Below are 125,631 nucleotides of genomic sequence, written 5' to 3' on the forward strand. Positions count from 1 at the left end.
TTTCCAATGATAGAGTTTCTTGCCAAATAAACATTTCTGTAATTTTGATCACCTATTGAACTGACACTGTATTTTAATGATTCTTTATTTTTTCCCACATAGATTACTTTTTCTGTGTGATAATTATTGTATTTTTCTTTAAAAAGTACATTTTAGAACCATAAAGTACCTTTTGGCATATAATTAGCCTGTATTTGCATGCTCATATGACTTATAGCTCTAGGAGCTAGAAGAAATCTTAGAGATACTAGATCCAGACTATTATTTTATGGATAAAGAAGCTGACTCAAGAATGATAAGTCATTTTCTCTAGTTCATATAGATAGCCTTTGATAGAGTCAAGTCACTAACTTCCAGCCAGTGTTCTATTAGGATAGGCTATTTGAGCAAATAAATTATGAAGGATTGTTTTATAAGTATAATTTTAAAATTGGATAAACACATGTAAATAGATGCAACTTTGAATGAAAGTCCACGCTTATGTGGTATAAGATGGCACTTTTTTTTTAGAATGTTTAGTGACTTTTTGTTTCTAAGTTATTTTTAATACATTATAGAGTCATGAATGAAGAAAATAAAAAATTTCAAAGTTAAAAGGAAAGTAAAATTATTCAAAGTTCTGTTATACAAACCCAAATATATTTGAGGTATGGGTATATTTCTCTCCAGTTATTGTATTTGTGTTGTTTTAAACATAATTGTTGCCATAATATTAATATGTATTCATTCACTTACAACTAAGGAGTTTTTTGTGTGTGTGGTAGTACCCTGTTTTTATTTATTTTTATTTATTTATTTATTTTCGGTTGTATTGGGTCTTTGTTGCTGCTTGCAAGCTTTCTCTAGTTGTCCAGAGTGGGGGGTACTATCTAGTTATCATATGCAGGCTTCTCACTGTGGTAACTTCTCTTGTTATGGCTTGTGGACTCTAGAGCACAGGCTTGGTAGTTGTGGCCCACAGGTTTAGTTACTCCATGGCATGTGGGATCTTCTTGGACCTGGGATCAAACCCATGTCCCCTGCATTTGCAGGCAGATTCTTAACCACTGGACTACCTGGGAAGTCCTGGTACCCTATTTTTAAAATTATTTTAAGAACAAGGTGTTCTGTTTGCATTTAAATATAGTATTTACTTATTTTAATATGTAGAAGAAACTTATTTATATACAAATATTTTTCTATAAGAAACCATTTACATTGTTTCCAAGGTGTTTAAAAAAAATTAAATAACTAATCTTTACTAAAGAATGTTTTCTACATAAAGATTCATATTGTAGTATCCTTTATAAAATAAAATTGGATACTGTACCTTTCTTAACATTTTTATGATTTATTCTAACTTTATAATTTTTTTGGAGGAAAAATAGAACCCTGATAATTATTTTACATTCCCTGACTCTTGGAAGGTTAAACATTTTTTTATATGTCTCTTATGTTTCTTTACTAGCTGTGTTTTTCTACTACATGAATATAAACATTGTTCAAATGTATTTATCTTTATCAGTGGAGTTTTATATTGATAAAAAATTTAAAATAACAGAAATTTTAAGTGTTTAAACAAATGCATCAGAAGTCTACCATATTTTTCCTATGTGTAACAAATTATTATTGAGTTACAAACTCTAGAAGAAAAAATCCTAAAACAGAATTGACATGATAAAATGCTGCAATAGTTGAATCACTTCTCAGGAGTCTTGAAATTATAACTTGCTGAATTAATTGTAAAACTCCCCTTTTAATGACACACATACACAAGCAAAAATTAAAATCTGACACTTTTAAACAACCTTTCCCCTTACCTTTTAATTCTTGGTTTCAGGAGTTGTTTGTTTGTTTAAGGGCAGAGGCAGTGATGTTAATATGATAGTGCCATAGACATCCCTCAGTTTTGTCTTCCCCCCCCACCTCAACAACAAAAAAGTCAGCATACATCCATGGACAGAAGTGCCTTTTAGGGAGCTGTGGATTCTAGCATCATATATCAAGGGACCCGGGAGGAGTCTTATCCTGAGTTAGGTAACAGGCAGACAAACCTTGATTCTAACTGTGGTCCTTGCAGTGACCATAAACCATTTTCAGCCTTTCTCGATCAAGATCTGGTAGTCCTTAGAGAACACTGACTTCGACAATCACTCACAAAACAAAGAGCCTTTGTGGAAGTCCATGTTTGTAGAGGAGAAATGCCCATTCTCCATTGGAGCCAAAAAAAAAAAAGATGCATTGAAGAGAGCATTTTGTAAAGACTAAAGGAAATGATTGCTGCTTCAAATGTGAAGACAGCAACACAAAAACTCAAAAGAATATGATGAATCAAGGACACATGACACTGCCAATGATCTTCTGGTACTGAACACAAAGACATGGAGATCTCCGGCTTAACGGATAAAGAATGCAAAATAACTGTTTTAAGGAAACTCAATGAGCTACAAGAAAACACAGAGGCAATTCAGCAAAATCCGGAAACATGAACAAAATGAATTTAACCGAGAGACAGACATTGTAAGAAAGAACCAACAGAAGTTCTAGAGCTGAAGAATAAAATGGATGAAATTAAATGTGCAATAGAGAACATAAGAGCAGACTTGACCAAACAGAAAAATCAATGATATTGAAGACAAGAACTCTGAAATCATCCAGTCAGGAGAGATAAAAAAGAAAGGAAAAGAAGAAAGAAAGCCTATGTGAGTTATAGGATACTATCAAAAGGATCAATTTGTGATCAGGAGAAGAGAAGGCGAAAGGAGTAGAAAACTTATTTAGAGAAGTAATGGCTGAGAACTTCCCAAATTTGAGGAGAGAATTGGGCATCCAACCACTTCCCTGGTAGCTCAGTGGTGAGCCTGGTAGGCTACAGTCATGGGATCTCCAGAAGTAGGGTACAACCAAGTATGCACACATGGAAACACGACTAAGGATGCACGCATGGAAACAATGTTATGGGGCTTCCTTGGTGTCTCAGATCGTTAAAAAAAAAAAAAAAAAAAAACTGCCTGCAATGCAGGAGACCCGGGTTTGATCTCTGGGTCGGGAGAATCCCCTGGAGAAGGCAATGGCTACCCACTCCAGTATTCTTGCCTGAAGAATTCCTTAGGCAGAGGAGCCTGGCAGGCTACAGTCCATCAGGTCACAAAGAGTCAGACATGACTGAGAGACTAACACTCACTTTTTTCTTGGATATCCAAGTTCATGAAGCTCACAGGTCACTACACAAAGTGAAAGAAACCCTCTCCAAATATTGTATGCTCTCCCTTATATGTGGGATCTATCTAAAGGGAAATGAAACAAATGAACTTACAAAACAGAGAGAGGCTCACAGACTTAAAGAAGGAACTTATGGTTGCCAGGGGGAAGGCTGGGGGAAGGGATAGTTAGGGACTTTTGAGTTGGACATGTACGCACTGCTATATTTAAAATGGGTAACTAACAAGGACCTCTTGTATAGCATGTGGAACTCTGCTCAATGTTATGTGGCAGCCTGGGTGGGAGGGGAGAATGGATACATGTATATGAATGTATATACATATACATACATGTATATGTATGGCTGGATTCCTTCACTGTTCACTTGAAAATATCACAACATTGTTAACTGGCTATACCCCAATACAAAATAAAAGGTTGGAAAAAAAAAGAAACCCTCTCCAAGACACATTAGAATAAAAATGTCAAAAATCAAAGACAAAGAAAATCTTAAAAGCAGAGAGGAAAAAGGAGAACTCTCAAAAGGCTATTAGAAGACTTTTCAGCAGAAAACTTACTAGCCAGAAGAGAGTAAAATGCTATGTTCAAAGTGCAGAAAGAAAAAAAAAAAAAAAACCTGCAGCCAAGAGTACTTTACCTGGCAAAGCTGTCCTTAAGAAAGGAAGGAGAGATGAATACTTTCCTAGACAAACAAAAGCTGAGGGAATTTATCACTACTAGCCCTTCCTTACAAGAAATGCTGAAGGGAGGAGGTCTTCATGCTGAAAGGATGATAATTAGTAACATGAAAACATATGACCATATATTTACAACACATTGTTAAAGTAAATATGTAGTCAAATTCAGAATACTCTAATAATGTAACATGGTAGAGTGTTAAATACTTCACTCTATATAAAGTGTAAAAGACAATTCTTAAATAAATACACAATATTAAAAAAGATAAATTGTAACATCAAAAACATAAAAGGAGAGTAAAGAATAGAGTTTTGTATGCAATCAAAGTTAAGCTGTTACCAGCATAAGACAGACTGTAACATTTATATTTTATGTAAGCTTCATGGTAACCATTCAGCAGAAACCTAAAGTGGATTAACAAAAGATAAGAAGAAGACAATCAAAGCATACCAATACAGGAAACCATTCATTTACAAAGGAAGGCAGCAAGAGCAGAAGAAAAGGAACATAGCAACTACAAAACAACCAGGAAACAATTGATAAGATGGCATATATAAGTTCTTACCTATTAATGATCTCTTCTTCACACTGTCAGCCTTTCAGATCTAAATATTATTATTATTATTATATTTATTTTTTGCTGTGCTATGCTGTATGTGGGATCTTAGTTCCCTGGCCAGGGATCGACCCCCTGCCGGACTGCCAGGGAAGTCCCTCAGATCTAAATATTAGACTTTACCAGCCATAAACATCTATTGAACTTCAGCTATGTGCTTAGAACTGAGAAGAGACCTGGACATAGGGCTTAGAGCAAGCACTGGAGTAGCTAATAACTTTAATTTGTGATTCAAATTTTTCTTTTTTTTTTTTTTTCGTGGTTCAAATTTTTTTTTTTTTTTTTTGTGGTTCAAATTTTTAAACAGAATACTTCCTCAGAATATGCTAGTGACCTAACAAAAGTAAATGCCAATGGAACTAATCAATGGTTTATTTTTCTAAGATGAGTATTTAAAAACTAAGAGGCAGTAGGGAAACCTAACTGAATACATAACTCACTTGATTTTTTTTTTCTTTTTTTTTTTTTTTATTAGTTGGAGGCTAATTACTTCACAACATTTCAGTGGGTTTTGTCATACATTGACATGAAAGTTGATTTATTTTTAAAACATTTGTTGCTAAAAGTAAAATGTCATCTTTACTGTTTTACCCAAGAGCTTAGCCCAGTAGACATTTTTGCAAGTGAAGAAAAGAGTGAAAGTGTTAGTCACTCAGTTGTGTCCAACTCTTTCAGACCCCATAGACTATCGCCTGCCAGACTCCTCTGTCCATGTGATTTTCTGGGCAAGAATACTGGAGTAGGTTGCCAATTCCATCTCCATATTCTTTATTTATTTAAATTTATTTATGGCTGAACTGGACCTTCCTTGTATCACATGGGTTTTCTCTAGTTGCAGCAAGGCTTCTCCTTGCTGTGGCTTCTCTTGTTGTGGAGCACGGGCTCTAGGCCAGCAGGCTCAGTATTTGTAGCACGTGGGCTTAGCTGCCCTACGGCATGTAAGATCTTAGTTCCTGGACCAGAGATTGAACCCATGTCCTCTGCATTGGCAGGCTTATTCTTAACCATTGGACCACCAGGAAGTCCCTAAATCACTTATTCTTAAGAAGTATACACTGATTATCCTGTCATTGATTTACATAAATGCAACTAAATCAGTGAAATGAATTCTGATTGTAAATCGCTGACTCTGGTTCTACCAGTAGTTCAGTTAAGAACAGATTTGTTAAAAAAAAAAAAAAAGAACAGATTTGTTTACATCATTCACAAATCAACAGAAATTGGTCCTGGAAAGTGTCATGCTCTTCCACCAAACCTTTGACACAATATGCTTGCATATGCCTTCTGCCCTTGTCTGTATACTTCTGTGCAGACATTCTTTCTGCACCTCTACTATAAAACTTAGCAAGTTTTCTTCCATTCATGTTCCTGTTTATTATTATTTTAACTTTGCTTATTTAATTTTTGGCTGTGATGGGTCTTCATTGCTGCTCACAGGCTTTCTTTAGCTGCAGTGCCCAGGCTTCTCATGGTGGTGGCTCCTTCTGTTGTAGACCGTGGGCTCCAGAGCATGCGAGCTCAGTAGTTGCAGCAAGGGCTCAGCTGTCCTGCAACATGTGGGATCCTCCTGGACCAGGATTCGAATCTGTGTCCCCTGCATTGGCAGGCAGATTCTTAACCACTGAACCACTAGGGAAGTCCCTTTTCCTGTATATTATTTATTTCCTTTTCTACTAGACTGAGAACTCTTTCGGTGCAGGGATATTGTCCCCTTCCCAAGCATAATAGTGTGCAACTCTTTATAGGTCAGTGGTAAATGTTTGCAGATTTTAGAAAATAAATGACATCTACATCCAAAGATAAGTTTCAGTTCAGTTCAGTCGCTCAGTCCTGTCCGACTCTGTGACCCCATGGACCTCAGCATGCCAGACCTCTCTGTCCATCATCAACTCCCGGAGTTTACCCAAACTCATGTCCATTGAGTTGGTGATGCCATCCAACCATCTCATCCTCTGACTCCCCTTTTCCTCCTGCCTTCAATCTTTCCCAACATCAGGGTCTTTTCAAATGAGTCAGCTCTTCACCTCAGGTGGCCAAAGTATTGGAGTTTCAGCTTCAACATCAGTCCTTCAGGACTGATCTCCTTTAGGATGGACTGGTTGGATTTCCTTGAAGTCCAAGGGACTCTCAAGAGTCTTCTCCAACACCACAGGTCAAAAGCATCAATTATTCGGCCCTCAGTTTTCTTTAGAGTCCAACTCTCACATCTATACACGACTATTGGAAAAACCATAGCTTTGACTAGACAGACCTTTGTTGGCAAAGGAATGTCTCTGCTTTTTAATATGCTCTCTATGTTGGTCATAACTTTCCTTGCAAGGTGTAAGCGTCTTTTAATTTCATGGCTGCAATCACCATCTGCAGTGATTTTGGAGCCCCCAAAAATAAAGTCTGCCACTGTTTCCACTGTTTCCCCATCTATTTGCTATGAAGTGATGGGACCGGATGCCATGATCTTGGTTTTCTGAATGTTGAGTTTTAAGACAACTTCTTCACTCTCCTCTTTCACTTTTATCAAGAGGCTCTTTAGTTCTTCTTCACTTCCTGCCATAAGGGTGGTGTCACCTGCATATCTGAGGTTATTGATATTTCCCCCAACAATCTTGATTCCAGCTTGCGCTTCTTCCAGCCCAGCATTTCTCATGATGTATTCTGCATATAAGTTAAATAAGCAGGGTGACAATATACAGCCTTGACGTACTCCTTTTCCTATTTGAAACCAGTCTGTTGTCCCATGTCCAGTTCTAACTGTTGCTTCCTGACCTGGATATGGATTTCTTAGGAGGCAGGTCAGGTGGTCTGGTATTCCCATCTCTTTCAGAGTTTTCCACAACTTATTGTGATCCACACAGTCGAAGGCTTTGGCATAGTCAATAAAGCAGAAATAGATGTTTTTCTGAAACTCTCTTGCTTTTTTGATGATCCAGCACATGTTGGCAATTTGATCTCTGGTTCCTCTGCCTTTTCTAAAACCAGCTTGAACATCTGGAAGTTCACGGTTCACATATTGCTGAAGCCTGGCTTGGAGAATTTTGAGCATTACTTCACTAGCGTGTGAGATGAGTGCAACTGTCCTTTATTGAGCCCATCTTTGCATGAAATGCAAAGGTACCTAACCTTTAAAGGAGTAATAACTTTGCACTTCCCAGGTGGCACTAGTGGTAAAGAATCTGCCTGCCAATGCAGGAGACAAAAGAGATGTGGGATATATCTCTGGGTGGGGAAGATACCCTGGAGGAGGTAATGGCAACTCATTCCAGTATTCTTGCCTGGAAAATTCCATAGACAGAGGAGCCTGGTGGGCTACAGTCCTTGGTGTCTCAAAGAGTCAGACATGACTGAGCATGCACACACACCTTTGGTCAAAAATACCAGCTTGTGTCTTACTTCAGAGTATCTTTCTCCTTTGGTAGTACCTGAGCTAATGCTGACCAATGCTGGTTTAAAAAAAAATGGTGTCTCATGTTTTCTACTGACCTGATTTACCTTCAAATTTTAAAATTTCTGTATTTTTTTAGAAGATAGGTGTGTGTGTGTGTGTGTGTGTGCACACGTGTGCATGGATGCACAGGCGTGTGCACACAATAGGTTCTTTGAGGAGTGCCATGGTCATTTTTCTGCAAAGCAAACAGCCACTGATACCAGCCATGATCCTTCCCACATATACTCTTCTCCAATCAGCCTGAAATCTGAACAGTACAGTTTTGAGTTAGGAGATTTTTATCACCTTTCACAATCTATGAGTATGTCATATCTCTCCCATCTCTACAATGTTCTAAATTGCTAAATGCTCTAAATGCTCTAAAGTGTTCTAAATCTGCCCCTTCCCTCTGTCCCACCACGGTGGCCCCTCCAAGTCACCATCCTCTCTGATCTGGATAACTATTCTCTACACCGCATCTGGAGTGGTTCTTCTCAAATACAGATCAGATTCTGTTGCTCCCCTGCTGCAAGGTCTCCAGTGGCTCTCCATGGCGCCTGATTATCATGTCCTACACAGTCCTAGATAACCCACCCTTCTGCACCCGTGCTACCTCTCGACAGCCTGCTCCACCACACCCCTTGCAGAGAAAGCTGTCTCACCAGCTGTCTGTTCCTTGACCTGGTGACATTTCAAGGCCACTGCACTTGTTCCCTACCCTCTAGATTCCTGCAGGGCTAACTCTTTAGACACTCAGGTCTCAGTTCAAATGACATCTCCTTAAAGAGGGCTTCCCTGACGGCTCAGCAGTAAAGAATCCTCCTGCAATGCAGGAGACCCAGGAGATGTGGGGCTGGAAGATCCCCTGGAGGAGGGCATGGCAACTCCAGTATTCTTGCCTGGAGAATCCCATGGACAGAGGAGCCTAGTGAGCTACAGTCCAAAGGGTCACAGAGTCAGACATGATTGAAGCAACTTAAAGTACTGAAGCGACTTAAAGAAGTCCCCTTCATCACCCAGTTTAAAGCAGCAACCAGCCACAAGGTGTCACACCACACTGTTCTATTTTCTTCCCAGTCCTAACCTCTTGGCAGCAGAGTTGAGTGGTAAAGCACATGAGCACAAGAGCCAGACTCCATGGGCTCAACTCCCAAGTACACCTCTACTACGTGGGTGACTTGGGGACAAGCACTTCATCCTCCAGTGCCTCTGTTTTCAGAATAATAAAAGTACATACTGCATGAGAACCGTTGTAAAGACTAAATGAGGTAATACATTCAAAATGTTAACCACAGAACCTGGGTGGTAGTTATATTGTTTATCTGCTGTTTGCCTTTCCTTTCTGTACCTTCCTTACTCTCACTCCACAACCACCATCACCACCAAACACATACAAATCAGAAAGAGCAGAGAGCTTACTGCCTTGCCCCCCACTCCTTTATTTCCTAGTGTGGACCACTATTTGTTCATTCATATTTGTTGAATGAATGAAGTATTAGAAACAAATGATGAAGGTGTTTAAATTTATCTCACATGGGTTTCATTTTTTTAAGGACTCTCAAATCTACAGAAGAAGCACTGAAGATTATTAAGGTAGTGGTTTCTTTTTTTTTTTTCCCTTAGTTTCTATCTCTTAGTGCACTGCTGAAGAGAAGTTGCACAGCATTGGGAGTCAGGAGAAATAAATATTTTTTTAAAAATGTTTCTGTTTTTATATTCTCAATTCCAACCAACAGTATTTAAAAAATTTATTACCTCATTTATTTTTGGCTGCATTGGGTCTTCGTTGCATGCATGGGCTTTCTGTAGTTGCAGTGCTCAGGCTTCTCATTGTGGTGGCTTCTCTTGTTCCAGATGAGCTTCCCTGGTAGCTCAGACAGTAAAGAATCTGCCTTCAATGCTCTTGTTGCAGACCACAGATTTTAGGGCTCTAGTTGCCCCTCAGTATGTGGATTCTTCCTGAGCCAGGACTCAAACCCATGTCTCTGGCACAAGAATCCTGGCAGGGGGATTCTTAACCACTGAACCACTAGGGAAGTCCAGAAAAAATAAATACTGGTTCTATCACTTACAAACTAGAAGAGGCTTCTTGAAGCTGCTCTGGGTCTCAGAAGGCTCATCTATATATCAAGCTTATTACTACTGGCTGAAGACAGAAGGATGGGTCAGGTTATTTGTTTAGTCATCAGCTTTAAGATCTATGATTTTATGAATACAATGAAAATTCAGGAGAAAAATATTAAAGTCTATAATGTAAAACTCTGAATTATTTTACAGATTACCTGAAAGCAAATTAATGTCATCATTAATGTTAACATTAATTAAAATGTTAATCAATGCAGTTGTCAACTCTATTGATAGCTCTGGGATTATCTGTAATCACCCACAGAGACTAGCTTCTAACTTTATGTACATACACACGTCCACAAATTAATATATCTCTTTATGTTCAGAGTTATACATTTAATGAGTAAATACAAAAAGATATAAAATGATGATCTCAAACTTGAATGCCTGAAACATCATTGAAGTATACCCTTCACATAAGTATTTTCCTCCAAACTTTGAATAGGAAGCCAACTTTCTCCCAATAATCTCATTTTCAGCCCCCAATTTATGATTATTTTATTACTTTGGGTTAGGTTAAATTTAACTTACTATATTAAGTTGCAGAATTATATGTGCCAGATGTTTTAAGGCCTTGATCAATAGGTTTGGAGTTATTCTCTAACCACTTCCTTAAAACAGTTCTTCCAAATTTTTCCTTCTGGATCTCTGGTTGTAATTCTGCTGAAGTTCTCTCTCTGTCTCTCTCTCATTCTATATCCACTCCCCTCCCCCTATCTTTAATAGGAAATCTGGATTCAAATACTTTTTCTGTTACCACTGACCCACTGAAAGAATTTTTTTCACATAGTGTTTCCCGTTTATTTATATTAGTATAGACTCCTAGATATTTATTTTATTTAATGGTTTATAATCCATTATTATTATTTATTTTGATGCTAAAATTATCCCAGTTTTTGACATTGGAAGACCCTTAAAGCTGCCACCTATCTCCTTTTGACCAAGATCCCATCATTTGTTAGCACTTCCTCATCTTCTAGAACGGTTCCATCCTGTACTTTACCTGCCTCAGCCCTACAGTCTTTTCTCCAAGGAGCCATGGCAGAGTCATGGTTCTTTTTATTGGAGGATGAGATCTGGAAACCAAGATTTGTGTGCTTGATGTATTATACTACCTGCTTATCATTCGCTTGAGCTATAAGAATTTCTTCTCTCACCACATATCAGATAGGCTTTATATTCCATTGCAAATCTGGCTGTAGAAGTCAGTGGATTTTTATTATCATTTTATTATCTTTCTCACATGACTCCATTTTGAGTCAGATGTGCTTTAGACAGACAGAAACTTAATGCAGTTATTTCTGTTTGGAAACCTGCAGAAGGGAAGTCCTTGGTCACTGGTGTGCAATACACACCTGTGTCCTCCGGAGTCCGCTGTTCTTCGCCCAGCACAGCCCCACAGCTTTCTCAAACCTGGAGTGTCTGCAACACTTTGCAAGGACACAGTGGAGGGGGCAAGTCAGCGCTCTGACTTCCTCCCGACGCCGCCTCTGATTGGCTCTGGGCATACAAGAAACGGGTGAATGAGCGGCTGGCCCTCGCAGAAACTTGCTTGAGGTCTTTGGGTGGTATTGCCCGTTCCTCCTCGTACGTCCGGCAGGCCAGCCGAGCCGGAGGAGGATGAGGTCGTCCTGTGTCCTGCTTACCGCCCTAGTGGCTCTGGCCGCCTATTACATCTACATCCCTCTGCCCAGCTCCGTCTCCGACCCCTGGAAGTTGATGCTGCTGGACGCCACTTTCCGGAGCGCACAGCAAGTGGTGAGACGCAGCCCAGGGCTGATTCTCTCTCCCTTCTCTTAGGCAATATTTAAAGAGGAAAGAGAATTTCCGGCCTTGTCCCGTGAGATGCATATTTTTGTAGCGCAATAAGGCTATTGCTTTTTAAAGTCGTTCAGGCTGACATTTTCAGGATGTCGCATTCGCTTCTTGGCTAACAGTGGTCTGTGTGTAGGTCTTCGTCTGTGTTGATACCGGAGAAGGTGAAGTTCTTGAGCAGAATTTGACGACTGTTTAAATCCTCGTCTTTCCTAAATGTCACCTTCTATCTTGGTTTGCAACGTCAAAAATCAAGCTTCCAGCGTTTTATAACCCACCCCTCCCCCATTTTGTTCTCTTACAGAGAGCGGCAGAGAGCGAGTTAAGTGTTGTAGGAAGGCTCTGGTTTCTGGGAATGCAGCCACCTTAAGAGCAGGCTTGGCACGGTGATCTCGCTCTGTGTCCGACAGTGGAGCCCTCCTTGTCAGGGGCAGCAGCCCGGGCTCCCCCAGTCCTTAGGGAACGGCACAGATCTGCACGTCATGGCCGGCCCTCCTCGGCTCAGCCCAACAAAGGAGGCGGAGAGGCCTGGCTGGCGGCGGGAGAGGCTGTGGAGGTAGTGACAGCAGGTGTTTGCGTGATGCTCTTGTTTTCCGCCTGCGCTGCAGCCTTTCGTTTCTGTCCGTAACTGTGGAAGAGCTAACCTTTGCCTGAGTAAGGATATCCAGGCTTAGCCTGGCAGGGTGACAGTTCTCTTTACTGTACCGTGAGTGTATATTTGTTTTAACCCCGTAGACAGAAGAATGTCACTTTCTGGTTTATTCTATGTGAGAGGCATTATTTTTAGTGCCAGACGATCTAAAATCCAGACTACAATCAACTGTCAAGTCTGAGCCCTATGACTGAACAGGGTTTTCCCGGAGCATCCTGCTCTATCTAAACTCCTGACCCTCCCCCCAAGCAGAGACTCCTCCCCTCCCCCAACCTTGGGCTTTAACCTCAGATTATTTTTGTAAACTCCTTTAAAGAGTGACAACTAGGGAGAGAGAAAGAAACAAACAAACAGGATTTTCCTAGACGGTTGATATTCCCTGTGAATTCCAACTGTGTGTAGCATTACCTAGTCTGAGGCACTGTCCTATCAAAAATCCCTTAACAAGGGTATTATAGCGCATTTCTAGGAAGATTTTGCTTTTCTTGAATCCAGCCACGTTTCCACCCTCAAGTCCCCCATTTTGTCTTAGGAAAGGTCTATGATGCTATAGAGCCTCTTCCTTCCCTCCTGCTTACTACAGCATTGACAAGAGGAAAGGATGACCATCCCCTTTTCTAGCATTGGCTCCAAGCAAGGCAGTCTTGTGCAGGATGCTCTGCAATCACTCTCTTCCTCCAGAAATTTTGTAGCTGGGGAGTAGCACCCTTTAAAGATTCTGGGATACAATGATATTTACCTGGGTGGCTTAAATCGCCTTCTACAGTAAAAAAGAGTAATCCCTAATGATAAGAAAAACAGAAAGAAAAAATAAGTCAAACTATTGTATTGGCCACAGAGATTATTCTTGCCTTTCTGATCACCAAGGAAATCTTCCCTATCATAAGTAATTTGGAAAAAAGCCATGATTGGAAAAATGTCTTTCTTCCCCAACGAAGCAACCATTCCAGTAAGGACTTTGGACCTTACGGTCATCTGTAGAGTGTGCCCTTAGCTGGTGTTTGGGAATGATAATGTTTATAGTGCCAGGTCACAGAGACAGATAAGGTAGCAGAGTATCCTCACTGGGCACTGTGGCTGGGTTGGGTTAGCACACAAGTGGGTCTCATCATTTGTCTTCAGAACTGTAAAATATCAGAAACATCATTCAGCCCACAAGGAAGCATATTCTACCCAGGAAAGCAATTTACCAGTGTCACTTCAAATTGTCCTGGGGAAAAGGCAATGTGCTTGAGCTTGGTAGTAAACAGAGCATGTTAGTCATGCCTCCCTGAATCTCTCCTCAGCCAGGCCACTTGCTGGCTGTGAGGCTAGCCCATTAACTAACCTTCTCTGATCCTCAGCTTTCCTTGTAAAATAGGGCTGATAGCTATTGATGCTTTGTAAGAGCGCTATAATGTATTTTAATGACTGGAATTGGTTGTAGTTATTCTTCTAAGTGGACTTCCCTGGTGGCTGAGATGGTAAAAGTGTCTGCCTACAGTGCAGGAGACCTGGGTTCAATCCCTGGGTTGGGAAGATCCCCTGGAGAAGGAAATGGCAACCCACTCCAGTCTTCTTCTAAGTATTGTCCCAAAGAGCCACTGTGGGTTGTGGGGAAAATCTGTAGTACTGCTCAACTTTGTTGAAACAATAAAATAAATGTAAACTGGAAGTAGACTACCTCCTTGAAACCTGGAATGCTACCACTAAATTGCCTGGCATAAAGTTTGTTGCCCACATCATTTTAGTTTGAATTGTTTGGCTCCGTTACAAAAGCTACTTCAGAGATAAGGCTTGGTCAGCTTCCTAATACAGCAGGCACCTGCCTAACATCAAGAAATGTGAAGGCTTGGGACTTCCCTAGCGGTCCAGTGGTTAAGACTCTGCGCCTTTCACTGAAGGGGGCATGGGTTTGATCCCTGGTTGGGGAACTAAGATGCCATGTGGTGTGGCCAAAAAAAAAGTGAATGCTACTTTTATTCTGCTGTCATTGGCAAATGTTTCACCACTCCCTGTCCCTTCTCATGTCCTTTATCTTCTGCAGATGAGTCAGATTATTGAGATTATGTTCATTGTGCTTTTCTTCCTTGGGGTCCTTCAATATTACCTAAGAAGAAGCTACCTAGGATCTTTCTCAAGTCATCTCAAACACAGATGCTACATTAGAGTCACCTAGGAAGCCTTCAAAAATCCTAATGCCCAATTCACAACATATACCAGATTTATGCAGAATCTCTGGGAGAGGAGTCCCAGGAAGCAGTATTTTTAACAGTTCCCAAGGTGATTTCAGTGTCCAGCAAAAACTGAGAACCACTGCTCTGTAAGTTAAATAATACACTGCTGATGTAAATAATATATTTTTCCTAAACTGTTCAAGTTATATTGCATACATGTTGCTGGGAATGAGCCCTTCACATTAGTGTGTTTATCAGATTAGTCAGCTGATACTTTGGCTCTTAAGTCTTAGGTGATAAAATAGCTAGGCATCTTTCAGTGTGATAGCAAAGCCATCATAAGACTTGAACAGTGGAAAAACACAGCCAAAAATAGTCTGGGAAGGGCAATGGAGAGAGATGTAGATGAAGATTAGGGGAACAAAAGGAAGGAGTTTGGTGGACGTTCTGAAGACATTTCAAAATGCTGTGCAAGCAAAAATTTTTTAAAAATGGTAATCCTGGTACAGGTAGAGATACTGAGAAGTATACACTGCTGGAAAAAATGTAAATTTTAACAGCTTTTTTAATGGCAGTTTGGCAGTGTCCATGGGAAGCTGCAGAAGTATTTATTCTTTGACCCTACCATCCTTCTGGATGAATTCACGTAATTATGCATATAGTCAAAGCTGTAGCTATAAAGATAGAAACATTTCATAGGTACAAAAATCTTTTTAAACTAGTCCAAAATCACTGCCATTTATGAAATATATGAGAGAACATTCAGCAACCTTTCTTTTCTTTTTTTATTTTCTGTGTTATTTTAAAGAATTTCAGAATGATAAGAGACTATGTAAATATGGTAAATCCATATTTTGGAAACTATGCGGTCAAAAAATTAAGTTGTAAAAATAAAGTTTAATGATGTACTAGTGATTTATACTGAGCTTTAAGTGAGAAAATACTACAAAAAACATATATGCCATTATACCATCTGAAATATCTATACATCAAAACAGATAGCTTTATAAATCTATATATAGATGTGTAGAAAAAGCAGGACATAATGTAAAATATAGTGAGTTTTTTTCTGGGCCATAAGGTTATATCTTCAGGTTTCCTGTCTGTATAGTCTAGTTTTTCTGCAGTGATCATGAAATAAGAAATTAATTAAAAACATTTTTGTAGTAGGTTTTCCACTTCTAAAGTGGAATTGAAATGCGCATACATAGCAATGTGATTAGTACTTCAGTAATTGTTCTGTGAAGAAAATAATTTTCTTTTCTATTTTGGCTGTTCCATGTGGCTTGTGGGATCTGACCAAAGATGAAACTCCAGCTGTGGCACTGAGGCACTGAAAGCTCTGAGTCCTAACCACTGGGCCACCAGGGAATTCCCTAAAATAGATTTCTTTAAAAAAGGTATCCTGGATCCTTTGACCGCTATCATGATAGCAGGTTTCATGTCCAGTCACTTAGATGTAACAGAGATTGAAAGGTTAGTGTGTGAGTCTGACCCACAAGAAACTGCAGCTTAGTATGATGAAGACACTGAGCTCATGTATAGCTATTAAAAAGGCAAGAGCTGACAAGTGTTACAGAAGGGGTACAGTTACAGGAGCTCATAGGAGGGCGTGGTTTTGTACAGTTTAGAGGGGATGATAAAGATGTTGACTGAAGGTAATAATGGGCCAGAGCGTGACTTCTCACCTCAATCACCTCTTAACTTTCTAGTTCTTATCCTATGTATCCTTTCAGTGACATAATGTAAAAGAGAAATTATTGAAACTGATATTTCTGCTGAATGCTTCCCCTGTTTCTTATAAACGACAGTGATTTTGGACTAGTTGAGCAAGGTTTTTCATCCTGTAAAACTTGTTGAAATCGAATGTGACCTCACCTGAATTCTCTGTGCATGATGTGCTTTTGGGCTGTGTGGGTATGCTTTGAATGACAGCTCAGCTGGGTGTCATGCAGAACTCCAGCTTGGTAACCTTCTTCATAAGCATTCATGAACTGGAATGTTTACTCCTAAATTTAACTTTAAAACATTAGCATATAATAAGTTTTGCTTATTGCCTTCTAGACTTGCCTTGACACATATTTCTTCAGGTAAATTAGAGATCTCACTCACTAAGCACAGTAATTTTTAGCCGATTTAGTGAAATTTTCTTTAAACACACCTGGCAGCAGAATGGCTTTAAGAATAGCTTGAGGATACAATATTTAAATAGTATTAGTTCTGACAAGTGAGCAAAATGAGTTGGTCTCGATAGTACCTGCTGGTGGAACCAATCAAATATTAAAGTCAGGTTGATTCAACTACAACTGTGTAAGGCAATGCCTAATTTGTAGTTCTCCTTTTCATTCCTTATTTTTTTAACTTTTTTATTTTGTATTGAGGTTTAGCCAGTTTCCTTTTTACTTTTCCTGAAACTCTACAAATATGGCTCTGAGCACACAAATGCCAACCTTATTACCTTATTTTAGTGGGATATCCTATTGCTAACATGTGGCTTGAGCTTGATATGAAAATATTTCTGAGGTGTGAAAGTGTAATAATCGTTCTTAAGCATCCTTTTAATGCACAATTACTTCTTTTAAATTAGTGAGCATATGTTTACTTTAACTGACAAATGAAACTATACGGTAACTGTCTACCATTTATTTTCTCCTTCATTTATGTTTATAAAGAATTAAGATGTGTAATTAAATTTCATGGTGACAGGCCTAACTACCTTCCCTGCCTAATCTAAGATGTATCATAGTATGAAATTTTAACAGTCTTCTACTGTTTCCAAAATAAAATCGATATCCTAGCTTACTATCCTATCCTTAATAAAGTTAAAATTCAGAAGTCATCATTGATTCAATGAACAACAATGCTAGGAGTTGATTAAACAATAAAACACATGTCTAATCTTTACGAGTTTACAGTCCAGTGAAGGGAGATAAATCTACTGACAGTTACAGAATGTGACTTGAATGATAGAAGAAGAATTATGATAGAGGCATTTGTGGGTTGCTGCCTTAAAAAGGACATCTAATGTTAACCCGTGGAGAAGGAAATGGCAACCCACTCCAGTATTCTTGCCTGGGAAATCCCATGGACAGAGGAGCCTGGCAGGCTACAGTCCATGGGGTCTAAAAGAGTCGGACATGACCAAGCAACTAAACAACAACAACAGTGTTGACCTTGGCATCAGGAGCAGGTGTTTCCCTTTCACATTGATATCAGCTCTGAATTATCAAGGCTGAGTGAGCATTTACAGTAAAGAAAGTCCCTCAGCCGTGTCCGACTCTTTGCAACCTCATGGACTGTAGCCTGCCAGGCTCCTCTGTCCATGGGATTTCCCAGGCAAGAATACTGGAGTGGGTTGCCATTTCCTTCTCCAGGATACCTTCCTGACCCAGGGATCGAACCTGGGTCTCCCACACTGCAGGCAGACTCTTTACCATCTGAGCCACCAGGGAAGCCCATTTACAGTAAAAATAACATCTATTAAGCATATCCTGAGCATTTACTCTGTGCCAGATACTGTGCTGTGTGCTTTACATATAGTTCATTTAGTTTGTGCTATAAGTCTATGAGATAGGTGTTCTTATTTTCCAAAGGAGGAAACTGAACTGTAAAGAAAAGTAACTTGCTTTTGATAACAAAGCTTTTAAGAGGTGGAGCCTGTCTTACTGTGAGTTTAAGAGCTCAACTGTTGTGCTAGGTTGCCTTTCCATAAGAGCCAGCTGAGTGAAAGAGGTGAGGACGAGAAGAAGGAGAGGAAGGAGGGGGAAAAGGGCATCCCAGACAAAGGGAATGAATGTTCCAGTGGGAGAGGATGGTACAAGCTAAGGCCCTAAAAGTAGTTCTGAGTGGCTGAAGTGTAAAGCTCAGAAGTCAGAGAGGTGAGGTAGAAAGGAAGCACAGGCCAGGTAATAGGGTTCTGTGGGCCAGGAAAGAAGCCACTGAAAGGATTTCAGCAGGGAAATCACATGGTCAGATCTGTATTTGAGAACAGTTTTCTTAGTGGCAGTATAGAGAATAGAGTTTAAGAAAATAAATGAGGGCAAAAGACCACTTGAGAAGCAATTATCCAGATGAGAGGGGAGAGCATGAACTAATAAAATGGGATGGGTTTGGAGTGAGGCTGACCATAGTTGCTGATTGCGAGAGTGAAGGAAAGGAGTCAAAGATGACTTCTGGGGCAGACTCTGCAGTAACTGGGTGAATGGTGATGACGAGCCTGATTAGGAAGAGGAGCAGGTCTGAGGGTGAAGGTCATAGAGTTTGGTACCTTGCTTTGAAGTGTCCATTGGACCAGTTTAAGGGTAGCTGTTCATAAATAGTTTGCATATATAAGACCAGAATTTGGGGGGGAGAGAGAGCAAGCTGAACTTAAGATACGGGTTTGGCAGAGGTCAATGAATGGGTAGTGGTGGGAGCAGTGGGAATGAATGTGTTTAGAGTGAGAGGAGGATTGGGCGATCCTACCAAGAAAACCCCAGGAGCTCACCAATGAGAGGAAAGGAGGCCAGCCCTAAGAGAATGAGACCCTGAAGAACATAATCCTTTGGTTATACCTTACATTTTTATAGCACTGCAGGTTTTACAAAGGGTTTCACTTACATGATCTCATTTTATTTTTACAATAAATAACTGGCTGACGATAGTTATTTCCATTTGTCGAGTGAGGAAACAGGTTCTGAAAGGGTCAATGACACTCCCACATTCACATGATAATAGTGACAAAACAGGACTGGAATGAAAATTACTAGACTCTTAATTTTGTGTTTTCACTGCTGGGCCAGGTGACCTGAAAACAAAGTCCTGCATGATGGATTTGCCCATTTTTGTTCCTGGTGCTCTCTCTCCGACAGGCACTCATAGCTGCAGGCATGCATGTGGGTATGCTCGTGATAACTTTATCACGGGTACACTGTATCCTGACTTTTTTTTGAGCTCCTGCTATTAAATAAATATATGCTGGTGTTTTCCAGTCTTTTTTCCTGTCAAAGATTTGATGACCTTTGTAAAAGACATTCCAGGGGAACATGGAGGAAATACTAGGGGAATCTGTAAGGACTTGAATGACAGAATTCACAGGATTCATGAAGAAAATTATACAAAGGGTTCTCAAAGAGAATGCCAACTCTGATAGATTTTGAATAGTTATAAAAAATGCTTTTAAGGTTTTACCTCTATAAAACACCTAACTTTCAGTGTCTTATAGCTCACCTGTAACCCATTAGTAGCCTACCTGTTGGCTGCTAATGGTACAGCATGCAAACTGTAAGGAAGCTCTCTTTCCTATAGTTTGTACCCTCAGTCACTCAGTCACATCCAACTCTGCAACTCCATGGACTGTAACCTGCCAGACTCCTCTGTCCATTGAATTTTCCAGGCAAGAATAGTGGAGTGGGTTGCCATGCTCTCCTCCAGGGAGATCTTCCCAACTCCAGTGATTGAACTCACATCTTTTGTGTTTCCTGCATTGGCAGGCAGATTCTTTACCACTGCACCACCTGGGAAGCCCTATAGTTTGTAACTATTTAAATACATGTATATTGCTACTAAACACAGAGAGAGTGTCCCCAAGTTGCATGTACCTAGGGTAGCCTCAAAATTTATTCTTCAAACCATGCCGTGTCTGAGAGTAATAGGGGTTGCTATTAATAATCATGACAGGACAACCGTTTTAAACCAGAACTATTCCCAGACGAATTTGGACATATGCTCTGCCTGCATTTATGTGACGTGCATTCATCAGCATAATCAACTCAAAGTTATGGAATGATTGCTGTGCTCCCTGCTCTGCTCTGATTTTACTGTTAATCCTCCAGGGAACCAGCTCCCACCCCTCACGCCAGGTGGAATTCCTGTTCTGTAGGATAGCGGCAGAACGAAAGCACTCAGTTCTTGGGCACTTAGGGCCTGGTCCAAACTGGTACCAGTCTGCTGAATCTAGCCTCTCAGTGTCCCCATGACCATCCTGACACCTCTCCTCCTGCTGTCACCTCTGCCTCACATGCCCTCCCACCCTCTTACGTTAGCCAACATCCCACACATCTTTCAACACCCACTCAAAGATCATGTCTTTTGGAAACTTCCCCTCTTTTCCCAGTCAACCTTCATCTCTCTCCCGTTCATACTCTGCTAGCATGTTGTTTTTCTTTTATGGCCCTTGTATGTTTCCTAATGTTGATATTTCTTTACATACAAGCTCCCCACTAAATCATAAGGTTCCTCACCTATCATAGACATAATTTTTCTCTTACTGTTTTAGTATTTTTGTTTCTTGGGTTTCTGAGTGGGAGTGGGGTTTGAAGATAATGCATGATAGAGGAAGTAAGAATTCATGGTTCTGCTTTCTTTCAGTCCTCCCTGTTATTCCATCTGCCCCAAACATCAGAACTGGTGCTTTCTTGTGCTTCTGACTCTGAACTTATCTCAAAAATGGCTTTTTGTTGTTCTTTGCAGGTTTTTTTGTTTTGTTTTGTTTTTTGCAAGCCTTGCTGTTTTCTGGGTTTCTGATTTCCTCAGAATATTTTTGTAGATTTATGGTTGTTTTTGAATTTGTAATGAATCACGTGTTTCTTGCTAAATGTTAGTTATATTACAGGCCGTCTCCTTAAAAGATAACTGGCAAATTCCCACATTCGTTTGGTATCAGTCTCTTTTTCTCTTTTCCTCCAGAATGGATAATTGATGAATGTCCCATAAGAAATTAATTTGACTGGCACTCTTCTGTGCCACCTGTCCTATAATATTGTCTCTGCCCTGGGTCACAAATTACCTTTTTCTTGACCATTCTGAAGTCTACTTTCCTAAAACACAAGATGTTTATTTCACTGTTCCTACTTTATGCATCAGTTCTAAAATAGAGTCACTCTATCCCAAGGTTTCAGTCACTTCCATTTCATGGCTATTGGAGAGAAGCAAGTCCAGAGGAGCCATAATCCCTGCCTCCTTAATTTTCTTCATGAGACAAATCAATTTTGCTTTTAAAAGATGATTGACTTTTAATAGAATAAGATTACTGGTAGGTGTCTGCATCATAATGGATACATTTGTTGAATAATAAACACAGTCACCTTGTGAAATAGTAAGTAATGTCCTCAGTTAAGGGAGACAGAAACTCAATGAGGTTGAGTAACTGGTTCACAGACATGGGACTGACTGGGAGGCTGGCTGTGAATCTGGTCTGCTGAATCCACAGCTTCCTGTTAGATTGTTCAGTCTCCCTTCTTCCCCTTCTTATTCCACCCACAAATCTTTTGTGTAAATCCACATTGAAAAAGCATCTCGTGGGCAAGGAGCCTGCTATGTACTGTTTACAAATTTTAGTCCTAGAGGGTTTTAGTATATGTTACACATTGAAAAGTGTTCCATGGTAAGTGAGACTAGGAAATGCTGAGTTAAACAGAATTAATCAGGATTTCTTTTTTAACTGTGAAACGTTTCAGAATCCCTATCATACTGACATATATTTTGAATTTTAAAGAAAGGATATTTAGTTGAGTCCCATATTTAATTAACTATCAAATCCTTATTTGAATCTCATGATACTGATGGTATATTTACAGAATCTGGGGGTCCATTTTCATAGTGTTCTAGAGCATGGATTTGGGGGTCAGGGAGACTTGTGCTCAAATCCCAATTTGAGCTATACTAGCTATGTGACTGTGACCTTGTATTTAACCTATGAGTGTTTCCTGATCTGGTAGCTGGTCATGATACTTAGCTCATGAAGTTATTTTGAAGGTTGCAAATGATAATATATACAAAACTTTATTGTTTGTCATCATCCCACAGTAGTTAATATGTAAAACACTTGGAATAATAACCTGTCACAAAATAAATATGTTTGGTTCTCATCTGACTTTTGGCAGCTGTCTGCAGTATACTCCAACAGTAGTGTGCAGTTTTATTTTTAATTTTCACCTTTATTCTTGTCAATCTGCTTCTGCTCTGAAGATCGTGGATCTCTATACAACTGTAGATCATTTTTACCTGGCCTGCTGTTGGCTCCTGCTACTGGGCTTAAATCATAGCTTTACCATTTACTAGTCATGAGACTTGGAGAAGGCAATGGCACCCCACTCCAGTACACTTGCCTGGAAAACCCCATGGATGGAGGAGCCTGGTGGGCTGCAGTCCATGGGGTCCCTAAGAGTGGGACACGACTGAGCAACTTCACTTTCACTTTTCACTTTCATGCATTGGAGAAGGAAATGGCAACCCACTCCTGTGTTCTTGGCTGGAGAATCCCAGGGACAGGGGAGCCTCGTGGGCTGCCGTCTATGGGGTCGCACAGAGTCGGACACGACTGAAGCGACTTAGCAGCAGCAGCAGCAGCAGCAGTCATGAGACTAATTGGGCAAGTTCCTTAAACTCTTAAGTAACTTAAAACTTAAAAGGTTTAGTTTCCCTACCTATAAAAGTGGAATAATGACAGTGCTTCCCTCAAGTCTTGTTGTTTTTATTGTTCAGTAGCTAAGTTGTGTCCAATTCTTTGCAACCCCATCAACTGCAGCATGCCAGGCTTTCCAGTCCTTCACTCTCTCCCAGAGTTTGCTCAAACTATGTCCATTGAGTTGGTGATGCCATCCAACCATTTCATCCTTTTCTTGTCCTTGTGCCCTCAATCTTTCCCAGCATCAGGGTCTTTTCCAAAGAGTCAGCTCTTTTTATCAGGTAGCCAAAGTATTAGAGCTTCAGCTTCAGTACCAGTCCTTCCATGAATATTCAAGGTTGATATCCTTTAGGATTGACTGGTGTGATCTCCTTGCTGTCCAAGGGACTCTCAGAAGTCTTCTCCTCACCACCATTCAAAAACATCAATTCTTCAATGCTCAGCCTTCTTAATGGACCAACTCTCACATCCATTCATGACTATTGGAAAAGCCATAGCTTTGACTATATGGACCTTTGTCAGCAAAGTGATGTCCCTGCTTCTTAATATGCTGTCTAGGTTTGTCATAGCTTTTCTTCTAAGGAGCAAGTGTCTTTTAATTTTGTGGCTGCAGTCACCATCTGCAGTGATTTTGGAGCCCAAGAAAATAAAATCTGTCACTGTTTTCATTTTTTCCCCATCTATTTATCATAAAGTGATGGGACCGGATGCCATGATCTTAGTTTTTTGAATGTAGAGTTTTAAGCTAGGTTTTTCACTCTTCTCTTTCACTGTCATCAAGAGGCTCTTTAGTTCTTCTTTGTTTTCTGCCATTAGAGTGATATCATCTGCATATCTGAGGATATTGCTATTTCTCCCGGTAATCTTGATTCCAGCTTGTGATTTATCCAGCCCAGCATTTCACATGATGTACTCTGCATATGTTAAATAAGCAGGGTGACAATATACAGCCTTGACATACTCCTTTCCCAATTTTGAACCAGTTCATTGTTGCATGTCTGGTTCTAACTGTTGCTTCTTGACCTGCATACAGATTTCTCAGGAGGCAGGTAATGTGGTCTGGTATTCTCATCTCTTTAAGAAATTTTCACAGTTTGTTGTAATCCACACTCTCAAAGGCTTTAGTGTAGTCAATGAAGCAGAAGTAGATGCTTTTTGGAATTCCCCTGCTTTTTCTATGATAAATGTGATTGTGTATGTAAAATTCTTAGCATAGCAATTGGTATATAGTAAGAACTAAAAACCTCTTCCTGTAGTTAAAATTTTGGAGTCTATGGGCTTTGTTTGATGATATATCTGCCTGGATATATGAGTCATCATCATAGAGGTAACATATACCATCTAACCATTTCACATATATATTAACTCAATCTTTATAACAACCCTGTGATTAAGTACTATTATTACTATATTAAAAATGTAGAGATTGAGGCACAGAGAGGTTAAGTAACTTGCCCAGATCACACTCCTAGAGCTAGAACGCTAATTCAAGCAGTCTGGCTTTGAAGTTAGTACTCTAAAAGCTGAAGAAATTGCATGTCTTTTAGACCGTTACTGTCTTATGTCAAAGATCTTTATCAGACTTTGCCAAGATATCAGTTCGTTTTAGCATAATATGTGTCACCTGAAAAGAGTTCCTTAGACTTTAAGAATCTAAGGTACGGTTGGTGACATGACATTTTGTTACATAAATGAAAGTGCTTTACTTGAATCCTGCCCTGATGGTGAGCCATCTGCCACTTGTGAAGATAGTAAAGAAGCACTTGCAAGCAGGTTGATACTTTCCTAAGCAAAGGGCTTTGAATTTGCTCAAATGATTGCCATCTTTTGGGCTCAGAAATCTGGCCTATAAAGTCGGAAAATATGACTTTGACCTTTAAAGTTACTAAAGGCAGATGTCTTCAGCTTGACCACCATAATAAAAGAAATTCACCATGGCCTCTACCATTGGTTTAATTGAGCAATCAGTAAATGTCAGGCTCTGGGGTTATAGCAATTCACAAAACAAACAGCACTTGGCCTTCCTGGAGTTAACAACCCTAAGCCAAAAATATGTGGCAAATAATATAAAGGAATGGAGAAGGAAATGGCAACCCACTCCAATATACTTGCCTGGGAAATCTCATGGACAGACGAACCAGACCATTGGGTTGCAAAAGAGTCAAACATAACTTAGCAACTAAAACAACACCAATATAAAGGAAATATAGGAAATAAGGAGAAACTTGCTGGCAGGTTAATGTAATTGAAATTTCCTAAGGACCTGGAATCCCCTAAGGAAACGGTGTTGAGTAAGAGAGTGGTTTTAGAGCAGGCAAGAAGAGGTGGAGCCAAGAAAGGAGACAGAGCAATCATGGAACAAAGGAAAATTGGGGAAACAGAGTGTCAAAATAACCAAAAACCACAAAGGCTCCACCAGGAGGGGGTGGTCAGCTGTGTCAGATTCTTCTGAGAAATGAGATATCTGAGGATGGAATCGAGCCCTTTCCTTAGGCATCCTGGTGGACCTTTTAGTGGATCAGCCACAAAACGTACTTTCAGGCAACCGTGGCTTTTACATTTCAGCGTCTCAACCTTTAGCCTCTTTGTTGGAATGATTTCAAGGATGTCTGCCAAAAATAATGTTTTGACTTTGGCAATGTTGTTACTGAGCTATCACTTATGATGGAAAACAGCCAAAAACTCCTTCATAGCTTTTAATTAAAAGAACCTGACATGGAGTTTACCAATGGATATTACTGAGGTGCTAAACAGGTTTATATATAAATATATAAAAATTATCAATATATAACTACTAGTAGTACATTAAAGAAGTAAATGTATATTTGAAAATAAAAAATATATTTATAAAACTAAGAAACAAGAAGTAATAAGAAGTCAAGAAGCTCTTCTTCCTCAAATGACTATCTTTAAATTTGTGTTGGTTGATTCAACTGCATGGAAACATGTTTTAAAATCTGGACCCTTATAGACTAAGTAGCTTTTCCTGTCTGCTTCCCAATGAGGGTCACACCAGATGAATATTAAACTTGCTCCCTACAGATTGATGCCTATTAATTCTGTAATTAGCCGTGTACCATTTAAATGCATGTGCTGTATGTTCATCAAGGAGAGTGGGCCAGAATTTTACCGGACGCAGAGTGTGCCAGATTCAGGGCTTAGTGGCCACAGAAGCGCCTATTGACCAAAACCAATACCTTCTGTCTGATTGCCTCACATAGCCAATCCAAATGGCACCATCTTGCAACTTAAATGAAGATATATCTTGGATGAAAAGAACATTGTCATTGGTTATGTCTACAGAAGGAACCTGTTGGGAAATGATTTTCAATTACTCTAAAACAGTAACATGATTACCTGGCTCCCTAAAAGCATGTTTTTGGGAAAATCTTAGAATTTGCTTAAAAAGTTGGACTTTCATTTGATTGTTGTCAGTGGCTAAATGTCTTCTGCCATTATCTCTCTCATCCCCATTTTTTGTTTTTGTTTAATTTTATTTCCATTTTCAGATTTTGGAGAACCTGAAACAATCCTGGGTAGCATGTTTTAAATTCTATATACTTGTGATCCTTAAAGTTGTCTCATTAAAGATTGGTTCCTATGGTTTTTAGTGCATGGGGGAGAGCTGGGTTTCCCTAAGGTGTTTTGTAACCACTGAAACGATGCTTAGTGTATAGTGTTATGCTCAGCTTCACTTCTTTCTCTTTCTGTTTATGGAGGAAAATGGTGCATTGTGCTTTCTCTAAAGTGCCAGTATGCTTTCAGCAGTTTGTTGATCACCCAGGAGGTGTCACACACTCTAGAGACCTTGAGGTGCTCACATTTCTAGTTTGGAAAAACCAAGGAAACACTTCCAACAAGGCCTACTAAGTGCTATGGTCCATGGTACATAGTGGGTGCTGTGGGAGCCCAGCAGCGAAGCCTCTGTGTGTGTGCCGGGGGGGAATTCAGGCAGAGGATCCCAGAGGGAGTTCTGCTCAGCTGAGTCTGGAAGGATGAGAAGAAGCATATCACACAGATGTGGGAAGAAGGGCATTCCAGGAAAAGAAAACAGCGGTGCAAATCCCTGAGATGGGACAGCATGGACACATACCCAGGAGTTATTTCTTTTGTATTTCAGAGAGCTATGAAACATGTAAAGGAGATCTTTGCATAACTAGGACATAGGTGGAAATAGTCTCAGTCTTGTGTCATTAAGATATATTTCACTGTTTTAATTATGGTAACTTTAAGTAAGCTAATATGATAATGAAAACCTACAACCAATATATGATTTTTCAAGAATATGTACTACTTGGTGAAAAAAGCTCTAAACTACTTATTAAAAATATTCTGTGTTACAAACTAGTAGAATAACATTTAAATTCTAGTGGCCAAATACATAATTTGATTGAAAACAATTTGTCTCTCTACTGTTGTTTGGTTTTAGAAGCTTTTTGCCTTAGACCGACTTAAAGAAATTTTTGTTTTTCTTGTTGTGTTCCTGAAGTGCTGCTTCAGAAAGTATTGCTTTGCTTAAAGTTTGAAAGAAACACTGCAGTTGTTGGCAGCTGTGGTGCCTTATGAGATGAGAACTTTTTGAATGTTCATCAAACAGGTTAGGGTCTGTGATTAGAAACCTCTTGTTTTAACCACCCAGTCTAGTTTCTGCCTCACCCCTATTTTCCTCTCTCGTTCTACTCTGATTTTTCCCTCCATAAAACATATTGCTATTGGTGATTGTTTCTTTTATTCCTTCTAAGTAATTTCTCTCTCTAAGTAATCGTCTTCTCTGCTAGGTTGGAAGCTCTATGAAGGGAGGAAGGAGGTCTGTGGGCTTCCCTGCTGTGTACCCAGCTCCTAAAAGTACCTGGCAGAAAATAAACACTCTCATAAATGCTAAGTGAATTGATGATGAGTAATTCAAAGCCCCTGGACAGCTTCCACAATAAAGAGGGTTAGTGATAAAAACCAGACAGGAAATTTTCCCTGTACATCCTACTTCTCAAATAAGGCATCATCATCAATAGGACCAACCAGCAAAATGTGCTTGCTTTTGCCCAGGATTCCTATTTCCTGTCCATGAAGAGCCCAAGTAGGAAATGATAAGGAGTAAAGTTTCTGAGAAAGAAGGAATTTGAAGCAACAGTGAAAGAAAGTATAGTCAGCAATATGAGCCATTCATTCAGCAGTTATGTTGTTCAGTTGCTAAGTGGTGTCTGACTTTTTGTGACCCTGAACTGCAGCACGCCAGACTTCCCTGTCCTTCACTATCTCCCGGAGTTTGCTCAAATTTATATCCATTGAATAGGTGATGCTATCTAGCCATCTTACCCTCTATCACCCTCTTTTCCTTTTGCCTTCAGTCTTTCCCAGCATCAGGGTCTTTGCATCAAGTGGTCAAAGAATTGGAGCTTCAGCATGAGTCCTTCCAGTGAATACTCAGGGTTGATTTCCTTTAGGATTGACGGGTTTGATCTCCTTGCAGTCCAGGGGGCTCTCAAGAGTCTTCTGGATGCTATGATCTTAGTTTTTTTAATGTTGAGTTTAAAGTAGTTTTTTCACTCTCCTCTTTCACCCTCATCAAGAGGCTCTTTATTGCTCTTCACTTTCTGCCATTAGAGTGATATCATCAGAAATTATATTGACCACTAATTATGTACCAAGCATAATAATAGACCAAGGGGGACAAAGATGGAGACCTTGAAACTCATAATGACAATACAGCAGGTGTCAAAAATAGAAACTTGAACCAGGACCTAGAGAGCATTGAGGCAGGAGCAACTGTCTGAGAAGTGCGTTGGAGAGGGTGTCACAGGGGAGGGGACATTTGAGACGGTCTCTGAAGGAGGAACTGGAATTTGGTAATGCAGGAGAAATTCCATTAGAAGATGGAGCCCTGCAGTTCAGCTTTTCTGTACCGTGTAGTAAATACTACATGGGCAAGACAGGCAAGTTTTACAGGCGGAGGCGGGTACTGGTCAGTGGTGTGTAGGAATATGAGTAGGTAAAAGGTTGTTTGAGCAGTAGGTAGATGTCAGAGGGTGGAGAATGTAATCTCTGACTATCACAGCCACTGAAATTTTTCTCTCCATAGAAGCATATTTCCTTTAGTAAATTGGAGGACTGAATTATTTTATATAGCATGAGGTACATAATTATGCTATAAAAATTTAGAAAATAGAAAAATTTACCTACAGTCTCAGTGTAACACCATTTGCTTTTTGTCATATTTCAGTCTCTCTTCTAGTGTGTATGTTGTCCTTTGTTAGATGTTGTCACGTTATACAGTTTTATGCACAACTTATTTTAGTTGTCATTACATCAGAAGAACATACTGCATTATTACTGCTAGTATTCCTTTCTCTTTGTAATGGATGTATTGATATTGAAGAGCAGTGCCATTTTTGACAGAACTGTTTCTCTATTACCAGGTACTTAGACTGTTTCGTTTCCTGTTATTATAAGTAATGTTACAGTGACCATATTTGTGTCTATAATCTTTTTTGCTTCTAGGACTTTTTCCCAAGAGATTCCCCCAAATTAGAACTACTCGATCAAAGAGTGTAAATATTTTTGCAGGTCCTACTGCTTATTTCCCAGTTGTTTTCCTATTTATATGATTAATAGCACTGAGAGAGACTGCCAGTTGGGCTGTACTGGGCAGCAGGAGCTGTTGCAATTGATTTTTTTAAAAACTTGTTAATTTAATAGCTTACATGGATGCTTTGTTTAATTGTTTCTTTGTAAACAATTGACATTAGAATTTTTGCTCATTCTTTCAATGACTTTATTGTATATGTACTTTATATTAGCTCTATTCTGGGGAAAAATAGTAAACAAGTATAATTCCTGCTCTCACACTGTATATTGTTACACTTAAAGAAACTTTCATTAAAAAAAATATTTGAAAAGTAAAATATTTTTGCAAAACTCTTACAGCTGGTAAGCGGCTAAGAAGGAATTTAGACTTGTTTTTTTTTTTATTTCAGTCCCTTGATCTTTGCGATCTGCTATGCTGCCCTTCAAAGGGAAATAATAGGAGCTTGTTAACAAAGTTCCTGTTCCTCCAAGTATCTTCCTCTAAGCTTTAATCTAATGATGATGCTATTGCTTGTACTCAGAACTTGTCTAAAATATTTTTTTAAAAATTTCATTTCAATTCATTTCATGAGGTACATGTGAATGTCCGTCTCATTACTTTATAGTCTCATCTTGTTTATGAATGAAATGTGATCCTCAGCTTCATCACACATCTTGTTATCTAGAGGAACTTTGGCTTTTCCAGAAATAAAATCCAACTTCGTGGAAAGAGGACTTGCCCCATTAAGGATATAAAGGAGTGAACCAAAGTCTCTGAAAGTAGTTGTAAAAGTATTTTTGGTCAGTTAGATCACATATGGTGAACGCCTTACTTCTTTGCAAGAGTTTTGGAAGCTGCTTTGGTTTTCAGTTTTTGTGAGAACTGTCAGCTTCCACTCCTGTTGGAATTATGGGATCTGCATGTTCAGAGCACCTGTGGGTTATCGCCAAATGTTTAACACATCTTCAACTTCAATAATCCTATCTGACTGAGTATTCTAAACCTTTTTGATATTTGTTGACAAAGCTGCCTAAATCATTCTAATGAAGATTTCTAGCTAACTTTGGCATGCTTCAGAGGGTCCATAAAATATCCCAAAGAGAGATATTACACTAATTAGGTTCATTTTGTATACAGAATTACATGGGGTGTATTGTCAAGTGAGTAATAAGTCTCGAGTTATATTGCATGGTGGACTTCCCTTGTGGTTCAGCTGGTAAAGAATCTGCTTTCAATGTGGGAGACCTGGGTTTGATCCCTGGGTTGGGATGATCCCATGGAAAAGGGAAAGGCTACCCACTCTAGTATTCTGGCCTGGAGAATTCCATGGACTGTATAGTCCATGGGGTCCCAAAGAGTCGGACATGACTGAGCAACTTTCACTTTCACAACTTCAAGGAGAAGGGCCAGTGACCCTTAGCACAGTACTGGGCACCGATCATTGTAACACCCAGTTATAAATAGCTGGATGTCACTTCCTGACATCCTTGGGATAGGAGGACCAAGAAGGAGGTAACATTAAGGCACCTTGGACCACCTTGTATACTCATATGTCATATCATATTAGAGTCTCTTTAACATAGTTTCCTTTTATCCTCTTGAAGTGAAGTGAAGTGAAAGCTCAGTTGTGTCCGACTCTTTGCAACCTCATGGAATCTACAATCCATGGAATTCCCCAGGTCAGAATACTGGAGTGGGTAGCCTTTCCCTTCTCCAGGGGATTTTCCCAACCCAGGGATCGAACCCAGGTCTCCCGCATTGCAGACGGATTCTTGACCAGCTGAGTCATCAGGGAAGCCCAAGATTACTGGAGTGGGTATCCTATCCCTTCTCCAGGGAATCTTCCCGACCCAGGAATCGAACCAGGGTCTCCTGCATTGCAGATGGATTCTTTACCAACTGAGCTATCTAACCCAATTAATTGTCTCAGAAAAATTAGTCTTTATCCCCCATTTTTTTTGTGATCCCTCAAGAATGACCATAATTACTGCTAACAAGACTGTAGTCAAGGAGAAGGAAATCTGTATGGTGTTAAGGGAAAAAGAATTTTTTAATTTGAAGTATAGTTGATTTACAGTATTGTGTTAGTTTCAGATGTACAGCAAAGTGATTCAATTATGCATATTTTTTCAGATTATTTTTTGATTATAAGTTATTACAAAAAATTAAATATAGTTCCCTGTGTTATATAATAAACTCTTGTTGCTAACTTATTTTTCGTATAGTAGTTTGTGTCTGTTAATCCCATATTCCTATTTTTATCCCTCCCCATCTCCCTTTCCCGTTTGGTAACCATAAATTTGTTTGCTCTGTCTGTGAGTCTGTTTCTGTTTTGTGTATACATTTATTTGTATTATTTTTTTAGATTCAATATAAGTGATATCATATATTTTTCTTTCTCTGTCTGACTTACTTAGTGTGATATTTTCTATGTCCATCCATATTGCCAGAGATGGCAATATTTCTTTCTATTATTGGGTAATATTCCATTGTGTGTATGTACCACATCTTCTTTAAGGGAAAATAATTTTTAAAAAGAGACAAGTGCATCACCCTGTACAGTCCTTGGGAGGGTCCATAGCTCTCATTCAGATTCTCCATAATCCCCATGTCCATTGTCACTACTTTCTAGTTAAACTACTTTGTGTCACTGCAATTTAAAATGTGAAATGAAACCAAAAAAGTCAAAGATATCTATTTTTATGCCTTAATTTTGTTATTATTGTCCAGGTTTTGGAATAGGACATTGTCAGTTATGCACATTGTCTGTATAAAAAAAAAAAAAAAGTGATCTGACTTTGCAACAGCAAGCTTGAGAGCTACAGATTGACATGCAGATATGTTATTTTTGGCCCATACTGCTTATTAAACATTTAAAACTTCATTGCCAACATCTAAAATTAAAAACATCTCACACAATAATTTGGACTTCCTACTTTCTAGAAAAACCAGATCATCTGATAACACTGGGCCAGAGTTGCCACATCACACAGTCACCTGGGAAGTCCCACAGCTTCTTCCTTATTCAGGGCGTTGTTTTTCCAGTTTGCCACAAACATCCCCACTCTCTGATGTATTACACCTGTTTTACTTATTTGTGTGCACTATCCTGACCCCCGAAGACATGAGTTCATGACCTATTTTCTACAGTTAACACTCATTTAATGTTTCATGTAGTTAACAAATATTTTTCATTTTGCACAAGTGTTCCAAAAGCTTCCTATGCTTGATGTCTTGGGGAAACAAGACATAATTTATACAGCCAGTAAAATCATACAAGTGCATAAACCTAGAGGTGTCAGGAGGCAATAAGTATACATGGGCAATTCTCAAATGGGCAGTGGAGTTAACAAGGGCTGTAAGCTCAGAGAAGGACTGGATCGACCTTGAGAGGGTAAAGATCAAAGATGTGTCTTGAAGAAAGGGTCAGAATAACACTGCAGGTAGGTGAGGGGAAAGGGAAAGGGGAAGAAAAGAATATAAAATATGAATAAAAGCAAGTTGGTAAGAATGAACAGTTAGGGGAACTATAAGTAGGCCTGAGAGTTTGGTTGGATAAAGGAGCTGTTTAGCGGACTTTCGGCTGCCCCTCATTGGCAAATACTGTCTGACATCCATTCTTTAATTCCTCCCATCATTGTCTATTCACTTTACAATTGTTCTGGAAATGCCCATACCAAAAGTAGCAAGCAGCTTGTGCAAACACTTGGCCCATCTCTCTTTATGCAAAGCATGTTTTCCACTTTTTAAAAACTCCTTCTTTGTGTTATGGCTTCTTAGCTCTCCCTCCCTCAAGAAAAAAATGGACAGGAGACCTTGATTTTTAGCCTAGTAAGGTCTCTAGAATCAACTAGGAAAACTTGGAGAAAATGAAAAGGAAGTGTGGATAGGAAGGGAGGGTAGTTTGGCAAGCACCAGCAAGTTTTAGGAGAGACCCAGGTTTACCTAACGTTCACCTAGAGACTAAGGCCCCTATCTCGAGAGTCACCCTCAAATCGCCTCCAGAACATTTTGTTCTGCACTTGTTCCTCTAATTCCCTGTAACCCCTGGGAAGGATCCGTAGGATGGCTTTGCAGGCCCGCGTCTCAGTGTTCAGTGTTGCATAACGTTGTATAACAGGGAACCCAGCACAGTGCTGTGTTGAATGGATGTAGGATAAAAATGAAATAATAGGGAACTTTCCTGTTGGTCCAGTGGTTAAGACTCCACAGTCCCAATGCAGAGGGCCTGGGTTAGATATCAGTTCAGTTGTGATTGTAAAACAAAGGGGTTAGACTAGGCAATTCTTCCCAAATCAGTTTTTAAGGAAATTTAATAGATATGAAAAAATGAAGGTGACGCTAGTGGTAATGAATCCGCCTGCCCATGCAGGAGATGCAAGAGATGGGTTCAATCGCTGGATTGGGAAGATGCTTCGGAGTAAGAAATGGCACCCTACTCTGGTATTCTTGCCTGGAGAATTCCATGGACAGAGGATCCTGGCAGGCTCCAGTCCATGGGGTTTGCAAAAAGTTGGACACGACTGAGCACAGCATGCAACACAGCACAGGAGTGTCATAACAAGTTCACGTTGTATTTTAATGAACAACCTGAGCCTTTCTTAAGTCCACCCATTGTTTAAATGCTTCAGTTGGGTTTTGTTTTGTTTTGTTTTTTTCCTTTGGTTTTCTTTCTCCTCTTCAACCTCTGTCCCTTCTTCTCTGAGTCATCAGACACTTGGGGGTGGAGATCCTGGGCTCATTGTGTTTGTCTTCCTCTTCCTCCTCCCACCTCTTTGTCCCTGAGTCCTCAGCCTCTAAGGTCCATGCCTGTCCCTCCATTTTGCCTGTGTTCTCGTGGATCTTGATAAGTAAGAGTTTACAGATGTCATTATGCTTGTTGCCAGAGATGGAAATTTTTTCAAATTTAGCTTCTATCTGGTCTTGTTGCTTCTGCAGCTTTTTGAGGGGAACGACTCAGCTTTTCACAGAGTGAGTCAAGCTGTCACTGAAGTCATTTTTAGGCTTTGGTACATTCTCTTCCAGGGCCTGCGGCTCATCTACCAAGTGACCAGCACACCCTCATTCTCCGTCATGCACTGGGCATCATGGTACCACCTCCTTCACCATCTGGCTTGGTCTCCGAGGGCCCCTTGTTCCCCAAATCTGTGGTGTTAGAGGAGTGGCCAAGGGGAGGGGTGGCTCCTGTGGGGGCCCAGCTGCAGGGAAAGAAACTGGTCCAAGCTTGGGAGGGGCTGGAGGAGTGGAAAAGGGCAAGCTTGTGACCGAATCTCTTGCACAAAAGGGGCAGGGAGATAGAAGTCTCCCCTGTTCAGCAACCTTGAAGCAGCCCTCAGGCCGGCTCCGCGTCCGTTCATCTCTGCGCACCAGCTGCTCGAATGTGCAAATGTCTTCAAATGGGCTCCTAACTCTCAAAGAGTGGATGGGGGAGCAGGATACAAAGCAAACCTCACACTGAGAGAGGAGAGGTGCAGAAATGGAGATACATTCAAGCCACATCTTGACACGCAGTGTGACACACAGAATGCAAAGAAATCAGTTCTGTGCCAAGGGCGGGAGGGGAGCGGACTTCAGAGAGGAGGTGTCTTGAAGGATAAGGAAGGGTTCAGGGAAGGGATCATTCAAGCCTGAGGGAGGCCAGTGTGGGCCAGATGTTCCTCTATGGCTTGTCATTTGCAAGCCCTGCCCTTGGCAGCACTGTCCCAGGACTTCCACACATTGCAAAGAAAATCAGTGACAACAAAAACTGTCTGATGAGAGACTGTTGCACACTTTGAATATAGTACGCGTGCGTGTTAAGACACTTCAGTTATGTACAACTCTTTGAGACCTTATGGACTGTAGCCCACCGGGCTTTTCTGTCCATGGGATTCTCCAGGCAAGAATGCTGGAGTGGGTTGCCATTTTCTTCTCCCGGGGGTCTTCCCAACCCACGGATCAAACCCACATCTCTGAAGTCTCCTGCATTGGCAGGCGGGTTCTTTACCACTAGCACCACCTGGGAAGCCCTCAAGTACATAGTATAGGCAACTCTAATTGCAGAAGAACTACCTGGAGACATTCTTGGGTCCCACTCCCAGAGGTAGGCCACAAGAATCTGTGCTCAGATGCTGCCAGTCTGGGGAACATTTTTTGTGTAATCTCGGACTAGACCACTTGCCTGATTCTGTAATGAGGATAATAGAGATAAGAGACAAAAGAACTAGTTCTCAATGACCTTCTCTTAAAAACAAGTGTATTTTTAAATTTTATCAGGGCATAGTTGATTTACAATCTTGTGTTAGTTATAGATGTAAAGCAAAATGAATCAGTTATATATATACTTTTGCATTATTGTTAAAGCTATTGAAGTGTGAGCTCATTAAAATGTAATTTATTCTCAAAGCATTCCAAAGTAGCTGATGGGGAGGACCATCAGTTTTCCAGCTGAGAAAAACTTCTTTAAATTATTTTTGTTTACAAAAAAAAGAATTCTCTTTTTGACACAAAAAGTAGAAGTACATACTTTAAAACATAAATTAAATATATTGTGACCTTGCTACCTCTAAGGAACAAAGTTGCCTTAAGGCAACTATTGATTATTAAACTTTTTTGTGTATTCCAGCTTTGCCCCACTCTATTATAAATAATAGATACCAGTGTATTTATAGTAAATAATGTAAGGGATCTTCTTTTAGAATTAGCCATCAAAGAAAAAGTATAAGTTGCTATGTTGTAAAAGAGTTCTCTGCTCTAGACAGACATTCCTTCAAATGCAATTCACAAAGAACCACATTTCCTTGGGGAAAACATAATTTAAACCAGAGAGAAGTAACACTCCTTTTCAGGGAAATTGCAGTGCCATCCAAGATATTAGTAGAACTATAGACCTCTGTAAATATCACTGTTGGACTCAAAGATTTGGTTATGTTCATGAACAAGATACATAAATTAAAAATGCAGTGTGTTAAATGAGACTATATAGCAAACAGAATATGTCTTATAACTTCTACTGTTTTTATATTATAGTTTGGATTTTGGATTTTTTTTTTTTTTTTTTTTAAACAAATGTATTTTTAAACCAAACAATTTACTAACCTATTGGTGTGCCAAGCTCCTTTTGTCTCTTCATTTGGTCTCGATATCTTTTGTTGGGACCAGACTTTCAGTTCCCTGGGATTGAAACAGGGGTGGAGGGGGGAGGCTCAAGCAAGAGAGGAATAGATGTTCTTTAAAAGCATCAGAAAGAGAGATTCAAGGTCATATCACAGATATAGGCCATTTTCCTTATGGTGGGATATGTAACTTATAAATTCATGTTAGGACAGAAGTACGGTCAGTCCTTCGTTTCTGCTGTTCCTCACCTGAATCAGTTTCCTATGCTTGAAGCTCTGGATGTGGAGGGCCTACTGCACTATGCCACTTTATATAATGGGCTTGAACACCCACAGATTTTGGTATGTGCTGGGGGTGGTGGTGCTGGAATCAATCCCCTGTGGGTACTGAGGACCACTGTATAGTTATCTTATCTGTTATACAGGTATTTTGACTTAGGCTTAAATAGGTTATGCATTAACCACATTAGATTGTTGTAGCTATGAATCGTGAATAAAAGTTTGTGAGGAGTAAATTGTCTCAATTTCCTGAATCTGTTAAATTGAGAAGCCTCTCCTAGGGTTAAAGTAAAACCTCCATCACTGCGGAACCCAAATTCTTTCACAACAGCCCTGCCTTCTGCTGTCCTTCCTGAGCCTGGTGGTCCAGCCTGTCTCCTAATGCCTCAGGCCAACAAGTGACTGAGCTGTATTAACTTGAAACTGCTGGCCGTAGAAATTCCAATTGCTTGTAAAGCCATTTGGTTTTGCACTGATGCCAGTTTTCTTAGGCACGGTTTACCTAGGCAAACTGGTCCTGCTACCCAGCCCAGCAGATCTGCTGGCAAAGAGAACTTGTAGCTAGTAGGGTGGGATACATTTCATGACCTTCTTGCACTCTCCAGCCTGATTTTAGGCCTTTTTTATTCGTTTAGGTGTTCAAAACCTGTGTGATGGGAGAAACTCAGCTTTAAACAGTGGTTTAGTTGTTGATTTTCTTCTGAGCTCTAAGTAATGATATTCAGAGGGATAGAGCAGTCACTTGGGCTTTTGGGTTCTAGTACTTTGTCACTTGGAGTTTTATGATCCTGGGCAAGGCATTTAACATTTCTAAGCCTGAAACGAAAAAAAAAAGAATATAATATCTACTCTTCCTGTTTCACAGGTTCTTGTGAAATTCAGACCACTGAAAGTTCAAACGATTATAAACTGTAAAGCAATATACGGAATAATTATTATAAATATTATAATTTATTGTGTATTTTGTATTTTATATAATAGCTATTATTATAATCACATTCTCAATATACACAAAGAAATCTTAGCTTACTATAGTTAGCATCTGAATCTGGCTCTTCTGACGTGTAGTAAATATCTATAAGAATCATTTGCCTTTTATCTTTTGGGTTTATATGCCATTTAATAAACAGTTTTTCAAAGAAATATCAAATTTACTTCTCTGCACTTTACATAAAGCAAAAGATTAACTCAACTCCTGCAGTATCCTCTGTAACACACTTGTGAAGTCAGGCAGAGGGCATGAGTGGGCAAGCTCTGTACTGCCTATAGCAGAAGGAAGTTTAGGAGGTTTCGTTTAGAAGTTTAATTCTTTTGTGCTGCCTTGAGTCAGCTGCTATTTGGAACACTCACATGAAAACAAATACTACTTGTCCTGGCAATAAGGGAGGCTTTTTGCAGCTTGTATAACCTCATGAAGGACATTTTTTTATGACCATGGACATGGGATACTGGAAAAAAATTTTGATATCCAAGTCTCAGATCTTGTCTCAAGTTGCTAAAAGGCTTGAGAAAGAAACATGCTGGTGAGGAAGAGCTGAGAAAAAAGGGCAGATGGAGGGGCCTCCTCAGCCCAGAGGGTTCATGGCTAGAGCTGCTGATCTTGGGAGAGGCACATATCCATTCCAGGCCTCAGTTTTCTTTTGTGTAATATGGGAAACTACAGGGTCATTCCAGATGTAAAAATCTTCCGGTTTCGTGAAGTAGGTTTGAGACTCAGTTGATTAGTGAGTGACAGTAGAGAATGATGGATGAGGTTTCCAGAGCCAGAGTGGGTTCCAGTCCAGGCCACCACTTCATGCCTATGTGACACTTTTCATGGACCACTCTTGGCCTGAGACTTCACATGAAGAACAGTGATTTGTTGTTGTTGTTTAGTTGCTAAGTCGTGTCTGACTCTTTGTGACTCCATTTGCCTGCCTGCAAATGTCAATATGTATGAGCTATTATCCCCCTCAAATTTAGAGGACTTTTGGAACTAAGCAAGTACTTTGGCAATACAGAAACTGTCTTCTGTGTGATAGTGAAAAATAAACAAAAAAGTTTAGGGACTGGAAAGAGACCAGCTTCTCCTTTTTGTGCTCTCCCAGGTTGAACTGCAGTGAGAGAACAAACTGAAGGCTTTAGGGAGAAGAGGTTAGGGTGTCAGATCCCTCTGAGAGTTCTTGCCTTTCTCTCTCCTAGGTTACCTTATCAGTGAGTGGTGGTGAGGTTTTCATCAGGTTTGTTTTGTAGCTTATAAGAAAATCTTAGATGGAGGAATGAACAAAGACGAAATTGTAATAGAGCAATTGTGTCAGAGAACCCTACTATTATTAATACATAATTATATTTGTGCTTCACAGGTTGGCTTAATAATTCCCTCCAGTGCTTTGCTAGAACTCTTTTGGTCCATGCATAGTCTCAGAGTGTGGCCAGGTTTATTTTATAAATGCTGACTAAAGGGAAAAAGGGAGAAAGGACAACAATAGGAAGGTTCCTTAACCAGATGAAAGTGAAAGTCGCTCAGTCATGTCCAACTCTTTGCGATCCCATCGACTGTACAGTCCATGGAATTCTCTAGGCCAGAATACTGGATCGGGTAGCCTATGCCTTCTCCAGGGTATCTTCCTGACCCAGGAATCAAACCAGGGTCTCCTGAATTGCAGGTGGATTCTTTACCAACTGAGCTATCGGGGAAGCCCTCCTTAACCAGATAGGGATCTACTAAAGGCCTGAGCGAGAATCCTGCCAATGATGGGTTTCCAGCAAGAAGGGACAACAAGAGATAATGTGGGTTTACTCCTCATGTGCACTCTTAATACATTTATTTTTTCCTGAGAAACTTGGGCCCAGACAACTTGGGAAGTTTCCCTAGGTGATGTAGCTAATAAATGATTGAGCCAGGACTTGGCCTTAGGCTCTGTCAAAGTTCTGTGTTCTTGTCTCACTATCATATTTCCTTAAGCCTTTCTGTTCTTGCTCAAGGAATCTCAAGGCAGGATAATGAGAAGTGATTCTTCACAAACTTTTCTTCTGAGAAAACCTTGAGGATGAAGTTTATGTCACTTAAAGGGCTCTTCTACCCTAAAGTCCTTCAGTTCAGTTCAGTTCAGTCGCTCAGTCGTGTCCAACTCTTTGCGTACCTATGAATCGCAGCACGCCAGGCCTCCCTGTCCATCACAAACTCCCGGAGTTTACTCAAACTCATACCCATCGAGTCAGTGATGCCATCCAGCCATCTCATCCTCTGTCATCCCCTTCTCCTCCTGCCCCCAATCCCTCCCAGCATCAGGGTCTTTTCCAACGAGTCAACTCTTCGCATGAGGTGGACAAAGTATTGGAGTTTCAGCTTCAGCATCAGTCCTACCAATGAACACCCAGGACTGATCTCCTTTAGGATGGACTGGTTGGATCTCCTTGCAGTCCAAGGGACTCTCAAGAGTCTTCTCCAACACCATAATTCAGAAGCATCAATTCTTCAGCGCTCAGCTTTCTTCACAGTCCAACTCTCACATCCATACATGACCACTGGAAAAACCATAGCCTTGACCAGACGGACCTTTGTTGGCAAAGTAATGTCTCTGCTTTTTAATATGCTGGCTAGGTTGGTCATAACTTTCCTCCCAAGGAGTAAGCGTCTTTTAATTTCATGGCTGCAGTCACCATCTGCAGTGATTTTGGAGCCCCCCAAAATAAAGTCTGACACTGTTTCCACTGTCTCCCCATCTATTTCCCATGAGGTGATGGGACCAGATGCCATGATCTTAGTTTTCTGAATGTTGAGCTTTAAGCCAACTATTTCACTCTCCTCTTTCACTTTCATCAAGAGGCTTTTAGTTCCTCTTCACTTTCTGCCATAAGGGTGGTGTCATCTGCATATCTGAGGTTATTGATATTTCTCCCAGCAGTCTTGATTCCAGCTTGCGCTTCTTCCAGCCCAGCGTTTCTCATGATGTACTCTGCATATAAGTTAAATAAGCAGGGTGACAATATACAGCCTTGACATACTCCTTTTCCTATTTGGAACCAGTCTGTTGTTCCATGTCCAGTTTTAACTGTTGCTTCCTGACCTGCATACAGGTTTCTTAAGAGGTAGGTCAGGTGGTCTGGCGTTTCCATCTCCTTCAGAATTTTCCACAGTTTATTGTGATCCACACAGTCGAAGGCTTTGGCGTAGTCAATAAAGCAGAAATAGATGTTTTTCTGGAACTCTCTTGCTTTTTTTGATGATCCAGCAGATATTGGCAACTTGATCTCTGGTTGCTCTGCCTTTTCTAAAACCAGCTTGAACATCTGGAAGTTCACAGTTCACGTATTGCTGAAGCCAGGCTTGGAGAATTTTGAGCATTACTTTACTAGCGTGTGAGATGAGTGCAATTGTGCGGTAGTTTGAGCATTCTTTGGGATTGCCCCTTTCTTTTGGGATGGAATGAAAACTGACCTTTTCCAGTCCTGTGGCCACTGCTGAGTTTTCCAAATTTGCTGGCATATTGAGTGTAGCACTTTCACAGCATCATCTTCAGGATTTGAAATAGCTCAACTGGAATTCCATCACCTCCACTAGCTTTGTTCGTAGTGATGCTTCCTAAGGTCCACTTGACTTCACATTCCAGGATGTCTGGCTCTAGATGAGTGATCACACCATTGTGATTATCTGGGTTGTGAAAATCTTTCTTGTACAGTTCTTCTGTGTATTCTTGCCACCTCTTCTTAATATCTTCTGCTTCTGTTAGGTCCATACCATTTCTGTCCTTTATTAAGCCCATTTTTGCATGAAATGTTCCCTTGGTATCTCTAATTTTCTTGAAGAGATCTCTAGTCTTTCCCATTCTGTTGTTTTCCTCTATTTCTTTGCATTGATTGCTGAGGAAGGCTTTCTTATCTCTCCTGGCTATTCTTTGGAACTCTGCATTCAAATGGCAATATCTTTCCTTTTTTCCTTTGCTTTTCACTTCTCTTCATTTCACAGCTATTTGTAAGGCCTCCTCAGACAATCATTTTGCATTTCTTTTCCATGGGGATGGTCTTGATTCCTGTCTCCTGTACAAGGTCACAAACCTCCGTCCATAGGTCATCAGGCTCTCTGTTTATCAGATCTAGTCCCTTAAATCTATTTCTCACTTCCACTGTATAGTCATAAGGGATTTGATTTAGGTCATACCTGAATGGTCTAGTGGTTATCCCTACTTTCTTCAGTTTAAGTCTGAATTTGGCAATAAGGAGTTCATGATCTGAGCCACAGTCAGCACTCGGTCTTGTTTTTGCTGACTGTATAGAGCTTCTTCATCTTTGGCTGCAAAGAATATAATCAGTCTGATTTCAGTGTTGACCAACTGCATATAGCTCTCAGCTTAGGAATGTGCAGCTGGTGATTCGAGCTTTCCAGGTGGCGCTAGTTTAAGGAACCTGCCTGCCAATGCCAGAGACATACGAGACTTGGATTGGATCCCTGGGTTGGGAAGATCCTCTGAAGGAGGGCATGGCAACCCTGTCCAGTGTTCTTCCCTGGAGAATCCCATGGACAGAGGAGCCTGGCAGGCTACAGTCCATGGAATCCCAAAGAGGTGGACACAACTGAAGCAACTTAGCACACTCCCAGCTGGTGATTCAGCCTGGCTTCAAGTTAATGTGAGATTTACTTTGTGAATTACCAGAGCTGACCTAAGGTAGTGAGATTTCACTCCTAGAACAAACTGACGTGCTGTGAAGGCCTGATATAAGCAAGTAAAAAGAGATAATATTATATTGAGCACTTATGTACTAAGTTCTATGCCAGGTATCTTATGATCATCCAATTTTACAGGTGAAGAAACTGAGACAAAGAGAATTTTGTGACTTGCCCAGAATTGCCCAACTAGCAAGTATTACAGCCAGGATGGAACCTTGGCTGACTGACTTTACCATCCACACTCTCAAATACTGTGCTATGCTCTGGACGACTGGGGATGAGGAAGGGTCAAGCAGAGGCAGTGGAGTGCTCTCTGGGGTTGGGGGTGGGGTAGAAACACTGATTTGGAACTTTTACTGATTTCCATAATATAAATGCCCCCACCGCGGCTGCTTTCAAGCTACTGAATTGATGTCAAGTGACTTGTACATTTACACTGGTTTTTGTGACATGGCAAGAGCTGGCTCCAGCAGAAAACAGAAGGGTATTGCCAAAGAGAATAGCTAGGTACAGAAAAAAATTAATTTATGCAAGTTATGACTAAAAAGTACAAAGGGTGGTGCAGTAAGAGATGGAGATGGAATGAAGAGAGGGACAAGATTGGAATGTCAAGTTCGTGTTTGTTTTTTTTTTCCAAGTAAGAAACTAGAAGTCAGTGGAAGTTTTTAAGCAGCCAGATGTTGTGATCAGCCTTTTTGGATAAGAACTCTGGTTATAGAGAAAGAAAGTGCTTCTAGAATTCAAGTTAGTTGGCATATAATGGAAACAATGAGCATCTAATCAAGGCAGCAGTGGGAGTTGGGGTGGAGGCTGGGGGTAGAACTAGATTCAGTAAATGCTGGCAGGTGGAATTGACATGAATTGATTCATTGGATATCATATGGGAGAAGGAAGGAGCTGAAGAAAATTTCCAAGATTTCTAGCTTGGAAGCTAGATTTATGGTCAGATCATTAACGGAGAATTTAATGGAGTGAGTTGTTGAGTCAGGACTGGGGAAAAAATTATAGGACATATTCATTTTGAAGAGTTTATAGGCTATAATCCTGGAGATGGTTGGAAATGTGGACCCGGAGCTTAAGAAAGATAGACCATGGATAGGAGATGTGCAAGTCATCAGCACATGGATAGAGATCATAGCCATTTAATTTATGAAGCTGCTAGTAAGCACTTCCTATTTTCCAGGCATTTTGGCATGGTAGTGCATTGCCTTGCTCAGGGAAAGCAGGAATTATGTATATGAATAAAATAAAAAATGTGACCTTGGGGAAAACCATCATTTACAAGGCCAGTGGACAAGAAAGGAAGAAAAAAATCAATAAAATACCCAAAAGAGAAAAAGGAGGAATTAATTATTAATGTGGCAAGAGACTAGTGAAACACAGAAGGATGAAAGCTTCAAGAAAGAACAAGTTGTTAAATACCCGCAGAAGCCAAATATGTCATTGGTGTGGGCAGTAGGGTCATGATATCATTGGTGAACCTACTGGGTTCTATCCCTGGTTCAGGAAGATCGCCTGGAGGAGGAAATGGCAACCCACTCTAGTATTTTTGCCTGGAGAATCCCAAAGACAGAGGAGCCTGGCAGGCTATAGTCCCTGGGGTTCCAAAGAGTCAGACACAACTGAACAACTGTGCATGCATGCACCATATGGCCTAGAGCCTCCCAGCAGAGCCCGTCCTTTCATCAGAGTTGGATTGGATTAGAGATCTCCAACCCTCAACAAATAAAAGGATGTTTTTGTCCTTGTAATCTAGGCAGCAGTAGAAAAAAGGACTTCAATATCTTTTCCTTACTGGAGGAGGAGGATGCTGAACATTTGTAAAGCAAAGTAAAGGTGGTGGGCAGAAGGTGCAAGTGTGGAACACATGCTCCACAACCACAAACATCTATGTGCCTTTCCCCACCCTTCTTTCCTTGTCCAGCCTACTGATCACTCATTAAACTCTGTTTATGGGGAAACAGTGGAAACAGTGTCAGACTTTATTTTGGGGGGCTCCAAAATCACTGCAGATGGTGACTGCAGCCATGAAATTAAAAGACGCTTACTCCTTGGGAGGAAAGTTATGACCAACCTAGATAGCATATTAAAAAACAGAGACATTACTTTGCCAACAAAGGTCCGTCTAGTCAAGGCTATGGTTTTTCCAGTGGTCATGTATGGATGTGAGAGTTGGACTGTAAAGAAAGCTGAGCACTGAAGAATTGTTGCTTTTGAACTGTGGTATTGGAGAAGACTCTTGAGAGTCCCTTGGACTGCAAGGAGATCCAACCAGTCCATCCTAAAGGAGGTCAGTCCTGGGTGTTCGTTGGAAGGACTGATGCTAAAGCTGAAACTCTAGTACTTTGTCCACCTCATGCGAAGAGTTGACTCATTGGAAAAGACCCTGATGCTGGGAGGGATTGGGGGCAGGAGGAGAAGGGGATGACAGAGGATGAGATGGCTGGATGGCATCACCGACTCTATGGACATGAGTTTGAGTAAACTCCGGGAGTTGGTGATGGACAGGGAGGCCTGACATACTGCGATTCATGGGGTCACAAAGAGTTGGACACAACTGAGCGGCTGACTGAACTGAACTGAATCAGCTGATACTGCCTCCAGGCAACCAGATGAGACAGATTCTCTTTTCTCGCAGGCTCGTTGTACATACCTTTTGTCCTTTAAGTCATGTATCTCTACTTTTTAAGTTTCTGCATCATATCATAAGCTGATAATGGTGCTTTAATTCTTAGTATCACTTAGCCTGGACTGACACTTTTGCTGCTTGGTTTGAACAACCATGGTCATGGGAATTCTCTGCAGGCTGGAACAAAAGGCATGAGAAGATCTTGAAATACCCAGGAGGTTGGCATAATCATTAGATCTCTTAAGGGAGCAGTAGTCAGAGGGCAAAGCTGGCAGTGATTAGACTATTGAAATAATTGGATTATGCCTCCACAGTGTGCCCAAAACTTCTCCTGGCTAGGAGAAGGAATATTTTCCTCTCTGGTCTATTTCCTTGTCACTGTGTTTTGTTTCTTTGCTAGATCTCTTGAGTCTTACTATTGTCTGAGTTGTTAACAGATACCTCTGAGCTCTTCCGCCAGGCCTTGACTCCTTGAATCTCTGACCCTGTCTTTTATACCTGACTACCTACCTAGGTGTTCCATTGACTATAAATGGATTAATTTTAAAATGGAATTTTCTTACCTTTCCTGATTGTTCTTCTGCCTGTATTCTGTGTTTCTCATACCCTAAGTGAAGACTTCCAGGATCTTTCAGTCCTTTGCCTGTGTCCTACCAGCCTGCCTTCCTGATACCATATCTTACTCTGTGTGCAGTTACCAAGGTGAATCAAGTCTGCCTTAGTGATACATCTTGAATATATTCCCTCCCCTATATTCTCCTGGGGCAGACCTTCATTTTCGTCCTGTCGACAGTTGCCAAATGCTTACGGCTGTTGTCCTCTAGTCTCTTCTCTCACCAATCTACTGTGTACACCTCGGCTGCATCATTTTGCCCAAAATATAGTCTCATTAAAAAGAGTGTCCAAAATCTTTGCTGTTTAACCATTAACAACTAAGAGCATTTCATCTGCCACCATCTTTCCAGTTTCCCCTTTAGTCAGACTGCATCATTTTCTACATCAGAAGTTGCAGTTGGTGGTTTAGTCCAGATTTGGCCTGCAGGCAAGTTTTGTTTGGTCTGCAACTTAAGAAAAAATCGATCTGAATCAATGATTTAAAATCAGAGGAAAAAATAAAAAAAATAAAATCAGAGGATTTCCCTTAAAAGCTAAAGTCAGAGAAAGTTTAGTTAACTGTGAAAGCTTAAAGACAGATGGAAATTTGCAGCAGTCAGTCAAGATTTGAATTCTTAACTGCTTGAGTTCCGAGTCCATCTTTCGCCTATCTCTGTATTGCTGTCACATGTAGCAGAATCTTTACATATACTCTGTGTGTGCCTGCTCAGTCCTCAGTCATGTCCAACTCTTTGCGACCTCATGGACTGTAGGCCACCAATCTCCTCTGTCCATGGAATTTTCCAGGCAAGAATACTGGAGTAGGTTGCCATTATCTACTCCAGGGAAACTTTCTGACCAAGGAAAGCAGATTGGCAAGCAGATTCTTTATCACTGCACCACCTGGGAAGTCCTTACGCATACTAGTCAGGGCCTCATTAATACTTGTTGAATTATTGTTACCTGACTTTTGGTAGTTTCTTGACACAAACATTGAAGTTGTTTGTAGATAAAAAAAGTACTGCATTAGTGAGTCACAGGTGATCTGTACAGTGTTCAAAAGTGCAGGTCATGTAATTTGCACACCAATAGAAATAAATAAATATGCATTTTAAAGTATATTCAAACTTTACAATGTTTAAAAAATGTGACCAGACTATGGCTGATTCTTGTTGATGTGTGACAGAAACCACAAAATTCTGTAAAGCAATTATCCTTCAGTCAAAAAAATTAAAAAAAAAAAATTCGACCAGGACTTCCCTGGTGGTCCAGTGGTTAAGAATCCACCTTCAGTGCAGGGGACATGGGTTCTATCCTTGATGGGGTAACTGAGCTCCCACATACCGTGAGACACTAAACCCATGCCCCACAACTACTGAGCCTGTGGGCCACAAGTAGAGAGAAGCCCAGGTGCCCCAGTGAAGAACCCATGTGCCACAACTGAAGATCCCCAAGTGCTGCATCTAAGACCTGAAGCAGTCAAAAATAAATAAATTTTCTTTTAAATGTGACTTTATGGTCATGCAGATAAGTTTGTTCTATGAAACTGTTGTCCTATAACAGGCAGGAAAAAGGCAGAATCTGGAGAGGAGAATTAGAAAACTGCTTGACAGGGTGAAATGGCTGTCACTAGAAAAGTTGGAGAACCACTTGTGTGGAATACAAACTCTTGAATGTGAGAAATGAAGCAGGTAGTGAGTTATAATAGATGCTCTAAGTATCTAATGTGGTTGATTTGTGTTGAAATTTGATCACACACTGAGTTATTGATGTGTGTGGGATGTACTAGGACTTTTCCCCACCTCTCCCTCCCACTTTGACATGAGCATACAAATGAACTTTTTAGAGATAACAATTTTACATCTTTTCAACCTGTAATAATTTCAGAACTTGGTAATCATTGTGGTCCTAATAACAAATTATGTAATGGGTAAAAAACGATCATCTCAGTTTCCCTGGAAGCATGGGGCTGTCTATCCCTGGGCTCACGTTTCCTCATGCAGGATCTTCCAGATCAGCGATGTGATAGTAACAGTAGAAGGCTTAGTATATGCCAGGTACTATTTTAGTACCTGTTTTTACTTTTTTAAGCGTCACAGCAGTCTTTTCAACCAATTAGTATTATTATTTCTGTTTTATATATGAGAAATTGAAGCACAGAGAGGATTAGTAACTTGCCTGAGATCCCACTCCTGGTAGGTGGGGTAGCCGGGATTTTAACCCAGGCATTGCTGTGGAGTCTCTGCTACTGACTTTGGTGTTTGACATGACTCTTGTTGTTCAGTCTCTAAGTCATGTCTGACTCTTTGCGACCCCATGGACTACAGCATGGCAGGCTTCCCTGTCCTTTACTGTCTCCTGAAGTTTGCTCAAATTCATGTCCATTGAGTGATGCCATCCAACCATTTCACCCTCTGCTGCCCTCTTCTTTTGCCCTCAGTCTTTCCCAGTATCAGGGTCTTTTCCAGTGAGTTGACTTTTTGCATTACATGGCCAAAGTATTGGAGCTTCAGCATCAGTCCTTCCAATGAATATTCAGGGTTGATTTCCTTTAGGATTGACTGGTTGGATTTCCTTGCAGTCCAAGAATCTCAGCAGTCTTCTCCAACACCACAATTCAAAAGCATCAATTTTTCAGCACTCAGCCTTCTTTATGGTCCAGCTTTCACATCCATACTTGACTACTGGAAAAGCCATAGCTTTGACTATATGGACCTTTGTCAGCAAAGTAATGTCTTTGTTTTTAATATACTGTCTTGGTTTGTCATAGTTTTTCATCCAAGGAGCAAACATTTTTTAATTTCATGGCTGAAGTCACTGTCAGCAGTGATTTTGAACCCCAAGAAAATAAAACCTGACACTGACATTCCTCTTACATTGATCCTTCTATTGCCATGCTCTGCATGCCTCCACTTCCCTTGTTTACATTTTCTTCCCATAGGCATTTGTCTTAACACTTTGGCATCTTGGTTTCCTATCCTTTTCCTTGCTCTTCACACTTCATCTTCTGTGTGTGTGCACTCAATCATGTCTGACTCTTTGCACCCTATGGACTGGGTCCTGCCAGGCTCCTCTCTCCATGGGATTGTCTCAGGCAAGAATGCTTTAGCGGGTTGCCATTTCATTCTCCAGGGGATCTCCCCAACCCAAGGATTAAACCCAAATCTCCTGTATTGGCAGGTGGATTCTTTACCACTGAGCCACCTGGGAAGCCCCTTCATCTTCTATTAAGGCACAGTTCAAAATAAATGCCTTACTGAATTTCATCTCGCTAAGAAGTACAGGTAATTCCTTCCTTCTCTGGGCTTGTGCAACCCTTTATCTAGGTTTCTCTTATTAAACTTGTATTACTTAACTAACTAACATCAGCTATTCATTTACAGTTCTTGGTTCTCTTCTATTTCTCTAAGCTCCAGAAGATTGTCTTTTTCTCCCCCTTAAGTTTCCCTATCCATTGAATATATTTTCTTATTCGTATAATGAATGAATTAGCAGAGAACAAGCCCATTCATAAACACAAAAATGAACAGAGTATAATTTAAGCACAATATAGTTTTTGCTTGACTTCCTTTGATTTTTGCTTGTCCTCTGACCTTTGGTCATCAGACCCAGGTAGGTAACCAGTGGCCAACATATTTTGCATATCTGATTCTACTAAGGTGTAATGGGTATCTCCACCTCCTCAGGCAGAATTCCTTTCTAGATTCTGGAATAGTTATGCCGCAAGTTTTAAGACCTCTAGCATTGCCTTAGGGTACTTAAGCTAGCCGAGACTGGGTCAATTCACAATCCATGAAACTCTTAACACTTGGAATGCTTCTTTGTGCTACTGGAGTTTTCCAGCTACTTCTAAAACGGTTTCAGGAAACAACAACTTGAGAATATCTCTTGGGTGGATGTGAATATCATTTTATGAACTCAAGAATGCAAGAAGTATAACTTGATCTATATTTCAAGCCTTCATTCTTTCAGTTCAGTTCAATTCAGTCACTCAGTCATGTTCATTCTTTAGGTAGAACTTAATTCCAATGAATTTAGGTATTCCACCATCACTGTTTTCTTTCAGGTTTTGGAGTGTTTTATATATTGAGGCATAATTGGGTGGTGGGGGAAGGCATCTGGGTACATATCCTCAGCCCACATTCCTGTTCCACCTGGTCCTTGGTGTTTGGTTTCTACAAGTTGCCCTGGGATATCCTTTGTTCTTATTTATGAAAGCCTTTTAGATCTATTAGTGCTCTCTTCTATTCCTGTTGGACCCTTGAGAATGTGTCATGGCCATGGATAATGGAGAAGTTGTCTCAGACACATCTGCAAGACATTCATGCAACCTTGCTATTTTTGTGCCTTTTGGGCACATGGAATTGTTCTGCTCCTGCACCAGCTAGAGCCCAAGGAGCTCTTTGAGGTCATTTGAGGCACCACCTTCCTAGACATATCCTAAAATCAGTCTTCCCAAGAGTCTTGCCTTTTTCCAGGGTTCTGTCTTGGGCATGAGACACATGTCTATTGCTCTCAGATTCCGTAGACACATCTGAGGGTTTCTGTATCCCAAGATTCTTTCTTTGTTGAATCTCAGATATCAATCCTTACATTCCTCATTTCATCTTCAATACTTTTTCCTTCCATCTCCCACCACCTAGCTTGGAGATTCACTTTCTATTCAGGTGACTTCTTATTTATCATGTAATCTTCTAAATCAATGTCTGTTTTTTGTTTTAATTTTCCAAAGGATGTAGGCTTTTGAAAATTAAAAGCAGAAAAACACTCCTGTTAGTTTGCTATTTGTTCTCATATTCCTTCCTTGAGGTAACAACTACAGAAAGGCTTGGCTACTGATTTTATTTGCTGGACAGTTGCCACACGATATCACATACACAGGTGAATGTCATCCTATCCTGGATAGTTTTCAGAGCAGCTTCCTGGATGCACACTGTTCTCAACAAGCATCTCTAGGGTAATTCTGTATGTCCTGCAGCCCTCTCACAGTTCCCGGAATCCAGCTTCTATACTGGTTAGTCTCTAAGCTTCTTTTCTCTCTTCCTCAGAAGGAGGAAAATAATAGAACTGTAGCCAGAATGCAACAACCTCTCCTCACACTATAGGCACTCAGGCAGTAATAACTATTATTAATAATAGTAATAATAAATTGGTTAATGACTGATTGCTATTTGGTTTTCTCTATTTTCAAATTTTGAAACAAACTCACTCTTATCTGTAGGATAATTATTTTTCATTCTCACATTAATCAATGAATTCCAAATATTAGCACAATTTTAATACCCTTCTAGCCTTTCTTACATGCATCTACTTACCTTTTTCTCCTTCATAAACAAACTGTCCCTTCTCCAATGAGCATTTTTGTCCCTTGTCAATGTTGTAAAACAATGCAGATAGTTGTTCAGAAGTCCCATTAATGTCAGTAATCGTAAGCTAATACAGCAGAAGTGCTTTAGGAAAGGTATGGGCAGATTGAGATAAGTCTGGCATGCAATACATAAGGGGAACCTGGAGTGGATTCTTTGTAAAATGAATAATCTACTGTAATCTTACTGTTTTGTAAAGACAGTTCACTTGTTTTACAGCTTTCCTTTAATTGAAGAAACTCATATAATTTGTTTCAAATATTTAATAAAGTCTTCATTTAGCAAAAGCAAAAACTGTAGTCCATAAAGTCACTGAGTCAAGCCTGCCATTTCTTTGTTCATATTTTATTATTTCATGCCTATTGAGCTACTTTGGCTGTGAGAAATAGAATTGATCTTGTGTGTTTTCTGTTAATTCACAAGGGTTTATTGTATGAAGTCTAGAAATTTTAGTGAATACAGAGATTCTCAACTAGGCCCCAGTGCATCTCCATATTCCCCCATTAGACTGATGTGTTACCACAAAACTCAAATGATGATTACCTCTTCCTAATTTGCCAAAGACTTTAAACCTTTAATTTTATGATTAGACTCCTCTGTATATGTATGTGTGTGCATGAACACATTTGTTTGTTTCATATCAAGAACAGTAAAAGTTGTTTTAACTTTTTCAATAAGTTGGTCGATTGATACATACTGAAATTGAGTTATTTTATTAATACTCATTTGCTTTGCTGTTGCATATATTGGCAGCCACTAGATAGTAATGAGATTGCTGGAAAAACTGTTCATGGTTAAATAAATTGCTTCTGGTTCTTGCTTTTCATGAACACTGGCTAATTGTTCTATAATGCAGTCTTTCCAGCTCTTTTCACGGCAGGGTATATGTATACAGTAATAATATTTTATATGAGACAGTGGGGTAAATGGCTCAGGAACTTGGCTGCCCAGAGACAGAGAGGATCAGTGTCATAGCACATCTGTGTCCTCTTCAAGGCATAACAGTGTGCTCCATGTGTGTGCTGGGAAGCTGTATTATGGTGGATTGCAGATTACAGAGCTCTTATTTCTACTAGTGACATTGTCTTCTTGATCTTATGATGGCATTAAATATTTCACTAATCATTAGTGTTCTGTTTCATATTCTACAGAAGCACACTGTTACTCTTCATCTGCTCCCTGTCACGTTTGAGAGCCACTAGGAGATACAGTATCTGAGTTCATGCTCCTGTGCCAGGAAGGTTTCTAATCACTCTGTGACACTTCTGAGCCTCTCTAGCTTGACTAGTCACTGGCTTCCAGATGGCTTCCAATTTTCTGACTTTGTAACATGGCCTGTAGGTCTTGCAGGGAGGTTAGTTTTATAAGTGTACTCAATAGGAAGAGCTTGTATGAGAAGCAGAAAGAGGGAGTGCAGTCTTCAGGGTCTTTGCTGGGTGGTTAGCCTGGGTCTCCTTTCCAACCAGATAACTTCCTGTGAACTCTTAATGCAGAACTCGATGGTCTCAGAGCTTAAAGGGGGAAGAGACAACAGGCTGCATGTTCTTTGCACATTTCTGCAAAGTTCCTGGTTATGTCTGAGCTGCTCTGCTTCCAAACTCCAGTGCTGCAGCCGACTCTGCTTCTTCTCCCTCATACACTCATTCCTTTCTCCTGCTCTCAAAACAATCACACTTAAATATATAAGCTTAAAATTTTTTTTAAATGCTTAACAGTAAATATAAAACTTTCTCTTTTTTATGTGTATTCAATAAAGTATTCTTCCTTCACTCCTCATATGTTATTTGAAATGTGATGTGCTAATTTAGGGTGAGGACAGGGACTAAAAACTGGAATTCACAGTTCCCAGGTTTGAGTTGCAGAACTTCCAGTTAACCAGCAAGATGGGCACATTCAGCTAATTCAGCTAATCTAAGCACATTCAGCTAATCTAAGCCTGCTTGATAAAACAAGACTAGTGACACATTTCCCTCTCAGAGATTATCTGAAGATCAAAGAAGATCTCATATAAGAAAATACTCTGGAAGTTCAAGGAATGAAAGATAGAGACATTGTGTTATTTTATTGAAAGTGGCCAGTGAGTCCTCAAGGGTAGTGGCAATTGCATGTAAGAATTCAAATGCTGAGGGTCGGTGAGTGTGGCTCAGGTGACGACAAAGCTGACGCACCCTCTCTCTCATTCCCCCCTCATCCTCCAGAGCAACTTGATACACTACCTGGGCCTCAGTCATCATCTGCTCGCGCTGAACTTCATCATCGTTTCTTTTGGCAAGAAAAGCGCATGGTCGTCTGCTCGGGTGAAGGTGACTGACACTGACTTTGATGGTGTGGAAGTCAGAGTGTTTGAAGGCCCTCCAAAGCCAGAAGAGCCTCTGAAACGCAGTGTTGTTTATATCCATGGAGGAGGCTGGGCCTTGGCAAGCGCAAGTATGTCCTCACCTTTAGGTTGTTTGGGGTTGTGGCTGGCCCTGGCAGATATATGACTGGGTTGACTTTCTTACTGGGTAAGGAGAAGGGACCACTGGACTTGGTCCCCCTGGCAGTCCCAGTTATCCCTACCATCCCAGCAAAGTTATTCATAGCATCCCCTCCTCCCCACTTTCCATTCTTGAAAGGATCCTGGTTTGGATGATTAGTTGTATAGCTACCCTACACCAAGAGTTTTGCCTGTTTGTTAATTCAGGCAGACTGTTTTGAAAATATTTCCTGTAATCTAAATCATACACTAACTTATTGTGAAGTACTGAAGTTGCTTTCTATACCCGAACAAGGTAAAGTTGGGCCAGAATATGAGGCAGGTATCTGTAGCTCTAGACTAACTTGTGCTTTGAAGACATCTTTCTATGAAATAGAACAAGGATTTCTGTGTATACATGTTAACTCATCAACATTTTATCTGCTTATGAAACCAAAGATGAAAATATTAAATGTATGCCCCAGTTAAAAGGAAGTGACCTTGAAAAGTTCAAGAACATTCTCTTTAGCATTGGATAACTTTCATGAGCAGAATACACATTAAAAATGGCAGGCAGCCAAGTGGAGCAGCCAGTGAAAAGCATACTAAGGAGGAGAGATAAGGGCCTTACCTCTGCTCATAATTATTATGGAGCTACTTTCTTATCTTCAGCCCAGAGATTATTTTCATCCATTAAGTTTAAAGGCTATGGTGGGACTTCCTTGGTGGTCCAGTAGCTAAGACTCCACACTGCCAATACAGGGCACCTAGCTTCAGGGAACTAGATCCCACATGCTGCAACATGCCACAGTTAAAATCCAGTGCAGCCAAATAAATAAATGTTGTTGTTTTTAGTCACTCAGTTATGTCCAACTCTTTGCAGCCCCATGAACTGTGGCCCACCAGGCTTCTGTGTCCGTGGAATTCCAGGCCAGAATACTGGAGTGGGTTGCCATACCCTTCTCCAGGGGATCTTCCCAACCCAGGGATTGAGCCTGGGTCACCTCCTTTGCAGGCAGATTCTTTACTGGCTGAGTCACTAAGGAAGCGAAACAAATAAATAACAGTAAAGTTTTTTAAAAAAAGGCAAAGGCAACTTGTTCTGGTTTGTCTTTAAAAAAAAATGTGGCAAAGGCCAAAAAGTGTAACTTACTCTAGTAATCTCATTTCATTTAACTCCATATTCATCATTTGTTATTTTATTCATTGATTTGTTCACATTTCCAACAGAGATTACTGAATATGTAGGTCTGCCCAGGGCCAAGAGGTTTCCTGGGGTATAGGACTTTGGGTACAAAACCTCAAACAGTTGTATGCAAACCTGGACCTTTGGTTACTCTAATGTGTGCTGGATGATGGGGAAACAAAAATGAGTAAAACAGAGTCTCTGCCCTAGAAAAGATTGCGTCTGAAGCGTTGGACGCTTGCCAGGAGAGACAGTACACCAGAGGCCAGGATGTGGAAGTGCCAGGAATGGTATGGATTATGAGTCAGCCTAGCCTTTTCCACACAGTTTTGACTCATCAGTCCCGTCAGAGAGGAAAGGCTCAGTCTGGAGGAGATATGCAACTGTTTATGTAGTTATTGAACTTCTGGTTCTAATACTGCCTTGGAAAGTCTATAAATAAGGTATTTTTTGGCTTTCTGTTGAGACAGTCTAGCACTTAATGTAAGACTATTAATATATCCAAAGAACAGCTAAGGGATTAAAGTTTTACATATTAAAATATATAAAAACTTTTGGATTCTCTTTCTAAGAAATGCTAAGACTTCCTAAAACTCTATTTGTTATATGTTGGTTTAAACAGAATACCATAGTCTTCAAATTGGTGACTTTTCTGAATCACAGCAAATGAGGGTATTAAAAGAAAATTTTTTGGTTCTAAGGAGGAACTGCTTATTCACTATAATTTTTGGAAAGGCATACCTCTTTGAAGAATTACAAAATCAGAATGAATCTAATGTACTTTATATAGATGATTATGAAAGAAATTTTTAGTTAAAAACACATTTGAAGGTAATCTAGTATGGATTTCCTGTTATTTTATAGCAATTGCATTTTATCAGAAACCAGGTTAATTCTTTTGTATTTGTACTTGTAACTCTGTTAATGAGATGTATGTTCATATTTACTTTTTATTGTTCTTACTATTAATAACTGAAGTCTGAGTCTAAAACAGTCCACAGTTAGCAGAATTTAACAATGGACAGTACTAAATAGACTTCTTTATAGTGAGTGATTGCTCTCTTGTCTCTTTTAGAAATCAGGTATTACGATGAACTGTGCACAGCCATGGCTGAGGAATTGAATGCTGTCATTGTCTCCATTGAGTAAGTAATTAATAATTGTCATACGAGGAAATTTAAGAAAGGATCCTAAGTAACTATCTAGTTACTTTATTTTACAAGTGATAAAATCTAAATTTAAAGTCCAGAGAGGTGAACTGATCTTCCCAAGGTCACAAAAAATGATCTGTGATGTAACGTAGAATTTCTTGAACTAGCTTTATAATGCCTCAAATTATCTTTTTTTACTTTAGTTTTAGAAACTTCTGGAAAAGGAATTTATTGAGATTTTGAGAGAAATATGCAATCAGTTATCTATAGTATATAGTTTGATTACTGCCTTTTATATCTAAAAACCAATAAACACTTTAAGAGAATCTCTTCTACATCCAAGAGTTGGAAAAGGTATTCTCCTGGAGTTAGGTTCTATAACTCAGACCTTGTAAACAGTGATGTGTTCACTATTCTTAGTATAGCCTATTATTATCATTATTAGTATTAATATCAGTGTTTTGAGTTGCTTCTACCAGTTCTGTATTAGCTGTTTTTCTGGGAATCTAAGAAGAATGTGCCCAAAGAAAGGCAATGCCAAAGAATGCTCAAACTATTGCACAATTGCACTCATCTCACACGCTAGCAAAGTAATGCTGAAAATTCTCCAAGCCAAGCTTCAACAGTACGTGAACCATGAACTTCCAGATGTTCAAGCTGGATTTAGAAAAGGCAGAGGAACCAGAGATCAAATTGCCAACATCCACTGGATCATTGAAAAAGCAAGAGAGTTCCAGAAAAATATCTACTTCTGCTTTATTGACTATGCCAAAGCCTTTGACTGTGTGGATCACAATAAACTGTGGAAAATTCTTAAAGAGATGGGAATACCAGACCATCTGACCTGCCTCTTGAGAAATCTGTATGCAGGTCAGGAAGCAGCAGTTAGAACTGGACATGGAACAACAGATTGGTTCCAAATCGGGAAAGGAGTACATCAAGGCTGTATATTGTCACCCTGCTTATTTAACTTATATGCAGAGTACCTCATGAGAAACACTGGGCTGAAGCACAAGCTGGAATCAAGATTGCTGGGAGAAATATCAATAACGTCAGATATGCAGATAACACCACCCTTATGGGAGAAAGCAAAGAAGAACTAAAGAGCATCTTGATGAAAGTGGAAAAGGAGAGTGAAAAAGTTGGCTTAAAGCTCAACATTCAGAAAACTAAGATCATGGCATCTGGTCCTATCACTTCATGGCAAATAGATGGGGAAAGAAAGAAAACAGTGGCAGACTTTATTTTGGGGGGCTCCAAAATCACTGCAGATGGTGACTGCAGCCATGAAATTAAAAGACACTTGTCCCTTGGAAGAAAAGCTATGATCAACCTAGATAGCATATTAAAAAGCAGAGACATCCCTTTGCCATAAAGGTCAGTCTAGTCAAAGCTATGGTTTTTCCAGTAGTCATGTATGGATGTGAGAGTTGGACTGTAAAGATAGTGGAGTGCTGAAGAATTGGTGTTTTTGAATTGTGGTGTTGGAAAACTCGTAAGAGTCCCTTGGACTGCAAGGAGATCCAACCAGTCCATCCTAACGGCAATCAGTCCTGAATATTCATTGGAAGGACTGATGCTGAAGCTGAAACTCCAATAATTTGGCCACCTGATGGGAAGAACTTATTCATTGGAAAAGACCCTGATGCTGGGAAAGATTGAAGGCTGGAGGAGAAGGGGATGACAGAAGATGAGATGGTTGGATAGCATCACTGACTCAATGGACATGAGTTTGAGTATTCTCCAGGAGATGGTGATGGACAGGGAAGCCTAGTGTGCTGCATTTCATGGGGTCACAAAGAGTTGGACACGATTGAGTGACTGAACTGAACTGAACTGAAGAATGTGAAAAATAGTTCTAACAACATCAGTGATTGTAGTAACACAAAAATCATGGTGTTCCGTGGCAGACATGTGCAGGTGCTATGTGTACACTGTTTCTCCTCCTTCAGATCTTTGTCCAAATATTATCCTTTCAACAAGGCCTTTGTTCACACCCCTAAAATTTCAGTCCACTTTTCTTCTATTTTTCTCCAAAATTATCAATTAAAATTCTCCACATTTTCAAAATATCTCCAATTATCAGTGGACTGACAGACCATATATATAACTTATTATGTGTTTATTGTATTAGGTAGAAATAAAAGATGTAAATTTTGTGAAGGCAGAGATTTTAGGGATGGTTGTCTGCTTTGCTCATAGCTGATCATTAGTGTCTGGAATTGTCCCTGGAAGATAGAGGACATTTGTGATATTGCGACTTTTAGAAATATATGTTTCGTCATACAGATGACCAAATATATATTTTTCATATGTACTTGGTCTTCATCCAAAGTTCCTGGTTCACAGCTCCCCAGATCCTTGAAGTTTCCTATATTCAGAGTATTAAAGATGTCTTTGTTTTGTGAATGAGATGATCTTTGGAAGCACCTAAGGATGGGGATACTAATTGCCAGGAGAACCAACCATGTGATTAGAGGGCTGGAACTTTCCTACACCCTGGTCTCTGAGGAGGGGAGAGGGGCTGGAGGCTGAATCAATTGCCAGTGGCCAGTGATTTAATCAGTCATACCTATGTAATGAATCTTCCATGAAAACCCAAAGGACAGGGTTCAGAAAGCTTCCACTTGGTGAACACATGTAGATGGGAGAGTGGTACACCTTTGAGAGGACATGGAAGCTCTGAACCCTTCCCATGTACCCTGCCCTTCATATCTCTTCCTTCTGGCTGTTCCTGAGTTGTATCCTTTTATAATAAATCAGTAACCTAGAGAGCAAAACCTTTCTCTGAGTTCTGTGAGCCACTCTAGCAAATTAATTGAGCCTGAGGAGGAAGTCGTGGAACCCTCTGATTTATAGCCAGGTGGTCAGAAGTACTTGGACTTGGGGTTGGCAGCCTGTGTTGGAGGGGATTGTTGGAACCTCCGGTCTATAACTTGCTGAGAAGCATAGGTGATTACTTGGGCTTGTGTCTGATGTCTGAAGTAGGGGGGAATCCTACAGTTTTGTAGGTGGTGGTTTAGTCACTGAGTTGTGTCCAACTCTTTGTGACCCCATGGACTGTAGCTCACCAGGCTTCCCTGTCCATGGCATTTTCTAGGCAATAATACTGGAGTGGGTTGCCATTTCCTTCTCCAGGGGATCTTCCCAACCTGACCCAGGCATTGAACCCAGGTCTCCTGCATTTCAGGTGGTCTCCTGCATTGCAGGCAGATTCTTTACTGACTGAACCACAGAGAACAAATGTTGATCCCTTAATCTGTGGAATCTGATGCTATTTCCATAGATACTCTCAGAATTGAGTTGAACTGTTAGACACCCAACTGATGTCTGGTGCATTGCTCGATGGAGATATGGGACAAGCCCCTCCCCTACCCCAGCCCGCCCCCCCAAGAAAAAACAAACACATGTTGAAGATTAGTCACATAACACCAGAAGAGCGTTTAATACCTCTTTATGGAATGAATGAGTAAAGAGTTTTGCTTAGCTCTCGTAAAAGTCATCCAAAATAAGTATTTTGATAATTTTCCTCATAGATGAGGAATTTGAGGTCCATAAAGTTAAGTAACCTGCGTGAAGTCACATAGCTGGAGGGAAGAGTAGAATAAATCAGGTGGAATCACACCTCAGGTTCCTATGCTTCTTTGAGCTAGAATCAAACTAACATTGAAGTGCTTCTGGTTCAAGGTGGTGGAGTAGAAGGATGTGTGCTCGTCTCCTCATGTGAAAGCATCAAAATCACAAATAACTGTTGAACAACCACAGACAGGAGGGCGCTGGAACCCACCAAAAAGAGATACCCCACATCCAAAGACAAAGAAGAAGCCACAGTTGAGATAGTAGGAGGGGTACAATCAGGATAAGATCAAATCCCATAACTGCCAGGTGTGTGACCTACTAACTGGAGAACAATAATACCAAAAAAGTTCTCCCACTGTTGTGAAGGTTCTGAGCCCCATATCAGGCTTCCCAGCCTGGGGATCTGACAAAGGGACTGCGAATCCCCAGGGGGGAATCTGACCCTGAGGGTCAGTGGGATTTGATTACAGGACTTTCACAGGACTTGGGGAAACAAAGACTCCAGTCTTGGAAAGGGTACAAAAAAAAATCTCGTGTGCACCAAGACCCAGAGGAAAGGAGCAATGACCCCACAGAAACTGAATCAAAACACCTAGTGTTGAAGGGTCTCCTGTGGAGGCTGGATCAGCAGGGGCTTACCACAGGGATGGGGCACTGGCAGCGGCAGTCCTGGAAGGTCCCCCTTGGCATAGACCTTCTTGGAGGTCACTACTAACCCTACCATAGCGCCTGTAGACCCCAGGACTGGGTTGCCTCAGGCACAACTACCAGGGAGGGAGTGCAGTCCCACCCATCAGCATATAGTTGGACTAAAGCTTTACTGAGCAAGGCCCTGCCCACCAGAGCAAGACCTAGCTTTTCCCACCCTGTCCCTCCCATCAAGAAGCTTACAGAAATCTCTTAGCCTCATCCACCAGAGGGCAGATAGAAGAAGCAAGAACTACAATCCCAAAGCAGCTAGAAAGAAAACTACATTACAGAAAGTTAATCAGGATGAAAAAGCAGAGTTATATCCCAGATGAAAGGACAATAATATAAAACCCCAGAAAAACAACTAAATGAAGTGGAGATAAGCTTCAGAATAATGATAGTAAAGATGATCCAGGATCTCAGAAACAGAATGGAGAAGATGCAAGAAATGTTTACCAAAGACCTAGGAGAACTAAAGAACAAACAAACAGAGATGAAAAATAGCCTAAAAGGAATCAATAGCAGAATAACTAAGGCAGAAGAATGGATAAGTGACTTGGAGGACAGAATGGTGGAAATCACTGCTGCAGAACAGAATATAGAAAAAAGAATGAAAAAAAAAAAAAAAAAGAAGACAGCCTATGAGACCTCTGGGACAATATTAAACACACCAACATTTGCATTATAGGGGTCCCAGAAGGAGAAGAGAGAGAGAAAAGATCTGAGAAAATATTTGAAGAGGTAATAGCTGAAAACTTCCCTAACATGGGAAAGAAATAGTCAATCAAGTCCAGGAAGCACAGAGTCCCAGGTAGGATAACCCCAAGGAGGAACACCCCAGTACACATAGTAATCAAACTGACAAAAATTAAAGACAAAGATAAAATTCTAAAAGCATCAAGGGAAAAATGACAAATATCATACAAGGGAACTCCCATCAGGTTATCAGCTGATTTCTCAATAGAAGCTCTACAAGCCAGAAGGGAATGGCACAATATATTTAAAGTGATGAAGGGGAAGACCCTACAACCAAGAATACTCTGCCCAGCAGGAAGACTCTCATTCAGATTTGGTGGAGAAATCAAAAGCTTTCCAGACAAGCAAAAATTAAGAGAATTCAACACCACCAAACCAGCTTTACGACAAATGTTAAAGGAACTTCTCTAGGCAGGAAACACAGGAGAAGGAAAAGATGTACAGAAAATAAACCCAAAACTATTAATAAAATGATAATAGGATCGTACATATTGATAATTACCTTAATTGTAAATGTAAATGCACCAACCAAAAGACATAGACTGGCTGGGTGGATGAAAACATGTGCATGTATGCACTTCCACTTACCACATCACTCTGCTTGACCCCTCAATTGTATGTAATTATTTTATATTGTTAAGTTAATCATATTCCCACTGTGGCTTACAATTATGATTATCTTTTATTTTTTGTCTGGCTATTGATTGTGAAAACTGATAAACTTCTTTTATTATTGTGATTATGTAACTATTACCCACTTAATGCCATTGTATCATAATTGATCAACCAAAAAATAATAGAATTCTGTATCATCAAAACTACCATTTAATAGAAAAACTTGTAATCACTTTTTAAAATCCAGATGCGTATCAGAATTACCTTGGAATTTTTTGAAAAATACAAATGCCCAGGTATTGTTTTTTTCTCTCCAAAGCTCCAGATATGTTTCTAATGAACAGTCATGTTTAAAAACAACTGAACTATTTGATGACTTTATACTTTCATCTAGTTTGTTTCACTTTTTATATTTTATATTCAGTGCTCCCATTTCATATAGTTCATGTTTTCCAATTTTTCCAGCTCTTTTTTTTATTTTTTTTTTGATGTTCTTTCTCATGCCTTTATCAAGAGTAGTAGAAAAACTTTTGTATACATATATATGGGGATTCCTTGGTAGCTCAGTGGTAAAAAAAATCCGCCTGCAATGCAGGAGACGCAAGAGATGTGGGTTCAATCCCTGGGTTGAGAAGATTCCCTGGAGAAGGCAATGGCTACCCACTCCAGTATTCTTGCCTGGAGAATTCCATGAACAGAGGAGCTTGATGGCTCTTTGGGGTGTCAAAGAGTCAGACATGACTGAGTGACTTTTAGTTAGTTAGTGTGTGACTGTCCTGTCACATTGATTCAAGTGCAGCAGGAAGTATTAGTTATGTACAAACTCTGCCTTGTTCTGCCAGAAGACAAACAAGGGCCAGACAATTGTCCAGAACCACATTAGCCAAGGAAACAAGAGAGGCCCCAAGCCCCATTAAGACTTTACATAGGAGGCAACCTACTACATCGTTTTACTTCTCTATTGATGGTACCTGTCTTTTGAATAAGTGTCTCAGGTCTTTCACTGGCCCACAGGTGTATTGTTCTTCTGCTGTGACCTGCAGGGTTTCTGCAAAACAGTCAGACCCAACTGAACGATTAAGCACACAAACACATAAATAATTTTTATATATATTTTAGAAAACTTATGAATTTTTGCCTAACTAAAAAATTTATGACGTTTTGATTCTACTTGTTTGACTTAGTATGAATTTCTTATTTTAAAAAAGTAGATATGCAACAAGCAACAGAGGTTTACTCTACAGCATGGGGAACTATAGTCAATACCTTGTAATAACCTATAATGGAAAATAATCTCAAAAAATAATTTAAAAAAAAGAAAGCTAACACTGAAGGATGCTAATGATGCCGAGTGACGGGTTTATGGCAACAATTGCCACTTTCCATGCCCTGACCTTGCTTACCTTCCCTCTGCCTCTCTCTGCCAGCTGAGCTCCCCTTCACAGCTTACCTCTTTTTTGCCCCTACTCTGGATCGGGAACCTAAGGGAATCCTTGCCTCTCCAGTCCCTTGGAAGGGCTAGTGTCCAGAGTCATTGAAGCAGCTCTGACCCTGTGAACAAGAGTCTTGGAACCAGAGTGGTGCTGTGGCAGCCTCCTCAGCAAATTTGACACTAGACAGCCCTGGGCAACTCCCAGGCCATCCTAGATAAATCATCAGGGCCTCCCAGATCACTCGAGGGCCCCTGGTGCAATTTTATATTGCAGGAAGCGTCAAGCATATCATATGGCCTGGGCAGCTGGTCAAAGGAAGACTGCAGCTGTTTAGGCAGATGAAACCCCGTTATAGATCAAGGCCCTGAAGCTCAGGGCCAGTGAACTGACTTCAGGGCCTCTTCAGTGGTTTCCTGTGTAGCTCCAGCTCCTCAAAGGCCTGAGGAAAGGACAGAAGGTGGTCTTGTTTTACTTGGCACCATGAGGATTCTTCACATGAGCCTAATCTTCCAAGTGTTCTTTAAGCCCCGGTATATCATAAGACAAGGAAGGATAGATAGGATGTTTTTAAGATTTTTTTAAAAGAAGTTCAATATAGAACAATAGAATGGGTCTGACTTGTTCAGTTGGGTCTGACTCTTTTACAGAAACCCTGCAGGTCACAGCAGAACAATATACCTGTGAGCCAGTGAAAGACCTGAGACACTTATTCAAAAGACTAGAGATCTCGTCAAGAAAATTAGAGTTACCAAGGGACCATTTCATGCAAAGATGGGCACAATAAAGGACAGAAATGGTATGGACCTAACAGAAGCAGAAGATATTAAGACGAGGTGGCAAGAATACACAGAAGAACTATACAAAAAAGATCTTCACGACCCAGATAAACATGATGGTATGATCGCTCACCTAGAGCCAGACATCCTGGAATGCAAAGTCAAGTGGGCCTTAGGAAGCATCACTATGAACAAAGCTAGTGGAGGTGATGGAATTCCACTTGAGCTATTTCAAATCCTAAAAGATGATGCTGTGAAAGTGCTGCATTCAATATGCCAGCAAATTTGGAAAACTCAGCAGTAGCCACAGGACTGGAAAAGATCAGTTTTCATTCCAATCCCAAAGAATGCTCAAACTACCACACAATTGCACTCATCTCACACACTAGTAAAGTAATGCTCAAAATTCTCCAAGCCAGGTTTCAGCAATACGTGAACCGTGAACTTCCAGATGTTCAAGTTGGATTTGGAAAGAGTAGAGGAACCAGAGATCAAATTGCCAACATCCACTGGGTTATCAAAAAAAGCAAGAGAGTTCCAGAAAAACATCTATTTCTGCTTTACTGACTATGCCAAAGCCTTTGATTGTGTGGATCACAACAAACTGCAGAAAATTCTGAAAGAGGTGGGAATACCAGACCACCTGTCCTGCCTCCTGAGAAATCTGTATGCAGGTCAAGAAGCAACAGTTAGAACTGGACGTGGAACAGACTAGTTCCAAATAGGAAAAGGAATACATCAAGGCTGTATATTGTCACCATGCTTATTTAACTTCTATGCAGACTACATCATGAGAAACTCTGGGCTGGAAGAAGCACAAGCTGGAATCAAGATTGCTGGGAGAAATATCAATAACCTCAGATATGCAGATGACACCACCCTTGTGGCAGAAAGTGAAGAAGAATTAAAGAGTCTCTTGATGAAAGTGAAAGAGGAGAGTGAAAAAGTTGGCTTAAAGCTCAACATTCAGAAAACAAAGATCATGGCATCCAGTCCCATCACTTCATGGCAAAGAGATGGAGAAATAGTGGAAACAGTGACAGATTTTATTTTTGGGGTTTCCAAAATCACTGCAGATGGTGACTGCAGCCATGAAATTAAAAGACGCTTACTCCTTGGAAGAAATGTTATTACCAACCTAGAGAGCATATTAAAAAGCAGAGACATCACTTTGCCAACAAAGGTCCATCTAGTCAAGGCTATGGTTTTTCCAGTAGTCATATATGGATGTGAGAGTTGCACTGTAAAGAAAGCTGAGTAGCGAAGAATTGACACTTTTGGACTGTAGTGTAGGAAAAGACTCTTGAGAGTCCCTTGGACTGCAAGGAGATCAAACCAGTCCATCCTAAAGGAAATCAGTCTTGAATATTCATTGGATGGACTGATGTTGAAGCTGAAACTCCAATACTTTGGCCACCTGATGCAAAGAGCTGTCTCATTTGAAAAGACTCGAATGCTGGGAAAGATTGAAGTCGGGCGAAGAAAGGGATGACAGGATGAGATGGTTGGATGGCATCACTGACTCAAGGGGCATGAGTTTGAGTAAACTCCGGGAGTTGGTGATGGACAGGGAGGCCTGTCCTGCTGCAGTTCATGGGGTCACAAAGAGTCAGACATGACTGAGTGACTGAACTGAACTGAACTGAATGAATGAATACACTTTGAGATGGTTAGTGACTTCAGAGGGTTGTTACAAGAATCAGTTTGGACATCTGAGATGAAAGGACCTTGGATGCTCTAAGGCACTAGGCAAGTCTGGAGGCTCAGTGCCCTAGCCCATGGACAGAAAAGTCCAACTGTATTCATCAACATGTTTGGAAGTCACAGAACTTTTCTTTGCAGCAATAATGAGCTAAGGTGATTAGGATCCATCCAGGCCAGCCAACCCCTGAAGAGCCACATAACCTTTATGCTCTAGTTGAGGTATGGCCAACATCATATGACTGTGATGTTTCTCTTGGAAAGTATGTTCAGAGGTCTGACATGGGACCATGTTTCTCCTCACTGTTCACCTCTTTCTTCCTTCCTTTATTCCATAAATATCTATTGACTTCCTGTAATGTGCCAGCTATTGTGTTAAATTCTAATGCATAATAGTGTGACTGAGATAAACATAATTTCTGCCCTCATAGAGTTTACAATCTAGATGGGAAGGCAAATCTTGAACAAATAATGTTAAACATGATAAGTGATTTGAAGTAGAAAGGGAAGTAGTGATGGAGGCATCTAATAGGTAAGGTGTTATCTAGTTCAAAAATTTGAATTGTACTCCTAAGGATGAGCAGAACCTAGTTAAAGGAGTGAATTGGTCATGGAAGTACAAAATGGGGAAATGAGAGGGATTGGGAGGAAAGGAGGAGGATGAGAACATTAAGGAAATGAAATATGAGAGATGAGTAATGGAGGGTCTCATGCTTCTGGAGATAAGAAATATGGGTATATACCTGGGAGCCTTCAGAAGGATGGTGGACCCTGGGTTCTCCTGGAATTCCTTCTCCTAGCAGGGAGGCTGTCTGGACACAACTGCTCCTTATCCTTGATGCTAACAGAAGTGGGTAGTGGTGTCATGGCTTTGTTTCAGTGTGGGGATGGCCTTCTGGAAGGTTCTATATAATCTGAGGAAGCTGATAGGCAAGGGTTGAGGATGAAATCACTTCGCATGAAGCACAACCATGAGCTGGAACTCCTGAGTTAATGTCATTGGTATTGGCTCAAGATTCTGGGGACAGATCTAACAACTAAGGTAGATAAAGATCTCAAGGCATAAAAATAGGCCATGACTTCTATTCAGTAGCTTCAACAACACTATGCTATTTTTACACATAATTGCACAATAAGTATTTGTGAAGTAAATGAAAGAGTGCATCTTGTAATACCAAAAATACATGGTTGTATCCTCATGTACATAACATGGGAGGGAAGTTTATGTTTATAAGCTTATTTTCATAAACTTCAGTGCAGTTTAACTATAACGTGATAACTTTTTACCTGTAGTTTATATAATGAAACACAATACTAAAACCATAAAACACCAGGGAGAAGGAATATTTAATTTTTTTGAAAGATAAGATGCTAATGTGTAGCATGGGGAATATAGTCAGTAATGTTGTATTAACTATGTATGGTGACAAATGGTAACTAGACTTATTGTAGTCATCATGTCATAATATATATAAATGTCAAATCAGCATGTTGTACATACAATATAATATTAAGTGGTCATCGTACTTCAATTACAAAAAGATAAAATGTAAGATAATAACAAAGTATTATTATGCTGGATATTATTAAATTCTAGCTTTTTTGGTTGTGAAAAGTGGTTTCAAGTTGTGTTTTGCTTAAGTCTTTGCTACACTCAAACTTTCTATTTTGTGTTGATGGAGACCTTTTCCCCTCCACCAAATATCAGGTAGCAGTATGCACAGAGAACTTAAAACTTGCCAGAGCTGTAAAGAAGAACGTTGCTCAGGAGACAGGAAGGAAGCTGGAGTGTGTATCTTGGTCTGCTGCTAACAGAGTTATAAGCAATGGGACTCATGACTCTGTCTTCCTCATCCATAAGATTAGATGAGTACAAGCTGACAAAATCACAAAGCTTCTAGGAGGCACAGTGAGACATCCATGTTGATAGTTGTTCAAGCAAGATACTCTGAAAGACACGACGTGACAGTCACCTCACTGTGACTTGCCCTCTGCTCCTTTTCCTGCTCTTCCTTCCTGTCCTGAGTGGAGAAATCCTCACATATCACCCCGACCCAGGCAGCCCCGGGAGGTGGGAAGACTGAATTCTTCAGGGTTCCCTCCAAGAAAGGGGAGATTTGGCCCAAAGTTTCCTTTCACTCAGTCCAGGCCACTGTATTAGCAAACCTAAAGGCCAGTGTTACAAAGAGTTTAATGCTACAGAAAGATAGTATTGTGGCTTCTTTTTAAAAAGTAGGTTGTTTTAGATCCTTAACAATCATTTACTAATGAATGTCTCCTTTTTAGACATATTAAGGTAAAGTCTTCTTGACTCTGTTTTTGACTAAAAAAAAAATCCACTGGTTTCTCTCTTGTGGTTTAGGACTTTTAGAATTTGTGGGGAGGAGGGTGAAGCTGTACAGAAAGCCTGTGCTATCAACAAGCAGTGAGGTAGGGAAGCTTAGTTCCATCCACACCTGAGCCCAGAGCTCAGTTTAGCTTCTGAAATCACAGAGAAAGTAGGTCAGAGGGACTTTGTACCAAGCCTACTTGGGCTCCAATGGCCCCTGAGGGACTGCTTGGCTCTTTAGCGCTCCTTGAAGTTAAAGGCAAGGTTTGTATCTGAATGAGGGAAGGGAGGCCTGAGGAGCTCCCAGCTGTGTCCATAGAGACGTCTCAGGAAGCCTTAACTTGTAAACAGCATCAGGAATCACATTGTTTGAGTGGATCATAATTCTAGAATCAGTCATTCCTAGGATTTTGGTGATACATCCTGACATCTGTCAGTTCTTTTGAATGTACTTATTGTCCAATCAACCAAGTTTTTGTTAAGCTCGGCTCTCCCTTGCTGAATGACTGATAGTCAAAGCTCTCTCTGAAGGCAATTTTGAGAGAAGAAACAGAAAGGAAAACCCTTCTTCAACCTTTATGCGCAAACATTATTGCACAAATGAAAAGAGAAACAATTATCTATTCACAGTGTTTCATAATTTTATTATAAATTTTGTTATATATTCTTCTAATGGAAAGGAAGCTTTACCTATTAGAAGAATAAACAGATTCTTTCTCTGGAGTTGTCTTCCTCAAACAGCACAGTAAGAGTGTAATTGTTGATTTGTTTCAGATAACCCCTGCTGAACATACAGGTTCTTTAAGATTGAGCAAAATATTAACATTTTTTATGTTCTCAAGATGAATCTATTGAGCTCTTCTTGGGAGACAGTAAAAAGGGGGGAAAAAGTGGGGGCAGGGGGCAAAAAAGGAATGTGATTTTGTCTCCCTCTTGAATCAAATAGGAGTAGACATTCCAGAATATCGTGTACCTTTCACCCGCCTGGCACTACATGAATAGAACTGTGTCCTTGCCCACTGCAGAAGGCTGTCCTAGTGTTTCCAGGCCAGGTTATTTTGAGGAAGAATGTACTTTATCACAGTCTCAGAACACTAGTGTCACTTAGGGTTTCCATTTCCAGAGTCATCCCCTGTCAACTCAGGACTCATGTATCTACCTTTGACTTAAGGAGGAGTTTGTCAGTCTTTCTGAGCATTGCTCCATCTCTCTGCTCACTAATAAAGTAGGTAATGAATTAACAGATTGTGGAAATGGCACAGCTTATGCCTGGACCACTTTAGTACATAATTATGACTTTCTGTTTATTCCTAGAAGCTGGCATGTCTATTATGACTTATTGAGACTTTGAGGGCTCCAAAAAAAGGAGAGCTGCATTTGGTCGGGCTCTTAGAAGCTTTCATGGAGGAAGCTGCACTTGAGATGAGACTTAAAGAATGGGAACATTTGATACGGAATTGCTGGGTGAAGGGCTAATGAGGTGGAGAGAGGGATCAATGCTTTGGGAACAGGAACAGGAAGATGTGTTCAGAGGATACTGATGGTATGGCTGGATTCAGTGATATTTCGGAACCCTGGCATCACTTGGAGGACTTTTTCTTCAAATACAGATATGCTGGGCCCCACCTCAGATCAAATAAATGGGAATGTTTTGTAGAGGAGCTCAAACCTCAGTGTTTTGTTTTTTATAAATCTCCCAAGATTACCCTAAGGTGCATACAGAGCTGAGAAACTCTGAGCTATGCAGGGCCTACAGACAGCCCTTGAAGACGTGCCTGAAAAGTAGGTGATTAAGGAACAATTTCTTTTTTTTAATGTCTTTTAAGGTATATGGCTTAATATTTTCCATACTATAGTAGTGCTGCTATAATGACAGATTTTACATATAAAAGGCATAAACTAAATATATAAAAGGTATAAACAAAATTAAAATTTTGTTTGGGATGAATAAAAATATCATTATTAAATTATTAAATTTATCTAAAGATTTATCATGTACAGATAATTAAAGATGTACCATGTGCCAGACGCTGTCTCAGGTGATTTGTTTTGAGAATATTGCAAAAACATTGAAATCATGAGAGAAGTTCTGGGATGTGAGAAATCTACAGTTTTGAGAATTTACTGCTTTGACGAGGTAGTAAGAACGCACATGTACATTTGAAGTCTGCGGGTTTTGAAGAATGAGAATATTTTAAAAGGATGAGGCATGTGGGGTATAAATTTGGATTGTAGCTTTGCCACTTATTAGCTGTTGTAGGCTGGTTATGCATCCCCTTTGAGCTGTATGATCACACTCTTAAACCCGCAGATTTGCTCTGAGATTTGAGTGAAACCTCTGTAGAGCACCTGGTGAGGTGCCTCACCTAGCAGGAAAAAGTTAATTTTTATAGAGTGTACATATTCATTAAATTGAGTAAACCTCATTCTCAAGTTTACACCAAACTTTGTTCTTTTGGTAGGAGGCACGTGTTGTAATAGGTAGGCAGAAGCTAAACACTGCAGAGTCATCTATCCTTCACTGAGTTAGGCAAATTGAGACTGTATTTACCACAAATTCATCAGGTGCTTTAACTCAATACAACTGGGGAGGGAAAAGGCAGAATCCTCTTTGAGTACTTTGCAGGGACACAGCCTTGAACAAAAGCGGCAGGTACCTGTATCTATGCATGCTTTCTTTGACTATACCGCTCATAAATGTCCTCCTGACTCTCAGTTTTCTGTGTCTGTAATGCTATTACAGAACTATTGTGATGCTTCGCAGATCAATTCTGAGCTACTTTGAAGGTTCATCTTACACTAGGTGACCTCAGAAATATCTAGTTTGACTGCATTCTTCAGTCTGTGAAAATGGTATCCTTTCTTAGTGACTAAAACTAGAGAATGTTTCCAGAATGAACAAAGATAAGGGGAGGAGCAGTTTAGGAGACTGACCTTCAGGGGAACCAGCAGGACTAGGTTGTTTACTCTGTTACTTGAGCCAGTTATTAATCAACTCTGGAGAAGGAAATGGCAACCCCCTCAACTATTACCTAGAGAATCCCATGTACAGAGGAGCCTGGCAGGCTACGTTCTGTGGAGTCGCAAAGAGTTAGACATGACTGAAGCAACTTATCACCATTAATCAACTCATAAGATTTGAGGCAATAGACTGTTTTTTAGATTATCAGTTCCTGTTGGTTCAAAAGTCACTAAGATCTTTTGTGAAACAACATCTGAACATTTGATTCACATGTATGTTCAGAACATAGCACAACATGTTCTCACCCCCTGGGCCACCAGCAAGACAGCCTCTCATGCTGTCTGGCACCTTTCTGAGACAAAACAGCCTTTATTTTCACACCTTGAGTCATAAAGTGCATTTATTCTTATTTCATTGAAAGAATTAAGAATTCAGCTTGGTAATAGTGAAATTAAAAAATTGAAACCTCATCCCAGAACTGATGGTAAACAGAATCATATAAGATGACTCCACCTATTGGACAAAGTGGTGTACTCCTACTCCTATCACCTATTATTAATAAATGAACCAAAGATGTGGGAGCTTCACTAAGGCACTGTGAAAATCAACTGGAGGAAAATAATTTCAGATGATTACTTGATCATCACAGATGGAAAAGTAGAAAAGAAATTAGATAACTTATTTTATCTGTTACAGGGCAACCACTAAGGGAATTTCTTATTGCATTTTATGTTTTAAAAAATGTAGTAATTCCTGAAAGACCAAGATATACATCACTGTTTATCAGAGTATTTCACAAATATTTGTTGATCTGATTGTGTCTGCACAGAATGTCAAGATTTTTTTGGTGGCTGCACTGTTTAGCTTTTGGGATCTTAGTTCCCTGACCAAGGATTGAACCTGTGCCCCCTTCAATGGAAGCATGGCATCCTAACCAACAGAGTACCAGGGAACTCCCAGAATGTCAAGATATTTAATTAACTATATATCTGGAATTTAGATGGGGGAAATGAATGGCCTATGTAGAGTAGTATAGAAAAAACTAATTTCTGATAATAAATATGCTAATTATAAATTTGAAATCAAAGGACTTGAGTATTAACTATTATTAGATTTGAATTAAGTAATTGGTTTCTATCCTACCTTATTTTGATTGGTGTTTGATTTATTTTACAAGTTAAATAGCTTTCTATGCCTCAGTTTCTTCATTTGCAAAATGAAGATATGTTAATACTCAAAAAAGGTTTACTAGATGGATGATTGTGTGCTCAGCACATTGATAAATATACACTGGAAACACACAGATCCTGATATCAGAGAACACACTCTTAAGAGGAAATACAGAAAGAAGTCATGCTAATATGAGGCAATATAAACAGCAATATACCCCAGCACAGAGAATTATCAAGGAATGGTTGCCAGCTCAGCCCCAGAAGCAAGTGGAGTTAAACTCAAGGAAGGCTTCTTGGAGGAAGCAAACTCTCAAGTAAAACTTAAAGGATGAGTGAGAAATAATAAACAAGGAAAGGAGGGTGGAGACATTGGGATGCTCCAAGCTGAGACTACTAATGGATTCATAAGATGACATTACAAGAGGGGCATTTGACAAAACCAAGTTTCTTGGGGCTCTTAGGGAATATCAGTCTTAACTAAGTGTACAGAGTAGAATCCCAAAGAGACTCTAATCTTGAAAAGTAAGGTGGTAGAAGAAGCCTCAGAAGTGTCCCAGAGGGCCTGCCATGGGCCTTCTGGAAACTTGGTTCCCCTTTTACTGGTTGACAGCTGAAATCTTAGTTTCAACCTTCCAAGGAGCAAACACATTGCTTGGGCTTAATGTCAGGAAGGCCTGACCTCTTTACTGGAGTATGACTTTATTTATCAAGTAAGTCATGAAAAATATCATGTGGGCTCAATAAACATGAGACCAATGAAGTGGTTAGTGCTGCCAAGTCACCTTCTAACCCAAAAGTGTTGTGAATGGAACACTGATTTCCAGAAATAGTATTCCAGAATCTGCTGTGGTTCTCTCTGTATTTTAATAATCAACATCTGCCTTTTACTTCAAACTTTTGTTATCTTCCTTGGTGATAGCTGTATATTTTTGTTTTGCTTGTTTGGTTTGGTGACTGATAGAAAAAATTACTATTACAAAATCATTGCAGTTTTGGTAAACTGTTTATTTTGTATTGGGGTTCAGCTGATTAACAATGTTGTGATGTTTTCAGGGGAACAGCAAAGGAACTCAGCCATACATATATGACAAAATCATTATATTTTTTTAAACTACGCATTTGAATTGTATGAAAATGGTTTATTTTTATATTTATTATAATTCCTTACCTGTTTGTTCATGGTTTCAAAAGAACCAGTTCCCCTTTAACCTTTAAAAGACCTATAAAGACTTTGTGTTTTCTTCACAGATACAGGCTAGTTCCAAAGGTGTATTTTCCTGAGCAAATTCACGATGTTGTACGTGCCACGAAGTACTTCCTGCAGCCAGAAGTCTTACACAAGTATTCAGTTGACCCAGGCAGAGTCGGCATTTCTGGTGACAGTGCTGGTGGGAATTTGGCAGCTGCCCTGGGCCAACAGGTAACAGAGATCCCTGAGGGGCTGGTGAAAGGAGGGTGCATGTTAATGTTCAGCAGTTAGTACGTGTCCACTGGGCATGGCGAAGGCCTCGCCGGGTAGGCTGGTTACTCGGGGGCCAGGTTACTGAGATGACTGCACTGGAAAGTTCTCAGAGATCTTTCTGAAGTAGGAAGATGGGTCATTGAAAGAAGTGTCATCTTCGAGTTCTTGGAAAGGCCCTGATTACAATTAATGAGAGAGGAGAGCTAGCATTTTAGCATCCGACCCTTGCCCCTCAGGGATATGCATGGAAATGAAGTATTCTCTGCTCCTTTTCCATCTTGGACTTGAAAAACAGTATTTTTGCTTATGTTTCAATTGCTAAGATTGTTTCCTTAAACTTAGAGCCAAATTTAAAAATTTTAAAGTGTTTGTTAATATAAAAGAAAAAGTTAAATGTTAACTTTTAAGTTAAGTGGTTCAGCCACTTGAATGTTAAAATATATGTTAATCTGAGTTTTACTTCAGGGACTTCCCTGGTGACTCAGATGGTAAAGTGTCTACCTACAATGCGGGAGACCTGGATTCAATCCCTGAGTTGGGCAGATCTCCTGGAAAAGGAAATGACAACCCACTCCAGTGTTCTTGCCTGGAAAATCCCATGGACGGGGGAGCCTGGTAGGCCACAATCCATGGGGTCATAAAGAGTCGGACACGACTGAGCGACTTCACTCACTCACTGAGTTTTACTTGGTTAAATTTTGTCTAGCTCTAATGGCATCCCAAAGTTTGGGCAGCTGTGTACATTTTTTCCCCCTCTTATGGATTAAATAAGAATAGCATTTCTATCTTCTTACCTCCAAATTTCTTTTGGTATTCTCAAATAGCATCTGCCTTTTCATTTGTGGTATGTCCTGACTTCTTCTCTTTTGCTGTAATTAAAGAACTTAGTTCTCCGCTTGGCACTGGTGGGTTTGCTATCCACATGTCCTGGTGCACTGGGGAGAGAATCATAGGCTTTAAAACCAGACAGAACTGGGTGGAATCCAGGCCCCCTTAGGGGAGCTGTGCGGCTTTGGGCAAATCTCAGGAAAATGAGGATCGTGCCATCTGAATGAAGGGCTGTTGCCAGGACTTAGTGAGATGATATATGTACAGTTCTTGGCATGTTTAAAAACTGCTTTTACAGAGCAATTACATCTTCCCTCAGGATAGGGTTCTAAAGTCTGTTGTGAAACAAAATTGTTTGGCTGAAGTTATCTTGAAGATTGTTGAGTAGCCTGTGAAACACAGTGACCTAGAGCTGCCTTTTAGGTGTTATGTAAAAAATATATCATTTTAGACACTAGAATTACAAAATGAGGCAATCTATTTGCATTTCGGGGAGACCTGGGGGAATGGAGTTCTGCAGTAGTAGGGGTTCAGTCACATTCCCATCTCAGTTGCACTCTCAGACACACACTCATGAAGTACAATGGAAGGTGCACCGCCAGCATGATTGAAATTCCCTCCCTCTCACCAACTGTGAGGACTCTAGGCTCATCAGAGGAGAGACCCTGAGGTCCTATTAAAGGACTTTGGAGTCCCATCATCTGTTCATTTAGCTCTTCATACCCATGTCCTCTGGAAGAGTCAGACTAGTTTTTTCTCCCCAATAAGGTCCTGCCTTTTGGGGCCTTTCTTGGGAATACAAAACTATCCATCCATAACACCCAGCATGATGAGTATTATGCCAAAGGATAGATACAAAGAGTGTTGATGGGCGTTTAAAGACCTAAGAGATCACATACTTTCGAAGTGTTCACTCAAAACTATGAGTTGCAAACATCACACCTTTCTTAGTAAATATCCAACAGCTTGAATGGTGGTGGTGATGGTGGTGGCCATTCAAAATGAGATGAAATAATGTGTTTGCTTTTTCTTCTCCAGTTTAATCAAGATACCAACCTAAAAAACAAGCTCAAAGTGCAAGCTTTAATTTATCCAGTTCTTCAAGCTTTAGATTTTAATACACCCTCTTATCAGCAAAATATGAACACCCCCATTCTGCCCCGGTATGTCATGGTGAAATACTGGGTGGACTACTTCAATGGCAATTATGACTTTGTCCAGGCAATGATAGTCAACAATCACACGTCACTGGATGTGGATGAGGCTTCTTCCCTCAGGGCCCGTCTAAACTGGACATCCCTTTTGCCCACTTCCATCACAAAGAACTATAAGCCTGTCATGCAGACCACTGGCAACTCCAGGATTGTCCAGGAGATCCCTCAGCTGCTGGATGCCCGCTCGGCCCCACTCATCGCAGACCAGGAGGTCCTGCAGCACCTCCCAAAGACCTATATTCTGACCTGTGAGCACGATGTCCTAAGAGACGACGGAATCATGTATGCAAAGCGTTTGGAGAGTGCGGGTGTGGAGGTGACCCTGGATCACTTTGAGGATGGCTTCCACGGGTGCATGATTTTCACCAGCTGGCCGACCAACTTCTCAGTGGGAATTCGGACTAGGAATAGTTACATCAAGTGGCTGGATCAAAACCTGTGAAGGAGTGAGATTTCTGAAAAGCTCGAGCCCCTCCTGACCTCCTGCACCTACTTTGGAAAGACATTGACTCTTTAGTCGACTAATTTCTTCTCATTACTTATGAATTATGGAATCTCTATTCCCTGCAGACTTCATGTTAATTTAATTTTAAGAAATGCTTTTGAGTAACTTAAGTGCAAAAACATCTGAATCTGATTCTCTAAGTGGGCCAGTCTCTCTGTTCATGTTTTAATCAAATTACTACTAATGCCCACAGCTATAGACAGCAGGGTTAGGAGCTGGAATTAGGCTTGGGTATTGCCTCCATCAGGTTCTTTTTAGAAGAAATTCTACCCACTGTGGATGACCTTCAATGAGTAAAGAAAATGTGGGCTCTTCTTCAGCTTTCTAGAGTTTACTTTGAGTTTAGAGCAGTGTTAAATATGGGTACTTCAAGGTCAGTGCTGGGTACCAAATGCCCTCTGTTCTTTTTGGATGGGTGGCTTTGTTTCCTATGGGAATTTTGGCAAAGCTGTTCTAGCAAGGACAAGTTTCTCAAATGACTTTCTTCCTTTACAGTGTTAATTTATATGATAGCTATCTATAAGTCCAGTTGGATTATGATAATACTTGAAAGTTACTTTCTACCACTATTATTAGAAAATATGAGGTTGCATGCACTGGATATCTGCACACCATTGTTTTTTGGTTATGCCATCTCCCTGGGGGAGATCTTCTGGGAGCAAATTTATTTAGATTTAGAATAAATGTTCCTTTACAAAACAAGTAAAATAGACAAGTGAACCAACCCAATGTTTTCATAATGGCTACATCTGCTACATCTGACATAAGTTACTAAGAATAGTGTGTATATATATGGCATAGTCAGAGAAGAAGATACATTTAATATTAAAATTAGGAAAAATGCCTTTAGAGGGTCTAGTTTATTCTGGAAAACTCAACCTTTTCACTTGCGTAGCTTTAAAATGGGGCTATTTTGGTATATATAATGTATCATTTATTTTTTTAAGTTATTTAATGTTAATATATATAGCTAGACAAGATTTTTCAGGATAAAGTCAGTAAAGAATATTAAAGATAATGATGTTTTTTAAAAAATAACTACCTTAAGGTTTAAAAAAGTGACTTTAAAATTATATCCACAAATAATTTTATGGAAAGAGGTAAAATAGCTATTAATATTATTATATATTGAACATAAGGCCTAAATATTTTGATGTTTATATGCATAACAAATTAAAATAATTAGACACTATGATTACACCTAGTAAAGTCACCTAAGTTCATAGTTCAGTAACTTAGATGAGATATACACTGGTCATTTCTGCTCTCTGTGGTTGGAGGAGCTACTTCATACTCTTGTGGTGATACCCTTCATTATCACCTTCCAGCTAGGTCTGAAGTTACGACAGACCAAGTTTCATTTCATGTGAAGCCTTCACTGCCAGTGGGACATCTTTGGCACAGAAAGAAGCTCCAATTCTGATTCAACTTGACAATGTTTTTGCTCCTTCCTGCCACTCTTCCTACTGCTCCAATCTGTGCTTCTTTCAGGCACTGCAGAAAGCAGACATACAGCCAAGCCTTGATATAGTAAATTCACCAGTGGAAAGAAAGTAGAACCTTTTTACTCATTTGGAAGATAGGTATTTCCTACTTATGAGGATGAAATAACGAATGAGAATCTGCATATTTATTGTTCATTTATTATTTAAGTTACGAGCATTTTATGTACGGAAGTAAATGCAACAGTGAGTATATGTGTGTGTGCCTATGTGTGTATAAAAATAATCATACAGATTAACCTGCTAATGGACTCAGGCAAGTCACTTACCGTCTCTGGGCCTTTTATGCCTGTCCTCTAAAATCAGAGAATTGAACTTTATAAGGTATCTTCCAATTATACATTCCAACCATTTTGTCAGACTGGCAAATTGTATTGGCTTTTTCTTCAACAGTGTTTTGTTTTGTAGGTCATTATTCCATATACACAGACATATGCAGGATCAATTTTTTTTTCCATGAAAAACTTGGACTTTAGTTCTTATTCTATGATAGCTAACCTCCTCATTTAATACTATTCTTTTTTACATCATTTGAAGGAACCAATGTTTGGATCTTATTTTGAGGTTATCCATCTCTAGGAAAACAAAGAAAATATAATTCATGCACAAAATTCCTTAAAATGGCATTTCCCCCCAAAGTTGTGACCCAAATTTTATAGTAACTATAGACAATAAATCTAGCCCTTCTATATCTCCGAAGAACTCTCTCAGATGAAAAGAGAGAGTGAAAGAAAAAGGGGGTCAAGCACTGTTTCTGATGAAGCATCTCGAGTTTCATTAAAGCTTATATTAGGAATTCCATGGCTGTCCAATGGTTAAAATTTGGCCTTTTCACTGCCATGGCCTGGGTTTGATCTCTGGTTGGGGAACTAAGATCCTGCAAGCCATGTGGTGAGGTCAAAAATAAATAAAGCCTTTATGTATGTGATAATGTATCCCACCTTGCTTGAAGGTCTTCCTTGAAATTTTCCTTGGAATAATAATTGGGAATCATGATACACAAGAACCACTAGATGCAAGAGAGGCTTATTGTTGTTTAGTTGCTAAGTCATGTCCAACTCTTGTTGTGACCCCATGGACTGTAGCCCACCAGGCTCCTCTGTCCATGGGATTTCCCAGTCAACAATACTGGCGTGGGTGTAACCGTTTCCTCCAGGGGATCTTCCTGACCCAGGGATTGAACCCACGTCTCCTGCACTGACAGGGGGATTCTTTACCACTGAGCCACCAGAGAAGCCCACAAGAGAGGCTAAACCAACCAAAATCTGAGTGCTGAGAATTCCTTTGGGAAACACACAGAGTTTATGTTGAAGCTTTTTCGGTTTGAAATGAGTTTATTTTAGGTTTTGTTCTTATAAAAAAAAAGTTCATGCTCCGCAAATCGATTTTTTTAAGTGTTATGGCTTTGTTTTCCCATTTTAAGAAAAGAAGTGGACAGTCTTTTTATAATGTTGTTTGTGAAATGTGGACATAAATATATGATGAAAAAATCTTAAAGTGCTACAAAACATAGTGAAGTATAAGTTAATCTTTTATCATTGATTTGTGAAGAAGTTAAAGACTTGTATAATTATATTTGGGAATATAATATTTTGTGCATGATCTTTTAACCTTTAACTTTTTGCTTATTTCTCACTGCAAAGGGGAAGGCAGATTTTATGAAGGATTTTGGTAGCCAATCTATTTTGTAAGACAAAAATCCACTGTGGAGGTAGGAAAGTATAAATCTGTTTTGATTCATGTTTGTAAATAAACTGTCTCTGTCTGGGAATGTGCCTCTTTCACTTCCCCTCATTCATTTTCTGCTTTTCCCATCTCCCTTTCTCTCCATATTCCAGGTCCCCTAGCCACAATGCTGCACAAATCTTTGCCCCCTGGACTCCAGCTCCCTTTCAATTACTGAGAAGGGCTCAGTGGCCTCCTTCATGGCATTCATTTCATGTCTGGATACAGTATGTGCTGCTCATACTGGAAACCTGCCTTGAACTGGCTGGAATATTCATAAAAACTAGGCAGACCCTGCAACCATCTCAGGACTTTCAATACACATTAGGGGTGTATCACAGTGCATATGAATTTGTATTTAAACAAGTTCAACCAAAGAAGTATTGATACCACAGAAGGCAAGTTTTCACACTAACCCTGACATTACAAGCAAAGCGAATAATTTCACGACTGAGTTTGTTATGCTCAGTTTAATTCAATATCATAGGAATTAACAAAAATTTTTTTCAGAATAAATTGTTTGATTTGGTTCTAAATGGTCACATACGTGTGGGTAAATTTGGTTCTAAATGGTCACATACGTGTGGGTAAATTAGATTTTCCTATTCAATTAGAGTTATTTTCATCTTCTCCAACAAAACCTCTGATAAGTGGCTATATTTTGCTGGCAGGATCCATAAACGGTTCCAACAGTTCTCCTTTGGGGCATTTAAAATGCACTGTATGTGTTTTAGTATTGCTTTTTCTTGTGATCTTTCTTTTTTAATCCCCATTTTAAAAAATCTCATATTTTCCAACAGATCCCTTATTTAAATATCTAGAAGATACTGATATTAGCATAATATTCCTATTATTTCAGAGGCTGGAAATGTAAATATGATTTATAGTAGGCATACATGTATTGCTCAGCCCTGTCACTCAGCACCAGCATTTTGTCATTAGATAGAGAGGCTGGTGACATTTTGTGTCTTGTTTGGAATGTTCCTCCCAGATTTTTCAGATTGAGAGCTCCATCTTCTCACATAGACTTTCTACCCAGACTAGCTATTTGTTACTGTTTTTCTTTCATAAGAGTAGAGTTTTCCAGCTGCTACTTGACATGCAATGGTTTAATATATGGACTGTGGAGGCAAATATGAGAATCCAGATGGCTCCCGTTAGGCCAGACATTAAAAAGTTTTGTAAACACATAACACAATGCCACACTTCTCACTCGTTTGTGTTTAGAAAATTTAGTAACTTTTTTCCCCCCATAGTATATAGCTTAAGGTAACATGTAATAACTAAGTACATTATTAACTATTGAGTTAGCCAGAAATTTTAAGATGTTATGGAAAAACATAAATTAATTTTTAGCTAATCCAATATGTTTAAAACTTCTCAGTTTTAATTTTTTTTCAGTTTTAATTTTTAATACAATAAATATCAATAAAGTTCATATGAACAGCTACTTGGGGTCCTCAGTATTTTTTATAAATATAAGAAAGTTATGAGACCAAAAGAGCTGAGAAGTGCTGTCATATAGCATCATCTCTTGGCAAGCCCTGTATATGGTGCTAGGCTGCAGTCAGCCAACACCAACGTGCAGTTCTGCATGCACACGTTTCTCTTACCTAGCACTCTTCTCTTCACTTGCCCTTGCCCTTCCTTGTCTTCCTTTGCCAGTCTGCCCCAGGAAGCCTGTCCTAACTCCCCTCTTCTTGGGGTTTTTAGAGGTCTCTCCTCTGCCCCATACTGCACTCAACACATAGCAGATGATTGCCAGTTAGTGGGTCTGACTCCCTCACAAGACTGTGGGATCCTTGATGCAGGGTCAAGTCAGCATCCATTTTATAACTTCAGTGCCTGACACAGTGCCTCTCATGGAATAATCACTCAATAAATCTTTGCTGAACAAATGTTTTTATGCTGTCACAATTAAAACATAGTGTTATTTTCAATGACTTAAAATTATTCCCGGTGCCATTATATATATTTGCTTATTTATATTTGTTTGTTTTGGTTTTCCCCGTTGCCCCCCCCCCCCCCCAATGTTTTTCTTTCTACTAATTCATTAAAGACATCTGGTCAACAAATGAAATCCTGGTGCCTACAGAATATTTTTAAAATTCAAGGCAACAGCCAGCAGAGGGCGCTCTTGAAAGTAGATGGCATTAGCCATCCACACAGCAGCTTGTTTCACCTGGAATTTAAAAAGAAATTTCTTAACACCTGATAAAAGGTAATGACTACCCACTCCAGTATTCTTGCCTGGAAAATTCCATGAACAGAGGAGCCTGGTGGGCTACAGTCCAAGGGGTTGCAAAGAGACATAACTAAGCAACTAACACTTTCTTCAGTATGAAAGGTAAGGGGCTTCCCCAATGGCTTAGCGGGCAAAGAATCCGCCTACAATGCAGGAGACATAGAAAATGCAGGTTTGATTCCTGGGCCTGGAAGAGTTCCCTGGAGAAGGAAATGGCTACCCACCTCAGTATTCTTGCCTGAAAAAGCCCATGGGCAGAGGAGCCTGGCGGGCTACAGTCCGCGGGGTCACAAAGAGTCGGACACGACTGAGCACCTCACACGCACCTAGAGTAAATGACTGCATTTTCAAAGCAAAGCAAAACTAAAAAGCACTCACACTGATTCTTTGTTAAAGCATGTCTCTGCCCACCGAAGTGTTTTGTCTTTTTTTTTAAAAAACATGTTTTTACTAAAGGTAAATATTTGCCATCCATTTGGGAAAAGGCTGACAGAAAAACAGTGTTCTTCATTTTTGTACCATTTAGTAGAGCAGGAAGTATAGGACCTTCATCTTTTGTTGTGCTTGCTGGCCAAACCCAGCATCCAGCGCTGGATGAATCCTTAGTTGGGAAGAAACTGCCTTTGAAAACAATAGTTAAGGCAGAGCTAGATAGCCTTTAAAAGTTAAAGCACATTTTCAATTCAAACAAATGTCAGCAGTGACATTTTCATATTGCTATCCTTTAAAAAAGCAGATATGTTCCATGGGCTTCCCTGGTGGCTCAGTGGTTTAAAAAAAAAAAAAAATCAGTCTGCCAATGCAGGAGACATGAGTTTCATTCCTGAGTGGGGAAGATCCCCTGGAGAAGGAAATGGCAACCTACTCCAGCATTCTTGCCTGGAAAACCCCATGGACAGAGGAGCCTGGCAGTCTGCAGTCTATGGGATTGCAAAGAGTTGGACACGACTAAGCAACTTAGCGTGTGTGCGCACACACACACACACACACACACACACACACACACACACACACACACACACACACACACACACACACACACACACACACACACACACACACAATGTTCCATGGTCAAGGGAAAAAGCTTGTCACCCAGCTCACGTTAGAACAGAAGAAACGGCCTGTGCTAGAATTCAGGAAACCACAATTCCAGTACTAGCTCTGCTAGAAATTTCTCTGTGAATTTAAGTAACTTTTCATTGGTGCTTTGGTTTCCCCATTTAAAATTTATATTTACCCAAACTTTCTTATTCCCTGAAAATACTTGAAGCTGCTGACAATGTAAAAATATAACAAAATAGTGATATAGAAATAGGAACTTATAGCCAAAAAAAAGAACAAAAATATGCCAACTATAAAAATCAGTTGTGGTTAACTTCTGGTTTGGCTCTGAGTCCCCTGGCAGTTAAGGAAAAGAGTAAAGAACATGATTAGTGATTTGGTATTTCTATCAGTGTTCCTGAGGCATTCCAGTTTCTTGGGGCTGGTATTTCCCTAACTGAATTAAAAAAAAAAATCCCTCCTTGCAACTTAATGAAAAAATGTCCTTAATTATGTTAAAGCAAATACAATAGAAACTCAGCTATTTAGTCAATTTTGGTGAAAACTGAGGACATTATTTTAAACCTTAGTGTATCCATATGTTCACTCAATGAAAGTAATAGTGCTTACCCTACTGCCTGCCTCAAAGGACTATTTAAAGCTAAAGAAGAACATTTTTTTTTAAGTTATGGGTTTGTTGACCTGAAATAAGTCGGCAACCAAATATTTCTCCAGCAAAAAATGAGTTTATTTGGGATCAACAGGAATTGCAATTCATGGTCTGCAGCCAAGATGATCCACATGCAAGTCCCAACATGGCAGGGAAAGGAAAATGCTTTTACAGAGAGGAAAAGGAAATTGGTAGGACTATGCAGTAAATACCCTGGAGAAGGGAAAGGCTATCCACTCCAGTATTCTGGCCTGAAGAATTCAATGGACTGTATGGTCCATGGGGTCACAAAGAGTCAGACACAACTGAGCGACTTTGATTTTCATGCCGTAAACAAAGAGCTGGTGGCTTTTCGTTGTCTGAATGGTTGTGGGGAAGAAAAGAGTCTGTTTTCTTGTTGTGCTGTGCTTGGTTGTGTTCAACTCTTTGTAGCCCACCAGGCTCTTCGTTGAGCTCTTTCAAATCCTAAAAGATGATGCAGTGAAAATGCTGCACTCAAAATGGGCCAGCAAATTTGGAAAACTCAGCAGTGGCCACAGGACTGGAAAAGGTCAGTTTTCATTTCAGTCCCAAGAAAGGCAATACCAAAGAATGCTCAAACTACCACACAATTGCACTCATCTCACACACTAGTAAAGTAATGCTCAAAATTCTCCAAGCCAGGCTTCAACAATATGTGAACCGTGAACTGCCAGATGTTCAAGCTGGATTTAGAAAAGGCAGAGGAACCAGAGATCAAGTTGCCAACATCCACTGGATCATCAAAAAAGCAAGAGAGTTCCAGAAAAATATCTACTTCTGCTTTATTGACTATGCCAAAGCCTTTGACTGTGTGGATAACAAAAAACTGTGGAAAATTCTTCTTTTTTTCATTTATTTTTATTATTTGGAGGGTTTTTTTTGTTTGTTTGTTTGTTTTTATTATTTGGAGGCGCTTTTTTTTTCATTTATTTTTATTATTTGGGAGGCTAAGGAAAATTCTTAAAGAAATGAGAATACCAGACCACCTGAACTGCTTCTTGAGAAATCTGTATGCAAGTCAAGAAGCAACAGTTAGAACTGGACATGGGACAACAGACTGGTTCGAAATTGGAAAAGGAGTACATCAAGGCTATATATTGTCACCCTGCTTATTTAACTTATATGCAGAGTACATCATGAGAAACTCTGGGCTGGAGGAAGCACAAGCTGGAATCAAGATTGCTGGGAGAAATATCAATAACCTCAGATATGCAGATGACACCACCCTTATGGCAAGAAAGTGAAGAAGAACTAAAGAGTCTCTTGTGATGAAAGTGAAAGAGGAGAGTGAAAAAGTTGGCTTAAAGCTCAACATTCAGAAAACTAAGTCATGGCATCCAGTCCCATACTTCATGGCAAATAGATGGGGAAACAGTGGAAACAGTGACAGATTTTTTTTTGGGGGCTCCAAAATCACTGCAGATGGTGACTGCAGCCATGAAATTAAAAATGCTTACTGCGTGGAAGAAATGTTATGACCCAACCTAGACAGCATATTAAAAAAGCAGAGACATTACTTTGCCAACAAATGTCCATCTAGTCAAGGCTATGGTTTTTCCAGTAGTCATGTATGGATGTGAGAGTTGGACTATCAAGAAAGCTGAGCATCGAAGAATTGATGCTCTTGAACTGTGGTGTGGAGAAGACTCTTGAGAGTCCCTTGGACTGCAAGGAGATCCAACCAGTCCATCCTAAAGGAAATCAGTCCTGAGTGTTCATTGGAAGGACTGATGTTGAAGCTGAAACTCCAATAATTTGGCCACTTGATGTGAAGAACTGACTCATTTGAAAAGACCCTGATGCTGGGAAAGATTGAGGGCAGGAGGAGAAGGGGACGACAGAGGATGAGATAGTTGGATGGCATCACCGAGTCAATGGACATAAGTTTGAGTAACTCTGGGAGTTGCTGATGGACAGGAAGGCCTGGCGTGCTGCAGCCCATGGGGTCGCAAACAGTTGGACATGACTGAGCAACTGAACTGAACTGAACTGAGGCTCTTCTGTCCATGGGATTCTTCGGGCAAGAATTCTGGACTTGGGTTGCCATTTCCTCCTTTAGGGGGTCTTCCCAACCCAGTGATTGAACCTGCATCTTCTGTGTCTCCTGCATTGGCAGATGAGTTCTTTACCTACTGAGCTGCCTGAGAAGCTTCTGTTTTCTTGTTGGGCTCTATTGTTGCCACAGGGCACAAGAGTACCCTTGCTCTGGTCTCCCAACTCTATTTGATTAAGGTTTTTGGTTTTTCACTTTTTACAAGTTAAATTTTTGATATTATTAAATGCATCTCTCTAGCTATATTGCTAATACGATTATTGGCTTTCTGTTATTTTACTGATGCCAAGATGAATAAAAGCAGGGGGCATCATGGGTAACTGCATAGAAAAATGATTAAAGATTATACAAGACACTTAACTGATTACTTCCAGGGAGTAGTAACAACTTTGCTTCCCTCTGAAATCTTATAATGACTATGCGTTATTTAATATTTAAAAAGCGTAAAGGAAAAATCAATCTACTCTTAAATAAAATCTATACAGTGTAGGGTATGCAAAATGACTCCACATATCTATTCTTATTTCCTTTTGGTGGTGATTTAGTCCATATCTTTGCAAGTCATCTCTTGTAAGAAATAGATGCTCATTCAGGTTAGCTTAAGTAAGAGGGGAGGTTTATTGTAAGGATACAACCAGAAATCTTCTGTACATCCAAGATAAAAAATGAAAGAAAGCCTGGTCTCAGGGAGTTTGGTACTGAAAATTCAAGAAGCCAGTCTTCTTCTTCTGTCTCCTAGTATATCTAACTCATGCTTCTTCCTTCTTGTCCTTCCAAATACCTAACTTCTCTCAGCAGACAGGCTTTCTTGGCTTGCTTTATTAATCCATCTTAAGCTTGTATGATCAAAAGTGACCATCAACTCTGAATAGGGTTAAAGCACCTACTACTGACTTTCTAAAATGTTTATGCTTCTTAAGCCAGCCCGGTCAAGCATTAATCTGCATGCAAATCACCTCGGGATCTTGTTACAATGCAGATCCTAATTCAGCAGGTCTACATGGGTCCTGAGACTCCAAAGATAATCCCCAAATGCTGCTGGTGGGCAGACCACACTTTGAGTAGCAAGGCCTACTGAAGGTAGCAAGTGCACATTTCTGTGAGAAAGATCTTATTGGTGGCTAGCCAGCCAGTGATATGGGTTGAATGTAATCATTTGGCCCGGGGTAACTACAAGACATGCACTTAGCATGAGCAATGGATGGAAGTAGAGTCTTTGAGAAAGTGTGTAGATACCTCACAACAGACTCACTCTTATCTACATCTAAAGTTGCCACAGATGTGACCCAGCTATATACAATAAGAAAGCCCTCTCTCCCTGTTCCCAGTGAGCAACCATCTAAATAAAATCAGGTCCAAAAGTAACTCTGATTTCCTCAGAGATCACAGTCTCCAGATGACAAACATTTTCCCTTCAGGTTTGCTGATCTCAATTCCAGTTGTGGTTTCTCACCGTTTTGAACTGATGGGTGATTGTGCATGCGTGCTACGTTGCTTCAGTTGTGTCAGACTCTTTGTGACCCCATGGACTGTAGCCCGCCAGGCTCCTCTGTCCATGGGATTATCCAGGCAAGAATACTGTAGTGGATTGCCATGCCCTCCTCCAGGGGATCTTCCCGACCCAGGGATGGAACCTGTGCCTCTTATGTCTCCTGCATTGGCGGGTAGGTTCTTTACCACTAGCACCACCTGGGAAGCCCCAGTGGTGTGATCAGTGGTTCCCAAACTTGAGATTCTGATTCAGTGAATCCAGTGTGGGGCCTAGACATAGGGATTTTGAACAAGCTTCATGGGTCATTCTGATGCATCATTGCACCCCAGTCTGAGGCCACTGAGCTGAAAAAAAAAGTCCTTTCTAGTGGAGTGGAGGGTGAAGAAGTGGAGAATGGTGTTCCTAGCATTAAAATGCATATGTAAGAATATGCCCCTTTAGTGGTTTTCAGACTTTAGCATGTATTAGAATCCTTTGGAAGGCTTGTTAAAACATAGACTGCTGCACAGATTGTTGGCTCCCAAATCTTTGATTCACTAGGTCTGGGACTAAGACCAGTAATTTATATTTTTACAAGGTCCTGGGTGATGCTGTTGCCGCTGATGCCACACACACTGGGAGGATCCCTGTATTATTATATGACACCACTACTGATGATCACTTACCTCACAAACAGGATTGGTGGAGTGTGTAAACAGTTATGGAATAACTTAGAGCTATTAAAAAGGGCTTACCAGGTGTCCCAGTGGTAAAGAATTGGCCTGCCAAGCAAGAGACACAAGAGATGTGAGTTTGATCCCTGGGTCAGGATGATCCCCTGGAGCAGGAAATGGCAATCCACTCCAATATTCTTGCCTGGAAAATCCCATGGACAGAGTAGGCTGGTGGGCTACAGTCCATGGGGTTGCAAAAGAGGCAGACACTACAGAGACTAAACAACACAACAACCACATCTTATTTAATCTTCATTCAACTTGGGAAGTCATTTTAATTGTTTGATTTTGCAGGTAAATAACTGAGACTCTGAAAAGATATGTACTGACTAATGAATGGGGGATAGAACTGAAACCCAAGTCAGAAGACATACATCTCTGTGCTGGGCATTGTTATGTAATTATCTTTGTTTAAAAGCCAAATGCACAGAAGGGTAAAGTATCAAGTTACTAATTCCAAAATATGTCAGCATAAGTGCAATGAGAATAGAACACCTTGAGAGAATACAGAAAAGAATGGAAAGTACGTAATGAAAGTTGGCCTGGAAAAGAGAAAAATATTGTAAAAATAGAAGATGAAGGCCACCAACAAGCTGTAATCACTGCTTTATAACTTTACCTGGCCCTGTCCCTGTTGCCTACACAAGCTTCATTATTGCTGCCTCCAAGATTCACTTCCAGGATTGAATCTATAGCCACATCAATTATAATTAAGCTGAATTAGTTGTCTAGTTTTGCTGAAAGGGAGTAAGACACTAGGTTAAAATGATAAATAGTGTTCTGTCTGTCCTTGTGGTCAGCATTTGTTCTTTTCCCTGGGACTATAATGAATCTGTGCCCCCAAAAGAACATAAAGTTCTATGTAGGCATTCAAGCTACTCTAATTTATCGTCCATCTACAAACTATTTTCTGTTTTGCCTAAAGTACCAGTTCAATTTCATTTCAGTCGCTCAGTCGTGTCCAACTCTTTGCGACCACATGAACCGCAGCATGCCAGGCCTCCCTGTCCATCACCAACTCCCGGAGTTTACCCAAACTCATGTCTGTTGAGTCAGTGATGCCATCCAACTATCTTATCCTCTGTCGTCCCCTTCTCCTCCTGCCCTCAATCTTTCCCAGCATCATGGTCGGTCTTCAAATGAGTCAGCTCTTCGCATCAAGTGGCCAAAGTATTGGAGTTTCAGCTTCAACATCAGTCCTTCCAATGAACACCCAGGATTGATCTCCTTTAGGATGGACTGGTTGGATGTCCTTACAGTCCAAGGGACTCTCAAGAGTCTTCTCCAACACCACAGTTCTAAAGTATCAATTCTTCGGTGCTCAGCTTTCTTTATAGTCCAACTCTCACATCCATACCTGACTACTAGAAAAACCATAGCTTTGACTAGACAGATCTTTGTTGACAAAGTAATATTTCTGCTTTTTCATATGCTGTCTAGGTTGGTCATAACTTTCCTTCCAAGGAGTAAGTGTCTTTTAATTTCATGGCTGCAGTCACCATCTGCAGTGACTTTGGGGCCCAAAAAAATAAAGTCAGCCACCATTTCCACAGTTTCCCCATCTATTTCCCATGAAGAGATGGGACCGGATGCCATGATCTTAGTTTTCTGAATGTTGAGCTTTAAGCCAACTTATTCACTCTCCTCTTTCCCTTTCATCAAGAGACTCTTTAGTTCTTCTTCACTTTCTGCCATAAGGGTGGTGTCATTTGCATATCTGAGGTTATTGATATTTCTCCCAGCAATCTTAATTCCAGCTTGTCTTTCATCCAGCCCAGCATTTCTCATGATGTACTCTGCATAGAAGTTAAATAAGCAGGGTGACAATATACAGCCTTGACATACTCCTTTTCCTATTTGGAACCAGTTCTAACTGTTGATTCCTGACCTGCATGCAGGTTTCTCAAGAGGCAGGTCAGGTGGTCTGTTATTCCCATCTCTTTCAGAATTTTCCACAGTTTATTGTGATCCACACAGTCAAAGCCTTTGGCATAGTCAATAAAGCAGAAATAGATGTTTTTCTGGAACTCTCTTGCTTTTTCGATGATCCAATGGATGTTGACAGTTTGATCTCTGGTTCCTCTGCCTTTTCTAAAACCAGCTTGAACATCTGGAAGTTCACAGTTCACATATTGCTGAAGCCTGGCTTGGAGAATTTTGAGCTAAAGTACCAAGTGCCCAATAATTACTTTTTGGAACAATGCTATATAAATCCTGAGAGAAACACTAATAATAATAGATATGATGTATTGAATGCTTACATATGTGATAAGCATATTACAATATTTTCCCCTAATAGTGTACAGTGTCTTGCCTATGTAATAGGTAAGTAGTCCCAACCCATCATGATTTTTTTTTTTTTTTTCAGTTTCCAAATCGGCATGACCTAAAAGGGAAAGAGTTCTGTAAACAAGGGGAACACTTTGTTGTCCATCAATGGAGATGTGTCCTATTTCCTCTTTGGCTTACCTTGCCAAATCTGGTATATCAGACACTCAGTGAAGATTCAGGATGTATCAGATCAAAGCAAATGATGGAGGAACATGGAGCATAGTAAGTATTAATATCATGATCTGGTTTGATTTTTAAGACTTTACCAAAAGTTTTGGATACACTTTGATGATTTTAAAAGAACACTGGACATACCTTAAAAAATACTACATTCAAGCTACTCTGATTTATCTTCCATGTACAAACTATTTTCTGTTTTACCTAAAATACCAAGTACCCAGAGATTACTTTTTTAGAACAATGCTATATAAATCCAGAAATGGCAACCCACTCCAGTATTCTTGCCTGGAGAATCCCATGGACAGAGGAGCCTGGTAGACCCCAGTCCATGGGGTCGCAAAGAGTCGACATGACTGAGTGACTTCACTATCACTATCACTATATAAATCCTGAGGGAAACACTAATAATAATAGATATAATGTATTGAATGCTTATATATGTGATAAGCATATTGCAATAATTTTCCCTAACAGTCTGCAGTATCTTGTGCTTTGGAGATGAGGGAATTGAGAGGTTAACGAGCTTATCCAAGATCACATAGCTGGAAAGTGGCTGAGACAAGGGATTTAAATCCAGACCAATTTAACTCAAAAGTCTGTGCTCTGTGCTCTTTCATCACATCACTCCAACCCAAAGAAGGTAAGTTTCTGATCCTGACTTTGAAGTCCTAAAAGCTGCATTGATTGTTTTGGGCAGTGGAAGGATATCCTATTAAAAAACTAGTGATGGTTAATTTTGTGTGTCAAGTTGACCGGACCAGGAAGTCCAGATATTTGGTCCAACAGTATTCTGAGTGTTTGTAAGGGTGTTTTGGGATGAGATTAACGTCTGACTTGGTAGACTGAGTAAAGTAGATTGCCCTCCCTAATGTGGGTGAAAGTGAACGTTGCTTAGTCGTGTTTGACTCTTTGCAATCCAATGGACTATACAGTCCATGGAATTCTCCAGGCCAGAATACTGGAGTGGATAGCCTTTCCCTTCTCCAGGGGATCTGCCCAATCCAGGGATAGAACCCAGGTCTCCCTCAATGCAGGTGGATTCTTTACCTGCTGATCTACCAGGGAAGCCCCCAATGTGGGTGGCCTCATCCAAACAACTAAGACTTAACTAGAGCAAAAAGGCTGACTGCCTGTGAATAGAAAGGGATTTCCTTCTGCCTGACTGTCTTTGAGCTGGGACATTGGTCTTCTCTGCTTTTGAACTTGGACTTGGACTGGAACTTACTCCATTTTCTTTCCTGGTTCTCAGGCCTTTGAAATTGAACTAGAATTATACCACCAACTCTCCTGTTTGTAGATTGCAGACTAGAGATCACGGGAGGCTCGGCATCTGTCATGAGCCCATTCCTTATTATAAATATCTGAAAATATATGTATATACATATAAACATATGTGTATATACATATATTACCCTGACATATTATAAATATCTGAATATATACATGTATATACAGATATTTATTCAGTTACCCTTGAACAATTTGAATTATGCAGATCCACTTATAAATATGTGGATTTTTTCCAATAAATATAGTGCCTGTATTTTCATTTTATAGATCTTTATATTAACAAAGCATGGGGAAAAGTTTGTGTTCCATTAAAGATCACAATATGCAGAATCAGCAGAACTAGGGTTTTAGTCCTGATTTTATTTGAACTGTTTCAGCTTCCTGTCCTTGGGTGAGTCATTAATCAATTCTTTGTTTTTGAGGAAGAGATAGCAGTACACAGATCTTGACTATAAGGGAACAGAGGGTGGGGGCTGGCATTCCTTATTCTCCCACTTGTTCAAGGGTCAACTACATATATTTGTTTGTGTGTGTATATGTATGTTTGAATATATATCTCCTATTTCTTATTGGTTTTATTTCTTGGGAGGACTCAGACTAATACATAACTCTTCTCAGCAAGTGTTCTAAGATCAGCCAATCTGTTATTTATTTCATCTGGTCTTCAGCTGTTGTTTATGTTTCATCTGGTTCACCTCCAAACCTCTGACGCACTCATCTCTGATAACATTCTGGAAATTCCCATCGTACTTCCCTGATGGCAAAATTCACATCCACTTACCTTTGATGTTACTGAGAATTTCAGAAGATAAAAATGACTTATCATCCAAAAAGAACTAAGGCCTTTTGTCTTTTAAACTTTTAAATGTAAAATTTATTTTTTAAAAGCTCAAGTTCTTTGGTTCAAAGTAGAAAGCTATTTTATATTGTAATTTGCATACTTAGTTCAACACTCTTAATAGATAAAATATATTGTATTAATTATCTCAAGTCATACGAAACTCATCTTTAGGTCAGAAAAGGGGACATTAAAAAATTGAAGTGCATAAAAATCAAAATGGATAATTCACCCAATTTCTAAGACCACATTTTATATTCGATAGTATAATCAACTATGCCACACCTAAGAGAGTTTTCCTACCAGTCTCCTTAACTATATGGAGAAGTCTGTGAAACAAACCAGTTGAATAGGATGTTACTGTGGGCAGGAACATTATGACCCACCTGGGGAAAGGTTGTCTGCCTACTTGCCACCAATGAGCTCTGGCTTGGCTCTCTGACCCATTTTGACATTCAGGGGATTTTCTGTGACTGCCTTATCTCTGTGGCCTGTAGGAATAATTGTGCCCGCAAAAAGGAGCAAATTAGTTTCCAGTATATTAATGAGATCAGACCCAAGGACAACTGAGCAAGAATCCTGTTTTTCAAATCTCAAAAAATTTTTCATGAGTGAAATGCAAGTAGAATCTGCAAGTCACAGGCTACATTCAAGTATCCCAACCAAGGAAGGTATTACTGTGTGTTATGATGTATGCCCTCAAGCTCGTTTCATAAATATATATTAAAAACGTTTAGCTGTTACATCATTAACTCATTCATTTATTCAATACACACCCATTAGGCATCTTTCATTTTTAACCATTATGCTGGGTACTATAAGAGATTTTAAGATAAATAATAGAAGCATAGGGGGAAGATGATTGCCCCAAATAATTGAAATGCAAAACAGCTTTATAAGTACAAGTAAGTGGGAGAACAAACAGTTATCAGGATTCAAAACAGGCTAAAATTTAAACAGAGTACTACATGAAGTAAATTAGGAAATACTTTACGAAGGATGAAGAATATGATTTTAGTGTTGAAGGTTGGCAGGAAAAGGGCCCTATGAGTACATGTGTGTAAGTGGAAAAGTTCACTGACCAGCACAGTTTGATTGATGAAAAGAGCATGGGTGATTGAAACAGGGTGACGGACCCAACTCATATCAATGGAGAAACCAGAGAAGCATATAGAAATTAACGATTAAACTTAACCAGAAGTTGCCCTGTGCATACCATGGCCAGTGTGACATGGTGGAGCAGGTACTGCCAGGTCTGTGAGTCAGAAAATCTTAGCTCTATTCTGGTCTCTCCTTGTCTTCTGGGGGCTTGTTTCACCAATCTGGGTCTCAGTGTTGATACGTCTGACATAGGAGTACTACTCTGCCTACTTCAGAGTCTTTATGAGGATTAGACAATGCAGATGATTACTGATGTCCTGTGTAGACTGGAAGATCAGTTGGTTAGCACCATGCTATTCATTTTTTGAGAGTTTATAACACTAATTCATTTTTAATGTAAAACCATCCCTCCTTAAACAATGTGACTCCTTGAGGTAGAACAAAACCAATTTAATCATATATCATAGTAATGATGATAAAATTTACTTTGATTTATTTATAACCCTCTTGATATGGATACTATTTTCATCCCTTGTTGTTCTTGCTGTTCAGTTACTCAGTCTGACTCTTTGTGACCCCGTGGACTGCAGCACACCAGCCTTCCCTGTCCTTCACTATCTGAGTTTACTCAAACTCATGTCCACTGGGGCTTCCCCGGTGGCTCAGTTGGTAAAGAATCTGCCTGTCAGTACAGGAGGCACAAGAGATGTGGATTTGATCCCTGGGTTGGGAAGATTCTCTGGAAAAGGAAATGGCAACCCACTCCAATATTCTTGCCTGGAAAATTCCATGAACAGAGTAGCCTGGCTGGCTACAGTCCATTGAGTCAGTGATGCCATCTGACCATCTCATCCTCTGTCATCCCCTTCTCTTCTTGCCCTCAATCTTTCCCAGCATCAGGGTCTTTTCCAGTGAGTCAGCTCTTCACATCAGATGGCCAAAGTATTGGAGTTTCAGCTTCAGCACTGTTTCTTCTAATGAATATTGAAGGTTAATTTCCTTTAAGATTAACTGGATTGATCTCCTTGTAGTCCAAGGGACTCTCAAGAGTCTTCTCCAGCACTGTAGTTCGAAAGCATCGGTCCTTCAGCGCTCAGTTTCTTTATAGTCCAACTCTCACATCCATTCATGGCTACTGGAAAAACCATAGCTTTGACTATACAGACTTTTGTTGGCAAAGTGATGTATCTGCTTTTTAATATTCTATCTAGGTTTGTCATAGCTTTTCTTCCAAGGAACAAGCGTCTTTTAATTTCATGGCCTCCGTCACTGTCTGTCGTGAATTTGGAGCCCAAGAAAATGAAATCTGTCACTGTTTCCACTTTTTCCCCATCTGTTTGCCATGAGGTGATGGAATCAGATCTTAGTTTTTTGAATGTTGAGTTTAAGCCAGCTTTTTCCCTCTCTTTTACCTTCATCAAGAGGCTCTTTAGTTTCTCTTCACTTTCTGCCATTAGGGTGGTATCATCTGCATATATGAGGTTGTTGATATTTCTCCCAGCAATCTTAATTCTAGTTTGTGCTTCATCCAATCTGGCATTTCGCCTGATGTACTCTGCATATAAGTTAAATAAGCAGGGTGACAATATATAGTCTTATATTCCTTTCCCAATTTTGAACGAGTGGGTTGTTCCATGTCCAGTTCTAACTGTTGCTTCTTATCCTGCATACAGGTTTCTCAGAAGGCAGGTCAGGTGGTTTGGTATTCCCATCTCTTTAAGAATTTTCTATAGTTTGTTGTGATCCACACAGTCAAAGGCTTTAGTGTAGTCAATGAAGCAGAAGTAGATATTTTCCTGAAACTCTCTTGCTTTTTCTATGTTGGCAATGTTGGCAATTTGATCTCTGGTTCCTCTGCCTTTTCTAAATACAGCTTGAAAACCTGGAAGTTCTTGGCTCATGTACTGTAAAACTCACTTGGAGAATTTTGAGCATTACTTTGCTAGCGTGTGAGATGAATGCAATTGGGTGGTAGTTTTAACATTCTTTGGCATTGCCTTTCTTTAGGATTGGAAGAAAAACACCTTTTTTAGTCCTGTGGCCACTGCTGAGTTTTCCCAATTTCCTGGAATGTTGAGTGCAGCACTTTAATAGAACCATCTTTTAGGATTTGAAATAGCTCATCACCTCTACTAGCTTTGTTCGTTGGGATGCTTCCTAAGGCCACTTGACTTTGCACTCCAGGATGTCTGGCTCTAGCTGAGTGACCACACCATTTTAGTTATCCAGGTCATTAAGACCTTTTTTGTACAGTTCTTCTGTGTATTTTTACCACCTCTTCTTAATCTCTTCTGCTTCTGTTAGGTCCTCGCTGTTTCTGTCCTTTATTGTGCCCATCTTTGCATGAAATGTTCCCTTGGTATCTCCAATTTTCTTTAAGAGATCTCTAGTTTTTCCCATTCTATTATCATCCCTTATTCAGAGGAAACTGCCTATTAGAAATGGACTATAAAAAGGCATAGTTGAGTTTATAAGCTCAACCAATCAGTCATGAGTCCATAGCAGGCCACACTGCTTTCATGTAAAGCAAGAAAGACATAAGCTTGCATATGATTTTAAAGAAAAATCATATTCCTTTAGTGACTGTTGTCCAAAAAAGCATTAGCCCAAAGTGACCTAATAGTCAGTTCTCTCCTTTATTAAAAAAAAAGAACACAAAAGGAGCCATCTTTAATGTTAATATTATAACTCACTGAATTGAAATTAAATGAGATACTACTTTAGTTAACATTTTAGCAGATACTTTAAGTTATTTGCATATAATTTTTCCAATTATAAATTGAGATGCTCATCATAGAAAATTGAGAGAATATTGAAAAGTATGAAGAGGACCATAAAAATAACATACAATCCCTGTATTAACTTTTTTTGTTTTTTGGCTGTGTGACACAGCTTGTGAGATTTTAGTACCCTGACCAGGGATTGAACTTGTACTCTCCCCACCAAAAGCATTGGAAAATCTTAACCATTGGGCACTCAGGGAATTAATTCCCTAACATTTTGTTAAATGTCATTTCAGTTATTTTAATTTAAGGATAATATTTTTAGGTTTTCTGTCCCTAGTGAAATATAGCGATTTAGTTAATTGAAAATGTTTGCATCTGAAGGTATAGGTTTCTCAGCAAGACAATTTTCACTCACCGCTAGCTTTTTCCTTTAATATATATAATTATAGGTATATATAAAATATAACATGTATAATAACATATATGTTACATGCATGCATGCTAAATCACTTCAGTTGTGTCCTACTCTTTGCGATACTGTGGACTGTAACCTGCAGGTTCCTCTGTCCATGGGATTCTCCAGGCAAGAATACTGGAGAGGGATGCTGCTGTATGTCTAACTTACATACAAAGTATACACATCTTGAGAGTTCAACTCAGTTAATTTTTACATACACCCATGTAACCACCACCATGTCAAAGTATGAAACATTCCAGGAGGCTCACTGTGTCACCTCCCTGTAAATACTGCCCCCCAACCCAGGGTAACTATTGTTCTCATCTCTCAAACAACCTTCCAAGCTTGGCTTAAATGACTATCCCTGATCAACCAATCAAAATTTGTGTAGTCTGTCTCTTATCGATTGTGGGATATATCCCACAGTGCAAAGAATGTAGGTGACAAAATGAAACTGCAATTCTTGCAAAATGTGCAGAATTCTATGACTTGATAAAAGTGATGTTAGAGAACTGTTTCAATCTCATGTATATTTATGTATCAAAAGACTAGATAGGTCTTCTCTGGTGGCTCAGTGGTAAAGAATCCACCTGCCAATGCAGGAGACATGGGTTTGATCCCTGGTCCGGGAAGATTCCACATGCCACTGAACAACTAAGCCTGTGAACCACAACTATTGAGCCTGTGCTCTAGAGCCCAGGAGCCCCAACTACTGAGTCCATGGGCTGCAATTAATGAAGCCCACACCCTAGAGCCCATGCTCCGCAACAAGAGAAGCCACCTCAATGAGAAGCCTGCACTGCAGCTAAAGAGTAGCCCCTGCTCAATTCAGCTAGAGAAAAGCCCTTGCAGCTACAAAGACCCAGCAAGCCAAAAATAAATAAATATATTTTCTAAAAAAGACTAGGTAAATATTGGGGCTTTCCCAGTGGCTCAGATGGTAAAGAATCTGCCTGAAATGCAGGAGACCTAGGTTCAATCCCTGGATTGGGCAGATCCCCTGAAGAAGGGAATGGCAACCCACTCCAGTATTCTTGCCTGGCAATCCCATGGACAAAGGAGCCTGGCGGGCTATAGTCAAACACGACTTTGCCAGTGTGTACTGATAGGTAAAAACTGAAGAATGAAATAAGAGAAAATGGGTAAGGATGCTGACACAATAAATGATTCCAAAAGGTACTGGCTTAAATACCAAAGAATTTAAAAAATCTCTTTGGAAGATTGATTAAAACCATAGGTTTTTAAAAATCTTGATTTTTAAATTATTTGGAAAAATGATCCCCTTTGATAGTGTTACACAGGGTAACATGAACTAAAGGATATTGCATTGTGCCATTCTTCAATTTTGTCCAAGAAAATGTGTCCTCTCTCTACGCCACATCAGGCCCCTAACATTCTTTGGGCTAAGAATTAGCACATTGTTGCAAATAATCACATACTCTGTTGACTTTAAGATAATTATTTTTATTATATACTTTGAAATTTGCTCTTTATTATAAGAGGATTAATTCAGTTTGATCCTTTGCTGCTACCTTTTATCCTTAGATGAGGAGTGTTTCTTGTAACTCTGGTCTCTGTGAAGAAGTTTAGAGGAGATATAATTTATTTATCGAATCTGCACTGTCCTCACTTTGTCGATAACACAGTAGACGCATAGAGCGCATAAGTGATCTGGAAGGGCCCCAGTGACAGTGCTTGTATCTATGTGTGTCTGACTCTAGAATCTATTCTCTTTAAATCAGAATTTTTCCCAGGACCTCAAAAGTGGGGGCAGCCAGAAACCCAGGGTGATTTATTTTCCTTTCCAGTCCTCAGTCCTTTGAGTAAGAAAGTGTATCTGTATTCTTATTGTTATCACAGATACTAATGCTTCAATGACTGCAAGGACAAAATACCTCCACACACATCTCTTTACTACCTTCAGGGATGAAGGAGTCTTTGGGGCCTAGAAAAGAGAACAACAGTCTCAAAGGCCCCTTGCTGAATCATCTAACTTCGGAGAAAACAAAACAGAATTTTAGTTCCACCCTGATGCTCCTGGCCGGTTGCATCTATCCGGGACTTATCAACCCCTGTCCAGAAACCTTCCACCCCCTACACCTGCCCAGAAGACTTATCACCCCCTGTCCAACTACAAATGTCATCTCAACAAAAGAATACTCAAAATATCCCGCCTGATTAAAGTTTCCCTTATTGCTTCCACAAACCTCCCTATATGTATGAAGCCTCCCTGATCCCTCTCGGCGCTCAGCCTGGTGGTCAGGCCGACTGTCGCCCCTCCTTGCCTGAATAAAGGTAACCTACTTTGCATATAGGGTTATCATTACCATCTTTTCTAAATTCCATATATATGTGTTAGTATGCTGTAATGATCTTTATCTTTCTGGCTTACCTCACTCTGTATAATGGGCTCCAGTTTCATCCATCTCATTAGAACTGATTCAAATGAATTCTTTTTAACAGCTGAGTAATATTCCATGGTGTATATGTACCACAGCTTCCTTATCCATTCGTCTGCTGATGGGCATCTAGGTTGCTTCCATGTCCTGGCTATTATAAACAGTGCTGCGATGAACACTGGGGTGCACATGTCTCTTTCAGATCTGGTTTCGTCAGTGTGTATGCCCAAGAGTGGATTGCTGGGTCATATGGCAGTTCTATTTCCAGTTTTTTAAGAAATCTCCACACTGTTCTCCATAGCGGCTGTACTAGTTTGCATTCCCACCAACAGTGTAAGAGGGTTCCCTTTTCTCCACACCCTCTCCAGCATTTATTGCTTGTAGACTTTTGGATAGCAGCCATCCTGACTGGCGTGTAATGGTACCTCATTGTGGTTTTGATTTGCATTTCTCTAATAATGAGTGATGTTGAGCATCTTCTCATGTGTTTGTTAGCCATCTGTATGTCTTCTTTGGAGAAATGTCTGTTTAGTTCTTTGGCCCATTTTTTGATTGGGTCATTTATTTTTCTGGAATTGAGCTTCAGGAGCTGCTTGTATATTTTTGAGATTAATCCTTTGTCTGTTGCTTCATTTGCTATTATTTTCTCCCAATCTGAAGGCTGTCTTTTCACCTTACTTATAGTTTCCTTTGTTGTGCAAAAGCTTTTAAGTTTCATTAGGTCCCATTTGTTTATTTTTGCTTTTATTGCCAATATTCTGGGAGGTGGGTCATAGAGGATCCTGCTGTGATTCATGTCAGAGAGTGTTTTGCCTAAAGATCATTACAGCATACTAACACATATATATGGAATTTAGAAAAGATGGTAATGATAACCCTATATGCAAAACAGAAAAAGAGACACAGATGTACAGAACAGACTTTTGGACTCTGTGGGAGAAGGCGGGGGTGGGATGTTTCGAGAGAACAGCATGTATATTATCTATGGTGAAACAGATCACCGGCCCAGGTGGGATGCATGAGACAGGTGCTCGGGCCTGGTGCACTGGGAGGACCCAGGGGAATCGGGTGAGGGGGGGGAGGTGGGAGGGGGGATCGGGATGGGGAATACATGTAACTCCATGGCTGATTCATGTCAATGTATGACAAAACCCGCTGCAATGTTGCGAAGTAATTAGCCTCCAACTAATAAAAATAATTGAAAATAAATAAATAAATAAAACCAGCTTGAAACCTATAAATAAATAAATAAAGGTAACCTACTTCTATTGAGGTCATCTTTCCTTTTCTGCCTCGCCAGAACTATACCCTACAAGGGACGTGGAGGAGAAACAGGTGAGGAGGCCTGTCAGACTCAGCAAACTGAATGCCTCACCTGAGGAACCCCAGCTCACAAGCAGCAGTGCTGTAACTGGAGCGAACCCCCTTAGACTTAGGAAAGGGCAGTATCCTTTTCTCTTTACAGCTGTCTCCAAGGATGAAAAGAAGTGGGGGAAGTTAGAAGTTTATTGACCATGTTAACATCTAAGTAATGTCTCCACTGAATACACGGCCTTCTATTGTGACATTTTTTTGAAGTCTCCCTCCTAGAGGGGTGCACACCATCCCTGCAAGAGGGAGATATCAAGGTCACATTTCCACTTCACCCCTACCCCCCAGGCTCAAGAAGGTTCTAGCATTTGAATTCTGTATCAGAAAGAAAACCAGTAAAAGGACCTCTCAAAGTTCCTGTCCCACCCAGTGTACTATCCTGGGGAGTCGACAGAGGGCATAGATGAGTTGTTTTATTTCAAATAGCTTTGTCAGTTTCACTTTCTATTTCTTAACCTAAGTTCTCAATTTCCACTCTTGTCAGGGGAAGGCTGAAGACCACAGAAGCATACACCAGGATTTATAAACCCTGTTTAGCCCTTATTTCTCATAGAACTCTAGGCTCTACAGACCTGTAAGATTTACTCTAATAAGACTGATCAGTGCACACTTCCTCCCCCTCTGAATATATCTCATAGCAACACAAAAAAGCAACAGGGTCAAATTCGGTGCCCTCAAATTGCAAGGCGGGGCAAAATCACAAACCAACAGGTTCGCACTGCAGCCTGTGAGAGGAAGCAGCAACTTGAAATAAAAGCAAGCTACCTGAAAATTCTAAATACACATTCTGAGCTCACCTACTTCTAAAGCTAGTGTTTAAAAGTTATTATTCCTTTTCCCTTCTCTGTCATGTTTATCAGGATTTCCTCTCCACGCAGGGAAAGACTTTTTTTTTCTTTTTTAGATTATTAAAGCTTCTGTTCAGTTTTTTTTTTTTTTTTTTTTTTCAAGTTGAAAAGAAACATGCAGTCTCATAAAATCTTGGACTCAATTCAAAACTTATCTAAGAACTCCACCCTGTCCTTGGCAAATTCCAGATTAACTTTCCATCAGTAGTCCACTAGCTCCTCTGTCCATGGACTCCTCCAGGCAAGAACACTGGAGTGTGGGTAGCTATTTCCCTTTCCAGGGAATCTTCCCAACCCAGGGATCAAACCAGGGTCTTCTGCACTGCAGGTAGATTACCATCTGAGTCACCAGGGAAGCAGTTAATCAGTTAAGGAGAGTGTTAGCCACTGAGGGAGCGTTTCTAGATGACTGTACCAGCTCAGCTGAATTCATGGCCCACGTGTTCTCTTTACCTGAGGAATAAAGTGTAAAGGGAAAATACTGTTCTCATCTAAGAGAACCATAAGATAGACAAGCTATTCCTACAGCTCTCAGGATACATACATGTAAACTATATATATATATATTCATTTACTATATACATGAATATATACCCTATGTAATATCTGTCTATCTATATCTTGATAACTAATTGTTAAAGTAATAATATTTATTTATTTCTGGAGAACTCAAAGTATAATTACTGCTCTTATTTTCCTGCCTGCATTGTCTTCGGGAGGGAGGGAAGGCAGGACCAAGGGAGGGAAGAAGGGAGGAGATTTCTTAGAGGTCATTCAGGGAATTTGGCTGAGTTTGAACAGACAGGGACACCTGCCTGTTAGACTGACTCTTGAGGGGAAACTTCCAACACACAGACTCATAGGCCTTGATTGCCTTAAGTGACTTAGTGTGGATTTGTCTGGGTTGAATTCTAGAATTTTCAGAATTTTAAGGAGAAACAATAAGTTATTTCTTGGTCCTTGCTGTGTGTAACAAAATCAGCATGCCAGTCACATCCTCAGGGACGTGGGGAGAAAGTTTTCTCAGGACTCTGAAATTCTGCTTCTCCCTCAGTGCACATCAGCATACACTCATTATATAGCTCAGAACTGTGTCCCCATGGGACCTAGATTTGCTGGGCAGAAAAGGGAACCAAACAACCTATCTCTGGCCTCTGGACCTCTGCCCATCTTTCTACCAGGCATCTTCACCTAGGAAAAGGCAAAAGTTTTAAGGAAAGTTATTCGGTAGAGATTCCAGTGCTAAAGACAATCCACTGGGATATTTTGGACTGAAGCCTACTTTCCTTTCATACCATTGGGTGGCAGGAAGTTCATGAGTGACTGAGAAGCCTTACCAAAGGTGAACGAGAGAGAGGCAGCTGGACCTAGGAAAGGAATTGATTAATTCTTCCCTCATTCTACCCCAGCAAGTGCAAAACAAAAAGAAACAAGCAAACAAAACCAAATCCTTTTAATTGAATGCTTTGCCTGTCAAGATTTAGCTTATCCTGGGGCTTCCGTGGTGGTCTAGTGGTTAAGAATCTGCCTGCCAATGCGGGGGACATGGGTTTGTTCCCTGGTCAGGGCAGATCCCACATGCTGCAGAGCAACGAAGCCTGTGTGTCACAACTTCTGAGCCTGGGTGCTGCAACTACTGAAGCTCACACGCCTGGAGCCCGTGCTCTGCAACAAGAGAAGCCCCCACAATGAGACATCTGCACACCGCAACTAGAGAGTAGCCCCTGCTCACTGCAGCTAGAGGAGAGCCCAAGCAACATCAAAGACCCAGCACAGCCAATAAATAAATAAAATTGTTTTCAAAAAGAAAGAAAAGAGGAAACGACTTAAAAGAGATTTACCTTATCCTGCTTCATGAAAGAAAAAAAAAGTCACAATAATAAGGAACTGACTCTGGGCAGAAGCTGATGTTCTTAAACCCCAAGGGTCTTTCCAAAGAATTATCATTAGTTCAAAGAAAAAAAATGCATTGGAGAAAATAAATATCCATACTTATATATTTAATTTGTAAAGATGAGGAATGTTTTCCTCTTTTCTTTAGAAAATGGCCCTACTGATTCTTTATAATGTTTTCATCTTATAGTAAACACATTAAGGAGATACATTCCTTATGTTCAGACCTTTTCCCGTGTTTTCTCTTTTCTCTCTTCTTCCTTTTTCTGTTCTCCTTTTCTGATCTCTAGTCTCTCTGATTTTCTTTGGTTTTTGAAGATAGAATCAGGAAAAGAAAAGAAGGAAAAAAATTAGGTGTAAGATTTACAAATGTATTTTTACCAGAGTAAACAAATAAGGAAAGAGATGAACCTAAGTGTACCTAGGTTAGCTGGCAAAATTTACCTTAAGTATTCTCAGTTTAGTCTGAGAAGGATCAGTGTACTATAGATCCAGATCCCAGAAGTAAATAAATGCCTGTAACACTATCTCATGAATTCACTCACACTTCTTTTGAGTTTAAATAAAATAAGGTGCTTTCATGAGATGGCTTTTCCTTGCACATGTCTGGGTGTTTGGGTGGAAGAGTGACTGTAGGGATCTGTTTGAATGTGTGCTTATTTCTTCAGTTCTGATTTCCCAGAATTAGCCCATTTAGAAGTAAGTTTCTTTTTATTTAGCTTTTCACTTTTACTTTCTTTTACCTCAGATGACCTAAAGAGGCCTTTGGTTTCTTGGGAAATAAACTTGCAGTTTCTCTTCTGTTAGCCTTTGTTGATTCACATCTATTCAGGAAAAGGAAATGGCAGCCCAATCCAGTATTCTTGCCTGGAGAATCCTGTGGATGGAGGAGCCTGGTGGGCTGCTGTCCATAGGGTCACACAGAGTTGGATACGACTGAGGCGACTCAGCATGCATGCATGCATTGGAGAAGGAAATGGCAACCCACTCCTGTAGTTTTGCCTGGAGAATCCCAGGGACGGAGGAGCCTGGTGGGCTGCCGTCTATGGGGTCGCTCGGAGTCGGACACGACTGAAGTGACTTAGCAGCAGCAGCAGTTCCACAGATCTTGATGACTTATGGTTCTGGAGTCAAAAGCTAAATCTAGGGGGTTCTGTCATATAGCAACAGGTTCTAGAGCTCCATCCATTCTGTAAGTTTTCAGCATTAAACTTGGCAGTGGAAAACTATAGCCTGGGTTGGAGAAGACTGGTTCATCTCTTCCCCTTACACCATGCTACGCATCATGGAATGGTTTCTACAGCAGGGGTAATTGTCATCTCTGTCAATAAAAAGAGCCCAAAAGGTTGTGTTAGTGGCTGAGGAATCAGACTCCTCCAGGTCTCAAACTTATATCCAACCCCTTTCCCTTTTCTTTGCTTCCTCTGACTTTAGTTTAGTACAAAGAATCCAGCTTTTTAACTCTGCAAAGCTCAAGTCTGTCTGTCATTCAACCATATTGGATTTATAGTCGTAGCAAAATGATTCTTAGATAAGCTGTATTTCCTCCTTCTCTGCCTTTTAGACAGGCCACACTTGGTAGAAGCTTCTCACTCATATGATTTTACTTAAGTTTCCAGGTTGTAGTCAACATACCCTAACATCCTGATATTGTCCCATCAAGCCACCCCACCCCAAAATCAAGGCTTAGTACCAGGTTGTGTGCTATGATTTTATTAAAAAAAAAAAAAAAAGACAGGGAGAAAATATTTGCAAAAGGTGTATCTGGTAAAAGACTGTTATCCAAATTTTGCAAAGAATTCTTAAAACTCAATATAAGAAAACAAACAACTTGTTTGGGAAATGGGCAAAAGATTTGAACAGAAAACTCACCAAAGATACACAGATAGCAAATAAGCATATGAAAAGATGTTTAACATCACATATCATTAGGAAATTTAAATTTTAAAATAATAAAGAGATACCACCACACACTTCAAATGGCAAATCCAAAATACTGAAAGCACCACATGTTGCGGAGGATTTGTAGCAAGAGGAACTCTCGTTCATTGCTGGAGGGAATGCAAAATGGTACAGCCACTTTGGAAGTCAGCTTGGCAATTCCTTGCAAAGCTAAACGTACTCTTACTATATGATACAGCAGTCCCACTTCTTGTTTATTTACCCAAGTGAATTGAAAATGTATGTCCACAAAAATCCTTTACATGAATGTTCAAAGCAACTTTATTCATAATTGCCAAAAGTTGAAAGCCACCACAACGTCCTTCAGTAGGTGAATGAGTAAATAAACTGGTACATTCAGACAATGGAATATTATTCAACTCTAAATGGAATGAACTATCGAACCATGAAAAGACATAGAGGAAACTTAAATGCATAATACTAAGTGAAAGAAGCCAATCTGAAAAGGCTACATACTGTATGATTCCAAATATCATGACATTCTGGAAGAAGAAAAGCTGTGGAGACAGTAAAAAGTTCATTCAGTGGTTGCCAGGAGTTAGAGAGGAGGGAGGGATGAAGAGAAAGAGCACAGAGGAGTTTTAGGGCCGTGAAAGTACTTTGTCTGGTGCTATAATGGTGGGCACACACCATTACACATTTGTGAAACCCACATGATGTCCAACACCAAGAGTTACGTATACCCTAATATAAACTATGGACTTGGGGTGATAAGGATGTGTCAGGGTAGGTTAATCAGTTGTAGCAAGTATAATACTCTGGTGTGGGATATTGATAGTGGTGGAATTTGTGCATGTATGGGAGTAGGGGGTATGTGGGAATTCTCTACTTTCTTTTTTTTTTTTTTTTGGTCTTCCCACGTGGCATATGGATCTTAGTTCCCCAATCAGGGTTCAAACCTGTGTCCCCTACATTGGAAGTGCAGAGTTTTAACCATTGGACCACCAGGGAAATCCTTCACTCCATTTTCTGCTAGATTTTGTTCTTAATCTATAAATGCTTAAAATAAAGTATTTTTTTAAAAAGGTGACCATTTAAAAATGCCACATGCCTTGCTATCACCTATCAAGAATTGTGCTAAGTCACTTCAGTCCTATCTGACTCTTTGCAACCCTATGGACTATAGCCCATTAGGCTCATCTGTCCCTGGGATTCTCCAGGCAAGAATACTGGAGTGGGTTGCTGAGCCCTTCTCCAGGGGATCTTCCAGACTCAGGGATTAAACCTGGGTCTCAGGTCTCCTGCATTGGCAAGCGGGTTCCTTACCACTAGCACCACCTGGGCCACCGGATATCAAGAATCATCTCTTCTCAGTACTTTTGTGAATATGAAACCCAGTCAAAATATCAATCTTGTATAACCCAGGAGAGTTTGAATTAATGAGGTATGTAGACCCATAAGTGTGAAAATTTTTGCCCCATTTGAGAAGAAATAGTTTCATTTTAGTCAAAGTAAAATTAATTATATGACTGACTCATCAACAGTTAAGTTCCTTATCAACCAACATTACATAACTGGCTTTTTTTTTTTCTGATTTATTTGTATACAGTTTGATTCCCAAGATGAAGCAAGCTTCCTTCTTAAGTTTAATTTGAATTCTGTTTCAGGAACAAACATAAGCTCTTGCTTTTTATATTTTCTTTTAAGGTACTGCTTTTGTTTCTGTTTCACTATGAGATGTAACCCAAAGAGGAACAAGGCTATTAGATGTTTGTATTTCTATACTTGAGTGAATTCTTAAAAATTCCTTCATGTAAGTAGAATATGTAGTTATAATGTAACTTTCATGTATTTGCAATAATAAACATTTATAAGGATTCATCCACCATAAAAATACAAAGTAAGCTTTCATTGTTCTATATGAATGATTATCCTACATGATGACCAATATACCAAACTGAAATTGTCTATATCCTTCTTATAGTCATTGTTTCTTTTTATTCATTTTGTCAGGAAAGACCTCACTAAACTCATATCCACAATTAGGGGAAAGAAAAACTGAGGATACACCTAAACAATGGTCAAAACAGAAACAGGAAAGCAGTCAAAATTTAAAATAAGCACATATAAACTAACAAAAGAAAGGAAACAGGTTATTTACTGTGTACTTTTTTACACATGCTATTTATATAGTACCTGCATGTGGAATATTACTTCTGTACACACACACACAGACACATACATATACACACATTTTTAAAGAGGTTAAATAATTTTTCCCAGTTCAGCCAGCTTATCAGTGGTATTTTGTTTTATTCCAAAAAATATCACTTCATCACTCAACCTCAGGAGGAACATCTCACAGGCAAAACTAATCTAACTTATTTAAAATTCTTTGGAATATCTTTTGTGAATTCTAATATTTTCTGCCACATTATAAGGTGGTTTCTCTAGTAAAATAGATGGGGGCAGGCAGAAAAACCACTGTTGGCTAACCTGCTTCTTGAACAGCAAGATTGAGAGGTTTTGCTCAATAGTAAGAGAGGCAGACACCTGAGAGCCCTTAAGGATCTCTCAAAGAATGGGGGAAGGGACTTCCCTGGAGGTCCAGGGGCTAAGACTCATGTTCCCAATGCAGGGGGCCCAGCTTTGATCCTGGTCAGGAAACTGGATCCCACATGCCACAACTAAGGACCCGTGGGCTACAACTAAGATGTGGTGCACCCAAATAAATAAATATTTTTTAATTAAAAAGAAAAAGAATATTCCATTTAAAAAAAAATGGGGAAGCAGCTCAGAAAACTGTAAAGGCCTTGTAAATACCATTATCCATGTATAATTTGCTCTTGCCCAAGCACCCTTTAAGCAACAAGTAGTGAAATTCCATATATTCCAGTGGGGTGGGGAGAGGGGACTATCTTTGTGGCCTCTGTCTTTAAGAGGAGAGTTAAAAGCAACTACCATTTGCAATGCTATGGTGGAGCCAGGGCCATAGTAACAAACAAGGAGTAGCCAGTGAACCAGGAAACAAAGAGGGACTATTTAAAACCGAGATGTGGCCTTATTGACACTAATAGGAGCCATGTGGACACCATGCTTTGCTGTTGTGATAATAACAATAACAGTAATATTAGTAATACTTTATCATAAGTGCTTTAGATATAGTCTTATCCTCAAAACAACACTGCAAGGTTAATACCAGCATTTTTCCATGAGCTACAGTGAAGTTCAGAAATGCAAATCCACCCAGCTGGAGCTGGACTCCTCTCAGGCCCTGGGCTTCTTGATTTCTCCAAGTCCCTGCTTGTTACACGGTCATACCAAGCAGAACACATGTGCTATGTGTACCGTTTCACTTTGCACATGCCAGGACACTCAATACGTTTTAGCTCCCTTCTTCCTGCCTGTGAATTGCCTGCTGGAAAGAAGGTTCTTGGGTCTGATTGCCAGCTGTCTTTATTAGCATCCTATTGCTGCCACACATTTCATGTCTTTAAACAACACAAATTTATTATCTTGCATTTCTGGGGGTCAGAAGTTCAAAATCAATCTCACTGGCCTAAAATCAAGATGGTGGCAGGACCAGTTCTTCCTTGAGACTGTAGAAGGGAATATATGTTGCTTTTTCTAGCAGCCAGGGGCTATCTGCCTTTTTTGACTTGTGGCCTCTCATCACATCTCCTTTTCCTCCCTCTGTCTGTCACCACATCTTCATAACTCTCACCCTTTTTTGCCTCTCTTATGATTGCAATTGGCTCACCTGGATAATCCATGGGCATTTCCTTAACTCAAGATGCTTAATTTAATCCCATTGCAAAGTCCCTCTTACCATTTAAAGTAAGATGTTCACAGTTTCTGAGGATTAGGGTGTGAACATCTTTGAGGGGACATTATTCAGGTTATTACACCACCTGGGTGACCACTAGATGGTCAGGCTGTGCTGCAGGATAGAGTACAACATGAGTGGGGCCAAGGCTAAAGGGCAATCATGTCACCCAGAGAAGAAACCAGTGCATGATCTGAGGTCACTGAGAACAGACAACGCACACACCAAGCTCAAGTGACACAGCATTTATTCCTAGCAAGAGGAGCGAAAGTATGCGTAAGATCCAGCTCCTTGCAATGTGTCAGGCCCCAGGGCCAGCTGATCCACTTAGCAACCAATTCAGGGTTGCGTGGTTGCACGCCCTCTCTTTTGTGCTGCAGTAGAAGGACCCAGACTCTAACCCCACACAGGTGGGCTCTGACTTACAGAAAGCTGGGAGAGTGCTGCGGGCACGGACACAGGCACTTAAGAAAAACGAAGGAGCCCCCGGAGAGTCTGAAACAGGGAACTCTACTCCCATGCAAGTTGGTAAACCCAGCACAGGTGTGTGGGCTCTTGGGAAAGCCCTTCCGTACGTGCCTGAAAGACCACATGCGCGAGGCTGCCTTTCCCAGTACATTTTTTGATCCTCTTCACCAGGAGCTGGTTTGGGAGCTGCAACCAGGAAGGATAGGAAAAGGGAAATTGCCAAGATGGTGGAGTAGGAAGACTGAGCTCACCTCCCACGGGCACACCAAAATTACAACTATTTATAGAGCAACTGTGGATGAGAACAACCTGAAGACTAACAGAAAAGATCTACAACTAAAGATATAAAGGAGGATCCACAATAAGGCTGGGAGCAGCAAAGGCATGGTGCTGTCAAGACCCACACCTCCAGGTAGGCAACCCACAAACAGGAAGATAATCACTTTTGGAAAGATTCTCTTGAAGGGGTGAAGGGCCCAAGCCCCACAGTGGGTTCCTTAGCCCCGTCCTGCACTGAGAAGGTGAACCCCCTAGAATACCTGGCTTTGGAGGCCAGCAGGGCTGACTTTCAGGAAGGCCAGAGTGCTATAGAAAACAGAGACTCTGCTCTAAAAGGGATCTCGCAAGCTCCAAGATCCAGGGCAGAAGCAGTCCTTTAAAGGGAGCCTGGGTCAGACCCACCCACTGGTCTTGGAGAGTCGCTGGAAGCAACCAAAACTCCTGGCGACATAGATGCTGGCAACAGCCTTCTGCAGAGTTCATTCTACCATGAGGACAAAGGTGCTGACTGGCACTATTTTAGAGTCCTTCCTCTAAATTTTTTAGCAGCTGGGACCCAGCCTGGGTCTGCACCAGTCCTGGGAACCCCCAGGCAAGTAGCCAGCAGGCTGCAGTTGCCGTAGGCCCCTGTCAGTCCCCTAGTTATGCCAGGACCCCACCTTGCCTACCACCAGGCCAACACTAGCCACATATCAGCCTCACAGGTAGACAACAGCCCCACGACACACCTGGGGTCCTGCCTACCTGGGGGTGCCAGTCATAGAGCACACACTTTGGATTTATTTATTACACAAATTTTCCAACAGACAGAAGTGTCATGAGAGAAGATTTCTTGTATGAATCTGCACAATGATAAATTGCTGGCAAGCACTGGCCCTGCTCTGCCCTGAGAAGGAGCAAAAGCAACTCTAAGGGTGGAGGGAGGGAAAAGAAGCCTTATCATACAGAAAGCTAGTTAACCACCAGTTCAAGGAACTTGGCTTTATCTCAGTTCAGTCTCTCAGTCGTGTCCAACTCTTTGCGACTCCATGGACCGCAGCACGCCAGGCCTCCCTGTCCATCGGCACCTCCCTGTTTACCCAAACCCATGTCCATTGAGTCAGTGATGCCATCCAACCATCTCATCCTCTGTTGTCCTCTTCTCCTCCTGCCTTCAATCTTTCCCAGCATCAGGGTCTTTTCAAATGAGTCAGCTCTTCGCATCAGGTGGCCAAAGTATTGGAGTTTCAGCTTCAGCATCAGTCCTTCCAATGAACACCCAGGACTGATCTCCTTTAGGATGGACTAGTTGGATGTCCTTGCAGTCCAAGGGACTCTCAAGAGTCTTCTCTAAAACTACAGTTCAAAAGCATCAATTATTCAGCTCTTAGCTTTCTTTATAGTCCAACTCTCACATCCATACATGACTACTGGAGAAACCATAGCTTTGACTAGATGGACCTTTATTGGCAAAGTAATATCCCTGCTTTTTAATATGCTGTCGAGGTTGGTCATAACTTTCCTTGCAAGGAGTAAACCTCTTTTAATTTCATGACTGCAGTCACCATCTGCAGTGATTTTGGAGCCCCAAAAAATAAAGTCAGCCACTGTTCCCACTTTTTCCCCATCTATTTCCCATAAAGTGATGGGACTGGATGCCATGATCTTAGTTTTCTGAATGTTTAGCTTTAAGCCAACTTTTTTACTCGCCTCTTTCACTTTCATCAAGAGACTCTTTAGTTCTTCTTCACTTTTTGCCATAGGGTGGTGTTATCTGCATATCCGAAGTTATTGATATTTCTCCCGGCAATCTTAATTCCAGCTTGTGCTTCATCCAGCCCAGCATTTCTCATGATGTACTCTGCATATAAGTTAAATAAGCAGGGTGACAATATATAGCCTTGTTGTACTCCTTTTCCTATTTGGAACCAGTCTGTTGTTCCATGTCCAGTTCTAACTGTTGCTTCCTGACCTGCATACAGATTTCTCAAGAGGCAGGTCAGGTGGTCTGGTATTCCCACCTCTTTCAGAATTTCCACAACTTATTGTGATCCACACAGTCGAAGGCTTTGGCATAGTCAATAAAGCAGAAGTAGATATTTTTCTGGACCTCTCTTGCTTTTTTGATGATCCAGCAGATGTTGGCAATTTGATCTCTGGTTCCTCTGCCTTTTCTAAAACCAGCTTGAATGTTAAAAGAACAGTTACAATTTGAAGATACCAAGTAGACTAGCAAGTCACTCCCTTATTCTGAAATTTTGGCTTGATGGTTTATTTTTCACATTTTATAATTTGTTTCAGTCTTGGGAGACTTGGAGCAATCCCTATCAAGATCTAGATGAAGAAAATGCTGGATGAGAAACAGTGACAAGGTAAAATCTTGTTTCTGTTTTTTGCTTCCTTTCCACTCTCCAGGGCTGCCTTCAGTTCAGTTCAGTTCAGTTGCTCAGTCGTGTCTGACTCTCTGCGATCCCATGGACTACAACATGCCAGGCTTTCCTGTCCATCACCAACCCCTGGAGGCTTGCTCAAGCTCATGTCTATTGAGTCGGTGATGTCATTCAACCATCTCATCCTCTGGGCTGCCTTAACTGGGCTCTAATCCTGCACCATGGCTTCCCTGGTGGCATAGTGGTAAAGAATACGCCTGCAATGCAGGAGATGCGGGCTTGATCCCTGGGTTGGGAAGATCCCCTGGAGAAGGAAATGGCAACTCGCTCCAATATTCTTGCCTGGAGAATTCCATGGACAGAGGAGCCTGGTGGGTTAGAGTCCGTGGGGTTGCAAAGAGTCAGACACAACTGTGTGATTAAACAACAGCAACAATCCTGCACCACCTTCATGTCAAAAAGCTCTGTCCTCTAAAGGAGGGGAAAAATGGCTTCTCCCTCTTCCCGCACCCACATAACCTCTGTGTTACTCCACCTCATGTATATTCTGTGAAATCTGTGAAAAGAATGGTTTCTGGTTTGCATCCCTGGAGCTAAACTACTCACTATGGACATACCCCAGTGCACAAATTACACAGGGATCTATACTCAATATCTTGTAATAACCTGTAATGGAAAAAAAGCTGAAAATGAATATATGTGTCCCTTCGCTGTATACTTGAAACTAGCACAACCTTGTAAATCAACTATACTGCAATAAAAATTTTAAAAGGGAGTCCTGCCTATGCTCATCTATGCTGGATGACAATGGTCACCAATATGTGAAATATTTTAAAATTTGGAATAGATTAACAGAAATCTCAGAAATCTTCAATAGATCTTGAAACATCTAAGGAAAATCATGGAAAATGCTTTTCTTGCCTAGATGGATTGATAGAGTGTGTGTGTATATAGTTGGGGGAGATGAAGCTTATTACTTAAGTCCTCACTGAGAACCTCAAAGAAAAAATTCTAAGTGAACACCTCAAGTACCTTTAAAATTCTTCTGGAAAATGGCCCCCAAGACTGTCCTGTGGTCTCCATCCTACCCTACACTTGACTAGAGCATAAATCAGGTCAGTTAGGCTTCTCTCCTCTGCCCCCCAAATCCCCTAGACCCTCGCTGTTCTGAACCCTTAGGAGCCTCTCACTTAACTATCCCCTGAGACTCCAGGATCCCATACATCAAGTTGCCTCATAATAAGTTTGAGCCTTCAAGGCATTATCTCTAAAATCTCAAAACATTTTGGAAGAAGCACTCTGGAAATAATGGACTCAATACCTGGAAGATTTGATCTTCATAGTTGGAAACTAGAAATAGTCCCAAATGAAGTAGCTCCATCCTCAGGCTAAGCCTAGGATAGAGGACAGAGTAACCGCTTTATCAAAGAATCTGAATCTAACAAGTTGCAATGATTCTGAGACTTGAGTAAGGGTAACTGGGAGCAACTTGACCTTTACATGTGAAGTAATTTTTGTTTTTACAGAGTTAATTCCACAGGAACTTAGATATAATAACATATTAATACTTCATAATTACTTCAAAATTACTTCAAAAATACTTCATATTTGCCCTGCTGGGACTTATGCATTTGAATCTTAAACATACCATTCATTTAGTTACTGGTGGTGGACCAAATGGTGGCTTGAATGAAATTTATACACAGAACTTTGCAGATTCAGTAGCTGACTTTTCCCCTCCTGTCTCTGAAGGGCCTTTTGTTCTTCTCTGAAATAAAGCTAAAAATCTTCTAAAACCTGAGAATGTCACCATAGGAACATGAACAACCTCAAATTGAAAAGGAAAAAATAATCACACGTTAGGTAAGTGTTTTATAACATGTTAAGAAATGAGTGATTGTGAATGATTGTAGGCCAAAATAAGCTGACAATGTATTCATAGTGAGATGTATAACAACAAGTGAAAGAAAATTGTGAACTTCATCCTATCATCTCTTTTAAAAATATACATATTATTTATTCTCGGCTATCCCGGGTTTTTGTTGCTGGACTCAGGCTTTCTCTAGTTGTGAAGAGCCGGGCTACCCTTTGGGGCAGTTCATGGGCTTCTCATCTTGGTTGTTTCTCTTGTTGTGGAGCACGGGATCTAGGGCACTTGGGCTTCAGTAGTTGTGGCACACAAACTTAGTTGCCCAGTGGGGTATGGGACATGTGGAATTTTCCTGGACCATAGGCTGGACCTGTGTCCCCTGCATTGGCAGGCTGATTCTTTACTGTACAACCAGGCAGGTCCCTATCATCTTATTGTTTGTATTAATGGTATTATTGTTTTGGAGTCATTTTCTTTTTATAGTTAGGTAAAAACTATTAGCAATCGTATTTATTTTGGTAAAAATCAAGATTTTGTTTTCAGCATAAAAGAAATGGAAACAATGATAGAAAATAATTTAAGAAATAACAAATAGTGTTAGAACTGAATTTGAAAAATCAATATAAACACATGCCTTAAGAGGAAGCAAAATGCATCTTTTCTAGGATAATCCACTAAAATTGTTTTCTAAAACTGGCATCCCAGATGGACTACAACTACTATGTATATTTAGTATACATGTTATAGTTTATAATACCATCTTTCCACCAAAACAAACCAGGGCATCTTGGAAAAATAACCAATTCCATGCCTGAGTGTAGAAAGGTGTAAGAGGCAGAAGACAGGGAAACTTCCCGAGACCAACCTGCATAAGTGCTTTAAATTTTTTTTTTTTTTTTTCATTTTGACAGAATTTCTTTCTTACAGAGAGGTTGCAAGATTATTACAAAGAATTCCTGAATGCTCTTCATCCCATTTTCCCAAATGTTAACAGGTTAGTGCTTTTTGCTTCACTTTTCTCTCTCAATATCTATTCTGAAATATTTGAAAATAAATTTGAGGCATGATACCTATTACCATTAAATATCTTTGTCCCTTTACTGATGATGTTGACTTTGGCCAGTTGTTTAAAGTGGTGTGCTAAAACTTCTTTTCTTTATGTTTCTCCTTTATATTTTAGTTTGCTTTGTTGGGGGTTATAAAGGAGACAACTAAGTTATGTCTTTTAGTAACTAAAAGTAAAAAAAATCAGAAAGTTTTCTAGCAGAGATTATATTTGAGAAATTGTTATATAAACTGGGAAAGCACTTAAATAAATGTTTTCTTTGGTTGGCCATTTTCTTTGGTTTGATGTTACATAATCCAGAAATGAAAGAGAATTAGAACACTGATAAATAGTTAAACTTCAATTGTTTAACAATTTGAAAAAGGCCCAATTAGTACGAAAGAATTCTCATAGGAGGCTCTCAAGTCAGTGTCTATTCCTGGAACTTTCCCCACTTCAGGGAACCCATGAGCAGGATAGCAAACCTACCCAATCATACCACTTCATTCCTATCCGCCATGTCACAGTCTCCTCCTTTCCCCCTTCCCCTCACCTCTCTCTCTCTCTCTCCCTCTCCCTCCCTTTGGCTCTGCTTTCTGTTTCCTGACTCATTCCTTTTTTTTTTTAAAACAATCTAGCAGCAACTTTAAAAGAAAGGTTAGATGCTGACAAGCTTAAAACAACTTCTGAGAGAAAGCTTGTATGTAAAAAAGTATATGTAAGTGTATATGTAAATGTTTTTCTTCTTATATGTAAATGCAGGTGGTTTTTCTTCTTTAGCAACACAAGACTGTTATTATTAGGCTTCCTGATTAGTTTATACTGTGACTTGCTTTTCACCACCAAGGCTAGCCTGTAATCAAAGTGTAAAATGGGTGAAGTTTTGTTTCATTTCCTCCCTTTCAAAAATATGTTGCCTGTTTGATTCTGATAATTATTCACCGGTATTATTCAGGTATTCAGATTGTATAGATTTTTTTAGTCAATGGCAAAAGCACTTAGACAAGCTCATTCCATGTCCAGGAAGGCTAGAGAGTTTTAAATAAGGTGAACACAATGAATCCAAAGAGATCATACTGAGACACATTATAATTAAATTGTCAAAGGTTAGAGACAAGGAGAGAATCTTAAAATCATCAAGAGAAAGACAACCTGTATGTATAAGGGAATCTCCATATAACTATGAGCAAACTTCTTAGCAGAAAATTTTCAGGCTAGAAGAGAGTGTCAAGATATATTCAGAGTTTTTGAAATAAAAGAAACTGCCAACAAAAAATACTATATTCAGCAAAACTGTTTTTCAAAAATGAATAAGAGATAGACTTTTCCAGATTAACAAAAGATGAGGAAGTTCATCACCATTAAACCCACCTTACAAAAAATACTAAAAGGAGTTCTTCAACTTGAAATAAAAAGATGTTAAACAGCTACATCATGGTAGCATAAGAAAGAATGCAAAACTTGTTGATAAAGATAAATATATGGATAAATACAGAATATTATTGTAATGATGGTAGATATTAAGAATAACTATAACTTTAAAGGTGTCAATGAGCACACAGTACAAATAGATATAAATTGTGGCAGTAATAACCAAATGCATTTGGCACAGGATGTGGTTCTGGTGGCTCAGATGATAAAGTGTCTGCCTGCAATGTGGGAGACCCGGGTTCAATCCCTAGGTTGGAAAGATCCCTTGGAGAAGAAAATGGCAACCCACTCCAGTACTCTTGCCTCCTGGAAAATCCCATGGATGGAGGAGCCTGGTAGGCTACAGTCCATGGGATTGCAAAGAGTCGGAGAGAACTGAGCAACTTCACTTTCACTTTCACTGTGGTACGGAGAGAAGTAAATGTGTAGAGTTTTTATATGTGATTGAAAGTAAGGTCTCATCAACTTAAATTTTATAATATGGTAAGCTCTATGGTAACTATAAAGAAAATACCTATAGAAACTACACAAAAGAAAAAGAGAAAGAAATCAAAGCATATCAATATAGGAAATAAATGAAATATGAGAAAAGCAAGGGAAAAAAGATAAAGAACTACAAAGCAAACAAAACAACAAAATGCCAATAATAAATCCTTTAACAATAATTACATTAAATGTACATGAACTAAACTCCCCAATCAAAAGACACAGAAAGGCTGAATAGATATAAGAACAAGGTACAACAAAGTTGATAAACTATCAACAAGGAACTCACTTTGGGTCTAAAGACACACATAGACTGAAAGTGAAGATATGGAAAAAGATATTCCATGCAAATTATAACCAGAAAACAGCATGAGTGGCTATACTTTTGTCAGACAAGATAGGCATTAAGTCAAAAACTGTCACCAAAAAAAAACCTGTCACGAGAGACAAAGAAAGATGTTATATAACAATAAAAGATCAGTTCAACAGGAAGATACAATCTCCTTTCAATATCAGAGCCCTAAGTATATGAAGCAAACATTGACAGAACTAGAGAAGAAATAGACAGCAATACTCTAATATTATAGTATATAAAGATCCAATACCTCACTTTTAATAATGGCTAGAGTAGCCAGACAGAAAAATCAACAAAGAAACAGTGGACTTCAAGAACACTATAGACCAAGTAGACCTCACAGATGGATATAGAACATCCCACCCGCAGCAGCAGCGTATACATTCTTCTCAAATGTTCACAGAATGTTTTTGAGGATAGGTCACATATTAATCACAAAGCAAGCAGACAACTTATCCGATTCCACAGGTTCATAGTTGGAAAGGAATTTTGCTTCAGGATGAATCATACCTCAAGTCTCACCCATACTTGATTTAGATATTTAGATGAGATTTGGGATTTAGAGTTGACATTCAGAGTCAAGACTTTGGGGCTGTTGGAATTGGAGGGTGAACGTATTTTGCATGTGGAAGGACATGAATTGGGGGAAGCAGAATATTATGGGCTGAATTGTGTGCCCCCAAAATTCATATGTTGAAGCCCTAACCCTTAGTGCTTCAGAATGTGTATGTGGAGATAGGACTTTTAAAGATTAAGTTAAAATGAGGCATCACGCTATGCCCTAATCCAGTCTGACTGGTATCTCTATAAGAAGAGAAAATTTAGACACACAGACACCAGATATGTGTATGCACAGAGGAAAGATCATGTGGGGACATAGCAAAAAGGCAGTCATCTGCAAGCCCAGGAGTGAAGTTTCAGAAAAAATCAAACCTGCTGACATCTCAATCTTTGAGTTCTAGTCTCCAGAACTGTGAGAAGATTAATTTCTGTTGTTTAAGCCACCCAGTCCATGATGTTTTGTTACGGTAGCCCTAGTGGACTAATACAGGCATCTACTGTGGACCTCTGTCTCACCATGTGACCTTATCAGGACCCTCCTGCTCTCCAGGCTGTGTTTTCCACATCTGAAGATGACAGTCTGGATTCGATGGAATATGAAGCCATCACCTTCCCTGGTGGCCCAGACAGTAAAGACTCTGCCTGCAATGCAAGAGACCCAAGTCTCTCTGGATAAACATGATGGTGTAGTCACTCAACCTAGAGTCAGACATCCTGGAGAGTGAAATCAAGTGGGCATTAGGAAGCGATACTACAAACAAAGCCAGTGGAGGTGATGGAATTCCAGCTGAGCTATTTCAAATCCTGAAAGATGATGCTGTTTAAGTGCTGCATTCAACATAGCAGAAAATTTGGAAAACTCAACAGTGGCCACAGGATTGGAAAAGATCAGTTTTCATCATGCTTATCCAGGTCATTAAGAACTTTTTTGTATAGTTCTGTATATTCTTGACACCTCTTTTAATCTCTTTTGCTTCATTAGGTCCTTGCCACTTCTGTCCTTTATTGTGCCCTTTCTTGAATGAAATGCTCCCTTGATATCTCCAATTTTCTTGATAAGATCTCTAGCCTTTCCCATTCTATTTTTCCCTCTACTTCTTTGCACTGTTCATTTAAGAAGGCCTTCTTACCTCTCCTTGCTATTCTCTGGAACTCTGCATTCAGTTGGGTATATGTTTCCCTTTATCCCTTGCGTTTTGCTTCTCTTCTTTTCTCAGCTATATGTAAAGTCTCCTCAGACAACCATTTTGCCTACTTGCATTTGTATTTTTCTTCTGGATGGTTTTGGTCACTGCCTCCTGTACAGGGTTATGAACTTCTGTCCATAGTTCTTCAGGCACTCTATCAGATCTAATCCCTTGAATCTATTCATCACTTCCTCTGTATAATCATAAGGGATTTGATTTAGGTCATACCTGGATGGCCTATTGGTTTTCCCTACTGTTTTCAGTACTGAAAGCCTGAATTTTGCATAAGGAGGTCATGATTTGAGCTACAGTCATTTCCAGGTCTTTTTTGTTGCTGACTGTACAGAGCTTCTCCATCTTCGGCCACAAAGAATACAATCAATCTGATTTTGGTATTGACAATTTGATGATGTCCATGTGTAGAGTTGTCTCTTGTGTTGTTGGAAGAGGATGTTTGCTATGACCAGTGTGTTCTCTTGGCAAAACTCAGTTAGACTTTGCCCTGCTTCATTTTGTACTCCAAGGCCAAACTTGCTTGTTACTCCAGCTATAACTTGACTTCTTACTTTTGCTTTCCAATCCCCTATGATGAAAAGGACATCTTTATTCGATGTTAGTTCTAGAAGGTCTTGTAGGTCTTCATAGAACCTTTCAACTTCAGCTTCTTTGGCATTAGTGCTTGGGGCATAGACTTGGATTACTGTGATGTTGAATGACTTTGTCTTGGAAATGAACTGAGTTCATTCTATTGGTTTTGAGATTGCACCCAAGTGCTGCATTTCAGACTTTTTTGTTGACTATGAGGGCTACTTCATTTATTCTAAGGGATTCTTGCCCACGGTGGTAGATATAATGGTCATCTGAGTTAAATTCACCCATCCTGGTCCATTGTAGTTCACTGATTCCTAAGATGTTGATGTGAATTCACTCTTGCCATCTCCTACTTGACCATGTCCTATTTACCTTGATTCACCTACCTAACATTCCATGTTCCTACGCAATATTGTTCTTTACAACATCAGACTTTACTTTCACCCCCAAGCATAACCACGGCTGAGCATCATTTCTGCTTTGGCCCAGTCACTTCATTCTTTCTGGAGCACTTCATAATTGCTCTTCATTCTTCCCCAGTAGCATACTGGGCACCTTCTGACCTGGGGAGCACATCTTCCAGTATCATATCTTTTTGCCTTATCATACTGTTCATGGGGTTCTCGCAGCAAGAATACTGGAGTGGGTTGTCATTCCCTCTTCCAGTGAACCACATTTTGTCATAACTCTCCACTATGACCCGTCCATCTTGGGTGACCCTGAACGACGTGGCTCATAACTTTCCTGAGTTATGTAAGCCCCTTTGCCATGACAAGGCAGTGATCCACGAAGGGCATCTCCTTCCTAGCAGGATGTTGTTTTCTTTTTTTTAATTGGAAGACAATTGCTTTACAATGTTGTGTTGGTTTCTGCTGTATATGTCACCGTGAATCAGATATAAGTATACACATATCCCTTCCCTCTTGAGCCTCCCTCCCACCCCACCCCCACTCCACCTCTCTAGGTTATCACAGAGCACTGAACTGAGTTCCCTGTGTTATACGGCAGCTTCCTACTAGGTATCTATTTTACACATGGTACTGTATATATATATCAATGCTACCCGCCCAATTCGTCCCACCCTTTCCTTCCCCCACTGTGTCCATAAGTTCATTCTCTACATTTAGCAAGCTGCTTTTCACACTCTCAGAGGCTTGGATGTGGAGAGTTCTGCAAGTCAACAGCAGCCTCCTTATTTCATAAACAAGAAGAAATGTTATTCAGGACCAGGAAAGAAGATCAATTCAGCCTTTTGGAAGCTCTGCTTTAAGAATTCATTCACTCCACTGGGAAAGCACAGTTTTCATTTTTCACTTAAGGAATATTGGTGCACTGAAGGAGGGGAATTTGGTAACATGTAAAAAAAAGATGATTCCTTCAAAGAAAACTGATCCCTACATAAATGTTTCTTGATACTCAGTATACCAAGTCACAATTAGAAATGACATTTTCCAGAGCCAACATTGAGGTTGCCAGAGTAAGAGCAGTTTTTTAATGTTACTGAAACACCAATACTTGGCCACCTCACGTGAAGAGTTGACTCATTGGAAAAGACCCTGATGCTGGGAGGGATTAGGGGCAGGAGGAGAAGGGGACAACAGAGGATGAGATGGCTGGATGGCATCACCGACTGGATGAACTTGAGTTTGAGTAAACTCCGGGAGTTGGTGATGGACAGGGAGGCCTGGTGTGTTGCGATTCATGGGGTTGCAAAGAGTCGGACAAGGACTGAGCGACTGAACTGAACTGAAGAGGAAAAAAGTATTGGAAACATGTACAATTTGTTATGTTCTGAACACTAGCATAGAGATGTTTTTCTTTTTATGAAAAGGAGAATTTAATGGAAAAGAAAACTTTCTATCCTGGACCACGATTCCCCACAAAGTTTCTCATTTCAAGGAGAACTGCAAACGTATTGAAGCGTGGGGTGGGATGCTGCATTGTATGACATGTCAGTGAGGAGTCAGCAGGGTTCCTTGAGTTTGGCCCGAGGTGCTGGAGAAAACCTCACCACCCTGTCAGGGTTGTTGCAGGCCCATGCAGTCAGCAGCTATCTCCTTTCCCCCTGGCCCTAACATCTGTTATATGTTATTTCTGTTTCATGTGGGGTCAAGCTGGTCTCATAGTTTAATGCCTGTCAACCCTTTGAAGTTGCTAAAGAGAATTCCCTTGCACAAAAGCATGTAGACTTGCTGAAAATGTCAAAGGGGAAATGAACAAGATGAATTTGCATTGCACAACTCCTCTCACTCCTCATCTCATTTTTTAAAAAAATCTCTATTAGGTATTTCTTTCTCCAATGTTCCTTCTTTAACTGTTTTAGCTTCCAAAAACTTGACCCATGGACTTTATGCTCCCTGGCCCAGGTTTACTGGCCACTCTTTCTGTTTCTCCCAAATCCCTTCTCACCATTGTCCCACCTCCCTTCTGTTAATATTTTGTGGAAGAATTCAGTTCTGTCTTTACTCCTACACCCGAAGTTGCATAATCCAAACTGTCATGAGATTCGGTAAAAGTCCTCTGTTACATAAAGGGTAGAAACACCCTGTGTCATTTACTCCCTAGCCCCTGGTAGGCCCTCAAGAGACTAGGGTTTGTAGGCTCCTAAGGCATCACCTTCCTAGGGTCACCACTGAATGCCCAGAGGCTACAGATGTCCTTTCATTCCGAGTAGCTGGGGACATCCTCCAGCTCTCCGAATCTCTAATAGTTGTTCAGCTCACAGCTCCCTGGTCGCTTTTCTTTCCTCAGTAGTAGTTCTCCTTTCTCTAGCCTCATGAAACTGCATCCAGGCAATGAGCCGGCTAGGACACAGAGACCAAGTGACCACTGTGTAGGTTTTTCCATGTAGCTCCCTTCTCCCTGGTGGTGCTTAGCCCAGGGAGGGGGCCATGCTGTACTTGGGTTTCCCCCGTTTGTGCCTGTCTCAAAAGTGCCTCCAGGCACAGAGCTGGGTGATCTCTGAGTTCACCTTGTTTGTTTCCTTCTTTCAGGGATCACTACAACTCCCTGTTGTTCAACGTCTGAAAATAGTCATTCATGCATGCATCCAGTTGTTTAACGGTAGAAAGATGGTTCGAGGACAAGTTACCCCATTGTGGTTGGAATAGAAGGTTTTATTAATTTAAATATACATTCTATCTGAATTGAGCATATACTCCTGAGATTTATAGTAACCTTTAAAAACCTACAAGTGCTTCTGCTGTCTCTCTCTTAGATCTAAAAAGGAACCTGGTTAAGTAGCCTAATTAACTTGTAGAAATAAATTTCTCTTCAGTGCAACAAGTGGTAGTCAAGGTGTTCAGGCTCTCTGGGGATTTTGTACCTGCATTTCTGTGCCAGCCTGAACAAGGTCAAAGTATTAAATGAGACCAGTAGTCCACACCCTTTGTAATGACCCCTTAGATTTAGGATCCAAATGAACTCCTTGCCCAGTAGATTTCCCTGAGTATTACTGTTCAGTGACTCTCACTAGGAAGTGAGGCTGAATTCTGCCACTAGAATTTATTGAGTTTACCTGAAATAAACTGTTTATGAAAGATGCGGGTTGAGCCCATTTTTGATAGAACAGAGTTTGGACTTCATCAAGCTATCAAGGGCAGCTTCGATGACCATTGCTGGTAAGTGTTTGTTTGTGTAGCAGAATGCTAACTGACCCTTGACGTCATTGTTACCTGGAAGGCAGGTTATGAGAGGAGGAGAGTTCTAGCCCTGAACTCCTAAATATTAGAGGTTCCCCAAAAGAATCTGATTTCTGTAATCAGCCAAACATGCTTAAGTCAGTTCACAACACTCATTAGTGCATAGAACAGTTAGAAGTTTTCACTTTTGCTTAGATCTCCTGGGCTCCATGAATCATAGATGCGTTAACATGGCAGCAGCACTATTTTCTTCTGACAATTCTATCATGGATGGAGTCGAGAGGATATGTGGGGGTTGTGGATATCTCTGACTAATTTCCAGGCAGGTGCCCTGGACAAGTCCTCTACCGACTTATTTTCTCTAGCCATTGTCTTCTGCCTGAGGTAATACGATCAGAGGAACTAATAAATAATCATCCGTAGACTCAGGGGAAGTCACGCTTTTATCTTCACTTTATTTGGAATTCTTGCCTCAGATATCACCCTTCACTTACTCATTTGTACTCTCAAATCCATAACACCTGTGTTTGTTTGGTTTTTTTTAATACTGTTTTGCAAACAAAATTTGGGAATGCCTGACTCTTTCAGTTTTTTCAGTAGATAATAGTAGACACTGAAAAAGGTTGCAGTGAGTGAGGGCCATTAACTCCATGCAACTTTGCTGCCAGGTTATAATGAAAGCCAAGTATCAGATTGTAGCCAATTCACATCCTAAAAACCTTCATTTCACCAGTGAAAATTCATTTGTTTGGCTAGTTAATCAGCCATTATTTTCATCAAAAAATTTATAATATTTACTATGCCAAAATTGTTTTTTTCGGCTATGCCGTGCAACATGGGGGATTTTAGTTTTCTGATCCCATGCCTGCTGCAATGGAAGTGCAGAGTCTTAACCACTGGCCCTCCTGGTAAATGCCAAGAGAAGCATTTGAAATAATCACTTCTGGAGTTAAAAATGTTGGCTGATCAGCAATGTTGGCTGTGGCCCATTCTTTTAGGGCCACAGATTGAGTCCATGCTGAAGTTAAAGTGCAGATACCATTACATATTTTCAGACCCAATTACAAGTATTTCTATTGTAAAAAGCTGTGCTAAATAAAACTCAACAGGTTTGAAGCCTCTTAAAACCTTTACAATGCTATCTATACACAGTGTAAATTTCCAAAAGGATAATGGGGAGGGTGGTGGTGGATCCAATATGCAGTGTTTCCTGAACTTAGCTAACCATGGAAATCTTTTTGATAGTGTGGCTTGTGAAATTAGTGTTCCTTAGAAACCATGAGAGTTGGGCCACACAGTTGAGCGCTGAAGAATTGATGATTTTGAATTGTGATGTTGGAGAAGACTCTTGAGAGTCCCTTGGATTCCAAAGAGATCCAACCAGTCAATCCTAAAGGAAATCAGTCCTGAATATTCATTGGAAGAACTGATGCTGAAGTTCCAATACTTTGGCCACCTGATGCAAAAAACTGACTCCTTGGAAAAGACCCTGATGCTGGGAAAGATTGAAGGCAGGAGGAGAAGAGGAAGACAGAGGATGAGATGGTTGGATGGCATCACCAACTCGATGGACATGAGTTTGAGCAAGCTCTGGGAGTTAGTGAAGGATAGGGAAGCCTGGTGTGCTGGAGTTCATGGGGTTGCAAAGAGTTGGACATGACTGAGCAACTGAACTGAACTGAGAAACCATTTGGGAAAATACCAGTCCAGCTGAATTATGTAAATAGATGTCAGGAGTAAAAAAACCCTAAGGACTGGCAGACTGGATATAGTGCCATAGGAGATAGGACATAATAACCTAACTAAGAGTGGGGAAGTGAGACATCTTAAAAAATTCAATCAGAAACTTAAAAGAGAGAAATGAAATAACTTGGCATATTAGCATAACTCTGTGACTATAGAGACAGGCCAAGCCTTTAGACTTATGCAAACTGACATGTGATATTATCTAAGAATCTATAAGTGTTGTGATCCATCTAATCAGGGATAACATAAAAACAATTCAGTATAGAATCCAGAAGTTAACAGATGAGATGGATTCAGTCAAGTGGTGAAGCCTGCTGAAGCAAGCTATGTGTGTGTGTGTGTGAGAGAGAGAGGGAGAGAGTGTGTGTTTAAGATGAGATGTGAAGCAGATTTAAATTTGCTCCCCTTCACAACAAGCTCCTCAATAGAACTGTCTCTTCTTACTGTCTATTTATTTTCCTCCCATCCACTGTTGCACTGATATCAGTCTTGTCAAGGTCATCAACTACCTAACTGCCAACTCAAGTGGGTGATTGTCAGTCATTCTGAGTCCATTCAGTATATCATTTGTTTTCAGAAGTTCATCTACTTCATTTAACTTTTTACATCTATTGGCATAAAATATTTCACAGTGGCCTTTTATTGTCTTTTAAATCTCTACAACAATCCCAAATTAGTTGTTGGTCTCCACCTAGGTCTAGCTTCTGTTCCTGTGTGCCAAGTTGCGTCAGTCATGTCTGACTCTTTGCAACCTCATGGACTGTAACCCTCCAGGATCTTCTGTCCATAGAACGCTCCAGGCAAGAATACTGGCGTGGGTTTCCATTTCCTCCTCCAGAGGTCTAGCTTCTAGACCCCTTAAAATATGCATATTAACATTCACCATGGTACCTTTCCTTTAATTCTTTGCATCATTTTCAGCAGTATTACTTACAAAA

General features: G+C 40.1%; 1 protein-coding gene and 1 long non-coding RNA gene across 3 annotated transcripts; both read left to right on the forward strand.

Moving 5' to 3' along the window:
- The first annotated feature begins 11,388 nt into the window (after positions 1-11,388).
- On the forward strand, positions 11,389-79,310 carry NCEH1 (neutral cholesterol ester hydrolase 1). The gene is made up of 5 exons (XM_043473720.1): positions 11,389-11,801; positions 53,422-53,650; positions 55,940-56,009; positions 73,277-73,448; positions 75,357-79,310. The coding sequence occupies exons 1-5, from the start codon at positions 11,664-11,666 to the stop codon at positions 75,972-75,974; spliced, it is 1,227 nt and encodes a 408-aa protein (XP_043329655.1). The 5' UTR covers positions 11,389-11,663; the 3' UTR covers positions 75,975-79,310.
- A 10,563-nt stretch (positions 79,311-89,873) lies between these two features.
- On the forward strand, positions 89,874-109,510 carry LOC122445230. 2 transcript variants are annotated; one of them, XR_006270487.1, is made up of 3 exons: positions 89,874-90,055; positions 90,488-90,653; positions 109,304-109,510. It is a non-coding gene; the product is annotated as an uncharacterized LOC122445230 (long non-coding RNA). The 2 variants fall into 2 exon arrangements; XR_006270486.1 differs by lacking the exon at positions 109,304-109,510 and adding an exon at positions 98,286-98,570.
- The last annotated feature ends 16,121 nt before the right edge of the window (positions 109,511-125,631 follow it).

The sequence above is a fragment of the Cervus canadensis genome, chromosome 7 (genome assembly GCF_019320065.1).
Source record: "Cervus canadensis isolate Bull #8, Minnesota chromosome 7, ASM1932006v1, whole genome shotgun sequence".
Classification (NCBI taxonomy): Eukaryota; Metazoa; Chordata; class Mammalia; order Artiodactyla; family Cervidae; genus Cervus; species Cervus canadensis.

Bases quoted from the DNA above. Each gene is read 5' to 3' on its own strand.
- NCEH1 (XM_043473720.1), top strand. From the start codon at position 11,664: ATGAGGTCGTCCTGTGTCCTGCTTACCGCCCTAGTGGCTCTGGCCGCC. The intron at 53,651-55,939 runs GTATGTCCTCAC...TGTCTCTTTTAG, and splicing joins CTGGGCCTTGGCAAGCGCAA to AAATCAGGTATTACGATGAA. The intron at 73,449-75,356 runs GTAACAGAGATC...TTTCTTCTCCAG, and splicing joins CAGCTGCCCTGGGCCAACAG to TTTAATCAAGATACCAACCT.